This window comes from Arvicanthis niloticus, chromosome 17, assembly GCF_011762505.2.
Source record: "Arvicanthis niloticus isolate mArvNil1 chromosome 17, mArvNil1.pat.X, whole genome shotgun sequence".
Lineage (NCBI taxonomy): Eukaryota > Metazoa > Chordata > Mammalia > Rodentia > Muridae > Arvicanthis > Arvicanthis niloticus.
This window is the reverse complement of record NC_047674.1, coordinates 8,522,459-8,662,527: the sequence shown is the minus strand read 5'-3', so window position 1 is coordinate 8,662,527 and position 140,069 is coordinate 8,522,459. Positions and strand designations below refer to the sequence as shown.

General features: G+C 36.7%; 1 protein-coding gene and 1 pseudogene across 1 annotated transcript; both read right to left on the bottom strand.

Annotated features, from left to right (window-relative positions):
* Window positions 1-3,606: 3,606 nt before the first annotated feature.
* LOC117722714 (glyceraldehyde-3-phosphate dehydrogenase pseudogene) lies at window positions 3,607-4,747 on the bottom strand (annotated as a pseudogene).
* Window positions 4,748-50,213: 45,466 nt separating this feature from the next.
* LOC143434762 (solute carrier organic anion transporter family member 6C1-like) lies at window positions 50,214-126,042 on the bottom strand. The gene is made up of 14 exons (XM_076914644.1): window positions 125,578-126,042; window positions 123,638-123,898; window positions 117,539-117,730; window positions 116,236-116,329; window positions 112,652-112,770; window positions 103,322-103,431; window positions 90,936-91,080; window positions 81,313-81,508; window positions 77,906-78,059; window positions 64,278-64,465; window positions 60,276-60,340; window positions 58,724-58,861; window positions 52,752-52,911; window positions 50,214-50,500 (listed from the first exon to the last, which is right to left on the bottom strand). The coding sequence occupies exons 1-13, from the start codon at window positions 125,897-125,899 to the stop codon at window positions 52,775-52,777; spliced, it is 2,121 nt and encodes a 706-aa protein (XP_076770759.1). The 5' UTR covers window positions 125,900-126,042; the 3' UTR covers window positions 50,214-50,500; window positions 52,752-52,774.
* Between the last annotated feature and the right edge of the window lie 14,027 nt (window positions 126,043-140,069).

Genomic DNA, 140,069 nt, shown 5'->3' with positions numbered 1-140,069 from the left:
TTTGTTACTTGTTCTAAGTAGAACTGAGGCATCCCCCCTTGGTCTTCCTTCTTCATGAGCTTCATGTGGTCTGTGAATTGAGTCTTTGCTATTCCAAGCTTTTGGGCTAACATCCGCTTATCAGTGAGAAAAAACCATGTGTGTTCTTTTGTGATTGGGTTAACTCACTCAGGATGATAATTTCTAGTTCCATCCATGTACCTAAAAATTTCTCAAATTCATTATTTTTAATAGCTGAGTAATACTCCATTGTGTAAATGTACCACATTTTTTTGTATCCATTCCCCTGTTAAGGAACATCTTGGTTCTTTCCAGCTTCTGGCTATTATAAGTAAGGCTGCTATGAACATAGTGGATCATATGTCCTTGTTATATGTTGGAGCATCTTCTGGGTATATGCCCAGGAGTGGTATAACTGGATCCTCAGGTAATGCTATGTCCAGTTTTCTGAGGAACTGCCAAACTGATTTCCAGAGTGGTTGTACCAGCTTGCAACCCCACCAACAATGCAGGAGTGTTCCTCTTTCTTCACATCCTTGCCAGCATCTACTATCACCTGAGTTTTTGATCTTAGCCATTCTGACTGGTGTGAGGTGGTATCTTAGGGGTGTTTTGATTTGCATTTCCCTGATGACTAAGGATGTTGAGCATTTCTTAAGGTGCTTCTTGGCCATTTGAGTTTCCTCAGTTGAGAATTCCTTGTTTAGCTCTGAACCTCATTTTTTAATAGGGTTATTTGGTTGTTTGGAGTATAATTTCTTGAATTCTTTGTATATCTTGGCTATTAGCCCTCTATCAGATGTAGGATTGGTTAAGATCTTTTCCCAATATGTTGGTTGCCATTTTGTCTTATTGACAATGTCCTTTGCCTTACAGAAGCTTTGCAATTTTATGAGGTCCGATTTGTCAATTCTTAAAGCTAATTCTTAACCTTTAAATTTTATTTAAAACTCTTGATTAGGAATGTCTGATTCAGAATCTATTTAAATCATGGATTAATTTTGAGCAATTTGGGAATCAGAGGATCTACACTGAAGCAAAGTCATGCTTTGCATGACAAATTATTCCCAATGTCAATTTGAGTGAAGAAATGTCTGTTAACTGTCTTTTGTACAAAGAAGTAGGCTTTTTATCATATTCCTAAGAAGGAGATATTATTGAGGAAAGTCCTAAGTAAACCTCACTCCATTTGGTGATACTATTGTACAATATGTCACTAGCTTTCCATTAGATTTGCTGTAGATAATACATCTGGCCAATGTTATCCAATGGGCTAAGACAATTTTCTCAAAAATCTCATTTCCCAATGTTGTCAAGGGGAGCCTGCTTTCCTCTATTTCTCTCAGCCCTTTAAAAAATAACCTTTTGATATCCTCCCTTCCCTCTCAATGGAAAGACATTTGTATTCTAAAAATCAACTACAGAACTAGTTATTTCTGGGAACTAAAAAATGGAACTAAAATGAGATATAATACCCTCTAACCATCATCTTTTTTTTTTATCTTAATGGAACATAGGACACTTGGTATCACACAAGTACCAACATAGGCATCAGGAATGTATAGTGTGCATAATTGTAACTACCCTTGAAAATTTGAATATCCTGGTTTCCTACTATCTGATGTGGCTCCCACTATTCAAGTTGAAGACTATATCTATAAACCCCAAGGAAGGTGGGCTTTGTGGGTTATAAAGATCACCTCGATCCTCTCTCTCTCCCCTGCTCTGCTCATATTGGATCCCACCCTACCACACTTCACTTGCCATCCTCTCTCCCACCGACTTCCCTCTTTCCATCCTGATGTCTCTTTTACTTCCTCTATTGTGTAAAATTCAAGCATCCTCCCTTGGGCACTTCTTGTTATTTAGCTTCATTGTGTCTGTGGATTGTAGCATGGTTATTCTATATCTTATTGCTACTGACCACTTATATGTTAGTACATATCATGAATGTCTTTTGATGTTTGGGTTACTTCACTCAGGATGATATTTTCCAGTTCCATCCACTTGCTTGCAAAATTCATGATGTTCTGCTTTTTAGTAACTGCATAATTATCCATTGTGTAAATGAGCCACTTTTTCTATATTTATTCTTCAATTGAGGGACATCTGTGTCGTTTCCAAGTTTTGCTAATATGAAAAGCTATTATCAACATAGTTAGGTAAATGTACTTGTGATATGGTAAGGAATACTTGATATATGCAAAGGAATGGTATTGCTGGGTATTGAGTTAGAACTATTTCCAATTTTCTGATAACCCACCAAATTGATTTCCAGAGTGGATGGACAAGTTTTCACTCTCATCAGCAATGGAGAAGTGTTCCTCTTGCTCCACATCTTTGCCAGCATGTGTTGTCACTTGAATTTTTATCTTAGCTATTCTGATGGGGGTAAGGTGGAATCTCAGAGTCATTTTAAGTTCCATTTCCTAGATGAAAGGGGCATTGAATATCTCAGTGTTTCTCAGACATTAGAAATTTTATTATTGAGAGTTTTCTGTTTAGCTCTGTACTCCACTATTTGATTGGGAGTTTGGATTTTTGCTGTCTAACTTCTTGACTTCTTTATATATTTTGGATGTTAGCCATCTGTTAAATGTGGGGTTGTAGGCTTTATCCTACTGACAGTGCACTTTTCCTTATACAAGCTTTTGAGTTTCATGAGGCTTTATTTATTAATTTCTGATCTTAGTGCTTGAGCTATTTTTTATTCTGTATTTCCAAATATACCTTTTACTGTGGCTCAGTAACTTGTATTAACATCACTGGTCTTATCATGTACATTCACAATTATGGGAACAGTAAATAAGATTTCAGATTGCTTTTTTCATCCTGTCTCCCAAGAAAAGAGTTGTTATTTTGTCAGTGAAGGAGTAATGACAGATGATATTCTGAATACTGTCCTGTACATACCTATCGTTGGGTAATTGTAACTCATTTTGAGGAAGTAAGGTGCCTACTTCATTTACAACCACTTCAATAAAACTGCACCTGTAGATTTGGTATTTTTTTTTTTTTTACCTCATTTCTGTGTATTCCATCTCCAATGTGTTTGGATCCCAAGGCAATTTAGTATCACTAAAGTGCAGTGTTTCATAGTACAAATCTATGCTAAGACAGCAGCAAAATTTAGAAAAATGGAGTAGAGGAAAAATTATAATTAAGATTTATACAGCACATGAAGTACTGTGATAAATACAAGTTCTAACAGAATAACTATATATTTACTGACAAAGTTGACTATCCACAAGTAGAAAGAGTTTCAGGAAACCCAGATCATGACAGCCTGCCTTTTTAGAAAACTTTTTTTTTAAATCTCTTTGGAAGACCTAGAGTATATGAAAGCAATTGTCGTTATGTGTCTTAAGCTGAAATAAAAATTTTTGAATGGTTAATGGAACGACAAATTAAAGATATGATTGACAGCTATGGACCAGTTCTCTGTGACATTGAATGATGCATTATCCTGTCATTCTTTTTATACATTGGCTCTTCATTTTTTGTGGAAGGGATGCATCCAACTTTTTAGATGGTGTTCAAAAGAGTATGTCTCCCTTGACCCTCTTGTTTTATGGTGGTGTAAGATGGAAACTGTGAGACAGATGCTCAGTGTTGGGGGCCAGGTTGGAACAGGAACTCCTTAGTAACTGAGATGCTCTCTCTTGTTCTCAATCTCTTTGCTGAGTTTGGTCGTCCAGGGTTTCTTACATGGTTGGATGCCATGTAGGACATGAGGTCTTCCACCCTGTTGATGTAGCCATACTCATTGTAATACCAGAAAATGACCTTTAGAAAGATGTCATTGACAGCAAAGCCAGCTCCAGCATCAAAGGTGTGGGAATTACTGTTAAAGTCACAGGAGACAACCTTGTTCTCAATGTAGCCCAGGATGACATTTTAGAGAGCTGTCAGGGACTGGAGAGATGGCTCAGTAGTTAAAAGCTAGGCTTACAACCAAAAATATAAAAGGGCTTCAGATGTCTGCTTCACCACATTCTTGATGTCATTATACTTGTCAGGTTTCTCCAGACAACATGACAGATCCATGATGGATACATTAGCAGTAGAAACACAGAAGGCTACGCCAGGGAACTTCCCCTTCAGGTCTGGGATGAACAGCCTTGGCAGCACCAGTGGATGCAGCAATGGTGTTCTGGGTAGTCCCATGGTCATCATACCACAGCTTTCCAGAGGGGCCATCCATAATCTTCTGACAGTGATGGCATGGACTATGGTCATGAGTCCTTTCATAATGCCAAAGTTGTCATGGATGACCTTGGCCATGGGGTATTAAGGCATTGGTGGTCCAGGAAATGTTGCTGACAATCTTAAGTGAATTGTCATACTTCTTATGCATCACAAACATGGGAGCATTGGCAGAAAGAGCAGATATTATGACCCTTTTGGGCACAGCCTTCAAGTGGGCTCTGGTCTTCTCCATGGTGGTGAAGATTCCAGTAGACTCCATGACATACTAAGTACCAGCATTACCCCATTTGATACTAGTAAGATCTCATTCCTGGAAGATGGTGATGGGCTTCCCATTGATGATAAACTTTCTATTCTCACCCTTGACTGTGCCATTGAACTTGCCATGAGTAGAGTCATATTGGAACATTTAGACCATGTAGTTGAGGCCAGTGAAGGGGTCATTGATTTCAACAATCTCTACTTTGCCACATGAGAAGGTAGCCCTGATAACCAGGTACCTAATATGGCCAAATCCATTTACTCTGACCTTCAACATTGTGTACATGGGAAGAGGCTAACACTGCAGATGTGGCTATCTCTGGAACAGGGAGGAGCTAAGAGCCCCATTCATGTTAACATGAGCTTGTATGGTATGCTTTTCATCCAGCAAAGTTTACACCATGTGAATGTGGGAATAAGAAAGAAACCAGAGTAAACATTTTATTCCTCTGTAATTTGTAATTTGTAATGTGTTTCTAAAAGAGTGACATGATAGATTTTTGTTGGTGGTGGTGGGTTTTTTTTTCTACACTGAGAAGATACCAGAATTAACTTAATGGTATGGATCTTTAACAAGTAGGAACTACAAATACATATATAGGTTATTGTATGGCATTGTCATTTCAGAGAACTATTTTTTTTAATCATAGAGTGTGTTCTTGTAAGAGCATGTTGTTACAAGCAGAGCAAAACTGGGTCATTCTATTCTTAGGCCTCCTATTTCAGAAGTTGTCTTTCTGTCTTGAATTCACTTTCACCACGACACTCTCCACCATATTGTGCCATAGGCAACGGTTCCAAACATAGCCACCTGTGGGTGAACTCTCAGCACCCAAAACTATAAGTATAAACTTCACTGTTTTTAGATACTCAGCCTAAAGAATTGTGCAATAAAAGTAGACTAATAAAACAGACTAATAGGCTAATAACAAATTAATAATATAACTAATAATAACAGACTAATAAAATGTCTATTTTTTTCCTTTTCAGTTCCTCTGAAATAGCTAATTCTTCATCAATGGATTGAATCTCTCTCTCTTTTCAATTATCAGGAACACTGTTTTCTCCCTTTTTTTTTCAGAATAAATATAGTGTCCATGCTTAACCTTGTTAGGTTCTTAAGTCCCTCACTCTTCCTGTTTAATTTCTGAGTCTTTCCACCAATTGATTAAACCAATTCCTGGCATTCACCAATGTGTTAAAAAGTGGTCTTTAATTTTGATCATCCTGCTAGAGCCTCATAATGTACACTGCACATGGATACATATATGTGCACATACAGCTCAGTACTTTCTCTGTCCTCAAGTCCTTTACAAGAAAGCATCCTTTGGTAAACTTTGAGAAGACAGCAGACATTTCCTTAGACTCATAATAGCAAGAAAACAGTGTGAATTGTAACTATTTCCATTTATGGAATATGAAGCATATATATATATATATATATATATATATATATATATATATATATTAATATTTAATAAGCCCCCACATATACACTATAGCACCGTTGATAGAAACTCTTCAGTAGTAGGTAAAGCTGAAAGATTACTGTCTTGGTGAATTATCAGTAAAGGTGATGAAGACACAAACATTCTAATATCAAAGCTTCTGGACTACAATGGTACCTGACATGACAGGAAAATAAGATGAGACTTTTTTGTACTACTTTTGTAATTCCATGGGTATTTTTATCTGTCACAGACACTCAAGTCTACAACCATCATAGCAGAAGTCAGCTACAGAAAATATGTTGTTGCGGTCTGAGCTGCCCCAAGTTGGGGGCCAGAAATGTTGAGAACTGCACTACCCCACGTTTGGGGGCAAAAATGTCTGCTCTATCAATGTTGGAACCTGCACTGCCAAAAGCCTTGGGGACTAACTTGTTAGCTCACACTGCCCCAAGCAGCTCCTGTCTGTGGGTCGGGGTTCAGCAAGAGAAAGAGTGAGGACGGGCTCAAGGAATAGAGACCAGACAGAGTGTGATTCAATCCCATTTATTCTTCAGTCTCTCTTCTTCTCTCCAAGACCCAAGTCTTGAGTTCCTAATCCCTAGTTCCTAGTCCCTAGTGCCTCCAAGTTCCAAGTTATTTCTTCCAAGTACCTAATTCCTACTGACTCCAAGTTGTACTAATGTCTAATAACTAACTCCAAGTTGTTCTGTAAGTTGTACTCTTCAAAGTGTCTCACTCTCTGATCCTCCAAATTGTTCTGAACTCTCCTGTCTGCCCCTCGCCTCACACACCCAAGTGTCTCACACACCCAAGGGAAAATCCTGGGTATCTAAAGCAAGATGTTATCAGAGTATGCTCAGCTGTTGTAGGCTAATGTAATCAAGTCTCTTTTCAGGGTATATGGCTCAAGATGGCTGCAAGGATGATAGCCGCCTTCTGTCGGCTCCCCACAATATGTGACTGTGGCATTGGAAAGATTGCCTATTTACTAAAATCCTTCCTTACAAGAATGTTGACTTATGTTCAGATTCCAAACACCCATGGAATAGGCTTGGTGAAGCTGGTTGCCACCCTCCCGCTCACTAGGAATACAGAGACAGGCATATTCCTGGAACTTACTGGTCATCCAATCCATGTGAATCAGTGAGATCCAGGTTCATTGAGAAACTTGACTCAAGAAATAAGGTACAAAGGGATGGAAAAAATATCTGATGTCAAAAAATACACACACATTGACATGTACATGTGTACACACAGGAACATATCTACAAACACTATATACACATGAATGCAGACTTGCAATAATAAAATAAAATGGAAAATATTTAATGAGCAAGACTGAGTGCCAATAAAACTTTAATGTCTGCAGTAGCATGCTGGACTTGTTTAAGTCAGGGGTCTCCCAATTCACATTCTAATGGAGAAGACATAAATACAAACAAAACTCAAAGACTAATTGAACTTGTAAGTGTACTACAAATGTAAATCACAAGATACTTTGTAAGTATGCACAAGGAAGTCTTATCTAGGTTAGAAACTAAAAAGATTCTCTCAGAAATTATTTAAGCCAGGTACTTTGGATGCCAACATATTTAACATTGTTAAAGGCAAGCTTTGATACAATGGACAGCAATAAAATTATTTTCAAGACAAAAAGGGCTACCATGATCAAGGTATAAATGCCATCCTGAAAGCTTGACCAAAATAGAAATACTGACCTCAGGCCATGGTTAATTTTATCAGTAGTATCTACCACATCAACACTCAGCAGAGCAGCATTCTTTGAATTCATAAGCTCATTATGCAGAGTTAAAAAAATCCAGAGAGGTGTTAAAATTATGCCAAATACACTGCAAGTGTCTTTAAACTTTTTCCTAATTATAATGACTACCACTGTAAATTTTAGAGCTAACACGAACCCAATGGTATTTGGCATGATACTCGAGATGGTAACTTACTCTTAAATTCTGAACCTTCTTTCAATAATTTGAATAGGATAAAGAGCATCAATCCATTGTTCCAAATGCCTATCTAAATCCTCTTATATTTTCAACACATTAGTAACATATTTTTTGCTAAATGGTTAACAAAAGTAGCTGTCTTAACTTCCTGTGTCAAATCAATTGCAGAAGCAGTGGTGCTAGCAATTAATGTAATTAAAGCTGTTATAACAACAATACTCAAATCTACTATACTCTTGCTTCTTCTTAAAGCCTCACTCACTTCTAGTAAGTGCAAGCTTTTTTCAGAAGAAGTGAAAATAGATGCTCAGACAGAGCTATTAAATTAACAGGCTGACAAGCCAAGGAGGGTAAGATTCTGCACAGAGCCTTACCAACCTAAGACAGAAGTGCATTGCTTTTAATAATACATATTCCATGATGAGTAAAAAAGGCATTCTTGACAGAATGACTTAAGAAAGTCTCAGTCTTGTTTATGAAATAAAAAGGGGGAGAGGCAGAGAGCTTTTGGGGCTGCTTGGCAAGAATCTGACATGGGCCAAGGACAAGGAAATGGGCTGCTTGGCAGGAATATTACATTGTCCAAGGACAAGGAAGTAGGCTTCAGGCAGGAACCTGACATTAGGCTAGAACAAAGAAATAATTTCAGGCAGGAATCTAAATCTTAGGCTGTAATAAAGAAGTCATTTCAGGCAGGAATCTAAATCTTAGGCTAAAACAAGTAAGTAGGCTTCAGACATGAAAATGACTTTGGGCTAGGACAGGAAAGTTGGCTGAGATATTTTGGTCATCCTGATAAGCCCTTGGAAAGAAACAATGATCATGGGAGTGTTCACAAAATTTTGTTTATTGCCTTGCTTGTTCTTTTACTATTTGTTTATTGTCTTGCTTGTTCCTTGACTATTTGCATCTATTGTACTGCTAGTTCCTCAGCCTAGAACTGACCTTAATACTTTCATGTAACTAAAATGGTATAAAAGCAAGAAAGACGATGGGGGATGGGATAGGGGATTTCTAGGTAGGGGAAATGGGTAAAGGGGAAGACATCCGAAATGTAAATAAATAAAATATCCAATAAAAAAGAAATTCAAGAAAAAAGAAATTATTTAAGAGAAGACCTCCAGAATAAATAATAATTTTTCAATCACAGCATAGACACATGAAGAAAAAAATATGTATACCCAGCTTTTACAACAAGAAAGAACAAAGTATGTTCACAGAATTTGGGGATGACTGGGAGGTAGTACAGGTAATACCTCTTGTACACATCTCCTGTTTATGTAGATATCAGGTCTGTCAATTTGCCAAACAATGAGAAATTGATTCAAAACAATTCATGCATAGAAAAATTATTTCCCCTTTTCTTATAATGCTTATCAAATAATAATAATAATAATAATAATAATAATAATAATAATAATAATAATAATAATTGAATTGGCATAGGGCCCAGAAAATATGTAGAGAGTTGAAATCACTATGATTTCATAACAGAATATAAAGAAAATATGCTATTTATTTAGGTCACAGATTAAGGACTTCCAAATATGTTCATAGCATTGTTATACTTTTCCTTAAATGTTCTCTCAAAGATGTTGTTCTAATGTTTGTTATAATCTGCTCTCATAATTGTGATAGATTTAGGCTTTTTGAACCTAGAGAGTTTTATTTTTGTACTATGAAAAATAAAAATAATAAAGAAAAGAATGACACGTAAGTTTGTAGTAGTATTCTTAAAAATGTTACCAAACCATAGATAAATGTGTATATTTATCAAACTTCAAACATAAATAGTACTGGTCTAATGTTCTTTTTAAATAGTTAAGCATTTCAATGAATTGTGTGGGTGTTATCTTCAGCAATGAGTTCTTGCTGCCAGTTAATGGAGAGAAACCTATTGTTGTGGCTATAGCTAGGGTTGCTTAGAGATGTCCCTGAAACCTCTTTGTCCAACAATTAATTTGGAATTAGCCAAAACACCATACAAGAAGCTTCACTTGATGACATGATGCCCAGTTGGGGTTTGTCTCCTCTATTATTTGGAGAATTCATTAGGATTGTTAAGGCATATCATTTGTATCATTGACACACAGTTTAAATTTCTCACGTCTTCCACATGTAATTCTTTTTGAGTTCACCTTTTAAAGATTCATTTATTCATTTATTTACTTTAAGATATTTATTACATAGATGTAAAGCTAGTGTGCATGCCCAAGTGTGTGTGTGCACACACATACACATATCAACAGTATAAAATATTTTTTCCACATTAAGGCAACTGAAATGATGATGATCCTGGTTTAAGAACCAAAGCAAGGTATCCTGACTAAAAGAAAAAATAATAATTATGATCTCTGTTAAATGTCTTTGCTTATGACACATAATTCTTGTCCCATTAAACTGAAATATTTCAAAGTGGCTCAACAGAAATAATTTGTATAAAGTCCTTTTGAAATAATGTGGTGTTGATGGAGAATATAACTCAGTGTCAGAATGTTTGCCCAGCATTGATGGTGACCAGAATTCGATTTCCAGTAATGCAAAAACACCATGAATTTGCATGATGTTGCAACTTGCATCTCTACTGGTTTATATGGAAGGTACTTTTCAAGCAGCAGGCACTCAATGATTGCCCCATAGGCCTAATAATGGTAAAATCCTTGCTCAGAAGCACAGACATTTTCCATCTTCAGATATTCAAACTGAGCCACAGAAACAATAAACAGGCTCTACAAACTCCAAGTACTTGATGCAAAATGACACACCAGCAGGTAATGCAATCACTCTTTACTATAGTGGTGGGCTATACCTTATTTCATCTAATGCCAGAGGTCATCTCTGCATTCTATCTAGCACCCAAACTCAATTTCTCTACGTTTTACCTCTGTCTCATCATTAATATACAAACCAGTGAAGTTCTCACTTTGCATTGACAATTTCTTGCTCCAAGTGATAGCTGAGTACATTTCAATTCTATATTCTGAGAGTCCCATAGGATCTGACTTTGCAAACATAGAGGGTAGTCAGAGAATAATAACCCTGAATAACTCCATTAATGGTGAGTAAAACCCAAGGACAAAAGCTTCATCTTGCCCTTTCTCAGCTGTACAGTTATGATAGGAGACTGGGATCCTTAAAAGACTGAAAAGCCATTACATGAAACAGTTGCTAACTTGGTAACTTCCCTTGCTTTGTCTTCCTCTTTGTCCCATTCCACGTTGTACTGACTGCTACTATAGTGTACTATATTAACTGAGCCCCAAAGAGCTGCTGGCACAGGTCTGTTCTTCAGGTCAGCACATTAGTCAGCTCCTTAAGTAAGTTTTAGAGTAAGCGGAGAGATGACTTGGGGCTAGGCTCCAAATAAATGAAGAACTGGGTGCTATGCCAAGCTCTTGTAAAAGGAAGATCATCATCGAGATGGCTAATAATGGTCACAATTACTTACTTCCCTGGATCGGAACATCCCCGTTGTTTCACTTTCTAAAGGGGTGTCTGTGGGATGAGTGACATTAAATGTAGAGATATCCCCGTATTTGGAGGGGTTTTCGTATCACAGAATCCAAGGTTAAATAACCCTGTAAGGATTATTATTAAGGGGAGTTCTACTAACCCTATGTATTGGCTCAGCCTATGGCAACTTGACACATGCTAAAATTATCTGAATGGAGGGAATCTCATTTTTTTTTTTTTAAGAGTTTTATTGCTGTGACAAAACACCATGGCCAAAAAGCAAGTTGGAGAGGAAAGGGTTTATTTAACTGACACTTCCACATTTCTGTTCATCATTGAAGGCAGTCAGGACAGGAACTCAAAATAGGCAGTAAACTGGAAACAAGAGTTGATGCAGAGGCCAAGAAGGAGTGCTGCTTACTGGCTTGCACCTTGTGGTTAGCTCAACTTGCCATTTTATAAATTTCAGAACTACCAGTCTAGGGATGGCACCACTCACAATGGGCTGGACCTTTCCCCCATTGATCACTAATTGAGAAAAAAATGACTTATTATAATTGGACCTAATGGAGAAACTTCCTCAACTAAGACTCATTTTTTTTTTGTGATGACTGTAGCTTGTGTCAAGTTGACACATAAAATTAGATACTACACAGCTGCAAGGCATTTTCTTAATTAGTGATTGATTTAGGAGGGTCCAGTCCATTGATGGTAGTCCGAATGCTGGGCTGGAGGTCTTGGATTTCATAAAAAAGCAGACCAAGCTTGACAGCATGCATTCATGGCCTCAGCCTCAGTTTCTGCCTCCAGATACCTGCTTTGTTGGAGTTTCACCCTTGGCTTCTATAAATAATGAACATCAATGTGTACATATAAGCAAAATTAACCCTTTCCTCCCTAACTTGCTTTGGGTCATGGTGTTTCATTGCAACAATAGGAACCCTAAATAAGACACTGTCACTAGATGTGTCATTACTACACAATTAATTAATACACAATATTTACTTTCTGGCCATAGAGTTCTTCAATTGTAAAACTGAATGCTAAGATCAACAGAGTGCACTTGTGTGAACACACACACGCACACACACACAGACACACACACACACACACACACACACACACACGAATGAAATGAGAAATCTATATGCAGTGTAAAAATCTATATAAACTATCTGGACTTCTTTCTAATACAACATAGTTTTCCCAAAACATTATTATTATCTTTAAGAAATATAAAAATATTTAGTTATTTCTTACTATACCAATGTGAATTAAAATTAAATAGTCATAACTAATCACTTGGTGTTTATTCATCAGACATTGTAAAAATCACTTTTTAAACAAAAAAAAAAGGTGTGTGTGCATGCGCATGTATGATCATTTGTACATGTGGCTGTCAGAGGACAATTTTGGAGAACTTTCCATTGATTCCTAGATCAAGCTCATGCCACCTGTGTTACTAGACAAGTGCCTGTATCCACTAAGACTTCTTGCTGGCTCTATTCATTGTGCCATCATTAATTCTATAATATACATGCAGACCAAGGGGGAAAGTTGCCTCATAAGTGTCAAATTAACTAGGATCATACAGCCATTTAAAAATCAAACTGTTTGTGCCACAACAGCCCTAGGTTACACACATGGATAAATTATAGAAGTAATGATGGTCCACATGGACACTCATCTTCAAAGCTTGGCGTGTGTGTATCCAAATAAACAATATATCAATGTATCTAATAATATCTGTTTTCCCTCTGTTTTGTGTTAAATCTTTTATTTACAATCTTCTAAACAAACATCCAGGGTATGAGATTTAGAATATTTTAAGCTTTCTTGCTCTGATCAGCTCCTGAGAAGTCTAACTTTCCATGTTTCGCAGGGCTCTTTTCTTCTCCGTAAAGTTCTCGAACCAGGTTAAGAAGTATATTCCAATAAAGCAAGAAAGAAAAGGAGCAAAACATGGTCCTCCATCAGTGCAGGGTAGCAGCTTGAGCTTCCTGAAGCCTAATCTGAAGAAAGATGGAAAGAGAATTGGTGACTTGATGCTGATTCAGGATTTCTAGTGAGAACACACGTTCTCCTCCAGAGCCTCCCTCCCTAGTCAAGTGTTCCTGGTACACCTTGCTATATTCATATTAAGCACTGTAGAGCAATCTTGTGTGAATTATGTCCCAGAAGGAAGGACAAAGGGCTGAGAAAAACTTCTGATTAACTGCACTGGGCTTGTTGTTCATATCTCCTGGGCAAGAAGAGCAAGAGGCCAACAGGGGCTGCCCAGCTCTCCGTTTCAAAACAAGATAATTAGAAATGTTTACAAAAATGGTCACTATGTTATCTTAGATCATCTATGCATTGTGCTCTAAAACAAGTTCTTAACTTCTAACAAACTGCTTCGCAAAACATGGAACTTAAATATTATCTATGTTTTCTCTTTAAAAAGCTAAAGATTTAAAATGCTTTATATCCTATTTTTTTAAAGTGATATAGAAAACAAACTTTTTATGAAATGGCCCTGTTTCTCTGGAGGATGAAGAAGAAAATTAGTTCAGATTTTCCCAAGCTATCCTGGCTTGTTAGGAATTTTTTAATATTAAAACTTGTGCCCCAGGAAAACAAATTTGAAGACTTTATTTAAGTTTATAGATTTGTATTCCTTTCCCAAATTAAAATTCTGTACCATTGAATCCAATATAAGTTCCAGGAAATAAAAGTGAGATACACAGGGCTCACTGAAGCATACATTTGGCTTGGGGTAAAAAGAAAAAAAAACATTTTTGGGGAGAACACATACTTGAGTTAAGCAAGTAAAAAATGACCATCTAGAATACATTCAGGAAAGGCAAAATAAGAAAACACAAATATGTATTTTTAGTATCTCTAAAAATCAACTGCCCTCAACAGTGAAGCTGCTGTAAGAGTCACTATTCAGACAGGAAGAACAGTAGTGAGAGAAACGGGCAATAGGAAGTATATCGTCTGTGCTTTGTCATTTAACTGACTGAAATCATGAACGTTGACATTCAGACAGCGAAACCTGAATTTAAAAATAGGGTCTAGTTCAACTAATTTCTTGAAAATGGCCTATCAGTACAGTTAGGCAATGAGGAGGTTCCAGAAGAAAATTGAGAAGAAAGGAGAGGAGAGGAAGAAGGGGAGGGAAGGGGGCAGGGGCAAGAAAGGGTAGAAGGAGGAGACAGGAAGAGAGGAGAAGAGGGAAGGGAGTAAGATTGGGGGAGGTAAAGGGAGAGGATAAGAGAGAAGAGGAAAGGAGAGGAGAGGACAAGGCAGAGAGGAAAGGAGAGAAGGGGGAGGGGAGGGGAAGGGAGGGGAGGGGAGGGGAGGGGAGAGGAGACAGGACAGGAGAGGCATTATGAGTTGAGATATCTTATCTCAACTGATACTGACCTGAGATTACAATAATTTAATATTTGCCTAACTGGCCATTTTGTAAAAAAATCATCAGATGTATCTTGATCAAAGTATTCAATGTTTTCTATTTTAGTGTTTCATTTCCTAGACAGGGTCTTACTGTGTAGATCTGGCAGGTCTGGAACTCACTAGGCACAGCAAATTGATCTCAAACTCATAAAGATCCGCTTGTCTCTGCCTCCTTCATGCAGGTATCAAAGGTCTTCCCCATAATCCAAGTTCTCAGGATATCGGATTAAATTTCCATTGCCCCCAAAACACTTGTAGACCATGATTAAACACCTGCGTTCATCAAATACTATCTGGTCAATAGAAAGATGCTTTTCAAATGACATTAAGAAAAAAAGCTAGACGTTATTTTAGGTTCTATGATATACTAGATGAATTTTACCTACATGAATGCATACACTGTATTTGTTTTTTAAAGCACTTATTCAGTTAATCTAAAGAAGTCCTTTTATTCAGTATTTCTGTCTCTTTATTGAAATCTCACAAATCAGTGTTGTTTTCCCAATTTTGTCTAACAATTCGTGTCCTTGAACATCAGATGGGAATTGATTTCAGCCTTTTAAAAATCCAGTGTAAGGTCTATTTTTTTTTTTTTTTTTTTTTTTTGCATTTTTTGAATCCCTTCAATATTTGACAATTTAAGTTTTATTATTCTGTGTACTGAGGTCTGTCTAGACAATTCCCATTGGAGAATATTTCTCTCACGGTTTTGGTGGGCATATTGTTTTGATCTTTTACAAAATTTACGATTTTGCAAGGGAACTGGGTTTGTGGATTTATGTCTGGCATACTATTCTAGCCTACCTTTGTTGAATGAAAATTAAGTTCTGTTTTTGTAAATGTCAGGAGGTAGTTTCTTTCAGGTTAGGTAAGAGGGAATGATCATGCCATTCCTTCAGCCTGGAGAGACTGGGGCAATAATAATTCAATGTAACTACTGTGATACAAAGGCCTGAAGGTCATGTGAGATTGTTTGGATGAAGCCCAAGGAAGTTCCCTCGTGTGGGTCTCACCTGGGTCTGGCAGAAAAGGCAACACCTAGGCGAGGTACTAAACAGAATTTGCAAAAGGCATGAAACTGTGGCTCCATGCTGGGTTTAGGGCTGGAGGATAGTATAGGTCCAGTGAAATAGTTCAGACTCACCAAGTGTTCACACAGGTGTCTCCTGCCTGGAACAAGTACATGGCCTGGGCTAACAATTCAAGGTGAATAAGATATCTAGATTAGACTAGGCAAAGAGCTTGGGAATACAATTTCTGATTGGTTCTGGGCCTAGAAAGTCATAGAGGAGGGGTGGTGGCAGAAGCTTAGGGGCCCAAAATCAAGGCTTAGCTTCAGCAAGAGAGTGCTGAAATGGGGCTCTAGGATAGGACAGAAATTGGGAACAGCCACCTGGTAGAAGGAAACTGAATTAGACTCACCAGGAGAGCTGGCAGATGTGTCTCCTGCTTGGGCTGTATCTTGAAGAGACATTGTGGATGAGCATCAATGCATGAGAGTTTGCACCTACAAAATGTTTTACAAGTGGGAGAAACACATAATGGCTTCATTCAATGCTTAAACTTTTTGTACATGTGGACTTTAAAGTATCAGGCTTTTAAAAACAATAATGTGTAGTGGAAACTCTTTATTGTTTTAAATTTCATACTGATTCTGTTTAAGAAAAATGAACAAATCACTGCTGTTTAATCTGTAATTTGCCATTAATTTATAGCCTTCTCTTGCTCGATGAAAATGTCAGTCACCAGTGTCTAAAGAAATGGACTCTTTCCAGGTGCCTGCAGGCTTCGGATTTTCAGCTCCTTTTTAAAACTGTGGAACATGGTGCCCTCTGCTGGATGATCAGAAAATGGCTTCTGAGTGTCGGTAAATCTGGTCTTTGATGAAGTAACAGTAGACAAAAAGAAAGACATTAAGATAAAATGGGCCAGGCAGTGGTGGTGCATGCCTTTAATCCCAGCGCTTGGGAGGTAGAGGCCAGCCTGGTCTACAGAGTGAGTTCCAGGACAGCCAGGACTACACAGAAAAACCCTGTCTCGAAAAAACCAACGCGCGCGCGGGCACACACACACACACACACACACACACACACTGAGATAATTCTTTTTTTAAAGTTCTTTCTTGCACAGATTTCTAAACTAGTGAAACAAGCCTCAAAAAATATGTTCACAAGAGTTGGCAAACCGACGTCTTGATTTTTAAAAATTCACACAATATTCTTTAGTTTTATTTTCCTCCCCAAAATTCTTCAGCTTCTCTCCACTTTCCTACCTCCCTTTATCTCATTGGTAATAAAGAGTGTAACCATTATTTGTACTGGGAAGTCACTTGTAGAGGTGGCAACTGTGGGTTTTGTTAACCCTGTTAATCTTCCGGTTAGTGTTGAGCAATGAAGAGAGAGGTTCAGATCTGCATCACTGAGGAACTTCTGGCATCAGCTTCCTCACCATAAATTCTGGAAAGCAACTTTTGTAACTTACACCACCAGGATGTGGCAAGGATATGGTGATATGATGCGCTTTGACTTCCTTTGTGGGAAGGACTTTGTAACACATATGATCATTTTAAACAAAGCTTTCTCTTTTAGAAACCAAAGGATAGAACATTGGCTAAACTACAGTCCAAAGGGCAGGAAGCATGAGACTACTATGATCAGAAGCTGATCAGTGTTTGCATACAGCCCTGTACCAAAGATGAGCATATACAAATATTTACAATAAGATAAAGGCTTATGATTAAAATCTTCTGTAATTTAGGTAACCATGCTTAAAATGTATAGAGGTTTTCTTATATTAATAGAGTACAGAAAACATTTTTTTAAAAAAAAGGTGCAGTTGCATTTTTTTACTTTTACCTATTTTAAGACTTTAATCAAAGTTACACTCAGTGTTTTATTATGAAAATTGGAATACTATAGAAAAGAAGCAAACTAATATGCTATGGATACTTCAAACACTATGTGTGTAAACTAGAGGAGAAATAATTCAGCACTTGCATAGTCATGGCCACAGTGGGAATAGCATCATGATCTTGGCCGTTACTGTTCTTTAGGGACAGGCGCTGCTAGGAAACAGAAACATAGGCTTTCCTATCATTTGGGGTGACCATTCTGAACAGAGAATGAAAACAATTCCCAAGGGCCAGCATGTCTGAAACAAGAAAGTATGAACAGATGGTCAGTGATAAGCACACATCCAGACCCAAGAATGGCTTCTGGAAACCTGTGCCAATGATTTTCTCTCCTGTGTCCAGAATTTATGTGGGAGATGATCAGTTTCTTATCAACTTAGCTGTTTATTCTCATTTACAAACCACAAACACGCTGCATACTGTATAACCCTTTTTACTCTGTTGTGTGTTGTTCAGTATACTTATTGCTTTAAGAATATATTCTGAGTCCATAATGTATAGAAGAGGTTTTCCTCAAGGTCTTCCATTTAATTTTAGAAATTCTTTGCAAATTACAGATTATTTACAGTCCAATTCCACTTACTTTCCTACAGTCAGCACTAGTGTACCCAGTGGTGTGCATGTTGTGAAAGTATGTAGTAACTTCTTGTTTTGTTACTTGAAGATAATGAATCCTTAAGGCATTTCTAAAAGCCGTCTTAGAATTGTACTGAAGAAAACATTACTCCTTTTCTTAATTAATGGAGGCCTTCCTGTCTTTTTTCACTTGGGATGAAATGTGAATTTTATCTAAATGAATAAGGTTGTATCAATAATTAAGTTGATGGGCTTGGGAAATGGCACAGTTGATATCGTGCATGTCACATAAAGAAACATTCCTTGGAAAATACAACAGAGTAATGATCAAAGACACTGTGGTCAGTGTCTGACCCTCATTCACATACAAACATACATTCACATGTACTTCCACTGATACTAGCATATGTGTATATGCCCACACATATTGGAATATGCACACACCCATGCACAACACACACACACACACACACACACACACACACACACACACACACACATCAGATTAACTTTGAGAATTAGTTAACCTATAATCATACCAGTCTATAGAATGAAATTTTACTGTTCTATGCTTTTAATCTTTCGTTTTTCTATACATACTCCTGCTGTCCAACACAAAATATAAGTGAACTTCTATAAAACAGGCACTGCACTGTTTTGACTGTTGTATGTGCAGGGCTTGGTTTTGTGTTTGGCACATGCTAGGTGCTAAACCAAAGTTGAGGCAATAAGGGAGAATTTGAATAAAATTTCTATGGTCAAGGAACTACAAATCATTTTCTTCCATATTTATTTTTACATTGTTCTTCTCAACTTCCCACCCCAGTGGCAAAATATCCAAGAAGGACACAACTTTAAAAGGGGGAAATTTATATTCTTGGTTCCTAGTTTCAAAGCTTTCAATCTTTGCTTAGCTGAATCCATTGTTTTTAGGCCTGGGGCAAGATAGATCATTCAGGTACAACAGTGAGAGCAACAGATAGCTTATATCATGGTGAACAAGAAGCAAAGAGTTAGAAGAAAAGCAAGGGACCTGATGCATCCTCGTAATGCATGATCGATGTCACTATCTATGCACTGATCTATGCACTGATCTATGTCACTTAACCAGGTTTCATAATCTAGATTTTCTACCAGTTCCTGCCATTACCTGGCACCCAATCCTTTGGTATATAGCCAGAGATCACATTTTAGATCCAAACCATAACTTTTACAACTACTATTAAAAGAAAAGAAAGAAAACAAGAAATAAAAGACTGGAGGCCCCAGGGAGTTTAGAGGTCTGGTGAGATGGGGGAGGAGTGGGACATTCTTATGGAAACAGGAGGACAGGGAGGAGCCATGGGATGTGGAACAGTCAAGGGTGGACCGGGAGGGAATCATATCTGGATTGTTAATAATAATAATAATAATAATAATAATAATAATAATAATAATAAATTTAACAAAAATAAATAAAAGCTGAAAGAGACAGATGCAGATATTTTCACCTAACCAGTGGACAGATCCTTGTGGATGAATTAGGGAAAAGCTGGAGGAAGCTGAGGAGGAGAAAGACCCTGTAGGAGAACCAGCAGTCTCAATTAACCTGGACTTCCAAGATCTCTCAAACACTGGACCACCAACCAGGCAGCATATACCATCTGATATGAGGCCCCTGACGTATACAGCAGAAGACTGCTGGGTCTGGGTTCAGTCAGAGAAGGTGCACCTAACCTTCAAGAGACTGGAGGCCCCAGGGTGTTTAGAGGTCTGGTGGGGTGGGGGGTGGGGAAGTGGGGTGGAAACGGTGGGTGGGCTTGGAGGAGGTATGAGATGGAGAACAGTCAGAGGGTGGACCAGGAGGGGAATAAAATCTGGAGTGCAAAAAAAAAAAAAAAAAAAAAAAAAAAAGATTAAATAAAACAAAAAATAAAATAAAACAAAAAGAAAGAAATAAGAAAGGTAAGATAAGATCCCATTGTGAACTCAGTGGCAGGAAGGTCCCAGCTGTGATGGAACAATGTTTTAATTTAACACTCTACTTTGGAGAATACAAGTGTTTTCAGTGGTCAGCATCTGAGACTTCCCTACATTACAAAGCATTTTCTGTCTATTCTACAATCTGACAAAATGTTGTTATTTAGAAAGATGTGTCTTTCATCTCTCTTAACTGTCTTTTGTCTTTTTCTACTGCAAAATTTTAAACTGCCATTTAAAAAGATTCAAAATGAAGTAAAAATCTTTGGATAACTATAAAGTTAAGATTTTTCCATTTCCATTTTTTAAATTCAAGTGGGGGTTTTCTCCCATTTTTGCACTAGATAGAGCCAATTGTTTACACAATTGAGAAAGTGCCGAACTATTTGCTAAAACAGCTATATTGCTTTCCAGCTTCAACAGAGGCACATGAATATTCAGCAGGCTCCATTCACAACCAGATTGGAGCTTCCCTTCTCTTTTATTTTACTCATCCAATAGCTATACCCTTGTGCATCACTGTAGATTCTATTTAGTGTGTGTGTGTGTGTGTGTCTGTGTGTGTGTGTGTGTGTGTGTGGTGTGTGTGTGTGTGTGTTTGAGGCTATTAGCCTGTTTATGTGGGTGCATCTGTCTCAAGGTGAAGAGTGATCAAGAAAAGTCATCAGTAGTAGGACTTCTACTACTTTGTGTGTTCTTTCTATTTTCTAGCCTTCTCTAGCCCTTTTCTTCCATCCTCCCAACCCCCTAATACTAGATAAGAGAGAAAGAAGTTTGAGGGAAAGGAAGCAATGTTATCATTAGACCACTTCCTGCTGATTAAGGAAACAGAGTTCTTTGAAGCAAGTTTGATCTTTGGATCAGGATATCTAACTTCTTTTTCTCCTTTTTCTCCTCCTCCTCTTCCCCCTCCCCCTACTACTTTTACTACTTTCTTTGCACATGACTACTTAACAAATCTCAACCCAAATCACCAACCAACAACCCACCAACAGCAACAACTCCATCTCTCAGGAACCTACCATTTACAGTCCTTCTAAAAAGTCTCTAGAACTCTATAAGTCACACACAATCACAGAGACTATCTGCTACTGGAAAAATCACACCCCTGCTAGAGCACAGGCACATTTTAGCTGCTGTGGACAGTCTGATGCAGCCCAATTATCTTATACCTCGGATTAAAAATGAAAACATAGCATTTATGTTTAAATGATTAAAATCCTCATAGCATTTCTGTGTTTTTCAAAGAAATCAAAATTCTTCCCCTGACCTTTGTCCTCCACACGTATGTGAATATAAACCTAAATGTATGAATGCACTCACCCACATAAGCAGGCACATATCCTCACACACACAGGCACACACACACACACACACACACACACACACAGAGGCACACACACACACACACACACACACACACACACGCACACGCACGCGCACGCACACACACACGCACGCACTAAATAGAATCTATAGTGACACACAAGTATAGAACTATTAGGATTAGTAAAATAAAAAAATTTTAACTTTTTTAATAATTTTAGTTTGAGCCCAAAAGACTTAGAAAGAAGCTTACTCCATTTTCTGGAGGATCAACTACAATTCCAGTTGATGAGTAAAGTGAGTATCTCGTGTGGCAATAATGAATTTCCCTCAGCATTTACTCATTTAACCATAGGCTAGTTGGAAATAAACCAGAATGGTGGGGAGTGAGGTGATGGAGTATCAAGAGCATATTGTGTTTTTCATCTTCACTGAGATGTCTTCATTGGTCATTCATTATTCTCCTGGGATAAGTGCCTGACTCTACACAGTCTCGTCAGTTTTGTCAGAAATAACTGAAAAACGCCAGCTTCTCTTGCAGTGAAGTCTCTCTTCGTCTCACAGGACTCACAATGATGCTGTAGTTTGTAGTATTGTAGCTTGAATTATGTCAGAGTCACTGAACTCTCTGGTTCCAGGTTCTGAAAGACACAATATGCTCAACAATGAGAAAAGGGGTGAGGTGTGATTGTCAAAAGAAAAGCACAGAAACATAATTCTCCATCCCTCCTCTAGCGCCAGTGCTGAAATTGGAGACAGGAATCAACTTTAAGCCAGTCAGGTCTATAGGTGTTCTAGCATATTCAGTGCTACAGAGTGACACTAATAAACAAACAAGCCAAAAACAAAACAAAAGCAAAAATGAAAAAGAAATGACCAGTTGAAGATAATTATCTTTATGGGCCCAGTAAACATGTTATGTTGTGAAGGTGACTTTGCCCTGGATTAAGTCTACTGTTCATAGTAGTTTGCTCAATAAAACATTAATTTCTGCAGTCTGCCTGTTATTATCAGTCAACAATTTCATATAAATTTTTTGACCGTTATACCAAAAGCACACTAAGAAAATCATTTTTGAAATGAAGAAAAACTTTTTATTTATTTATTTTTTTTAAATTTTTTAAGACAGAGTTTCTCTGTATAGCCCTCCCTGGCTGTCCTGGAACTCACTCTGTAGACCAGGCTGGCCTCGAACTCAGAAATCCGCCTGCCTTTGCCTTCCAAGTGCTGGGATTAAAGGCGTGCACCACCACTGCCTGGCAAAAAAAGAAATTTTACTTTTATCTTTTTTACTTTGAAATTTTACTTTCAAATTATCTGGAAATAGAAAAAAAAACTTATTTTAAACTCTGATCCCTGGTGACATCTAGCAGGAAGGAGTGCTGGCCCTGATGTTATAAGAACAGGAAAGCTGGTCTTACCCCTGAGTGGACACTGCACTCCAGATAGTGTTCCCTTCCCCTCCCCCAGGTAGCAGGTAGCACTAGAGTTGAAGACACTGATAAGGGTGAGCGGACCCGAGGACATGAGATCAGGAGAATTGCCTCTATCCCTTGTTGGCTGAGGCAGGGGCTGATCTAGCTGGGACAGTGATGGAGAGCTGGCCCTCCTGGTGTGGGTGCAAGAAAGCTGATTGGCTGACCAACTCGGTTACCACCAAAGCCCAGATCCAAGGTTTTAAGTTGGTCCACCCCAGCATCTACCCCATCTATGATCCCTTGTAGCAAGTAAAGGGGCTGGTACTACAGATCCAAAGATGCAGGATCCCCATAACACAGGGTAGCGACAAGATATGTGAGCAGAAGTTCCCGTGAAAATCCAGTACAGATAGCTGTAGCAGAAGCTAAAGGCCAATGACTCATTGCAACGAACATTTACAAGTAAATATATGTAGAAATAAAGGGTATACTGTGTGACATGCTGTGACACACGACAGCTTCCATGACAATATTTTTAAATTTTGTCTTATTTTATTTTACTTTGTGGATGAGGTGGGGGGGGGAGCAAATATGAAGGAAAACGGAGATGATTGGGACTAAGTTGCAAGATGTGAAATTCACAAAAGATCAATAAGAAGTTTTATACAAGCAAACAAAAACAAACAAACAAACAAACAAACAAACAAATGTGTTTTAGGGCTGCAGACATGGGTCATCAGGTAAAGGCACTTGCTGACAAGGCTGAGGCTCTGAGTTCACTTGTCTCCATAACCCACAGTGTGGAGGAGGACCTAACTATAATGTTAATGGAATTCCTCTGGCATACTACCCGTCCCTTAACACATAAAATAAATAAATAATTGCCTTTAGAAAGTTCCTTTAGTACTTAATTAGTTTCATTCTGTATTTGGGCTCTTGTCTAATTTTCAGTGGGATTACTTGTATGTTATTCCTTTTCATCTCCTTCCAGAGAGCTCCAGGATCACAGAAACCATGTATTCACTGCTAGAGCTCTAGCATAAAAATGGCTACCACACAATCAATACTCAGCAAGTACTTGTCAATTTACTTGCAAAGAACTTGCATCATTTTGTTCATGCTTTCTTTAATTAGAGAGAAAAGGGAGAGAATACCATTTATAAGCTCAGTACTTTTAACCTAATCTTATAGCAAAATTTAACGCAAATTCTTTGAGTGAGTGGAGACTCTATACACCTAGAACTCACTGACCTCCAGGGTTGCTAGGTCTTTTTATGAGTATCTGGCATTTGCTGTGTGCTCCTGTGGGACTATAATGTCCTAGAGTCAATTGGAGGAAGGATAGAGACAGCTTCAACCCAGGAAATCTCATGCATGAGGTCATCAGGAGTTTATTTTCTCTCCTCTCTCCTTCCCCACTCCCAACCTGACACTAAAAATCTGGTGTCCCACCATTAACTCTAGTAAGAATTCACTGTCCTGACAGTTATCGAGCTTCACCCTGTGTTTTTAACCACTCCTGCACCCTCTAGCCGCTGAATATTCTGAGAAAGTATCTTTCAACACCCATGCCCTGACCACCTCCTCAGGGGCATAACTACACAGCCCCCCAATAAACTGAACTAATTCTTTGAAGTTGTTCTAGGGTGTGTTCTTTGCCTGTACACTCATCACTGATCAAGATACTGTCTGTAAGAAATACCTTCTGTACCCTATTGATATAAGAAAACATCCAAATACTTTAAGATTAAGGTTACCTATAAATGACAGGAGGTTTTAAACATAAGCCTTTATCCTATTGTAAATATTTTTATATTGCATATGTTTATTACAATGCTGTATAAAAATACTGAACTGCTTCTCATGGGCAGTAGGTCCATGCTTTCTCTGTGGTTGCACACATAGTCTCTGTTCTGTGGAGTGCACCTTAGCCAAGGTTCTATTCTTATTTAAGTCTTCTAATAGAGAAGGGTTTGTTTAAAATGAACTCATGTGTTCTTCCCACAAAAGAAGTCAAAGCACACTGCAGGACTAACCTCTTGTCACATCCTGGTGATATAAGTTACAATCGTTGTTTTCCAGAAGCTTGTGGTGAGGAAACTGATGTCTGATGAAGTTATGTGGCCAAATAGAAGCTCTTCAGTGGTGCGGATCTGACTCTTTCCTTCCATTGCTCAACACTATTCAGAGCATTAAGACATTGGACAGCCACAGCTGCCAGTTCTTCAAGTCACTGCCCAGGACAAACAGGGACTGTTTTTGGCACCCGATTACAGTGCTCAAGAGCAAATCAGCATTTCTCTAAAGCTCTCTGCTCGCCCCCTTCTGTAAATCAGGACTCTTAAAACTGTATCTGTTTACATCATCAAGTTATTGTCAGTTCTTTTTTAACCAAAGTTCAAGGACAGACAAATGAAAAAGATATATTTGGATAACTTTTCTCGGAAAAGTTCTTTACTTGCATAGATTTGTGAAATAGTGGTATAACGTTCATAAAAGATAGTAAGAGTTGATATGCTAAATTCTTAAAAGTATTTTATACAATATCTTTGGTCATATTTTCCCCCTTCTTAGACTTATTAAGATCTTTTCCATCTCCCTACCTCCCTTTGTTTATGGGCAACCAGAACTCCTACTGCTACTTAACCAAAGACCAGACTTATGAAGGCTCAGTGGCCATTTTTCTGATCATCCAGCAGAGGGCACTAAGTCTCACAGAGTCTGACATATTCAGAGGCAGATGCTCTCAGCTAACTATTGAACAGCTCAAGGGGTTCCCAGTGGAGGAGTTAGAGAGAAGGAGCTGAAGGAGCTGTAAGGGTTTGCAGCCCCATGAGGAGAGCAACAATACCAACCAACCAGAGCTCCCAGGGTCTAAACCAGCAGCCTGGGAGCACATAGGGAAGGACCCATGGCTCCAGCTGTATACGTAGGGGAGGGTGGCCTTGTCAGGCATATATAGGAGAGGAGATCCTTGGTCCCATGAAGGCTGGACACCGAATGTGGGGGAATTCGAAGGTGGAAAGGTGAGAGTGGGGGGGTGGGTGGGGACACATCCTCATAGAAGCAGGCGGAGGTGGGATGGGATGGGGGGTTCCTGGGCAGGGAGGAAATGGGGTAACGGGATAACATCTGAAATGTAAATAAAATATCCATTTTTTTTAAAAAAAGGAAAACCAAAGGACATGAAAATCTAAAACTTGCTGGGAACTGAAAAGAAGTCTTTTCCTCAGATATTAAAAACTGTTATTTTCATTGAGAAAGGGATGAATCTAAATTAATGGCAAATTATAGATTAAACAGTAGTAGTTTTCTTTGTGATTGTTAAAGAAAATGTTATGAAATTTTAGATTACTCATGATTGTTTTTAAAAATTCCATACTTAAACACACACACACACACACACACAATTTATTCATGAAGTGTAGCCTTTATGTCTTCATCTACCTCTTTGAAAACATTTTGGGGGTACAAACTCTCATTCAGAGTGACCAAAGACCCTTGTCGTTTGATGCTCATCCACAATATCTCTCAAAAACAAGGCCCAACCAGGGGTCATATCTGCAGGCTCTCCTGGTAAGTGTAACTCAGTTTCCTCCTCCCCGGTGGCTGCTCAAAGTTTCTGCTCTATCTAGGAGCTCAATTTCATCACTCTATTACTGAAGCTAAGCCAAGACGCTGGGCCTGTAAGTTACTGCCACCGTTCCTACATTATGATTCTCCAAGCCCAGACCCAGTCAGGAGTTGAGTCTCCAAGCACTTTTGCCAAGTCTGAACCAGGACTCTCATTTACCTTGCATTGCTAGCTCTGGCCATGTGTCTAGCTCTATATAGGAGCCATGTCTGTGAACTCTTGGTGAGTCTGAACTAGCTCAGCGGACCTATACTATCCTGCAGGCCTAAGCCCAACACTGAGCAATAGTTGTATGCCTTTTAAAGATTCTGTCTAGCCACTTGCCTAGATGTTGCCTAAGTCCAGACCCAAGTGGGACCCACACTAGGACACTTCCTCGGGCTTCATCCAAACAATATTACATGACCCTCAAGAGCTCTATATCTCACTAGTTATTGTGAATTCTTGCCCTAATCTGTCAGTATGAAGGGCTGGCATGCTCATTCCTCCTAAGTGACCTGAAAGGAACTACCTTTTGGAATTAGGAAAAACAGAACTAAATTTCCATTCATTTTCATTCAGGCTAGAATATCATGCTAGACACACAAATCCACAAACTGTGTCCTCTTGCAACAACACAATGTATATGAAAGATCAAAATACTACACCCACAAAAACCACTAAAGAAATGTTTTCCAACTGAAATTGCCTAGGGAAACCTCAGGGCACAGAATTTAACAAAACAAAAATCAAATATTCATGAAATTTAGAAAAGATGCAAGCGAAGACCGCACAGAACTTTAACAGAACTCAATTTCTAGCTGCCATTAAAGAACATAAATAGCTAATAGTGGTCTCCACTCCACTCACCAGACCCACAGCTCTGCCTGCCTCCTGAGAGGCCTGCTATCAGACAGGACAACCAGCTCTGCCAGCTTTCCTGGAGAACTGAGGAAAACGAGGACAATCAGAGGCTTGCGGCTACAAGGGACTACCAGTTCTACCTACAGTTCCAGAGGCCTTTTAATACTAGGAACTTCCAGGCCAGCCAACACCAGAAACAACCAGGTAGCTAAAAGCCAGTTCAAGAATGAAATCAACAAAAGACAGGGCCATATGTCATCATCAGAACACAGCTCTCCTCCAACAGCAAACTGAGGATATGCTAACACACCTGAAAACAAGACAATGACATTATTAAAGCCATTTTGAAGATCATGGAGGTACTTCAAAGAGGAAATAAATAAATCCCTTAAAGGAATAAATAAAACACAATCAAAGTGATAGAAACTTCAAAGACGAAAGAAAAAATATAAAGAAATACAGGAAAATACAATCATGCCAGTGAAAGAAGTGAATAGAACTGTCCAAGACTGAAAGTGGAAATAGAATCAACAAAGAAAATACTAAATGGTAACAATTCTGGAGATAGAAAAACTAGTAAAGACAACAGGAACTACAAATGGAAGCATCACAACATAATATAAGAAATGGAAGACAGAAACGCAGGCAAAGAAGATATAAAAAAAAGAAATTGATACATTGGTCAAAGGAAACACCAAACCTACAAAGTTTCTAACTCAAAATATTCAAGAATTTGGAATGCTATGAATAGATCAAACCAAAGAATAATTGAAATGGAAGAGGGTAAAGAAATCTAGTTTAAATGGCCAGAAAATATCTTCAACAAAATCATAGAAGAAAACTTCACTATCCTACAGAAAGAGATGGCTGCAGACATATAAGAAGTTTACAGAAAAGACGAAGCAGTACGGCTCCAGCTAGCTCCCTGGCCACCACCATGTTCCTGCTCTAACAGCCGTACTGAGCTGCACGTGAGCCAGTGGCACTGGCCTGGACCTATGAGACACTGTCATAGTTACTACCTCCATCGATCAGCTCTGTGGAGTCCATGCTCTAAGCATGGCCCTTGGAACAACTCTGCCACCTTCATGGCTCTTCATTCAACCCCAGACAATAACTGTCATCCTCGCAGTACCCAGTAGAAAGAAGACTCGTAATGCTTAAAGATTATCCAATGGATTTATATATTAGCAAATACTCAATACACAAGATGCCCACACAATTAGAATTGTAAACCCAGTTATCTAACCTTGATATGAATAACTGCTAGAGACATGAGGGTAACATCTCCTGCCATCTTTTCTCTTTCTTTACCTTCTCCTTTCTGCTTTCTTTCACCTCTCAACTCCTAACTCCACCTAACTATTCTACAGCTCAATCACAGAGTTCCCCTGCAAATACAATGGTCAGGAAAGGTCCTGCAACAACAGAACACCAAATAGATTGGACCAGAAAAGATAATTTTCCTGTCATATAATAATCAAAACAACAAATATACAGAACAAAAATAATATTAAAATGCTTTGGAAAAAAGGTCAAGTGATATCATACACACACAATCACTACCAACATCAAATTAACAGGAACTAACAATCACTGGTAATCAATGTCTCTCAGTGGACTCAATTCATCAATAAAAGACCTAGGCTAATAGAGTGAATGCATATACGAAACCCATCATTCTGGTGCATACAAGCAACATACCTCAGCAACAAAGACAGAAACTACCTCAGAGTAAAATGTTGAAAAATGGTTTTCCAAGCAAATGAACCCAAGAAACAAGCTGGAGTAGCCATTCTAATATCAAATAATAGCTTTTAAGCCAAAACTAATCAAAGGAGATGGGGAAAGAAATTTCATATGTATCAAAGGAAAAGTCCATGAAAATGGCATGTCAATTCTGAACATCCATGTCCACAGTTCTGAACATCTATGTCCCAAATGCAAAGGCAACCACATTTGTAAATGAAACATTACTAAAGCTTAAATCACACATTGATCCCCACACATTAATAGCAGGAGACTTCAACACCTCAATCTCAACAATGGACAGGTCATTGAAACAGAAACTAAACAGAGAAATAATGAAACTAACATGGTATGAAGCAAAAGGATCTATATCTATAGAATATTTTACCCAAACACAAAAGAATATACCTTCTTAAGAGAACCTCAGGAAACATTCTACAAAATTGACCATGTTGTTTGTCACGAAGCAAGCTTCAACAGATACAAGATTGAAATAACCTCTTGAAATTTATCAAACCACAATTGATTAGAGCTGGATTTCAACAACAACAGAAACAACAGAAGTCTTCAATATCACTGAAACTGAACAAATATCTGCTCAGTGACCACTGGGTTGAAGAAGAAATAAAGAAATTAGTGACTTTCTAGAATTTAGTAAAAATGAAGGTACAACATACCCAAACTTATGGGACACAATGAAAGCAGTGTCAAGAGAAAATTCTAGAGCACTAAGTGCCTTCATACAGAAATTGGAGAGATCTCATCCTAGCAACCTAATAGCACACTTGAAAGTTCTAGAACAAAAAAGAAGCAAACATACCTAAGAAAAGTAGACAGCAGGCAATAACCATATTCAAGGTTAAAATCAATCAATTACATACAAAGAGAACAGTATAAAAAGTCAACAAAAGCAAGAAGTGGTTCTTTTAGAAAATCAACAAAACAGACAAGCCCTTAATTAAACTAATTAAAAGTCAGTGAGACAGTATCCTTGTTAACAAAATCAGAAGAAAAAAAAAGAGGTCATAACAATGGACACCAAGGAAATTGAAAGAAAAGCCTGTATGTCACAAAATTGGAAAATATAAATGAACTAGATGATTTTCTAGATAAATTACACTTAAAAACTTTAGATCAAGATTGGGGAAACTACTTAAATATTCCTATAATCCCCATGGAAATAGAAGCAATTCTCTCAAACAAAAAAAAGTCCAGGATGGTTTTAGCACATAAATATTCACAAATTTCAAAGAAGAACTAATAACAATACTCCTCAAACAATTCCACAAAGTAGAAAAAGAAGAAACATTGCCAAACTTATTCAAGAGGTCACAGTCACTGTGATACTAACCCACACAAAGACTAAACAAAGAGAATTTAGACCATTTTCTCTTAGGAATATTGATGCAAAAAATACTGAATAAAATACTTCAAACAGAATCAAAGAACATTGCAAATACAGAATCAACCATGATCAAGTATGCTTCATCCCAGGGATACAGGGGTGGTTCAATGTATGAAAATCCATCATTGTAATCCACCATATAAACAAATTGAGAGAAAACAAATCATATGATCATCTATTTAGTTGCTGAAAAAGCTTTTGAGAGAATCCAACACACCTCCATTTGAATATCTTTGAGAAAGCATGGATAAAAGTTACAACCGTAAACACAATATACAGCAAACCAATAGCCAACAACAAATTAAAAGGAGAGAACCTTAAAGCAACTTCATTAAAAGTCATCAAGGCCAAGGCGAAGGTGTCCACTATCTCCCTATCTGTTCAATATAGTACTTGAAGGTCTAGCTAGAGCAGTAATACAACTGATGGAGGTCAAGTATATACAAATTAGAAAAAGAAGAAGTCAAAGTATCACTATTTGCGGATGAAATCAGAGAAACAACATCCTTCATAATAGCCACAAGTAAAATAAAATACCTTGGCTAGAAAGTTAAACACCTGTATGACAAGAACTTTAAATCTATGAAGAAAATAACTAAAGAAGATATCAAAAGATAAAAAGTTCTCCCATGTTTATGAATAGGTAGGATTAACATAGTAAAAATGGCCATCTTACTAAAAGCAATCTACATATTCAATGCAATTCCCATCAAAGTTCCAAGAAATTTTTTCTTTATAGAACTTGAAAGAACAATGCTCAACATCACATCAGAAAAAGAAAAACAAACAAACAAGAATAAGCAAACAAACAAATCAGAATAACTAAAACAATCTTGTACTTTAAAATAACGTCTCAAGGTATCATGACCCCTGACATCAAGTTGTACTACAGAGCAATAGTGATTAAATAATTGCATGGTATCATTATAGAAATAGACATGAATAATCAATGTCATTGAATCTAAGACCCAGAGCTAAACCCACAAACCTACAGGCCCTTGATTTGACAAAGAATCCAAGGGATATAATGGAAGAAAGAAAGCTTCTTCAACAAATGGTGCTGGTGTAACTGGATGTCTGCATGTGGAGGAATGTAAATAGATCCACATTTATCACCCTACACAAAACTAAAGTGCATGAAAGACCTCAACCTAAAACCTGATACACTAAATCTAATACAAGAGAAGTGAGAAATAGCCTTGAATGCATTGGTATGGGAAGCAACGTCCTGAACTGAACGCTAATGGCTCAGGCTCTAAGATCAATAATGATAAATGGGAAGACTGAAAATCTGTAAAGCATCGGGCATTGTTAATAAGTAAACACAGTATCCTACAGATTGGTAAAAGGTCTTCACTAACCTTACATTTGACAGAAGGCTGATATCCAAAATATATAAAGAACTTAAGAAACTAGACACTAACAAATCAAATAACCCGATTTTAAAAATAAAAATAAAAAGGTACAGAGCTAGACAGGATTTTCAACAGCAGAATCTTCAAAGGCTGATAAGGATTTTAAAAAATGTTCAATGTTCTTAGTCATCAAGGAAAGCCAAATCAAAGGACACTGAGATTCCATCTTTCACCCATCAGAATGGCTATCATCAAAAACTCAAGTGGTAGAACATGCTGGTGAGAATGTAGAGAAAGGCGAATACTCCAGCATGCTGGTGAGAGTGAAAACTTAGACCACCACTCTGGAAAACAATCTAGCAGTTTTTCAGAAAATTGGGAGTAGTTCTACCAAAAGATCCACCTATACCACTCCTAGGCTTATACTCAAAAGATGTTTAACCATACCACAAGGAAATGTGACCTAGTATAATCATAGCAGCCTTATTTGTAACAGCCAGAACCCAAAAACAACCTATATGTTCCTCAACCAAAGAATGGATACAAAAAATATTGCTCATTTACACAATGGAATACTACTTAGGTAGTAAAGACAAGGAAATTATAAATTTTGCAGACAAATAGATGGAACTAAAAATTATCATCCTGAGGAAGGTAATCCAGACCCATAAGGACATGGATGGTATATAGTCACTTATTAATAAATATTATCCATAATGTACAGCATACCCATGCTCTAATCCACAGTCTCAAAGAAGTTCAACAAGAAGAAAGACCCAAGTAAGAATTCTTGTATCCCACTTAGAAGGGGGAATAAAATAGCCATAGAGGCAGATGAAGGGCAGGAACTGTGTAGGAGAGGCCATGGGGTAAGGAATGGGAGTGTTCAGGATCAAATGTGGGGAGAAAAAGGGGACCAGGATAATGAATCTAAATGGTCAGCTGGCAGGTTGGAGGAAAAAGACAGTAACCCACGGACAAAACTTTTGACCCAACATTTATCCTGTCTACAAGGAATGAAGGGACAAAGATGGAACAGAATCTGAGGGAATTGCCAGTCAGTAACTAGTCTAACTTGAGACCTATCCCATGGGAAAGCACCATTCTCTGATACTATTAATGATGCTCTGTTGTGATCACAGACAGGAGCCTAGCATAACTGTCTTCTGAGAGTCTCTACCCAGCATCTGACTGATACAGATGCAGAGACTAACAGCTAAGCATTGGAATGTTTTTTATACAAGAGTTGAGGGAAGGGTTGAGGGACCTGGAGGAAGTGGGAACCTCACAGGAACACCAATATGGTCTCTAGGGGGCTCTCAGGCACTGAAACACCAACCAAAGTTCATACATGAGCTGGACCTTGGTCCCACACAAATTTACCAGATATGCAACTCTGTCTTCATTTGGGCTTTCCCTAAATCTGTTACTTGTCTGTGGGTCCTTTCTCTCTAACTGGGCTCCTTTGTCTGGCCTCAATGGGAAAGCATCCACCTAGCCCTAAAGAGACTTGATGTACCAGGGTGAGGGTATACCAAGTAGGGGCCTTCATCCTCTCAGAAGAGAGCAAAAAAGAGGAGAGGAGAAGGAAGGAGAGAAGAGGGTAGGGGAAGGGAAGGGAGGGTAGGTTGGTAAGGGGAGGGAATGGGAGAGGAGAGATGGCATGGGAGGAAGAACTGTGTGAGGAGAGAACCAGGAGTAGTGGAACAGCAATTAGGATGTAAAACATGAATAAACAAACAAACAAACAAAAACAGGGGAAAACTACCAACAGCTAAATGAATTTAGAAACGACAATACTGGACTTGTGAGTCAAATTCAATAAAGAGATAGAAACACTGAATAAAAGAATTTTATTAGATTAACTGAATACGTATTTTTTGAATGCAATGTTTGCATTAGTATAATTAAATTGTATCTTATGTATTAGAGAAACTAAAATAACTTTCAGCTTTGTTTTTTAATGTTATTTGAAAAACATCTATATATTAACCAGATAGCATTTGATCAACATAGACCTTTAATCATGTTCTACAAGAGTTTATGAGGCAAAGACAAATTTAATTCAATGTCCTGAGAACTTGAGTTACAGGTCACACCTTTAATAGCATGAATGAAGCAAAGGCAGGTGAATTTCCATGAGTTTGAGATCAACCTGGTCTACAGAGTGAGTTACAGATCTGCCAGAGTTATGTAGTAAGACTTTGTCTAGGAAAATGAAATCCTAAGGAACACGTTGAATAATTTTATCAAGACACATGCAGTTATATTCTGATTAATATTTGACAAAATGGACAGTTGGGTAAACCATTAGTAGTCTCAGGTCAGAATATCTTGTCTCCATTCAGCTTGCCTCTCCCATCCTCTCTCTTTTACTTCCCTCCCCTTCCTTCAGCTCTCCTTCCCTCTTGTCTCTTCTTTGCTCTCTCCCTAGTTTTGTTGGAGGAAGTTTGTCAATGGCAGATGTATTATGAGATTTCAAAAGCCCATTGCAGGGTCAGTCTCTCTCAATTAGCCTATGGATCAGGATGTAGCTCTCAGCTACTCCTCTAGCACTATGCCTGCCTGCTGCCATGTCTCCTGCCCTACTGATAATGGACTAGATTAAACCATTGAAAATGTAAAACAAGTCCCTGCATAAATACTTTCTTTTATTAGAATTTCAATGGTGGTAGTGGGTTCTACACAGCAGTAGATCAGTGACCGAGCAGCCATATTATTTAAACTTAAATGTTTTCATATTTTAACCAGTCTCCTTATCATGTTTTTGCTTTTCTTTACTTGAATTTTCTATATAAAATCACTGCAAAATATTTTGCTTTCATTTTTTTAAGTACTCTGTATGCTGTGGGCACATCAGCCCTCCTGACTAAGGCTCTGTAGTACACCTGGGCCCTCCAGCATGTATTTTTCCCTTGGCATCATGGGCTTGAATATGTACACAGGGTTGCTCAAGTGGTTTCATTCATCTGGTGGAACTTGGGAAAAGGAAAGAGCCAGGATGGGTTAAGAAAAGCAGATCTCAAGGAAGATTGAATAGACAATACCTAGTGTCTGGAGTTATTGACAGAGTCCTTTATTTCATGGATTTCTTGTTCATATTTTGAATGAAGTTGAATTATTTCAGAAAGGATCAGATTTGTAGTAGACAGGACTAAAACAGTAATAGTGATGTCACAGATGAATATGATAGCCTGGAGGTGTACCTTACTGGTAGTGTACTTACATCATGCATCTACTCAGACTAACGGGTACCTTCCAAGACTCTCAAATACATAAACCCATGTGTTTGTGTTCCACGGTATTGTGATTCAAAGTATGTCAGGTTCAATTATTTTTAGCTTCAAAGGGTGTTTATTGGGCTTGAGGCACATGTACTTGGGAACTAATGGTCCTTTATTTTTTTGGCTGATATCAACATGTCCTATCAATTGATGGAAATGATATATGAAATTTTACATAATCATACATTAAAGTGATTTCTTATAGCTCTAGACACAAATTATGTAAACTACAAGTCATTTTTTACTTAATTGAGAAAAATTTGCAAGACATTAAATCATATGGAAAGGAAACCAAGGAGGTGACAATATTTTCAAATCTTTCTTTTCATGCGACTGTGCAGGTTTTAAGAAAAATTAATTGGATTTTTGACTTTTGATACATTTACTATTTTTTAACTTACCAAGACTTGCTGAAAGTTCTGGTACAAATATATTCTCGTATACATAAAATATTATTTCTTCAACCAAGCTACATTTTGAAAGTATAATTTGCAATTATTAGAAGCTGTTTAATTAGTAACTAAGATATTATTTTGCTTGTAAACAGCCAAGAGAATTAATAATTGTATCATTAAAATTATTTTATACAGGTCATCAGACACCAATCTTTTTCTGTTTTTTTTTATTAAATATAGATATATTTTTTTCACATAGTAAATTCTGAGTACAGTTTTTCTTCCTCCTACTTTCAGTTCCTTCCCATTTTCCCCACCCCTATCAAGATCTATACCTTATCTATCTCACCTTAGAATACAAACAAATACCTAAAGAGGAACAATAGAATTTTAAAAGATAAATTGAAATCAACCAATGTGGAATAGGACAAAACATCCAAACAAGAAAATAAGTGAATGGAAAAAGCACCAAAACACTTATAGACAGAGAGGTGTACACGATCTCACACAGGTATTCCATACAATACAAAATCTGAAAGTCATAATATATATGATAAGGACCTGTGAGGTTAAATGTATTCCCTGAATTATCATTATGACACAAAGAACCTCCAAGCATGATACTGAGTTGGGTTTTGTTGTTGTTGTTGTTTATCATCTACTTCTGGACATGGGCCCTTAAGTGTAGTTTGTTTCCCTAATAAACGCCTCATGGAGAAAACTAATTTTTCATTCGCAAGTGACTATTGATAGGATATAGCTTCTTGATAAGGGATGAGGAGCATATGTCAACTTCTGCTCTCAGATCTAGGATTCCATTTGGTAAGATCCATGCAGGTCTTGTACATGGTGCCACAGTTTGCGTGAGTTCATATGAGGGCTGTGCCTATTGTATCTAGAAGGCCTTTATTTCGTGATGTTTCTCATCTAGTATGGCTCTTAAACTCTTTCAGCCTCCTCTTCCATACAGTTCCCTGAGCCCTGAGGGGGGAGAGATATGGTGGAGACATTGCATTTAGGACCAAAAGTTTCCCCTCCCTCCCTTCCTTCCTTCCTTCCTTTCTTTCTTTCTTTCTTTCTTTCTTTCTTTCTTTCTTTCTTTCTTTCTTTCTTCTTCTTCTTCTTCTTCTTCTTCTTCTTCTTCTTCTTCTTCTTCTTCTTCTTCTTCTTCTTCTTCTTCTTCTTCTTCTTCTTCTTCTTCTTCTTTTCTTCTTCTTCTTCTTCTTCTTCTTCTTCTTCTTCTTCTTCTTCTTCTTCTTCTTCTTCTTCTTCTTCTTCTTCCTCCTCCTCCTCCTCCTCCTCCTCCTTCTTCTTCTTCTTTTCTCCTTCTCCCTTCTCCTCCTCCTCCTCCTCCTCCTCCTCCTCCTCCTCCTTCTTCTTCTTCTTCTTCTTCTTCTTCTTCTTCTTCTTTTCTCCTTCTTCTTCTTCTTCTTCCTCCTCCTCCTTCTCCTCCTTTCTCCTTCTCCTCTTCCTCTTCCTCCTCCTCTTTCTCTTCCTCCTCCTTCTTCTTCTCCCTTTTTTCTCCTCCTCCTCCTCCTCCTTCTCCTCCTTCTCCTCCTTCTCATCTTCCTCCTCCTCCTCTTTTCCCTCCTCCTCCTCCTCCCTTCTTCTTTTCTCCTTCTCCCTTCTCCTTCTTCTCCTCCTTCTCCTCCTTTCTCCTTCTCCTCTTCCTCCTCCTCTTTCTCTTCCTCCTCCTTCTCCCTTTTTTCTCCTCCTCCTCCTCCTTCTCCTCATTTTCCTCCTTCTCCTCCTCCTCCTTCTCCTCATTTTCCTCCTCTTCCTCTGCCTTTCCCTCCTCCTCCTCCTTCTCATCTTCCTCCTCCTCCTCCTCTTTTCCCTCCTCCTCCTCCTTCTCATCTTCCTCCTCCTCCTCTTTTCCCTCCTCCTCCTCCTCCTCATCTTCCTCCTACTACTCATCTTCCTCCTCATCTTCTTCTTCCTCCTCCTCCTCCTCTCTGTCTGTCTCTGTCTCTCTGTCCCTGTTCTCTCTCTGCACAATATCTGGCTGTGGAACCCTGTATTTGTTTTCATGTACTGCAGGAATAAGCTTCTGTGATGTTGCCTGATCAAAGCACTTATCTTTGAGTATAGCAGGATGTTATTAGGGGACTAGGTTCCATTATAAAAACAGTGGTATTATGTTTTACTTTGTTTCCCTGGCCTCTGTAGCCTCAAGTTGTTGGCTACCCAAGCAATATTGGGTATGGGTTCCACTTCATGGAATGCTTCCATAGCCAACATCAATATAAATGAAGCAAACTCAAAGTTATTCTACTAAAACCAGAAACATGACAAGGTTGTCTATTCCTTCTGTGCCTCCTCAATATAGACCTTAAAGTCTTAGTTAGAACAAGAAGACAAATGAAATAAATTAAATGAATACAAATTGGAAAGAAAGAAGTACCTTTATTTGCAGGAGATTTGATAGTATATATAAGTGATCCTAAAAATTAGACCAGGGAACTCCCATGGCTAATAAACACTTTCAGCAAAGTAGCTAGATACAAACTTAATTCATAAAATTAGTAGACCTCCAATGTACAACTGACAAATGGACTGAGAAAAAAATCAGGGAATTTACACTATTCACAATAACTTCAAAATTGTAAAATATCTTGGTGAAATTTTAACCAAACAAGTGAAGTAGTTTTATAATAAAAAATTAGGACATTAAATAAGAGAATTCAAGATATCAAAAATAGAAAGATCCTTCATGCTCATGAATTAAATTTGATTAAATAGAAATAATAGAGTAAAAATGGCATCCTAGCAAAAGTAATCTAGAGATTTAATTCAATCCAAATTAAATTCCAAAACAATTATTTTCAGATCTTAAATTTTATATGAAAACACCAAAGTCTGAGGATAGCCAAAACAAACTAAACAAAAAGAACAGCAAAAGAACTGCTGGAGTTATCATCATTGCCAATATCAAGTAGTACTATGTAACTGTAGTAATAAAAATAGCATCATGTTGGCACAAAAAAGTCACATTGATCTATAGAGGTTCAATGAAGATTCAGACATATACACCTATGAACATGGAATTTTTGATTAGCAACATCTGCAACAACAAGGCAGAAATGCATACTGGGAAAAATGACAGCATCTTCATCAAATGATGTTGGTCAAACTGGACATCTACATGTAAACCATCAGTATGTTTATACTTATCACCATGTACTAAACATAACTTCAAATATTTTCATGAAAATAAGATATACTAAACCCAATAAATTAGTAGTGGTGAATAGCCTTAAACTCACTGGCAAAGAAAAAGACTTTCTGAACAGAACTCTTTAGCACAGGATCTAAAATCATGATATGATGAATGGGAGGGACCTCATGAGACTGAGAACCCACTGTAATATAATGTACACCATCCATAGGAGAAAGGGCCAGCCTACAGAGTGAAAAATATTTTTATAGACTACACATTTGATAGAGGGATAATATCCTAAATATTAACCCAATACCCTGAGTCATCATCAGGGAAATTTTAATCAAAACTACTTTGACATATTGTCTTACACAAGTCTGAATGGCTAAGATCAATAAAACAAATAATAGCTTGTGCCTGTGAGGATGCACAGCAAGGGGAACCATCATCCATTGCCGGTGGGAATGTAACTTTCGAAAGCCATTATGAAAATCAGTGTGACACTTCTTCAAGAAAATAAGAATTGCTCTACCCCAAGGCTATTCTATACTACTCTTAGCTGTATATGCTTCATTGTACCACAGAGACACTTGCTCAACCATACTCATTCTTCATTCATAGTAGTCAGAAATTATAAACCACCAAGATGGCCTTTATCAAAAGAATAGATTTAAAATGTTGTGTATTTCCACAATGGAGTATTGTAATACACAATGGGATACTCAATTGTACATGTGCTTTAAAATATTGACATTGTAAAATTTTTAGGTAAATGAATGAAACTAGAAAAATCATCCTGAGGTAACACAAACATGGAAAAACAAACACAGCATATAGCATATATTCACTTTTATATTTATATTGGCTGTTAGGTCAATGATAATCAAGGTACAATCCATAGTGTCACAGAGGCTAGGTGTAGGTTACAGGACTAGGAGATTTGAAAGGTTTTCCTAGGAAAGGTAAATGATAGTTATAGTTTGCAGCTTGTGTGATGGCTATTCTCAGTTGTCGACTTGATTATATCTGGAATGAACTCCAATCCAGAAATGGAGGGCAAACATGTGATTCATATCCTAAGGCTGGAAGGCACAAGCTTTTGATCCAGACCTTAAGACTGGAACAGATGCTTTTAACTCAGATCTTGAGACATACCTCATGCTGGAAGCCTACATAAGGACAAGGGAGGAAGGAAGGGTTTGTTCTGCTTCACCTGCTTATATTTACTTTAACAGTACAATAGTAAGAGCATAATTCATCAGGATTAGAGCTTCTATAGAAGACCAGATGAAACACTTAGGCTTGTAGGACTGAGCAACTACTAGATTCTTGGACTTTCTATTTACAGCTGGCCATTGTTGGATAACTCATACCACAGCCTGTAAGTCATTCCATTAAATTCTTTTTATACATAAAGATTCATTCCATAAGTTCCATGACTCTAGAGATCCCTGACAAATACAGAAGTTGCTACCAGTAGAGGTTTGAGAGGAACAGAAACATAAGGATAAATCTATGCCAGCACCTTCTAATTCACCAGTACCTTCAGCTACTGAACCCTCTGCAGTCATTCTCTCTCCTGGGAGGTCAGAGAACATTGAAGGACCATGGTAGACACTATATTTTAACTTAAAGAACGAAATGCCTTTGATTATCTCAAACCACCAATTGTGAATGACAATGGATAAGATGACCCAGTATATGAAACATTCTAGAGGTTAGGGAGAAATAAGAAAAAATTATTTTGCTCATTGGTTACTCTTAGCAAGACTGGATAAGTTGATAAAAGGTAAGAATGAGCTCCATGATAAAATTAACCATCTACAGATGCAAATAAGCAATCTTAAGGTTTCTAAGTGTGTCCTTGAAGAGAATCCTTTTTGTTTCTTCTTTGAGCTTGAGTTCTAAGAAACTGCAACCTACCCCATCAACAACCACCTTCCATGCCTCTTGGAGCTTTAGCATTTATATAACGTCTGAAAAGTTTCTAGAATTCCAAATGCTAGATTCACTCTATGATGATGGCAAGATGGCCATTTTTACTAAATTAATCCTGACAATCCAGGATCATGGGAGATCTTTCCATCTTTTGAGATCTTCTATTTCTTTCTTCAGAGACATGAAATTCTTGTCATACAGATCTTTCACTTGCTTGGTTCGATTCACTCCAAGGTATTTTATATTATTTGTGCTTATTGTGAAGGGTGTCATTTCCCTAATTTTTTTTCTCAGCCTGTTTATCCTTTGAATAGAGGAAGGCTACTGATTTTTTTGAGATGATTTTATATCCAGCCACGTTGCTGAAGTTGTTCATCAGGTTAGGAGTTCTCTGGTGGAAGTTTTAAGGTCACTTAAGGAAACTATCATATCATCTGCAAATAGTGAAATTTTGACTTCTTCCTTTCCTATTTGTATCCCTTTGACTTCTTTTTGTTGTCTAATTGCTCTGGCTAGGACTTCCAGTACTATATTGAAAAAGTAGGGTGAGAGTGGGCAGCCTTGTCTTGTTCCTGATCTTAGTGGGATTGCTTCAAGGTTCTCTCCATTTAGTTTGATGTTGGCTAGTGGCTTGCTGTATATTTTATATTGCTTTTACTAAGTTTAGGTATGGGCCCTTGCACTTGCCTTTCACCATCTGGTTAATTCTAGGGCTACCTGCACTCACTGTTTCTTACTGGAGCCTGCCTTTCCAGTTGTCTTGCTTGTGTCTGAACTCCTCAGGGTCCAGATGTCTCTGTGATCTTTTATTCCTGAGCTCTAGCTGCTCTGAGTACAGTGGCTCCTCTAGGATGTCTCAGGATATGGTGTTTCCAAGGTAGCACACCAGCTAGGTGTCTGCTGCTCTGGGTGCAATGGCTCCTCTAGGGTGTCTCAGGATAAGGTGTCCACTGGTCTGAGTGCAGTGGATCCTCTAGGATGTCTCAGAATATGGGTACCCACTGATCTGAGTTCAGTGGCTCCCCCAGGATGTCTCAAGATATAGTGTCTGTTGCTCTGTGTTCAGTTGTTCCTCTAGGATGTCTTGGGCTAAAGTGTCTGTTCCTCAGTTTAGTGGCCCCTCAAGGATGTCTCAAGATACAATGTCTGCTGCTCTGGGTTCAGTGGTCCCTGTAGGATGTCTCAGGATACACAAGAGCAGACTGGGCGGGTGTCCACTTCAGGCACCAGGCCCAGGCAAGGGGCAGAAGGGGAGTGGTATTCCACAGGTGCGGGGTTTGGGTGTCTGCTGGAACTTGGGCATTCCCTGCACCCAGTTATGCCCCTGGGGTGGGAGTAGGGCAGTGTGTGAGTGTTCTTACCTGCTGCTCTAGGTTCAGTTGTCCCTCTAGGATGTCTTGGGATACACAAGAGCAGAGCAGGCGGATGTCCACTTCAGGCACCAGGCCCAGGCAAGGGGTGGAAGGCCAGACTGTTGTTAAGACTCTAGAGTTCTTGAGGACTGCACTGCTCCATGTTGGGGGCCGCTATGTCCCAGCCCGAGCTGCTGCTCTGGTCTGCGGGTCAGGGTCTAGCAAGAGTGAGAGTGTGGATGGAGTGGCAAGAGACATGAAGAATGGAAATAAGATAGAGGGTCTGATCAAGTCTCATTTATTGAAAGAAAATCTTGGGTATTTATATGCTTTGCCATGTGCCTTGGAGGCATGGATACCACATGCCTTGTAGCTGGGTGCACTAAACAACAAAACAAGATATGTGGGAAAAACAAGATGTTTATCAGAGGGTGCTCAGCTTACGTAGGCTGTTGAAAACAAGTATCTTGTCAGGGTATGTGGCCTGAGATGGCTACAAAGATGATAGCCACTTTCTGCTAAGAGTTGGCTCCCAACATAGAGTATTGTCTGCAAAGTCAAAGCAAGTCACAGTTGCTGAAGACAACCCTTATACAAGTCATAGAACATGGGAGTAGTCAAACTGATGCCATCATAGAGGATTTCACAACTATTTTCTAGTGTCTTTAGCATGGAAAGTTACTCTAAAGAAAGATCAACATGAACCTAACAGCAAACTGTTTGGTCTTCATTGGTGTCTTGTTTGCAACATATGATGCTAGGGCAATGGTGGCACAAGGGCCTAGAATAAAACGTATTACTAGTATTGCATACACACACACACACACACACACACACACACACACACACACACACAAACACACAAGTGTGGTGGTTTGAATATGCTTGACCCTGAAAGTGGCACTATTCGGAGGTGTGGCCTTATCAGAGTAGGTGTGGCCTTGTTGGAGTAGGTGTAACCTTGCTGAAGGAAATGTGTCACTATGGGCATGCGCTTTAAGACCCTTGCCCTAGATGGAAGGTCTGGAAGCCAGTCTTCTGCAGTCTGCCTTTGGAAGAAATATCTGCTCCTCCAGCCCCATATCTGCCTAGATGCTGCCAGATTCTTGCCTTGATAATAATGGACTAAACCTCTGAAAGTGTGAGCCAAACCCAATTAACTATTTTCCTTTGTAAGAGTTGCCTTGTCTCTTCACAGCAGCAAAACAATTACTAAGACAACAAATAACAACAAAATGATTCTTAATGATATTCTGCTACAGTCATAGATCAGCATCTTTCTCAGCCCTCAACAGAGAAGCTTCCACCTACAGTTGATGGAAACAAATACAGAGCTTATAGCCAGACATTGTGTAAAGAGTGACAGACTTTGTTACAGTCAGCCTCAAATGACATGTGTATATCAATTCCTACTCTTGGAGTACAGGGTTCTGCAAGGAAGAAGAGAAAAAAAGGTATAAAAATAAAACAATACTAATTAAAATATAAATAAAACAAAAGCAGAAAAAATAGACTTACTGAGAAAATAATGCTTCAGAGGTAAACAGGTAGAACAACAAAAGACCTATGTAGCCATGTAACTCTGTAACCAGAGCTTTAACACGAATTTCCAATATCTTAGTAAGTCAGCAGAGATAAGACTTCATAAATATTTTTATTAATTTCTACTTGAAGATGGAGCTTAGATAAAGAATTCGCTTGACTAGATTTGATGATTTTTGCATTGTATTCACTAATCTGCAACTAAAAATGGCCTGTCACAAGAACAAGACAAAGAAAAAAAGGACAAAGGTCATTCAAAATATAAAATATCATAACATAACAAATCCATGTAAACAAGAAATGTTCAAGACTTTTCATCTGTATTTCAATCTTCAAATGTATAATTATTTCTTTCTAAAATCTGTGTGTCTATGTGTGTACTTGTGATGAGTGTCTGTATGTTTGTGTGTGCATGTCCATGTATGTGAGTTTGAAACAATCATGTACAATCATATTATATCAAATGCAATGTCAGATGTTGATCCTTGCTTTCCTCTTTGTTTGAGACAGGTTCTCCCTTTGTGACTATTGCTTATGCCACAATTCTATGTATTCTTTTGTCTCCACCTTACATCTCTCAATAAAACTAGTAAGACTACAGAGGCATGGTGCCATGTCTGGCTTTACATAGATTGTAGTAATCCAAAGATAGTTCCACATGCTTGAGTGGCAAGATACAAATTTTATATTGGTATACTTTTTAAAGAATGTCATTTGTTTGCTAAACTCTCTTATCCTATAATGAGATATTTTTCTGGTGTTAATTGAACAATATATATTATATATATATGTATATATACATATATACATATATACATATATATTGTATTTAATGTTAAATATTAATGTTAATTAACATTAATACAAATATTTAATGTTAAAATATTATGTATGTAAATATTACATATTTATTCTTTAATTTTTTTTATATCCTGACCACAGTTTCCACTCTCTCCTCTCTGCTCGGTTCTTCCCCCCATCTGCCTTTTTCTTCCCTCTGTACAATGTCTCCCTTTCCTTTCAGAAAAGTGCTGATATCTGCCCATGGTATCAAACAATCACAGCATGTTAAGTTGTAGTAAGATTAGTTACCTCCCATTTTATTGAGACCGGAAGAGGCAACCCTCTTCTCAGTAGGAGGACAGTGTCACAAAAGCAGTCCAAAGAGTCAGAGACATCTCCTGATAGTACTGTTAGGAGTCCAACAAGAAGACCAAACTACACAACTGTGAAATATATGAAGAGGGCCTAGGTCAGTCCTGTGCAGTGCAGGCTTTATTGTTGATTCAGTCTCTGTGAGCCGCATTGGGCCCAGGTTTGTTGATTCTCTAAGTTTTTGGTGTGTGTGTGTGTGTGTGGGTGTGTGTGTTGTCCTTGATCCCCTTGGCTCCTACAATCCCTCTGCCCCCTTTTCCACAGGATTCCATAGCTCTTCCTAAAGTTTGGCTCTGGTTCCCTGCATCTATTTCCATCAGTTACTGGGTGAATTCACTCTGGTAACAATTGGGCTAGGTACCAATCTATGATGGGAAATTTAGGAATCATTTTCTAGCCTAGGTCTCTGGGTTATCCAGCCTCTGGGTCTTAGTCCATCAGGGCATGATAAGGGTAGTCTCCCTCTCATGACATGGGTCTCAAACTGAATGAGTCATTAGTTGGCAACTCCCATAATTGCTGCAATGCTTTTAGCCTAGCACATCTGCCTCAAGACCCAACTATACTACACCTGGTTATGTATCCAAAAGATGTTTCACCCTACCACAAGCACGCTTCCTTGACCATGTTAACTAGTGCTTTATGCATAACAGAGAAACAGAAAATGGGTTATTTGAAAGGCAACCAAATTAGTTTTAAGCAAAGTAGTTGCTGGGTTTTTATCTACACTGTTTATTTCTTCTTTAAATTGTCCTGAGTTAATTTGTGAGACAGAACTTATGTTCTGCTGTAGCAAAAAGCTAAGTTAAGTCTTCACCATACAACTCTACTCATAAGGTTTTAATCATAATTTTTATTTTTCTTTAAGAGAGAGGAAGAGGGAAGAAATGTAGATTAAATGGCTCTTAAATACAGTAATATATATTACATGATATTCAAAGAAAATCTGAATATTATTTTCACATTATCTAGCTATATATAAACATACAGTTTTAAATTACATTTAGATTTAAGAATATTTTAATAATTATGATTCAAGATTTTGAAACTAATATTTAATAAAATCTATATTACATATAAAATAATATTTTAAAATCTTATTCCAGGGATACCAAATAGTTTAGTGAGAGTACTTGTCCACAGAACTGACAAACTGAACTCAAAGTCCACAGCCCACAAACTGATATGAGAAACTGCTCCTGAGAACTGCTCATTCTGACCTGTGCCAACAGCACATACTGTCCCCTCAATAAAATTAAGAAAAAACATACTAACCTATAAAAGTATCAGAAAACACTGTCCCCACAATAAAAACAAAAAAGAAGCTAGTCCGAAAAATATGAAAAATGTTTCAAAAGTATTTTTATTATGAAAATAAAGTCCCACATAGATACTTTAGTGGGGTCTTTCTCTTCTGAAATTATAGTATAGCCGCAAATGTAAGGACTGCTGTCCTTAGGACTGGATCCTCACAAGCTCTCCAGTCCTACAGCTTTAAACCAAAACAGTCCATTTTCACATAAAACTAGTTTAAGGACTTTCATATTACATGTTTAATTTAAGGAGTGTGAGTACAATGGATATTTCCTGCCTCACACTTTCTTCTGTGTGCCATGGGTATGAACAGATACATCTTTCCAAGCAAGACTGCACTATCATGTCTTCCAGAAGGAGACAGCACAAAAAGCTTGCTTATGTGTTCTTGCTAAAGAAAATAATTTTACCTAGTACTTGAAAAATACAACCAAAATGTATAATAGTATATAAGAAATTAAAATTTCTTTACAAAATATTTTAATCTGAGAAAAATTCCACATGTTGATTAATACATATTCTCTATTTTAAGTGCAAAATTTCTTCCCAAGAAATACTTGGAATTAAATACAATCTGAAGAATAAAGAAAAAATCGGCAATTGGTTTAGGTTATCAGGCATTGTTAAAATTCAGGTGAACTAAAATGAAGAAATATTTGTTGACATTAGACTTCATGTCATAAAATAAAAAGCAGCAAAAATTATGCAGTGAATATTTTCTGAAGTAATACCTTGATATTAAATCATTAATGAATATAATTTGACCATAAAACTCTAAAATAATTTATTTTAGAAATAAATTTAAATTTCATAATATGATTTATAATAATATATCTAATTTATTTATAGAGATTTTGAGAAAGAATTACCAATACTTCAAATACAAAGTACCAAAATAGACCTTAAGTGTTGGAAAGATGACTCACCAGGTAAAGGCTCTAGCCACCAAGACTGATGATCTTAATTCAGTTGTTCTTTCCAATCCGCATGTATGCCATGGCACACACATGCATATTTTTACAAAATGCACACACACATATACATACATACCTACAGAAACATATACACACACACACTCAGGTAAATACAATATGAATGAGGAATAATTTTAAAAAGAGCCTCAGTCCCATGCTCAACTGTATGGCCTAATACTCATGCATACATACTCAGCACTAACTGCATGTTTGCAACACATCTACACACACAGACACACACACACACACACACATACACACACCACAGGAAATGAAATTGAGAATGGTATATGTTGAGAAGACATGATAGGAGTTGGAGGAAAGGAAGGGTAGATAAGATAATACTTCATTTTATACATGTGTGAAATTCTCAGGAATAAAGTAGACCACTTTACATAGAGTCTAGGAAATGGAATTAATTCTTTATGGCCTATGACTAGTTCCTAACAGGGAAGTATTCCAGAATTAAATTGTGCATGTTTTCACATGTCTATTTCAAATTCCTCTTTCAAGTCTTATCTTCCTATGAAAAGTATTAGATGTGTTCTCTGTTTCCTATGATCCAATTTCCCAATTTCATCTCCAGCAGGGCTGCAAAACACTTGTGTCAACTTTTCCTGCCCCATGGGACCATCCTCTGTGGATCCCACAGATCTTCCACTTGTGAACTCACCCCCAAGCCTTGCTCATTGCTTTGTTGTAAACTACAACTCCAGCAGGCACCCTCTGATAACACAAAGGCTACTCCTATGAGAAAATGAAGTAGGCTACCTGCAAATCTTCTCTTTTCCTTCATTCCCTCAGATTCAATCCCCCAGTTTCATCCCTAGACCTGCAACTGAACACCTGTGAGAGTTTTCTCTGTCATTGATCATCCTTCTCCTGTGTATCCCATGGATCAGACCTTCAAACAGCCCTGTTTCACAAGGTGCTTTCTCCCAGCCCCCCAACATAAGCACACACTCCTTACTAATCCAAGGCCTGCTCTTGCCTTGCAATAAGTAGTCAATATCTCTCCTTCTAATCTTCCAGATCCAGATCCAGTTCCCACACTCATCCCCAGATCCTTAACAGAAACCTGCTGATGCCCCACTTTCCCATCTTGCCTCATTCCCAACCAGTCTCTCTTTCAACTTGTCTCCCCCAACTCATCTCAGTACCTCTAATGCTTGATGGAATTACCTGTGAACTTACCAGCTGATTAGGCCAGGGAAGCAGGTGAGCGAAATGAAGATCTTCACCACAGCCTCCTGTACTAGAAACCTAATCCCCCAATCTCATTCCCACTCTCTGCAACTGAACACCTACTGCAGGCTTCCTTCCCACTCCTCACACATCACCTTTGGATCCCACACACCTTGTCCTCTTAACCTTCCTTTCCTCATTGTTGCTTTATCCCAGTCCTCAAATCCAGCTGGCTCGCCATCCTAATAAACCAAACCTGCCAATAAATCAGAGAGGCTGTCTGTAGATCTGCTTTCTTTATCTTCTGCTTTCTTTATCACCTGTCTTATATCCAGGTGATAAAGAAATTATATTATATTAGAATTATATTATATTATTCTTATATTAGAAGCTGTGGGGTAACATCTTTTTACTGTCTTCCCTCATTCCAAAAGACAAACATATCCTGGTTGAACACTCTACAATTCTCCCACTTGTCTGAATCTCCTTAGATAACTGTCTGATCCTCATTTTTAGTGACAGCTCTCAATATACAGAAACATCTCATCTGGAACCCCTAGTGGACATAACTATTAGGTTCAAAGATAATTTCTTACACAGGCATCACATTCTATAAAAACAAAAACAAACAAAAAAAAAACCCAAAACCAAACCAAACCAAATAATTAAAAGACAATCAAGGGACAAAACCCAATCAATGAAGAGAAACAGATATCAGCAAGTATACATATATTCACCCAAGCCCCACATGTATATATGCCAACATAACACAAACAATAATAGCGAGAGTAATATGACTCCACTAGAGACATCTATCCTAACATAGCGTGCTCTGAATATCTGAACATAGTTTGAACACAATACAAAGACCTTAAAACAGCCTTACAGATATGATAGAGGTCCTTACAAAGGAAGGGATTAAGACCTTTAGAAAAACCCAGGAAAAATATAAACAATGAGACAAAAAGAATAAACCTGTTCAATACCAGGAACTAGAAATAGAATCAGTAAAATAAAAATCTAATCTGGGGGAATTCTGGAAATGAAAAAGTATGCACTTCAAAAATAAACTACAGAGGCAACCTTTGCTGTTATAATAAAAGAGATAGGAGAGAAACATACTCTCAGGTGTCTTCTAGGTACCTAGAAGAAGGTTCTCAAAGCTCATCCCCAAAGTGACACACTTCCCCCAATAAGGCCACACCTCCTTATAGTGCCACTCACTGGATGATGCATATTCAAACCACCATATCCATATTTGTCACCCTGCCCACAACTCAACTCCAAATGGATGAAAGGCCTTAACATTAAACAGTTCACAATGAACCTGAAAAAGAGAAAGTGATGTCAGGAATTTTCTTGAACTGCTTGGCACAGGTGAAGACTACCTGAATGGAATACAGATAGCATGGGTGCTAAGATCAACAGTTAATAAGTAGGATCTCATGAAACTGAAATCTTATGAAAAGCAAAGGACACCATTAATGGAATAAACAACAGCCTACAGAATGGGATTTTTTTAAACCAACTTTACATCCTATAGAGGAATAATATTAAAAATGTATAAATAACTCTAAAAATATCAAAAACAAAATGAACTTATGGAGTACAGATATAAACAGGAAACTCTTGATATAGGAAACTCAAATGTTTGGAAACAAAAAAAAATGTTCACCATCCTTAGCCATTAGAGAAAAGCAAATCAAAATGACTTTGATATTCCATTTTACACCCATCAGAAGAGCTAAGATCAATATCAAAATTGACAGCTCATGCTAGGAATGATGTGGAATAAGGGAAAAACTCCTCCATTGCTGGTAGGAGTATAAACCTGCACAACCACTGTGCAAACCAATATGGCAGTTTCTTAGAAATTTGGGAATCGATCTACCTTAAGATCCAGCTATACCAGCTTGAACATATACCCAACGAATATATCACCCTCTCACAAAGACAAATGCTCACCCATGTTCATCACAGCTTTATTTATAATAGCCACAAGCTTAAAACAACTTAAGATATTTCTCAACTGAAAAATTAATAAAGAAAATTTGTCAACTTTACAAAATAGAGTATTACACAGATGTTAAACAAATGGCATCATGGGTTCTGGAGAAATGGCTTAGTGGATAAATGGAACTCACTGCTCTTCTGAAAGTCTTGGGTCCAATTCCCAAAGTCTATACAGCAACTCACAACTGTCTGATGTTGTCCTCTTGAGTGCATATGTATATCCAGACAAAGTACCCCTATACATAAAATACATAAATAATTACATCCTTATACATGACATCTAGAAGTTTGCAGGCAAATGGACAGAACTAAAGGGAATCTTTATGAGTGAGGTAAACCAGAGCTAGAATGATAAATATGCCATATATTTACATACATGTGGATATTAATCATTGGGTAGATGATAACCAACCTATAATTTCTAGAACTAAAGAGACTGTTATTTAGGATTCCTATTGCTGTGAAGAGACACTGCCATCACAGCAACTCTTATGATAGAAAACATTTAACTGGGGCTATCATAAAGTTCAGAGGTTTGGTTCATTATCATGATGGTGGGAAGTAAGACTTCAAGCAGGCATCAGACATCAGGCAGCAGACAGCAGGCAGCAGGTAGCAAACAGACATGGTGCTGGAGAGGCAGCTAAGAGTTCTACATTATGATCAGTAAGCAGTGGGAAGAGAGAGTAACAGTGGGCCTGACTTAAACATATGAAACCTCAAAGACCACCCCCCAGTGACACACTTCCTTCAAAAAATCCATACCTACTCCAACAAGGCCACATCTCCTAAAAGTGCCATTACCTATGAGTCTATGTGAAGTGAAAATTTCTGGTCTGTTTGAAGACTCAGTTGTGTAATGTGATGTTTTCTTTGAAATTGTCTTATGTGAGGATGTTTTTGCTGAAGCAGGCATGTGGGAGGGTGTTTTTCAGAGAGTAGACATGAGGTGTTTTTCTGGAAGCTGCCTGACAAAAGGTTGCATAGGATGTTTTGCTAGAGCAGATACTTGAAAGAATATGTGATGTTTGGAAAACATATACATATAATCTAACAGACACTGGATGGAGCTGTGTGGTATTGACTCTCTTTGTCTCTATTTCCTGGTCTTCCCAAGGCTTTTCTGATGCTGTTCTTCACTGACAACACAGTGTGGTATTGGTTTGCCTTGTCACTCTTTGCTGAGTATTGTTTGTCGTGATTTCATGGAGAGCAGCACACCAATGACCTTGTGGTGGTGTTCTTACAGCCTCTTGCAGCTTCTGAAGACTTGGGCCAAATGGTAGAGCCTCACAGCTTCTTCTGCATCAAACTGCCGTTGCAGTTTACCATTTGTGAATGGTGTTTGAAAGTGGATTGAACTACCACTGTTAATTCACATGAACCGAACTGCTTATATCTTAACAACGTAGTCTGGATTTGCTCCACAGAACTATTTCTAAACAAGTACACATCCTCCTTTGCCCTATTAACCTTTCCTTTCCACTGCCTTGGATGGGTGGTGGGCTAGAATAGAAGTTAAAGCATTTAATTAGGTTTTGAAAAACATAAGCTTACACCTATGAGGGCTGTTTTCATTTAAATCACCACAGAGGTTAGTACAGAGGAAGGTGCATCCTCAGAGAAACTTCCTCTTTTAGAAGATGGGAACAGGTGGGAACAGGTGTGGAAACCCATAGATAGACCTTACTCAGCGACAGGGAGAGGGGAAAGGGAGGGGCAAGAAGAGGAAGGGAGAAAATGTGTCAGTCCTTGGAACACATAGTTCTAAATAGGATGTCTTCATTAAATCCCTCTCCTCAGAAATCCAAGGAAGAAAAGACAGAATGAATATTAGAGCAAGAGGGGATAGAGGACAAAGGTCCTCTATATAAACTGAAAACTTATTGTGAATTCACAGAGAATGAAGTAGCACGCACAGGGCCGACGTGGGTTCTGCCAGGCCCTCTGCATGTATTATATCTTTCAGCTTATTATTTTTATAGGATTCCTGAGTGTGAGAATGAGTGGGTCTCTGATTCTTCAGCCTGCATTTTTTGCCATCTGTTGTGTTGCCTTGTCCAGCATTGATGTGATTGATGGTTTCTCTTTTAACTTATTATGTTCTATTTTAATATGTTTGCTTGATATCTGATAGAAGCCTGTTCTTTTCTAATGGGAGATAGGAATAGGATGCATCTGGAGGTGAGGGTATATAGGACAGACTGGGAAGGGTAGAGGGAAGGGAAACTAATCAGGATATATTAAATGAGAAAGTAATCTATTTCCAAGAAAAGGGGAAAATTATCTACACTATTTTTTAAGAGTTAACATAAGTGAATATTTCTTAATATCTTCAGCACTCTTAACAAAGATTATATTATTTTACTCAAAATGAAAATATTGAAATTTAATGAAGCATATCTTTAAATGTAACTATTCACTATTATTATTTTAAAATTATAAACATGATATTCCATTGACAAAGGAAAAGCATACAATTCTTACCCAATGCAGAAATCAGTTAGAAATTAAGCTTTTGCTTCTTTATTTGCCTTCACATCCTTCACAGCTGTGGCCACTCTCTCAATGCTCCCCATTACCACGTCATTATATTTGTGAATGGCAAACAAATTGAAAAGAGTTGTGGATAATTGTAAAATAATCCCTAAAATTAAAACACAAATAATATTCAGAGTATAACTATATCATATTAAATAAAAGTTTTTGAATGAACAATGGCATTCACCCAAAGAAAGGATATAGTTTACTTCTGGATGTGTTAATTCCCCATTTACAAAAGTAATTAGTTTTGCAATCCTATGTCAAACTATGTATAAATATTTCATATTTATCAGCCTCTAAAAATAATGTTTAATGAATTTATGAACTACGTTAATTTGAAAGTACATAAATAAATATTTTAAAATTTTTAACTATCAATGGAAACTGAAATTTGCTTAAAATTTACATAGCTTAATTGTTTGAAATATTGCTCACTTTCTACACATTAAACATTAATATAACTGTTTTACAGTTTTTGTCTCAAATTTATGAAGATTAGAACTATCACATAAAAATAATTAAACTTCATAAGTGAAACATCATGCTAGAGGTATAATATAACAAAATAATACCAGTTATCTAATACAACCCTTTCAAAAGACAAGAAACATTAATAAGTCTTTTTCATGTTGAAAAATGGACTATATAATTTGTCTTAAGGGAATCTCAAAGGTATAGTTACCTGTGATAGAGAAGTAATATTTCCATGAAAATTGTAAGTACTGAATGAGTGTAATGTACATTTGAAGGCACAATGTTTGAAAGAAGAATGAGAAATTATGAAAATATACCTGACAACTCTTCGAAGAAGACTGGTGTGTGAGTCAAAAATGTATCTGACAACATTGGAAAATATCCAGAAAATACACTAAATTTTTCTATGTTTAGTAACTAAAGAAATACGGAATTAATATCCAAAGGAATAGGGAACTTCATGACAGCGACATGGTGTACATTATAAACAGCAGATTGGAGTTAGAGGTGGAAAACCACACTTTCACCCATGAAGAATCTATGAGAGATTGGAGCATTCTGTTGTAGTCTTACAAAGACCTGGAATGATTGCATAGAACAGAGTGTAAAGAAATACCAAAAGATGTGCTTAATATTGAGAGGACAATATCCAAACAATCAAAGAGTAATGATATGTTGTGGGCAGCACTGGCTGGTTTTATTTAGAATTCCATTGGAACAAAAGGCAACAGAACTGAAAAACCTGGTAAGTTTATAGCCTGGTTAGGAAAGAGCAAAACCATGTTTGGAAGAACAATACGTAAGTGTAAGGACTTGCTAATGAGATTAGTGTGCTTAAACAGGAGTGGACAGTTGTGCATCAGAGAAATGCACGAAGGCCCCCAGAACATTCCAGAACCCTTTAAAGATGCCCTTGGTACCAGAAACAGACTTGCTGTTCAGGGAAACTTTGTCTCCTAGCTGCCAAATGAGTACCACTACATCACCATGCCTCAGACTTAAGTATCACTACTCTTTTTCACAGCAGATCTTACCAAGTAGCCCTAGTTGTCCAGAAAGCAAAATGCAAGTACTGTGGGAATCCCAAAAGCTTCAACAGAATTCTCAAAAGTAAGTCATGGAAAACAAACTGAAGTGTGCTACAAGGTTGGGGCATATACAGAATAGGCTTAATTTGATCACACCAAGTTGAGCTTTGAGATTCTTTATTTGCCAGGCTGTATTTCAGTCTTGCTTGTGGCTTTAGGGCAACACCTCCTGTCATCTCCCTCTGGGCTAAGGATGTTTATTGTGTGCTTGTCACCCTCCTAATCTGTAGTGGTGTAACTTTTTAAAATATCGGCTCATATGTAAAAGTGCGCTCCATTGTGACTCAGATAAACATCTGGATTTAAACTTTGCAAAGATGTTGCAGGATCCTTGGCACTATAAAGATGAGGTTATGTTGAAAAATGGACTATATCATTTGTCTTAAGGGAATCTCAAAGATATAGTTACCTGTGATAGAGAAGTAATATTTCCATGAAAATTGTAAGTACTGAATGAGTGTAATGTACATTTGAAGGTACATTAGGAAAAGGTCACAGATCTTGGAGGCCAAGGATGGATTGCTGCAGATTGGATATTCATTCATTGGAAGCCTGACTCCATACCATTAATATAATGGTGATGAGTCTTCTAAGACATAGAGTACAGTGAATGACTCAGAGAGAACACTACAGATATGGATTTTACAAGTCATTGACCTTGGTTATTTTCCATAGTAGCACTGAGTCTAAACTCTAGATTTTCTAGATTTGTGTCTCACATTCTGATAGGTCTCAGATAGATAGGTCACAAACATTAAGTTAAGGACTATGATATGGTGCAGTAAAAAGGCACTTTCAGAATTGTAATCCTATTTGGAATTTGAAACACTTAGACTATGGACTATATAAACTTCATTATAAAATATTTAAATTTAACTATCATAGAACAATCAAAAATGGAATAATAATATACATAATGTCTTTCTTGTTTATCAATAGTGTCAAAAAGACAATGTTTTCTTTTTTTGCAAAAAAGCATTTGCCATGTAATGTCATATAGTCATTATCCATTCATCAGTTGGTTAGATGATGGTCAATTCATTGTGACATTTCTTCTAGATGGTGACCAAGAGCTTCTATACCTTTTCTTCACTATTTCATATTTTATTTGTTTTGTGTTACCTTGACTGGATAAATGGAAATGATGTGACTTCTGACTTACCAGCTCTTTTTTTGCACATGTATGAGCCAGCCACTAAAGTTAAAAGTTATCACCTCAGCCCCTGTTTTGTTAGCTTTGATTTTTGATTTGTTCTTACTTTTCTGATTTTTTTTATTTCTTCTGAATTCATATTATTTTTCATATTCTTTTTTCTGCTTGTATCCTCTTGTTTATATCTATACAGTAGACATATCCCAGTGGGGTGTATTCCAAAATGTATATGGCACTAACTGTACACATTAACATAAGCATGCACACAATACAACATTAATTCTTGTTCAACATGTTGCTATCAATTAAGTTAGAACACATTTACTATCCATGTCTTTTATACACATATTTTTTATCAAATTTGACATTCATCTTGTGCAGGATCCATCATTCTTGAACTTCTAGGTAAAATATCTGAATTAGCATGATTCTTTCTTTTTCTTTGTAGTTTCTTAGTAGATATGTTCTCAGTGTTGAACTTGGTAACTTGATCCAATATTTTTATTGTGAATTACTTAAGTCTATTTACATTTTATTTAAAAGAAGCATTTAGTAATACCTTTTCACTGTATCTGGACATCACTTCTCTCATACTTTTAAGAGATTTTCAGTAACTAAAAATGGCATGATATGTCTTGTCTTACACAAATGGGGAACTTTCAAGTCTAGCCTTCAGAGAGATAATAGTGTTTTGATGATATTATTTACAACTTGTCTTAGTTTGGATTTTATTGCAGTAAGGGACACCATGACCACAGCTAGTCTTATGCAGGAAAACATTTCACTGAGGTTGTCTTACATTTTCTGAGGTTTAGTCCATAATCCTAATTATAGAAACATTGTATCATGCAGGTAGAGATGGTGATGGAGATGCAACTGAGCATTGTACATTTTGAAGCAGAAGGAGACTCTGTGCCCTGGACAGTGACAAACTTCCTCCAGCAAGGTCAAACCTACTCCAGCAAGGCCACTTCTAATAGTGTCATTTTCTGTGGGCCAAGCATTCAGTCACATGAGTCTATAGGTTCCAGACCACTTCATTCCATTCCCTGCCCCCCATAGGCTTATAATTGCATTAGAATGCAAAATGCATTTAGTCTAAACTCATGAATCCCCATATTCTATCACAGTCTCAATACTGTTAAACATCCATAGTTCAAAGTCTTTTCTTCGATTCATGCAATCTCTTTAACAGTTATTTTTGTTTTTTGTAACATGACAATCAAATGGCAGATCACATCCTTCTTACATGGTACAGAATATATATTACTATTCCAAAACGTAGGGAAAGGAGCACAGTGAGAAAATACTCAACCACATCAAAGCCAAAAACCAGCTGGGAAAACCCCAAACTGTATCTCTATGTCTGATGTCAAAGTAATCTTCAAATCTCCATCTCCTTTCACCTATGTTGATTGCAACATGCATCTTTCTGATCAGTTATTTTCTGTCCCTGTTAGCAGCTCTCCTTGACAGATATCCAACTGATTTAGTATCTCCCAAATTTAGGGGTCTCCAACACAATCCAGGCTTCGCCTTCAGAGCTTCACTCTATGGCCTCTCTGGGCCTCCATGCAGGGAAACACTGAAATATTTCTGGTGTTAGCAGCTTTCCTTAGTCATAGAAAATTACATAACTTCTTTCTTCTATCCTTGATTTTAAAGCCAGAATCACTTGTCCAAAGCTGCAAAGTTCTTCTACTTGTTGGGGCTAGAACCTAGCCCCCTCATTGAATTACATCTTCATGAGCTTTCTGGTTTTGATGGCTTACTTCTTGGCATAAGCTCAACTCTTTTGCAACTCCATCTGTAGATCAGGCTGACCTGGTCTCAGAAATCTGTCTCCTGAGTTCTGGGATTAAAGCCATCTAACACTATGCCTGGACCTAAACTGTTTTTTTTTTTTAATTCCTTTTCATAAGACAGAAACTTACCTTGGTGGTATCTTGCCCTGATGTCAAAAATTCCTTTATTCTACATAATGTCTTTAATGTATTTAACTGCTTGAACATGGGATTTAGCTCCATTGCATTTCCTGGTGGTCATTTTCTCAATGAACTATGCATTTTGTAATTTCCCTTTCTCCTTTTCATCAAAATGTTCATCATAAGAGTGAACCACAGGATAGTCTACCTTACTTTTTTGAGAATTCCTTTTCTTAGTTAATTAATCTGAATCTCTTCACTTTAGCCTCAGGCAGACTCTTCAGACATGAACAAAAGAGGCCACAGTCTTCACCAAAATATCACAAGAATGATCTAAACATACTAAACATACTAAAATTCTTCTCCTCTGAAACCTCTAGAGTCCAGCATCCATAGTTCAAATTACCCTCAGCACAACTGTCTTCTATGCATCTATTAGTATGGCCTATTACCAGCATTTAAATTATTCCATTGCTTTCCTAACCCAAAGTCCCAAATCCATATACTTCCAAACAAAAGCATGATCCAGCCTATCATAACAATACTCTAGTCCTTGGTACCAACTTTTGTCTTAAGATTTTATAGCTGTGAAGAGACACCATAACTACTAAAACTCTAATAAAAGAAAACATTTAATTGGGACTATCTTACAATATCAGAGGTTTAGTCCATTATTGCAATTGCAGAAAGCATGGTGGCATATAGCCAGACATGGTGATGGAGAAAGAACTGAGAGTTCTACATCTTGATCTGCAGAGAGTGGAAGACTATGTGCCACACTGGTCATAACTTGAGTATAGGAGATATCAATACTGCCTTCACAGTAACATTCAATAGGTCCATATCTACTACAACAATTCACTCCCTATGGGACAAGCATTCAAACACATGAGTTTAGGGGAGATGCTTATTTAAACCACTATAAAACTATAATAGTTTTTATTAAAACTTATCTAATATTTAATACTGTAAACCTGACAATAACTCATAAGGAAAAAAATTTGGCTGTATAAATATATAGGCAAAATTAAATAACTGAAATTATACTAATAATCACCCTTTCTTAAAGTATAATACAGAACTCTACAGTGTATTTAAAACAATATATAAGTATTTACATAAATTTTGTAGTACAAGTTTGTGAAATACTTCCTACAGAATCAAAAATTCTTTAATTATCAAAGTTTCTATTCATAGTTAACTGTTACTTTGGTACAAACTATTGCAAATTCTAAAATCAACTTTATTTAAATTTATACAATTTACATCACTTACATATTTCCATAAATGTTCGAACCAGTTTTGACTTATTATAGACCCAGCATTGTCCTTTGCCTCCACATTCATGAATGTCCCAGTAAATACATGTTGCAATCTCTGATGCTCTCAAAATTATTGGTACAGGAATGGAACCTATAAAATAGTCAATGATTATAAGTTCTTCACACACACACACACACACACACACACACACACACACACACACAACAGAATCAGAGTAATTTCTTCTATACATACACACAAATGATCTTCTAAACACATTATTTAAAATTTTGTAAATACCCTTTTATCAATAGGCTCAATAACTGTGGCAAACAATATCATGATGCCTGCATGTATACCTATATTAGTAATTTGGAATGATTTTAGAATTCTTTCAATGCTGTTATTTACAATATATCTTGATACTGCATGGAATATTTAGCAGATATATTTAGAACAAAAAAACCTAAATTACATGATTTTTGTATTTCCTACTATTTTTAAAGATACATAAGTACAAGATTTTTAATGGCAAAAAATGACTTCATACTGTTTTATGATTGCAATCTGTGGTTTATGACTCTTTTGAATCCTTTGCTGAACCCCGGGGAATACATTCCAAGATTCTTCAGTGGCTGTGTGAATCTACATGTGGCACCAAACTGAACAGAAATACACAAAGAACACGCACATGTGCATGTGTGTACACACACACACGTGCATGCACACACACACATGTACACACACAGAACTTTTTGGTTCAATGAACTGCTATCAATTAAATTAAAACAAGATTTTTTTATTCATGTCTTTTATTTTTATTAAGCTTAAAAGCTAGTGAGATTTCATAAATCTTCTATCATTCTTACTTTTCATGCACTCACCCTCTATTTCTCCTCCCTTCATCTCATTTCCATCTTTTTAAAACCACAGCACCCAGTATTTCCCTCCATGGTTATATATCACATGAGTGTTATCATTCTTGTTTATATACTTTTACTCACACTGCAAGATCACTGTTGCCATGTAACTTCTTCATGAAGACTTCATTTTCTCTAAGGCTTCCCCTGGTCCTTCTTTTGCTGTTCAACTATTTCACTTCCAGACTAAACCCCTCTCTTTCCTACATTCTCCCTCTGTACTTTTCTCTCACCTATATTCTGCCATCCCTCTTCCTCAAACACATCCTATTCAGCAGTGGACCATTTCTAGTTTTTGGTACTTTGGATTAAACTTACAAATGATCAGAAGCTAGGATCCACATATGAAAAGAAACATTCAGAATGATATCTTTGGACATGGGTGACACCACTCAATACAATTTCTTTTGGTTATATTCATCTGCCTGAAAGTTTCTAAATGTCTTTTGTTTAACTGGATGGCTTTTATTTTACCTAATTTTTCTCGGCATTTAATTGGCTAGCTACTGGATATCTCAGAGCAATATCATATTCATCCTTGTATCATTTACATTATTATTTACTCTGAAGTTTAAATATAGATGCAAATATACATATGAAAAATGAACAATTTGGTATGCTTGAATATAGCTGAAAACACATACCAATGAATCTCCAAATTGTATAGGTCAGACCCAGGCCCAGTGAATTGAAATTGGCAGGTACACTTCTGAAAGCAAATAACAATGATATTAGCTATGAGTGACACATGCTAGGTTTATGATTTTTATGTATGTGCTATACTTAATTTATGTCACAAATATTTAGCTAGTTGACGAAAGTTCAATTTGTTCTATGAACATGGCACAAATCCATTTCTGCACTTTTTCAAACCTGCTGCCCAAAACCCAAACTTCTTCATTTTTCCCAGAGAAAGAACTTTGTGGATCAAATCTGCCTGAGCCACCTTTTCCTGAAACACAACTCTTTTTAGCTCTCATGTTTATTTTCTTCCCTTTGCCAGATATTGCCTGGAGTTCGTTTCAACATTGGTAAGTCCACTCTGCATTTTTCTACTTTGCTGTTTGTGGTGAATTCTGCACTCCATAAATTATTTTGGTAAGTATACCATCAGCATTCTGGCTTTTGATTGTGTGCTACCTAAATGGCACTTTGAATGAAGGAGAGAGCTTAAGTCTGCTCTTTATCTTCAGGCTTCTCCTTATGATTATTTGAGCAGACTGAGTTCCACAGAAAGTTGTCTTCCTTACAAGGGTTCCTCTCTCACTCTTAACTCCTGTGGAACATGGTGGCTGCATGTGTGGAATGGCATTCCTTACATCCAGCCTACATTTAGTTGGAACTTTATTTAATTTTATTTATTTGAATCATCCTAATTTCTAAGTTTCCCTTCTTTCATTTGTTACCTTTATTATATTCACAACTCTAAATGAAAATAAATGAAAAATAACTTTACATCATTTAAAGGAGGAGACACCTCCACTAATGTAAACAAGTCTAATTGAGCAAGCCATGCCCAGAAAGGCATCATTAATGGTAGAAGAGGCTTGTTGGAAGGAATATAAGTTCATCAGGAACAGAAGAAATAGTAAAAAAAAATCAACCATCCAAATTGTTACATACATTTATGAATAAAAGTATTGTATAATAAAAGATGTCTGTATTTCTTTTTTCAACAAAATATTATACAATTTTCAAAATTTATTTAAATTTATCCTCTCTTATCTGTGCCAAACCTGCAAATCCTTCTTCCATAAACCCCTCCACTTCCCCTAGGAGAAGAGGAAGCTCTCTTTGGTACTAATCTACTCTGGAATATCCAGTTGCAGTAGGCCTATATGCATCCATTCCCATTGAGGCCCAACTAAGTTTTCAGTTAGGGGAAGGTTATCCAATGTCAGGCAACTGAGTCAGAGACAGCCTCTGCTCGACCTTTTATGGGAGACACCTTAAGTCCAAGCTGCACATCTGCTACAAATGTGTAGGTGGCCTAGGTCCATCTCATGCATGATCTTTGGTTTCCTGGCTCAGTCTCTGTGAGCCTCCATGGGCCCAAGTCAGTTGACTCTTTAGGTCTTATTTGTGATGTTCTTGGCCTGTCCTGTTTGATAATTTCTAACTCCCACTCTCCCATTATATTTCTTATCAGGTGTTTTTTGTAAAAAGAAAATGATGAAGAGCAGTATTTTAAATCAGCGCCTTGCAATGTCCCTTCATTATTTATTTCCTTGTCTTTACACTTTAATCAGTATTGAAAATGCCTCATTTATAACATTAAACATTACTATTCCTGATTATACTTTTATAATTCATGCATTTATCTTTCATAATTTTAAATATAACATAAATGCATGCTTAAAAGAGCCAAACAAGATGAAGCAAATGTAGCACAGAAAACTTCATGTGTATACGAACACCTGGCCTCATTTACGGACATTTATCTTCTGATCCTTTCTCTCTTCCACCCTTTTCCAAATATGTTAAAGATTGCCACCTTAATTTCTTTCTTATACTTCTAATATTTATTTATGTAAATTCACACAATTAAAACCACATGTCTTTGAATTAGCCCACTCTTTATAGATTGCAAACTAGGTTCATTGATGTGTACTTAACTGTATATTCCTACTTAAATTTTCTTCCTTTTTATTTTTCATTCATTTTTTTAAAATTATTATTTATATAGTGACCATGTCACAATATGAAGCCCAGTCTGGCCTAAAAATTACTGTACAGATCAGGTTGGCTTTGAACTCAGAAATATCCCGTTTCTGTCTCTCAAGTGCTTTGTTCATATGGATAAATTGACATGCCCTGCAGCTGCTTTCCTTTTTATTATATATGAAAATTGTACAAGCCTATGGCTTCTGAGTAAATGATCTACTTACTTTCTGTTTTATTCTAAATTACTCTATCTTTCATATCTTTCATATTCTCTAAAACTTTTATCTAAGATCATGACTTAAAAGAAATGAATTCCACACATGAGATATATTCAGTAGTTGCCTTTAATTGAGAATTTTAGCATTTTGGTTTCTTTTCAAAACACAGAAATATTTTAAGAATATGTATTTTTTTTTTAACTTAATCCCAGGTATGGGGATATAGAGCTGCTTCTTAGTAACTATGGTTTGTGTCTTGTTCTAATAGGGCCTTGATTTTGCCAGCTACAGATAGTTTCTGCTATTGGGTGATGTTTGAAATTCTGGAAACATTAATTTAGAGGGTATTTAAATGCTAGGGACACAAGAGGTTTGTGGGTTGGTGGTTGGTGCTTGGTAGTTGGTGGTTGGAAGTGAGTAGTTGGTGATTGGTTGTTGTTGTTTGCTGGTGGTTGTAGTTTGTTAAGAAATCATGCTCAAAGAAGAAAGAAGCAGAAAATACATATCCCAGTAGCTAAGATCAAACTTTCACCTAGGAACTCAAAGCCCTTAATCAACAGAAAGTAGTCAACAATCACATTGCCATCACTCTCCTCTATCCTCCTTTTCTCTCCTATCTATGTCAGGGGATTGAAATGGTGGAATAAAAGGCATGAAGAATGGTGAAAGAAAGAAGAACCCACAAAGTAGGAAAAGAGACCAACATTTGCTGTTCCAAATTCACATTATTCCCTCAAACTATTTGACCTTCAATTTCATTAATTTTCCAACAAATGGTATAATTTCACTCTTCTTTATTGTCAAAGAAACCTCCAATGTAAGAACTGTACTTTGGTTATCCATTTTGGGGTGTTATAAACACTGCTTCAGTGACCATGGTGTACAGGTACTGTTACTTCTTTGTGCTGTGATTCCTCAGATAACCCTGCACTGTTATAAATGAGTCATGTAATAATTCTCTTTATAATCTCCTGCTTTATTTCCATCAGAACTATATATTTGCTAGAATATGCCATAATTTTTGTCTCTATGTTCACTCTATGACTTACTAAGAACATGCCAGAAGTATGCTCTTCTTTTTTCCTCATTGGTCAGCCTTCAGAAGATCATTAGGCCACAGACATACTTGTTAACATATTGACAGAATATGTTTAGAATGATGCCTAAACAAGTTGGAATGATTTAGCATATTCCTGATGAGCATATGAATGACAAACATTGGGTCATTCCAGAATAATAAATTGAAACTGTAGAAGTTATCATGTTCCTTTGTGGATGACATTTTGGCTTTCTCATGGCCCAGAGGTTAAAGTAAAATTATAGTTAAATACCTATACCAGTGAGTCAAATTTACACTCACATTGATGTTAAAATTTAAAATTTTCTTGTGTATTTATGATGTGTATTAAACAAAGTAAATATAATCTAAAGTTTCTTTTAAATTTATGTTGTTAATGGTACATAGATACATACATTCGTTATATGGAGAGCAATACATGCAATTCCAAAACTTTGTACATTTTAAAATTAAAGTGAGACTAACTGTAGCATCTATACATGTTATATAAAAAAACAAGTAAAAAGAAAAATTATATAGACATAAATTTTAATAATTTTAATATTTTCTATTTATATTTCTACTATAAAATTCAGTAGTTTTTTTGCTGTAAAAACATGAAATATTTGCTGTAAATCCTGAAATACTTCTAAATGTATCATTCATATGTATTAATTACTTAATAATTATGAAAATTATATACTTACTGGATGATAACTGTGGTGACAGGTATACTGCACATATTTGAAAAAACAGTTGAAGAAAAGTAAAAAGCAAAAAACAAAGGTAATGAAAGACATCTCTTATTACATGATCCAGAAACAGCATCAATATCATGACCTTCGCTATCAACAGTTGTCAATCCTTCAGTAATGCAAGAACAATTATAGTATGTCTATTAATAATGAAATAAAAACAGTATTTCAGAAAGTGACAGGAGACAATAGCCTTACTAGACTAAATAAGACTAAATACTAAGTTAAAATCCAAACAATGACTTCTTGGGAGTATGTTCATTTTTGCATTTATAATTTTCTATTTAGTGATATTAAAATATAATCATGTAATTTTTTTCTTTCCCTTTACTCAAAGCCTTCCATGTGTCCATATTTCAAATTTTATAGCCTCTTCTGCATTAATTGCTTTATGGATTGTTACACACACGTGCATGCACATGCACAAACACACAGTGTACTCTATGTGAAGAATTCTATTTCTCTTTATCTCAGCATTCCATTAAGAAAGTTTCCCTTCACTACATAGCCTGGAACTGACACAGGTCTGTCTGCCTCTGCTTCCAGAGTACTGGAATTAAAGCACATGCCATCATAGCCGGATAAGAAGACAGCATTTTAATTTATATTTTCATGCTAAGCCTGCCATACATTATGTATAAATGCAAAATTACTGGGAAAATTTTGAGATATTTTACTTTTCAGTGTGTTACATTGTATGTAGACATTTACAGGTACATAATTGTAAATAAGGAAGAATTCTATATGTTTTAGCGATAGTAGTCACTTATATTAATTTTATTATTTTTGGAGGTCAGTATAAATTAAGGGCAGTTGCAGGTAATGAAATGAATAAAATTAAATTTTATCTGAGATTTGAAATATGGATAATAGCCCAACTATGAAAGATTGTACAATCATGTTAATATTTTATTTTGGGTATAATCATAAACACAGCTGCTTTTTACTGAGTAGACTAAAATCACTGTTTCAGAAATCAAATTTTTTATGAGCATACAGTACAGCAATTGTAATCCTGACACTGGAGAGGCAGAAACTCTCTCTCTCTCTCTCTCTCTCTCTCTCTCTCTCTCTCTCTCTCTCTCTCTCTCTCTCTCTCTCTCTCTCTCTCTCTCTCTCTCTCTCTCTCTCTCTCTCTCTCTCACATACACCCACATTTATACATATGTGCTAAAAAGATCTATAACCCCTAGTGAAATAGATTACTTACTAAGAACATCTAAACAAAAAACAAACCCATAACAAATAAAGGGACAGATGGATTTAGGGGACAATTCTTCCATTCTTTCAAAGAAGAGTTAACACACATATTCCTCAAATTATTCCACAAAATACAAACAAAAGAAACATTGGCCTATTAATTTTATGAGGCCTGAGTCAACCTGATACCAAAACCACATAAAGATACAACAAAAAATTAAATTTACACACCAATTTTTTCTTGTGAGCATAGACATATTAATACTCAAGAAATATTGCAAATGAAATCTAAGAACACATTAATGTGATCATCTGTTATGATCAACTAGGCTTAATCTCACAGACACAAAATTAGTTGGACAAATAAAAATCAGAAAATATAATCAATCATAAGCAAAATAAAAATAAACCACAAACATTATCATCTTATTAGAAATGTAAAATCCTTTGAAAAATATTAAATGCCTTGCAAAATTAAAGATCTGAGAGATTAAGAATAAAAGAAATAACAATAGTAGCTGTCTTGGTTACTAATGTGTTGAATATACAAGAGGATTTAGATAGGCATTTAGAAGAATGGATTGATGCTCTTATCCTATTCAAATTACTGGAAGGAGGTTCAAAATTTAAGAGTAAGAAGCCATCTTGAGTGTCACATTAAATAGTATTGGATTCATGTTAGTTCTACAATTTACAGTGGTAGTTATTATAATTAGGAAGAAGTTCAATCATACTTGCAGTGTATTTGGCATTATTCTATCACCTCTCATGATGTTTTAAAGATACATAGGGAGCTTATGAATTTTAAGAATGCTCTTCTGCTGAGGTTGGATGCAGTAGATAGTGAAGATAAAATTACCCATGGCCTAAGGTCAGTATTTCTATTTTGGTCAAGCTTCAAAAATAGTATATATAGCATGATCATGCTCTCCCTTTTTGTCCTGGGAATACTTTTATTTCTACCCATTTTCTTAAAGCTTTTCTTTAACAACATCAACATGTTGGCAGCCAAAGTACATGGCTGGAACCTGAAAATGAACCTCTAGACAAAGTTATTAAATTAACAAGCTGGCAAGCTAAAGTCAGCTAAGATTCTGCACAGACCCTTACCAACCTAAGACAGAAATGCATTGCTTTTGACAATGCATACTCCATGATGGGTAAGGAAGGCATTCTTGTCAGAATGACCTAAGACAGGCTAAATCTTATTAATAAAATAAAAAAGGGGGAGAGGCAGAGAGCCTTTGGGGCTGCTTGGCAAGATTCTGACATGGGCCCAGGACAAGGAAGTAGGCTTCAGAAAGGAATCTGACATTAGGCTAGAACAAAGAAGTTATTTCAGCTAGGAATCTAAATCTTAGGCTAGAACAAAGAAGTAACCTCATGCAGGAATCTAAATATTAGGCTAGAATAAAGAAATAATTTCAGACAGGAATCTAAATTTTAGGTTAGAACAAGGAAGTAGGCTTGAGACATTAAAATAACCTTGGGCTAGGTCAGGGAAGTAGGCTCTGATACTTTGGTCATCCTGATAAGCCCTTAGAAATAGTGACCATGGGAGTATTCACACAATTGGGTTTAATGCCTTGCTTTTTTTTGATTATTTGTCTTTATTGTCTTGCTTTTTCCTTTACTATTTGCATCAATTTTATTCCTACACCCTCAACCTAGAACTGACCTTAATACATGCATGTAATTAAAATGATATAAAAGCATAAAGGAGGAAGGGGGATGGGATAGGAAGTTCTAGGGAGGGGAAATAGAGAAAGAGGATGACATCTGTATTATAAATAAATAAAATATCCAATAAAAAGTTTTTAAAAAGAATAAAAGGAATATACCTAAACAGAACAAAGGCAATTTACAACAAGCCTATAGTCAACATCAAATTAAACAGAGAGAAACAAAAATCAATTTTTCTAAAATCAGGAATAAGACACGGTTGTCTACTCTCTCCATATCTATTCAATACAGTCCTTGAAGTCTTAAGTATAGTAATAACTGAAGTAGATCAAGAATTAGAAATTAGAAAGGAAGATGTCAAAGCATATTTATTTATAGAAGATATGATAGTACACATCAGTGACCTAAAAACTCCACTAGTAAACTTCTACAGCTCATAAATTCTTTCAGGAAAGTACTTTGTTACAAAATAAACTCACAGAAATCAGTAGTCCTCTTATATCCAAAATGACAACTGGTCTAAGAAAGAAGTAAGAGAGATAACACCTTATTATAGCCACAAATACTATGAAAACTAAACAATTAAAACTGTTGTATGTAAAATTTCAAGTCATTGATGAAAGAAACTGAAGAAAATATCAGAGCATGGAAAAATCTTTCATGTTCATGGATCAGTAGGTTTACCATAGTCAAAATGTCAATTCTACCAAATAAAATCTAGGTATTCAATGCAATACCCATCAAATGTCCAACAGAGTTAGTTGCAGAACTTGAAAGAACAATCCTCCACTTCATATGGAAACAAAGCAGCCCAGGATAGCTAAAACAGTCCTAAATGATAAAAACTGCTGGAGGTATCACCACCTCTGAATACAAGCTGTACTACAGAGATATAGAAATAAAAACTACATAGTATTAGCATAAGAAGGTGCATTATTCAATGGTATCCAATTGAAGACCCAGTCATAAAGCCACACAACTTGGGATACCTAAATTTTGATAAGCAAACCAGAAATACACACTGGAAAAAGAAAAGGGTCACCAACAAATACTATTGCTCAAACTGGGTATCTGTAGATAAGAATGCCAGTAGACCCACATGCATCACCCTGAATGAAACTCAAGTCCAAGTGGATCAAAGACATCAACATAAAACAAGGCACACTAAATCTGAAAGAAGAAAAAATGTATCATCCTTGAAGGCATTAGCATAGATGACAATTTTCTGAGTAGATCATAGATAGTGCAGGCACTGAGATTATCAGGTAACAAATGAAACCTCATGTAACCGAAAATTATCTGTAACAAAAAGAAAACTATCAATTGGAAAAAAAAAAAAAAGGCAGTATACAAAATGAGAAGTGATTTTTATGAACGCCACATCCAATAGATGTCTACCATTCAAAACACATAAGTGACTGAAGCAACTAGGTATCAAAACCAGAATAATTCAATTTAAAATATTGTAGAGCTCTAAACAGAAACGTTTCAATAAAGGAATCTTAAATGACTGAGTTACATTAACGAAATGTTCAATAACCTTACCCATCAGGGAAATGCAAATGAAAACAACTCTTGACATTTTATCTTACACATTCCAGAGTGGCTAAGATAAATAAGTGACATCTCATGGTGGTGAGGATGTAGAGGAAGTGGAATGTTCCCCCACTGCTGGTGGAAATGAAAGATTGTAGAGTCGCAATGGAAGTCATTATAGGAGTTGCTCAGAAATTTGGGGATCAACCTACCTTAAGACCCAGATATATGACTTTTACATATATCCAAAGGATGCTCCATTCTACCATAGGGACAATTGTTCAACTATGTTCATTGTGGTTTTATATATAATAGCCAGAAACTGCAACTAACCAGATGTGACTTGACAGAATACAAAATATGTGGTACATTTACATAATGTACTATTACTCAGCTGTTAAAAAGTGACATCATGAAATTTGTTGGCAAATAAATGGAGCTAAAAAAAATCATCCTGAGTGAGGTAATTCATACTAGAAAGACAAATAGGGCATGTAATGATTTTTTGTGGATATTATCTGTTAAGTAAATGACAATCAAACTACAGTTTATAGACTCAGTTTAGGTAAAAAGGAAGAATCTGAGGGAGATGCATGGACCTCCTTGAGAAGGAGAAATAAAATAAATATGTTCTGCAGACTGGATGTAGATGAAGACAGAAACAAGAGGTATCAGATGGTGTGGGTATAGAAGAGATTGTGGGGAGCCCAACTGGAATTGGAACACGTTGGGGGGTGTTATGAAAACCTAATCTAGAGAGGATTCTGGAATCTATAAGGATGACCCTAGTGAGGACTCCTAGTAATGGAGGATATAGTATCTGAACTTGACTGTAGCCAGGCAAGGCTTCTAGTGGTGAGAGTGGGTTGTACTCATTTGAGTTGTTGGCTGAGGGAGTTCCACAGCGATCCCAAGACAACCCAGGCTGATGCTGACACAAAAGGTCATTTTTTGAAAACCAACAGTGTAGCCCAATTGCCAAAGAAAACATCCACACAGCTTTTAGAATGCAAAGGGCCTGGGCTGTTCATTCCTCTAGTCCCAAAGTTCTCAATATGTGGGTCACAATGCCTTTGTGGTTGGCTAACACATGTATAGGTGTTGTATATCAGTTATCACATATACCAGATATTTACATTACAATTTATATCAATAAAAATTTATAGTTATGAAGTATCAATGAGAATAATTTTGTAGTTGATGGATACAACATAAAGAACTGCATTATAGAGTCACAGCATTAGGAAGATTAAAAACCACTTTTCTATTCTCTTTTGCACAAGATGATATTCTGTTGGCTACAGAAAAATGAAACTTGGACACAACCCAGTCACACAACTCTTAACCTACAACCCTGCCGGCATGATATGCTGGGGGCAATGACAGTACAGAACTTGTGATAGTGGCCACCAATGTTTGGTTTAACTTGAAGCCCATGCCAGGAGTGGGAGCCCATTACCTACACTGTTTGCATCCCTAAGACCTGGAGACTGGATACACCAGAGATCTAGACTAGAACTAAACATAGCTGGTGGAGAAAAAGAAAAGACAAAAAAGACCAACGAGATGATTTCTAATGACAGTCTGATATACTCATAGTTTTGTGCCTTGTCCAGTTATAATCAGAGAGGCCCCCCTGTTGCAACAGATGGGAGCAAGTATAGAGAACCCTAGTCAGATATTATGCTGTAGTAGAGAGAGTCTAAATTGGAGGACTTGTTAGGTCCCTCTACTGGGATATAGGGAAGCCCTGCATTAGAGGGAAAGATTAAATTGCAGTAGTCTGAGGGGATGGAAGATAACAGGAGAATCTGCACCACTTAATTAACTATGCAGGGCTCACATGGGTTCAAAGAGACTTAAGTAGCAAGCACAGGGTTTGCATGGGTCTGTATCAGGTCTTCTATTTATGTTATGGCCTAACAAACTTAGTGTTTTCATGGGACTCATAAAAGTGGAAGGAGCTGTACCTCTAACTGTTTTGTATGCTCTAGGGACTCTATTCCTCCTCTGTTTTCCCATGTACAGCTTAAATATGAGGTCTTGTTACATCTTATTATATCTTGTTATACCTTGTTCTTCTCTATTTGACTGTCTTTTAGAGGCCTGCTATTTTCTAAAGAGGAAACAAAATGGAATTGGATCTGGGGGAGTGCAGAAGTGGGGGAAACTATGAGGAGTTGAGGAAAAGGAAACTGGGCAAGTTTTACTTTGTGAAAAAAATAATCTTTTTTTTTAAGTAAAGGAGATGGAAACACATAGGAAGTATATTATAAGGTCTGGCACAAAGCAGAAGTCTTCTCTTGTATGTGCCAGGAAGTAATTCAAGATGGCTGTGGTGATTCTGTCCATCAGTTATACATAACTTAATGATACCCAAGGCAAAACTTTTATGACTGTTAGAGTATTACAAGCGTAAGGGGGAAAAATGTCTACTTTGGGTAAACCTCACCTGACTAGTCAGCTTCAAATTGTACTGGCAGTTCCTGATAAAAGATATTCAAAGCAGGCAACATAAGATTTTTATTTTATTGGCCTTGAGGAAAAGGGTTCATATGTTAAAGAATTTGAGTGGTTCTTAAAGGCTAAAACCACCTCTGAGAAAAGGCAGCAAAAAATATAGATTTTATTACTTTCAAGGTCAGAGAAATAGGATGCATTTACAAGTCATTCCTTGACAGAGCCTCTACAAGAACAGAATTTGAGCCTGTACCCTGACTTTTTTCTATGCAACTGAGTTATGCTATGTCTGGGGTTCTGAAGTTATAATTAAGGGATCATAACAATGTTACTCAATGTCAAAAGTGTATTAGTAACTTTCTAGGTAGATACAGGATAATAAATGATTAAAATTGATGCAGACTTATGATACATGGTGAATCCCAGAGGAAAGAAATGAAAATTATATCCATGCTACTACAGGAAGCACAAACAAAGAGAAAATTCTAAATGTCTGAAGACAGACAAGATAATACACCTCTGTGGTGAATTTTGATTATTAGTTTGTCATGTGTATAAATAGAGTTATTTCCCAGAGGTTAGTTTTTGGAATTGAATGGGAGCACTATGCCTAACACAAAATGGCCAGAAAGAAATAAAAATGCTAGATGTCAGCTAGCCCAGGCACACACACCTGTTTCACCTCTCTTTATTGAATGCAGTAAGGTGAGGAGTCCTGATCCACACTAGTGACCCTCCACAGACTTAACTATTGCAAGCAAACTACAGTGGAATTATAGTTGAAATCAGAAGTAAAACAAAACTTTCTTCTTTCAAATAGTCTCTCTCAGATATTTGTCTCATTACAGAAAGTCCAATACTGTATGTTTTAAGGGTGACGGGAATACATGCAACCTTGCATTCCATGCCTAGTGAAAAGTTTTCAGAAATGATGGAGGAATTCTTTAGGCAGAAAGAAAATAACACCACAAGTAAACATAAAATATAAGAATGTACAAATATTATCTATTAAAAGAAAGCTGTTAGCAGTATGTGTCATTTAAAATACATGAACAAAGATCACCATCCTAGAGCTCAGAGAGCGTATGAACCCCATATGGGGCAGTTATTGTTGAAACTGCTATTCACTCCTTTGACCTACACTGTTATATGACAGTGGGGGAAATAAAGTTATTAATAAGACTTCCAGATATCATTGCTTGTGCCAATGTCACAGCAGAGCATGGCCAGGAACAGCACTGGTTTGGCAACAGCATTGCTCTGGCTCCAGAATCAACACAGATTCAACAGCTGACTAAAAGATGAAGAAGTATGGTTGACCCACCCAGTGCCTAGGAGAAACAGAACAACATGAGAGCCTCTGAAGGTCTGTCCTGAGTGGAGCATACCACCCAGTGTATCCTTAAGTTAAGGGGGGTGATCGGTGAACAAGCACACATGGTATAGACACTACTGTCATCTCACCTCTGAACAATTTCCCCAAGCCTGAGAAAGAACAGACTGCAGGAGGCTAGATGTCTTCTTGACATCTAGATAAAAGTGCTTGGACCCCCATTAGAAAACTCTGGACCTATATCTGTGGGTTTTGGACTGCACAGCTCCACTGAGCTCAAATAGTTTTTGTAGTACAAGCTGTGCCCCTCTGATATCCTGACCATGTTCTCTAGGGGGAAAATGAAGTTTATAAAATTAAAAAGAAAAAGAAAAAATAGATGAACAAAGTAGGAATGCAACCTTGTACACCCACTGTGAATATCAGTGTGTCAGATCCTCATGAAACTGGAAACAGATCTACCACCAAATCTATCTCTGACACTCAGGCATATACTCAAAAGCCTATTGATCAAATCAATATTAGAAAACAGCCTAGATACCCATCCATGGATGAATGGATAAAGAACACAAGGTGCATGTTGAGAGCTTTTGGTCCATTTCTATGAATTTGTCATTTGTCATTGGGCTTGGACAAGGAAATAGGCTTAGGTAAGAATATCAGAAAGAGTGAGGGCTTTGTTTACTACTTTGCTTTTATTACCTTTTGTGATCTCTTTGCTTACTACATTACTTAATTACTATATTGTATGACCTCCTTGTTTACTACTTTGCTTGATTACTTTGTCTTTGATCTAAGAACTGGGCATGTTTTTTGGATATACCTAGAATGATATCAAAGCAGACAGGAAAGAAATAAAGCTGCTTCAGCCTCAGTACAGGCTGGAGTCATGTTATAATTTTGTCTAACTCTTTTGCTTTTTCAATCCTCACTCCCTCTCTTGAGACCCTGTTGATTGACTGGGCTGGCTTGGTCAGGTACATTTACACAATGGAATACTACTCAGTTGTAAAAAAAATTTATAAAATTTGAACTAAGTGGATAGAATTATAAAAAAAAAATCATCCTGATAGAGTTAATCCAGACCCACACAAAAATATGTTGTTTTTTCACTCATATGTGTTTATGAGCTCTTATTTCAGTAAAGAGGAAACTACAGTCTGTAGAATCACAGATGATAGATATAAAGTGAGGGGCTAGGAGGAGAGATGGATTTCTCCATGAAGAGGAAAAAAGAATAGATAGTTATGGCTGAACAGGGATGGGAAGGACTGAAGTGGGAGAATCAAATGTGGAGGGGAGCCAAGAGAGAGTTAAGGAAAGGATAGCTAATACTTAGGGTATTTGAAAAATCATTCAGTAACCCAACACAGTAGAAGACTCTTAAAATATAAGCACATATGAAGGAAATCTCAATAGAATCACCAAATAATGGGAGACAAAGACAGAACTACGTATCTTTACCACTAAATTTAACTTTCAGTTCAAGCTCCCAAATGACTCAGGCTATTTCCAAGACTATTACATAGTCTCTTGACAAATACCTGCTTGCTGAAGACAACACTTACATAACTTACAGAATGTAGAGAGTTCAGCTGGTGCCTGCCTAGAAATTTCACCCCTATGGACTAGAACTAGTGTTAATGGTACCAAAAGGTAACCTATAGGCTATCAGAGTAGAAAGGTAAACACTCATCCATTTACAAATCCTGAGATCTACAAAGACAGTGGGGAGCCAGTCCCAAGGATATGAGAGAGGAAGAACTGGCCCAGGCCTTCATTGGCTGTAGCACTTGGGAGCGTGAGCCCAATGTCTTGACTCTGGAGTCATGGATGTGGGTGAGCCAGCCAGGAGGACGTGATTATAAAAGTGCTAACCCTGCCTATTTTGAATGCTGCATTGGGTGGTCTAGATGTAGAAGTGTTGGAGATCTGGCCCTGGTGGTGTGGTTAAGGGTAAGCTAACAGGCTGAAAAGTTCAGCTATGACACAGGCCTAAACCCAAAGTTTTGTGTTGGCCTGGCTTTGAATTCATATCAGCTATGAACTGTTAGACCATGTGAATGGGTCGAATCCAAGCTACTGGATTTACATGATACAGGGCAACAGTGATAATAGGGAGGAGTTCCAGTCAGGATCTAATACTGAAGATGTGATAGAAGCCAGAGACCTTTACCCAGACTGACGACTCATTGCAGAGAACATTTGCAATGAAGATGGACAGAGGGGTATACTGTGGGACACACTACAGCTTCTACAACGAGATGTTTTCTGTGTTTTGTATTATTTTGTATTGTTTGTATATATTATACTTTCTTTAGGGTGGAGGTTGTAATGGTAAAGGGGAAAATACAAGGAGTAAAAAAGATGAGTGGGGCTATGGTATGTAATGTGAAACTCATAAAGAATCAATAAAAAGTTAAAAAAAAAAAAAAAAAAAAAAAAAAAAAAAAAAAAAAAAAAAAACAAGAAATCATCTCAACCCCCTACCTGGCCTCAACTCCTAAAGAGCCTATCACCTTTTAAATTTATCATACTCTGGACCAATATTCTGACACATAAACTAAACTTTGGAGGGATACATCCAAATTATGTCCAACGTATCATACTTATAATAAAATGTAATTAGTAAGTTGGGCATGGTAAGTGATTAACAACCATGACAGTGTTTTTAAGTTACATTTAGATTTCTCCCATACCTTAAAGGCCTAAATATTATTTTAGCATATAACATTTTAGATGAATGATTTTATAAATGTTATAAATCTGTTTCATACTGCTGTTTTTTAAAAGTCTTGTTATGATACTAAAGCATAAATGCCACTAACATGTTGACATAATGTCTAAAAATTAGTAAATATATTATTTATTGCTGTTTTTTCACAAAATATCAGGAGACAGAGGAAAATAAAAACAAGAATTTTAGTACCTAGATCTATACTTTTGTTCTAATTAAAAGGACCCAAAAGATGTTCCAACATATAACAAGGACACATGCTCCACTATGTTCATAACAGCCTTATTTATAATAGTTAGAAACTGGAAAAAACTCAGATGTGGCCCTCAACAGAGGAATGGATACAGAAAATGTGGTACATTTACACAGTTGAGTACTACTCAGCTATTAAAAACAATGACTTCATGAAATTTACATGCAAATAGATGGAACTTGAAAATATGCTGAGTGAGGTAACCCAGTCACAAAAGAACACACATGGTTTGTACTCACTGAAAAATGAATATTACACAAAAATCACGTAATACCCATGGTACAGCTCACACATAATAGGAAACCCTACTCAGAAGAGGGAAGAAAATAATCCCTGGAAGAAGGGGGAGGGAGAGATCTTGGAGGGAGAGAGGAGGGGGCAGGAAAAAGAGGGGCCAGTTCAGATGCAGGAGGACACAGAGGAGAAGTACAGATGGTTCAGGAATTTGAACAGAGATGTGCAGCAGTGGGGGTGGGAAACTGGGGGTAGCCACTAGAAAGTCCCAGATGCCTGAGACCCAAGATGTTCCCAGGACCCACCAGGGCGGAAACTAGATGAAATACCCAACAATAGGGAGATAGAATCTGTAGAGACCATATCCAGTGGATAGGCATAGAGCCTGATTGACAGATGAGGCCATCCACCCACCTCAAAAATATTAATCCAGAATTGATCCTGTCTAAAAAAATGCAGGGACAAAGAATGGAGCAGAGACTGAAGGAAAAGCCATCCGGAGAGTCCTTCACCTAGGGATCCATTCCATCCTCAGACACCAAACCCAGACACTATTACTGATGCCAAGAAGCACTTGCTGATGGGAGCCTGGAATAGCTGTCCCCTGAGAGGCTATTCCAGAGCCTGACTAATACAAATGCAGATGCATGTAGCCACCCATCTGACTGAACACTGGGACCCTAAAGGAGGAGTTAGGGCAAGGACTGAAGCAGCTGAAGGGGTTTGCAACCCCATAGTAAGAACAACAATATCAACAATTCAGACCCTCTAAAGTTCCCAGGGACTAAACCACCAACCTAAGAATACACCTGGAAGGACCTATGGCCCCAGCTGCATATGTAACAGAGGATTGCCTTATCCAGCATCAATGGGAAGAGAGACCCTTGGTCCTGTGAAGGCTAGATGACACAGAGTAGGGGAATGCTAGGGTGCTAAAGAGAGAATGGTAGTCATGTGGATGAGCACCCTCATAGAAGCAGGGACAAGGGAGAGAGAATATGGTGTTTGCAGAGGGCAAACTGGGAAGGGGAATAACAGTTGAAATGTAAATAACTAGAATAACCAATATAAATAAATAAATAAATAAATAAATGAACAAATCAGAATTAGCAGCTATGAAATGTGCACCTATGGGCTGGGAGATAATCAAGTCAGTGAGGTGCCAAGAAATCACCGGCACCCACACTAAAAGCCTGGCATTGTGCTGTGCTTATAAGCCCACTGCTGCAGATGCAGAAATATGTGGTTCCCTGGGGATGTGGGGCCAGGTACTCTAGCCTACTTGGGAGAGCTCCAAGCCTCTGAAAGACTGCCTTAAAACTCAAGGTGGACTGATCCTGATGAATGACATCAGACATTGCCCTTTGACCACTACTCTATTTGCCTAACTTTTAACTGAATACATTTTCCATTTTGAAGAATCAAATACTAATATGCATGCACAGGTGTGCTTGTCATGTGTGTGTGTGCATACACACACACACACACACACACATCAAACATGCATACATACAAAAAAAGAGAACCCTACAATTTTAAACAAGTAGTAGAGTAGGCAATTGGCCTGTACAACAGAACAAGAAGGAAAAAGAAGAAATTTGTTGTAGGTAGTAGCAGCAGTCCTGAAAGTAAGATAATTCATGTTAGTACCATGAGATATATAATGAGAGATTTTAGAATATTCAATTCAGGTAAGTCATATTTCTAGAATGTCAAGATGTTTTTGAAAGGCTTACATATATGATAAGGACTGATGAACCATCAAAGAACTGGGGGCTGGAAGTGTAGCTCAGTGGTAGAGCACTGATTTCAAGCCCCCAATTAGTCATATCTATATCTGAGTTACTGTGGGCAGAAATATAGAAATAGCTGGAAACACAGAGTAACATTTTGAATCTCAGCAGAAGGTACATTTGAAGGAAAAAGCACTGGGCAACCCTTTGGTGTGTGAAACCTTGTGTTCAAAGTTCAGTGAGTGCTGCTGAAAGGGAATTCAGTAACCAAAAACTAGATTTTCTTTCCATGTTGTCAAAATATAAAGGAAGGAAACTATAAAAGCAAAATTTTAGAGACAGAAATAAAATCTAGCAACTATCTACAAATTGAGCATATTACTGGACAGGAAGAAGCATGAGAAAATCTACCTTTTCGTCTCGTATATTTTTAGCATTGTAGCAGCCTGCAAAGCAGGGAGAAAAATATTCTTTTTCATCTCTTCCACATACAGCCGAATAGACAGAAGTTGTGCAACCACATTTATCATTGCATGGGGCTGTGAGGCTTCCAATTCTACCTAAGCTGCGAAGTTGAGATTGAATACAATTATAATTCCATCATTAAAATTGTTAATGTATACATCAAGATATGCACTAGATCCACATATATGCTTATTAAAAATCATTCTTTCATAGATTTATTTAGGCATAGAAACATAACAAAATGCACATTTAAGACAGTCCTGGAGAGATGGCTTAGTTCTTTAGAGCACGTTCTACACTTTTGGAGGAACAAAATTCCATTCTCAACTCCAGGAAATCTCTAATTCCAGAGAGTCTGATGCCCTCTTATGGTCTTTCCAGGCACAAGGCTTGCATGTGGCACATAACATACATGTAGGTGAATACTCAAACTCATAAACTAAAAATAAATAAATCTTAGCCTCAGTTGGAGAGGATGTAGCTAATCTTGCAGAGTGTTTTGCACACTAGGGTGGGGGCATATCTGAGGTGTCCCCAATCTCTCAGAAGACAAGGGGAACAGGATATGAGGAGGGTATCTGTGAAAACGGAATTGGGAGGGGGATCACCATTTGGGATGTCAATAATAATTTAAATATTTAAAAATGTATCACTTGAATTATTTTATACTGTAATAAAATTTCCCACCAGAGTCATTTTAACAAATAAAATCATAACTCCTAAAATGGGCTGACACCCCCTTTTTAAAGATTTACTTTACCACTTTACTATTTACTTACACATTATTTATTAGTACTCTTTTCCTGTTCATCTCTCTCTCTCTCTCTCTCTCTAATTTATTTTCTTATTACTAATAAAACTATTATTATGAGTTTATAGGAACCACTATTAAGTGTTTTATATGACCAGAAACAAATCTTTTGTATATATTGTTTTCCAATATCTTTTTACAATTTGTTGCTGATTTTTAAAAAGGATCCTTGAAAACCAGGCAGGGCAGTACACAACTTTAATCCCAGAGTTTTAGAGGTATAGGCAGGTGGATCTCTCTTAGTTCAAAATAATCCTGGTATACATATCAAATTCAAGTACAACCAGGTATAAATAGTGATATCCTGTCTGAAAAACCCAGAACAAAAAAAAGTTATTAAAAGGCAGATTGCAATTTTCAAATCCAACTTATAATTTTCTTCCTATATTATTAGTGTTATGTCATGTAAAAAAATCCTTGCCAAATTCAAGATCAAAAATATTTTTACTCATATTGTTAGTATATATTTTGCAATATTATACTCATTCACAACAAAGAATTTATATAATGCTTATAATCCAGCAGTCCAATTTCTTATATTGTGTACAGAAAACCTTGATTACTTCTCATTTTCCCTGTACTCTTTCAGCTAGAAGAAAACATTTTTTATAAATATTTGCATCAAAAATCAATTAATCGTGTCTTTTACATTGGTAACATATTATTTATTCATAAACTTAATACTAAATTTAAAGAATCTCATCTTCTAAGTTGAAATGTAGTAAATTACATTTATAGCAGAAACATAATTAATATTTTTTCTTGAACTACCTAATTTTTAGTACATCCACAGGTCTCTTTCATAACTGGAGAACTATGTAAAACTAAACATGTTTCTTAAATTCTATTTTTAGTTTGATATATAAATTTCCCAAGGATATCTTTTTAAAGAATGTAATTCTCTTCTCAGGTTAGAATGTGTGTTTACATACAGTAAGTTTCAAAGTATTCATAATGTCTCCTAGAGTTCTCTCTTCTGAGTCTTCTAAAGATTTGCAGTTAAGACAATACCATAGTACATATTTGGGCTTCACAATCAAATTTTATCTGTTTTAGTTGAGTACTCCAACTTTGTTTCATTATTTTGTTTCTGAAGGGAGTGTATTGTCACTTGTAGCATTTTGGGTTTTGTCTACTTATAAGTATAAACTTTTTGCAGTATGTGGAAATCTTTATTAGGAAAAATAACATAATTCTACTATAATTAAATATATTTTAAAAAAATAGTCTATGAATTATAAATAGTTTTGAAATGAATTTGAAAAGAAGTGCAATGTTTATACCATTTAATATTCAAGTATACAAGTGTTTAAAATACTTTTGTTTAGGTATTTATTTAAATGAGTAAGATTTTTTTTAATCATAAATGTTTCTGCTCACCTTGCATACTTGAGCAAGTTATTTGTGCATCTTATTTCTAACTTGAAAAGAGAATGATAGAAATGGGATGTTTTTCCATTCATTTTCTACTGGAGTAAAGAAGCAGTTAAGTCAATATTTTTCTGGTCAGGGATTTTTCAGTTGACATGTCATTAATAATACAGCTCCAGGCTCTCTAAATTTTTACTTTTCAAGTATTTCTTTATTACTGATTACATACTCATACTACCAGATTGACAAAATTTTTGAACAGAAAAGGTTTTTAATTATTATGCTTTTATAAAATTATCATTGTCAGTTACAAATATGTATTTTGTTGCTATATCTACAAATTCATCAGATTCTTCTACTTCCCATGGATGAATTTGTAAAAGAAATGAAGTTGTAGTAAGGTTTAATAGCTCTCTAACTAGCTCCAGTAGCATTTATTGGATAAAGATTTGTGACATGCTATCCTTTGAAGTTGAAAGTGCTATTTTTCTCTTTTAATATTTCACTTGCTTAGTCCTTTAGTTTTCAGTTGCATTTATGTTGTACAATATTTAATATTAACTCAAGCCAAGCCTTTTACATTTTTGCTATTTAATTCCAAATATCCATGTGCATGCTCAAGTATTCTTTAAATCTGTTCTTTGATGTCTATAAAAGTTAGACCAGTTCAAGAACACAAGGTCAAAACACAGTACAAATATTCTAGTAACATTTTGTACTTGCTATACACCCTAACACAAAGTTCTAATTTGATCATAAATGACCAATGGATGCATGATAAATATATCTCTGTGAGATATGTACCCTTAATATGAAAAGTAAAACCATGTTGTTGTTTTTTTTTTTTTTCTTTCGGTTTTTCGAGACAGGGTTTCTCTGTGTAGCCCTGGCTGTCCTGGAACTCACTCTGTAGACTAGGCTGGCCTCAAACTCAGAAATCTGCCTGCCTCTGCCTCCCAAGTGCTGGGATTAAAGACATGGGCCACCACTGCCTGGTGTAAAACCATGCTTTATACTTCATTTACATGATTAATAATTCCAAAAGCTACATAACTGAAAAATTATATTACTATATAAAGTTACATAACTGAAGAGTTATATTACTGAATTATTGGTCTGAAAATATCTCTTCATTTATGATTTAAAATATAGTATACAAACTTATATTTACCCATCATAATCTTCATTGATTCCAGCAAATTTCGATGTATCACATGATACAAAAAAGATTAATAGGAAAAGCACAACTGATACAATAGATGTCACCAGAGTGAATTTCAATTTGTTCTTACAAGTCATTTCCAATCTGTCAATAATTAAACCTCCAAGAAAATGACCAATCATACTTCCTGGAACTAAAATAAGGCCTGAGGGGGAAAATAAAATAATGTTAAATGTAATCTGCTGAGAGTACAGAAAACTTAGACACTTCTCTTCAAGTACAAATTTTGAACCAAACCAACAAACAAAAAACACATAGAAGATGTGGTATTTGAATACATCTGAAAAATATAATGTATACAACCATATGCATGGGGATGGAATCATTATAGTTCCACTGGATTTAGATAGTGATAATGATGTTTAACCCTTATATATTGAGTAGCTAACACAAGCCAGGAAAATAATTCATTCCACATAAAGGTTAGGAGTTGTTTTACTGAGAGATATTATTACTGAGCCATTTCAATATATAGCTGACTTCAAGGTACTTAATTGAAATAACAGGCTTTCTCAAACATCCTGTAAATAAGAATTGAACAAACCAACTCACTGATATCTCTCATAGATAGTCAATATGCATATTTTTATAAATATTTGTGTGTCCAATCTAATGTATGCTTTTTCTATGTAAGCATAAGTATTCAGAAAGAGGAAACCACAAGAATATGAGCTGGAAAAAACAAAGAAGAGAAATAGAAAACTAAGTGTAACATAGTAAACTTACACAACAATACAATGCAATACACTTCAAATTTAGATCACTGTGTATAAATGTAATGGATAACAATAAATGCAATGTTATTGGTAAAAATACCAATAACAACACAGGTAGTAGTTAATTCATGCCATAATAAATACATACTAATGAAATGTTTCATAAAAATGGAAAAAGTGAAGGAAAAGGAAGAAATAAAGTGGTAATGCGAGAAAAACAAATGAATAAAATGTGGATAATATAATGAGATATACAATTGATAAAATAAAAATTCAAGTCCATGTCCAATGTGGTCTTATAGGGACACTCAGGAATAGCTTTTTCTTCCGTGGACTGGAAACAAAATAATAGACATGGAACTTGTCATGGAAGGAAGAGTTGGTGATAACTGGAAGTTGCCTGCACAGGAAATAAAACCTAGCACATTCCATAGACTAGGGAGAATGACAAAGCAAGGTGAGCAAATATCCTTTCTCCTCAAATACAAAAGTTTAGAAGAGAGGTGCACTTCCTGTTTCTAGGCAGGATAGTGGCAGTGGAAGGCAATATGTGGCACTGACGGCTGAATCCTGCAGACAAGAAGCCTGAATACATACCAGGCTTGGAGGCTGAAAGCAAATTAGCTTCAGAAAAGAAATTAACAGGAAACTCAGTGAAAATTCAGTTATAGAGGTACCTGGAGGGAGGTTCTCTGGCAAGACTATAAATCCTGGCATGGTCTCAGACTTCTCAGAAAAATCTAAGACTTCTTGTGGATGCCTCAGTAAATAGCTGGGTAAGCAGCCATCCCAGAGAATGAGAAATTTATAACTTGGGCAAGTGTTTCTGATTCAATATACTGACAGGTGTATGCACACACGCTGTGGGAGCTTTCCCAGACATTACTCATTTCTTGGATGTTTCCTGTGCCTCAGTTTGAAAAAAAAAAATCGCCTTCAGAGCAAATATGTACCAATTCAGCATGGTCCATAGTCTGGCCAAGTTTAGTGTTCAGTGAGAAGAGCTTGCTGTAGCATAAACAATGTGTGCATATTTATTGTACAGAGTAACACTTCCGAAGTGAAGATAAACCTAAAGTAGCTTATATTCCTCCTATGCTCATGTGGCTAGACAGACTTACTGCTCTACCACCAATATCCGTGGGCAGGGCATCACATACTTAATAAATCCAGAGAGTGTACACCCCTAGTAAAAACAATGTGTTTGTCAGTTATTAGGCACAGCCTTGTTCTGCTCCCATTATTTTGTTGATAACTGAGAATTAGAATACTCTGAAAATGCCTTCTACTATTTTCACCGTATTTGTTGTAAATTTTATTTTCCAGAGAGATCTTAGCAAGAAAATTTGTTTTCATCTACTTTTTTCTCTATTTAAATTTTAAGGCAGCATTTTCATTTCTTTTTATTTTTCTTAAATTTACCTTCATTTAATTGAGTTTTCTCACTTCTCTTTTTTCTTTTACTGTTTTCCCCTTTATTACTTTTATATATATTTTTACCTTTTAATGTTTCTTTTTCTCATTTTAAATGTTGGGAATTTTCATGTGTCCTAGGCAAGTACTTCCTTTATTGAGTGACATCCCACCTTTCAATTACCTTTTCTATTTTCTATATTATTTTAAAAATTATTTTTAACTTTCTCTGTCCTCTGTCCCACATGAACTGAGAAACAACCTCACAACCTAGTGTATAACACACTGTGTGTCCCTGAGCTATATTTACTGAAGAATTAATTTAGTTTAAATCACAACACAGTCCTGATTGAACCTGGTGGGAAATTTTACTTAGTGAAAAGGGGCTAGCATAAAATACCACCTGTTTACCAGTTGGATGGGGAGGTGTGGCTGAGGTTATATTTCCAGGATAAATATTAACACAGTAGCAATAGACAAAAAAAAAAACATAACATAGAGGAGACCACATCTACATCTCTGTTCTACTGTATTCAAGGCTGCAGCAAGGGAGACTGCATGTAAACAGTAAGTCTGGTGATGAAGTGTCAGTATCACACAGTAAAACCTATGATTCTTGATGTTAATCTTCATGATAATATATACCTTCAGTCATTCCATGGACCTTTTAGCACAAATGCAGTAACCAACATAATATCTTTAGAGATCTGCAATTTTTAATAGTGTTATAATTCCCGTAGGAGTCAACATGGAGCATGCATACCACAACTGAGGATGCCTAAACATCTGCTTGAAATGCCAAAGTCTATCCATTCTTTCAAGAGTTGCAGAAATTCTGATATACTCTGATCTTGACATGGTAATCTCTGTTGAAAAACTGTGATCACAAACAAAAGCCCTGTAAAGATACTGAGTTATAGAGTACTTTTGACAGTGAATACAACATTATGCAAGAAGCTCATTATTCCAAGTCACACTGGCAGAAGCACTCAACATATCATGAAGGCTACCATATAAAAGTAAAGAGTTGTCCATGTGAACTCATGTGGAAAGCTCAAGATTAAAAAACATGAAAAGCAGCAACATATATCACCTAAACAGTGTGACTTTGTCTTAGTTAGGGTTTCTAGTGCTATGTGGAGACACCACTGCCATGACAAGTATTACCAACAGAATACAAGAGATGGAAGAGAGAATCTCATGTGCAGAAAATACCATGGAAAACATTGACACAACTGTCAAAGAAAATGCAAAATACAAAAAGCTACTAACCCAAAATATACAAGAAATCCAAGACACAATGAGAAGGCCAAACCTAAGGATAATAGGTATAGATGAGGGGGAAGACTCCCAACTAAAAGGACCAGTAAATATCCTCAACAAAATTATAGAGGAAAACTTCCCTAACCTAAAGAAAGAGATGTCCATAAATATACAAGAAGCTTACAGAACTCCAAATAGTTTAGACCAGAAAAGAAATACTTCCCGCCATATAATAGTCAAAACATCAAATGTACAAAACAAAGAAAAAATACTAAAAGCAGTAAGGGAAAAAGGCAAAGTAACATATAAAGGCAGACCTATAAGAATTACACCAGACTTCTCACCAGAGACCATAAAAGCCAGAAGATCCTGGACCGATATCATACAGACCCTAAGAGAACACAAATGCCAGCCCAGACTACTATACCCAGCAAAACTGTCAATCATTATTGATGGAGAAACCAAAATATTCCATGACAAATCCAAATTTACACAGTATCTCAACACAAATCCAGCACTTCAAAGAATAATTGGTGGAAAATTCCAACACAAGGAGGGAAACTATAACCTAGAAAAAGCAAGAAAGTAATGTTCCAAAAACCGCAAAAGAAGATAGTTACACAAACATATCTCCACGGATGTTAGCCCAAAAGCTTGGATTAGTGAAGACTCAACCCACAGACCACATGAAGCTCATGAAGAAGGAAGACCAAGAGGGGATGCCTCAGTTCTACTTAGAACGAGAAACAAAAATGCTCAAGGGAGCAAATAGGGAAACAAAACATGGACACATAGGGATGGACCCAAGACTACAGAGGTATATGTAGGGGAGGATGGCCTTGTCGGACATAGGTGGGAGAGGAGTTTCTTGGTCCCATAAAAAAAAAATGAACACACAGTGGGGGGGGGATGATGTGAGGGTGGGGAGAGGATAGTGAGGGGGGGTAGGTGCTGTCACTGCCTCATAGAAGCATGAGGAGGGGGATGGGATAGGAGGTTTCTAGGTGGTGGGAGGAAGTAGGCTAAGAGGATAAAATCTGAAATGTAAATACTACAACCAATTTTAACAAGCAGGGGGAAAAAAAGTCTTCAGAACCACACCAACATCTTTTTAAAAAAATGTCAGCCCCCTGGGGGTGGGAAAATTTTTTTTCTTGATACTAAAACTTGTTCTGAGAATTGTATATTGCAGAATACACAGCCTTGGTGTATCTACTCATCAAGCATACTGAGCAGACCTGCCCAAACCTCTGATGTCCTGGAATTCCATCTGGATTCAGTGAAGACACAGCATTAGAGGCTTATCAACTTACTCTTCCCCCCAACCCCTCTTCTAAAATCTCAATGCCCTTAATCAGCATGAAGAAGTTAAAAAAGAGTCAGCGCCCCTATTCCCTGAGCTTGGGGACTAATGTGGTTAATAATGGTCTGTCTTTCTAGGGACAAGTAGTGGTTTTGTTGGAACAGGGGGGATTAGCTAGGACTTATTGCATAGCCATAACCTATTGGTAGAAATCTGTATAATTATTATCAAGATGAAGTTATAATTTCTTAAATGGTACAAAATTTACTTTGATCTCAAATTTAAGGTTTTCATTGGTACAAGCCTCTTATTAATATAAAAATGAGATGAATATTGATACGCCCATGGGCATTGTGCCTGTATAACACATTTAGGAATACAATGCCTAGACCCAACCCTTTTTTAACCTTTTTAACTGATTTGGGACACTTAACCTATGAGTTAAGGGACTATAGCAAATTCATATTTTTGAGTTTATTGTTAGGATGTTTCCCATATTTTATTTAGAAATAGCTGAGAGGAGTGAACAGACAACAGTCCAGGTTACCTTACATGGATAGTTGGTTTTCAAAACATCAGAAGTCCATAGAACTGACGCTACAAATATTTATATATTCATGTTCATATTGATTAGAGACCTGTCTGCTCCTGACAGCTTCCTGTCGTGGATTCTAAGAAGAAATTGAGCATCCTTGGAGTTACTCCAGTTGTGTGGTAACAACCACTAGGCAAGAATTGCCTCTCTCCATCTACAGACAAATTACTGTCCAGAAAAGGACACACATGCAGAATAGTCGACTGATTATATTTGCCTAGACAGAGTAATCAGTCCTTAATAATCCTGCATCAACAAGGTCTGTCAGATGATTCTGGGCCAGAAGGCTGAAGATTTGATGCTCCAACGTTCGGTAGTATAGGGGCTTTTCAGGTGTTCAGAGGTCTCTATAAATTGGCTAAGTTTTAGAAGCTATGCTTTGTGCTTCCCACAATTATAGTTAACTCAGTCATTCTGGATTTCTGATGGGGTTGAAAACTTACAGCTATTTACCATAAGAGAAAAGATTTGAGTGGATGGTCATCAGCTGACATTCATCCTAAAGCCAGGTTCAGAACTAAATGTTTTAGTTAGGATAAATGACAGAGGTGCTGGTTAGTCAACAAAAGGATGGATGGGGTATTAGGACTATCTTGTACCTCACTGGTACAAATTGGCATAATTATGCTCTAATTGTATTTTGAGAGAAAAGTTTCATTTTAACAGGAAGGGTGATGTGTAGGAGGAGCTAAGGTAGGAGGAGTACTGAGAGGAAGAAAAGGAGTAAGAAGAGGAGAAGGAGGAGAGGAAAAGCTAGGTGGTGAAAGAGAGAAAGAGGGGGGAGACAGGGAGGCAGATATTCATGTATCTCCACCAGTCAAAGATAGTTGTTATATCTAGGTTGCTCAGTGGGTTACACCTCTGATTGAACAATTCCAAACTTATAACGCTTATGATTAACATTATTTTAAAAAATGTATAAATGCAAAAAGGAAAAGGGGGCATGGGATAGGGGTTTTCTAAGGGGGGGGAATGGGGAAAGGGGATGGCATCTGAAGTGTAAATAAAATATCTAAAAAAAAAAAAAGAAAAGAAAATTGAGCAGCTATTTCTTAGGAGATATGAGGAGTTACTGGACATATGACCATTTGTGTTTTTACTCTTTTTAATCTACCTAATGCCAGGGATCATTAGCAAATAGATTTATTACTTTCATTCACTACAACTCATACGAAAACCAGTTCCTTCCCGTTATGACTGTGCACAGTACACAGCAGTTAAATAACACACCTGATGGAGCCATTGCAACCACTTTAGCAAGAAATAATAGGTGAGCTTATGTGTTTGAAGGAATTTATTTAAGGACCTAATTCTTTTTAATGCTGTGTGATAGTCGTAGGTTTCATTTGGATTGAGTTGGATACAGGAGTGTTTGGTCATGGTTTAATAAACAGCATTAGTCTGTAGAGAAGTGATAGAAAAGTTTTAGCTTTTAATGAAATAGATTATGTTTAATTTCCTGCCCTCCCACTCATTAGCTTTGTAACCCTGAGCCAGTTACTTTGCCTCTGAAATTTGTATTTCTTATCACTAATTTGTGGAAAATATAATGCTAACCAAGTGGGGCCACTGAAGGATTTAATGAGATGTTGTTTGTGGGTTGACTCACTAAACTCTGTGGGTTGATTTTTTAAACCATAAATTAAAAGATATATGTTTTCAAAAAAAAAAAACATGAAAAGCAGCAACATATATCACCTAAACAGTGTGACTTTGTCTTAGTTAGGGTTTCTAGTGCTGTGTGGAGACACCACTGCCATGACAACCTCTTTTAGAAGAAAACATTTAATCAGGGGTGGCTTAAAGTTTCATAAGTTTAGTCCATTAACACCATGGAAGGAACATGGAGGCATGAAAGGAGACAACTTACTGCAGAAGGCACTGAGAGCTCTAAATCTGGTTCAGGAAGCAGCAGAATTAAAAGTGACTACTAGCCTAGCTTAAGCTTCCAAGACCTCAGTGCCCATCCCAGTGAAACACTTTCTCCCACAAGGCCACATTTACTCAACAAGGCCACACCTCCTAATAGTCCCATTTCACATGGGCCAAGCATTCAATCACCTAGGGCCAGTGGGGGTATACTTATCCAAACCACTACAGAGTGGATTGATGAAATAATTAAAAATGAGGAAAAACAACTCAATAAAGGTGTCTTAGTCCAGGTTTCTATTCCTGCACAAACATCATGACTAAGAAGCAAGTTGGAAAGGAAAGGGTTTATTCAGCTTACACTTCCACATTGCTGTTCAAAAGGAAGTCAGGACTGGAACTCAATCAGGTCAGGAAACAGGAGCAGATGCAGAGGCCATGGAGGGATGGTACTTACTGGCTTGCTTCCCCTGGTTTGCTCAGATTGCTTTCTTATAGAACCCAAGACAACCAGTCCAGGGATGGCACCACCCACAATGGGCCCTCCCATCTTGATCACTAATTGAGAAAATGCCTTACAGCTGGATCTCATGGAGGCATTTCCTCAACTGAAGGTCCTTTCTCTGTGATAACTCCAGCTTGTGTCACATTGACACACACACACAAAGCCAGTACCATAGGTCTGAGTGGAAATTATACACAGCAGCCCCTCTTCTCTAGGCTCAGGTATCATTATGGAAGAGGAAACAAAAGGAGTATAAGAGGCAAGAAATAATGGGTAACCACAAACAGTGTTTTCTGAACATTCTAAGGCTCTAAGGCTCATACACATATGAATGCACAGTAGTTGCACAGAATGCACAAAACCTGTGGAAGCCTAAACAAGAGAAATTCTAGTAAGGAAGTAGGAGTTGGGAAACAAATTCATGCCCTAGAAAAGAACTATTGGTAATTGTTAGCTCTTTGGAATAGAAGGGAACTTGGTTTTTCCAAAAAGTCTACCTCTTAAGGTATCACCAGTTTTCTTTTAAGTCTGCCTTGAGGTACCTACCACCAGTCAGATGGTCCTTGAACCACAGACCTTTGTAATTGGTGGTTTTATGGACCCAATCTTTGGAATAATCAAAAAAGTTTCTTCTAGGAGACTTCCTCAGAAAACTACAGCCCAATGAAAAATGCAATACTAACTTACTATTGGATGATTGACAAAACCAAAACTTTGGCAAAGAAGCCTGACAACTCTGATGACTGATAGTTTCATTTGGGAATTTATTACAGGAGTCTAAGTCACTGCTGTGGATATCAAAATTGGCCCACAGTCCATCCTTATAAGCCAAGGTAGAGCATGCAATTGTTAATACAACTCTTATTTGGTGGCTTATACAATATATGGGGAAACTGAATGGAGAAAAAAGAAAACATACTCAATAATCTGCTTATAGTAAAAGCTTCTGCAGTTGTTAACGTATGGTTTTTAGACATAATTTATATTCACTCTTTCTTACCTTTCTATCCTTGTGGTTATTTAAAATTAATGTAAATACTCTTTGATTCTTTCACTGGTTATGCTAAATGCTGTAACATGCCCGCTTGATACAATTATTAGATATATTTAATTAGATATTTTATTTAATTAGATAATTTAATTAGATATATTTAATTAATTCTAGAACCTTTTAATACTTCAATTTATAATGTCTTTTAGAGAGTCATTCTCAATACACTTTTATGATTGAAAATGTATACACTATCAAGTGCTGTTTAGTGTCAAGACATAGAACAAATGTGCATGAAGAATATCAGTGAATTTATGCATTATGATATTTAGAAAAATTAAGATTAAATATAATTTTATATTTCTCTGTATAATAGTAGATTAAAATTGCATTACATAGACAGTGAAATCTCTCTCTGGAAGTTAAGAAAAAAATTAATACACCACTTAATTACAATGAATTAAGGTTAAATCAATGTGAATCTGAAGCATACAGTTTCAGGTGAAAGAAATAGAAAAAATAACTAGGAAATGTGACTATTTTAGAAAAACATTGAATACAGACACACAAGAAGGAAGGTATAAAAGAGCTTGATGCACTATGGTCTGAGAAGAGTTGTTTGTTAAAGGGGAGAAGAAAGGAAAAATGGACAAATATATAGATGGGAGGCAGGAAGATAAAGAGCATTGTGAAATTTTATATATTAAAAATATGTATGTGGTGTTGGCATGCTCCTGTTTTTATAATTTTAGCAAAGTGGCACTCAAATACACTATACTTTCTCTTCTACTTATATGACAATATGTCTGTGATATATATATATATATATATATATATATATATATATATATATATAATCACTTAAAGATGTACATTTTCAAAATTTTAAAATCAGCATAGGAAACAGAAATACCTACCTGTGAGCTTAGTGGCAAACTTGGGTGTTATTAAAAATTGACTTTGTAAATATTTGGGCAAAAAGTATGATGATGACTTAAGTGTCATGGACTCTGTGACTTTGCAGAGTGCTTGTGTCAGCAACAGTGGGTTCTTCAAAAGAGACTGAAAAAGAACATATATATCACAATGATTTTTATCTCATCACATGGAGAGCTGTCTTACTATAGTTTAATCCTAAGGTATATAAATATGAAAATGAAACTATATAATTTTCTAATAGACACCACACTATATAAGAGACTTGTAGTTTGGTTTCTCTCTACATCAAATATAGCTTTTATTTATTAATCTGAGTGTCTTATTAGATACTCTCATATTTTGGATTTATCTATCTCAGCTGTTGTGTATTATCTAATTTTACATCATGTGATTTTACTGTATATATTGGTACCTATAGGATTAAATATTTATGCCACTTTCAACTCTCCAATGTTACATAGTTACAATAAGAACCTGTATGTATGATTTTCTGCAGTATAGTAGTTATAGAATTGTGCATACTTGGAAGGGGATTTAAATATGAGGTATATGAATAATTTATTTTACTTTTTGTTCCTGATTTTCTTCAGTTTGTATCTCGATATAATAATACCTCTATCAGAGAATCCGGTTTCCTAATTAAGAATCATATATTCTAAGATTCATTAGAACAATATTTAAGGTTTGGTAGGTCCTTGCAGAGGGAAAAATCCCATCATTAAGACACTGAGCATGGGAAGGCTTTACAGTTGCCAGCATCTGAGTATTCTAAATCCTAGCCATTAATACAGCTAATATGAAAGCAAAAAAGCTTCTATTTAATTCCATCCCTCAGGCTGTGAGTACCTTTGTCACCCCTTGTACAAGCCTAATCTAAATATTGCACTGATAACTAAAACAGTTTTAGGTTAGGCTACTATGGTTTGTCATACAGCAGTAGCATAGACTAGCATAGATCACATAATTAGAAATACTGGATAACCTTTCCTTGCATTGGTATACTTGCTGAGATGGAAATCATAAAAGCACTCATAATCAAAAACAGTTATCAAAAAATGCCAAGAAATAAGTTTAACCTTGGAAATAATGCACATCTATGGCGAAAATCATAAAAGACTATTAAAGAAATTGAAGTAGACACACACATAAAATTAAAATATCACACATGATAACACTAAAATTAACACTAGGGAAAAATAATGATCAATATATTCAATGCAAACTTAACTAAAACACTAGTGATATTATTTTAGAGCTATTAATATCTTATTGAAATTCAGAAGGTATAAAAAAGATGCCAATAACTTGAATTAATCTATAACACAGCAGACCTAAAAGAGTCAGTATACCTGATATCAAGACGACTGTAGAGTCACAGTAGACAAAGAAGCATGACCCAAACAAAACTCACAGAGTACAGTGAGCCAAAGATAGAACTCTGTAGGTGTGGTGACTTATAGCCTGCTGATTTTTGATAAATGATCAACAAGTGTACACTGAAGAAGAGACAGGTTCTTCAGTGAATGAATGTCCACTTGCACAAAACTGTAAATTCACCCTTGTCTTTCATTATGTAGAAAACATCAACTCACAAGTGATTAAAATGTAATCATAAGACCATAAACTCTTACAACTAAGATGGAACATAGAAGCTATGCTATATCAGTATTAGCAATGGTAAATTTTTGTTTACGTCTCCAAAAGTACAGAAAGCAGAAACAATGTAGACAAATGAGATCATTTAAAAACCAAGAGGCTTCTGTGTAGGAAAGAAAACAACCACTGGAATGAAGAGACAAACTCTAGATGGGAAAGAATGCCTGCCACATATTCTTTGTTTCAAGGATGAATAAGCAATACAGGATAGGTTCTGAAGAAAATAAAATAGAAAAAAGGTAATGCAATTTAAAAGTTGACATATGTTCTGAGTATGCATCAAAAATTGAAATCTAAATAGCTGAGAAATGATACATAAAATCAAAAGAAGCCAAAAAAATCTAGCTACAAGTGCCACCCAATTCTGGGCTAAGTAGCGTGTAAAACTTGCTTTCAAGAGCTGTAGAGGCAATGACATGTAGAAGATTAAAAGATGGATATTGTCTTTTGAGATGTCAGAAAACAAATTCATTGTGGCTACTACCATTGGGATATCTAATGCTTTGCTCCTTGGCTTTGTTGTTGTTATTGTTGTTTTGTATTGTTTTATTTTATTTTTTCCCCTGTCTTCATAAACTTTTTCAAAAATGGTTTGAAGAATTCCTCAGCATTTGGGAAAAAAATGTGTGTGGAAATGTAGGGACCTAAGAAAGAAAATAAATGACTGAAATGGGAGTACAAAAGGATTCACCCTGCTCTCTCTTTCCAAAGTGTTGCGGAGTTGGTGGTACTACTGGAAAAATTGCAGATGGATGTGGAAACGCTGGGGAGGTGAGGAGTGCCAGAAAAGGAAGAACAAAAGAGCTCTGTTCTGGTGACTGAGAAGGAGAACAGGAGTTTCTCACAGGAAGAAAGAGAGGAAGAACCAGGCAGTCAGGTAAAAGAAAAGATGAAAAGTTGGGAGGACAATTAGATGAAACAGCCTGTTTTGAGAGAAAGGGTTATGTAACTGTCAACACAAGACTGCTAGGGATTTGGTGACAGCTGTACTAGATGTAGTCCACAATTGCAATGGTTAAAAGCAAAACAAAGCAAGGAGAATGGATATAGTCAAAGGTCAGTTACTGGGCGATACATTGATATACAAGAACTAATTCAATTTTCTGTTGCTGCTCTAGAACAATATTGTTTAGTGGCTTTGAGAGCTTGGGACAATGTTGAGGAGTCCAGGAAAAGATCCACCTCATTTACAAACATTATACAAGGCTCCAGAGAAGCTTTTGCTGGTTAGTCTCAGCTATGAATAAAGAGATACCAGGAACTGATGCAAGACAGGTGTAAATAAAAAGTCTAGCACATGAAAATGCAAACACCAATGTAAAAATGTTATTAGACTACTAATGGTGTGGGCAGCACACAAGGACAATTGGATAATGGGTACAACTGATATTGGTTCTAACATGTACCATGCTAATATTATAAATCAAGCTATAGACAGAGGTCTCCAATATCAAAATGTCTGATGTTTCAATTGCAGGAAATATGGCCATTTCCAAAAAGACTGTGGCCAAGCTACTAAAGGTCTCAGGTCTCAAAATGCCAGGTGATTTAACTGTGAGAAATATGGTACTTTGCACTGAAAAAAAATGAACAAGCCATTTTTATCAGCAATGGTTTTTCTAAATATAAATCAGATAAAATGTCTAGATTTATATTGATGTGCAGATGGTGCAACAAGGGTTGCTATTGGACCAATGTGTGTAGGTACAAGGGAGATATCCAAGGCAATTTCTTACTGTCAGGAAATGGCTTTGTGTGCCTGGCTCAAGGTCCCCATAGCAAAAATTTACAGCTGTTTCAGACAACAGCAGCTGACATTCACCAGGTTATTAAAAAAAAAAACCTATGGAATTAAACCAGCCTATATATGCTCAGAATGTGTTAACATCAGAAAGGAAGCCTGTAAAAGTGTTGCATTGGCCATGCAGGTATGCTTATATTTTCACAGAAAGTGAAAAAATGTGAATACCACCAAAACTGATACAGGTTAGATTTGAGCATGAGAGGTCTCCGGAAAACCTTGGCCACTGGTCCAAAAAAATTACTTATTTCAATTAAGATATCCCTGTTTCTAATTTCCTACCAAACCACACATGGCAAAATTAAAGGCTTAAAACAGAAAGGGGGACATGTAGTCAGACTTTTTTAGCTTAAAAAATTACAGTAATATTATGAGAATATGTTTTTGTTTTAATCCCAGGTACAGGGTTTAGAGACGCTTCAGATTGTACACAATGGCTGATATAGTTTGCCTCATGCTCTACCAGGAGTATGATTTTGTTAGCTGTAGATATTTCCTACAAGTGTGTGACATTTTGAATTCCTGGGACTAATCAGATAGGATGTAAATGCTAGGGCCCCAAGAGTTGGAGAGCTGATGTTGTGTTGTTTTCTTGTTGGTTGTTGTTTGAAAATAGCCGTGCACAAAGAAGAAATGAGAAGGACAAGGAGGAGGAGGAGAAGGAAGATGAGGAGGAAGATGAGGAGGAGAAGAAATTAGATATCCTGACTGTGAAGATCAAACTTGTCCCAGAGAAGTTGACACCCTAATCAGCAGGAAGTAGTGCAACAATAATGTAGTCCCCCTTCCCCTCTGTCTTTTTTCCCCCCATCTTGTTTAGTGCTAGGTAGTTGAAAGAGAGGAAGAACTGAAATGAAGAAGGTTGGAGGGTTGGAGAAAAAAAAACACAAACAAGTCAAAAGTTCAGATATAGAATTCACTGCCCAAAATGCTGAGCAAAATTAAACTCTTCTACCCTTAATTTGCTCTAGGCAGGCATTCTGCTACAGGGATAACAAATAGCTATTAACAAAGAGTCCAAAACATCAAAAAATAATAATTGTGTTAAGGAGGAAATATAACCTCCTATACATTGTTGGTGGGGGTGTGTATTGGACCAATCCAGCTATAATGAAAAAAAGAAAAAGAAAAAAAAAAAAGAAATGATATTACTCAAAAGTCAAGAGCAGATTTACCATATATCCAGCTACTCCGTACACATTAACCATTTATATTTCTTATAGATTTAAGGATTCAGGCCATCACTTAGGGTATAAATTACTCTGGCTAGGGCAACACATGTTCATACAACCCTTTACTTCATAACTAGGATAGAAAAAGAGAAAGTAATAGATCATACTTCTGCAGTGCCACTTAGGAAACATGTTTACTGGACTTCTGGTTAAACTCCACCTCTTAGAATTCCCAAAGTATCATAATGTTTCTCTGGGAAATAAGCTGCTTTTACCATACTGAACTTTAAGGAATACTAAATAACTTTTCAAATTACAGTAATATCAAAGTAAGATTACCAACATACAAAAATAAATGTGGCATGTATATACAAACATGTAAATGTTTTGTGAATAATTAGCTATAAAGAATTAAATTTCATAATTTTTAAATGATAATATGTGAGTAAAGGGAAATGCATTAGTTATGATAAGTTAAAGAGAAAGACAAAGACAAAATGCTATCTGCAGTATCTAAGGGCTAAAAAAATAGTTTATCTTCATATAGAACACTGGCTATTATAGTGCTGGATAAGTAAATTTGTAGAAGGATGAAAGTTGGCAGAAAATCATGCAAGGAAATGCTTTTGTGATTTGTATAGTGCAATGCCCATGGTCCCCAATCATCTTTCTTGTAATTTATAGGGAGTATCTTAAAGACTACAAATAAAGACTCTAATGGTGGGATGAAGAGACACTAATTACTGTGATTCAGTAAGTGTCTGCTATCTTTACTGTGTGAGAAATCACAATAAACCCTATTAATATTGACAATTAATTTACTTTATTCAAAGAATTTTAAATAATTTGAAGTTTAAAATTCTTATTCTTAAATTTTACAAAATATTGGTAAAAATTTCAGCTTCATATGGTACAATGTAAATCAGTTATAGTTCAGATTATGTATTTTTAAATAATAAGTGCAGTAAATATGTGCATAGAATTAATATTAAATAGGCCAGCCATGGTGCTGCATACCTCTAACTCTAGAAATCCAGAGATTGAAGAAGGTTTAAATGTTCAAGTGAAACCTCATCAATATAATGCAAGTTTTAAAAAGGAATTAAATTCTTTATAAATTGATTATATATAATCAATTATTATAATGGATTCATGGTTTCATAAAGAGATGCATTTTAGAGTTAGATGTAGTGGGAATAGGAATTGATGAAATGGAATCTTATATAGAATATACACTTAGCTCTAAAACAGGTGGATATATATATATATATATATATATATATATATATATATATAATCTATACACACATAGAGGGAATATATAGAATATCTACTTAGCTCATATATATATATATATATATATATATATATATATATATATATATACATATATAGTCTATACACACACATAGAGAGAGAATATATAGAATATCTACTTAGCAGAAACTACATCATGAATGATAGTCCATATTCTGAACCTAGCTCCTGTTCACATCTATCCTGACAAAGTCAATCAAATCCACACACAAAACTTACAAACAAAAAAATTCTCAAAATTCATATGGAAGTAAGAAAGACCAAAGATAGCCCAAACGGCCATGGAGAATAAGAACATGGGAAGAGGTATCACTGTAGATGATTTCAAGTTACACTACAGACCCGTATTATAAAAAAGGATGGAACAGGCACAAATATAGCATGCCAGGTAAAAACATGTTCATCAATGTAATAGAACATCCAGATGTATCTCAATGCAATCATAACCACTTTACTTTTGACTAAGAAACCCCAAAACACAGATTAAAGAAGGTAGTATCTTCATCAAATGTTGCTGGAAAAACTGGACATCTATAAGTGTAAGAATCAAGTTTAACTTTGTCTCTCATCCTATATAAATATCAGTTACAAATGGATCAAAGACCTTCTCCAGTGTTATACCCGAATCTCTGAAAATATCAGAGGATAAAATAAGGAGTACATTTAAAGATAAAGAAAGGGATTTACAATATGATTTCAGAGACTTGAGAAATAATGTAAATAATGGTGATGTAGATTCCTACAAGATCAAAATGATTCTTTCATGCAAAAGGTATCATTATTAAAATTAATAGATAGCTTACTAAATGGAAAAAAACTTCTCTACTATGTATGTGACAGCTGGTCAGAATATACAAAGAGAAAAATATCCCTAAAGAAGGCAAACAACCCAATTAACAAATGGTCTAGGAATCTGTACTGAGAATTGTCTAAAAAAAAAGATCTAACCCAACCTCATCTCCAGCACTGATCTTCTTCATTGTCTATCCTCAAACCTAGATGTTCCGCAACAGAAATGTGCATAAAGAATACATCTCCCGGCCTGGAACACTGGTTCTTTCCGGTCTGGGCCAGAGCACTGAGCAGACCTTGGGTGGCAGCTCTGCCCCCAATCTCCAAGAACCCAGAGGAAGCGTGGATCGCAGGTGCTCTAACTTGGGCAGTATCTTAGGTAAGCAGACAGCAAGGCCCGCCCCAAACAGGGAGTAACTGGGACCCACAAGGACCCAGGAAGTCACTCCCAGCCTGAAACACTGGTTCCTTCTAGTCTGGGCCAGAGCACTGAGCAGATCTTGGGTGGCAGCTCTGCCCCCAGTCTCTAAGAACCCAGAGAAAGCAGGGATCCCAGGTGCTCTAACTTGGGCAGTATCCTGTCTGAACTTGAGCACTGAGCAGATTTTGAGCCCCAGTGCTTAACCCAATAATTACACCCACCCAACAAATTCTGATACAACCAAGATAATAGGAAAGACAGGCTCCAGTAAGGGACAGGGCAGGTAGCACTAAGGAGATCCAGATGGCCAAAGGCAAGCGCAAGAACATAAGCATCAGTAACCCAGGGTACTTGGCATCATTAGAACCTAGTTCTCCCACACAAGAAAGTCCTGAATTCCCCATAACACTAGGAAAGCAAGATTCAGATTTAAAATCACTTCTAATGATGATGATAGAGGACTTTAAGAAGGACATAAATAACACTCTCAAAGAATTTGAGGAGAACGCAGGTAAACAGGTAGAAGCCCTTAAAATGGAAACACAAAAATCCCTTAAAGAAATACAAGAGACCACAACCAAACAGGTGAAGGAATTGAACAAAACCATCCAGGACATAAAAATGGAAGTAGAATCAATCAAGAAATCACAAAGGGAGACTATCCTTGAAATAGAAAACCTAAGAAAGAAATCAGGCATCATAGAAACAAGCATCACCAACAGAATACAAGAGATAGAAGAGAGAATCCCATGTGCAGAAGATATCATAGAAAATATTGACACAACCGTCAAAGAAAATGCAAAATGCAAAAAGTTCTTAATAAAAAACATCCAGGAAATTCAGGACACAATGAGAACAAACCTAAGGATAATAGGTATAGATGAGAGTGAAGATTCCCAAATTAAAGGACCATTAAATATCTTCAACAAAATTATAGAAGAAAACTTCCCTAATCTAAAGAATGAGATGCCCATAAACATACAAGAAGCCTATAGAACGCCAAATAGACTAGACCAGAAAAGAAATACCTGCCATCACATAATAATCAAAACACCAAGTGGACAAAGCAAAGAAAGAATATTAAATGCAGTAAGGGAAAAAGGCCAAGTAACATATAAAGGCAGACCTATCAGAATTACACCAGACTTCTCACCAGACACTATAAAAGCTAGAAGATGATGGACAGATGTCATACAGACCCTAAGAGAACACAAATGCCAGCCCAGGCTACTATACCCAGCAAAACTCTCAATTACCATAGATGGAGAAACCAAGATATTCCATGACAAAACCAAATTTACACAATATCTTTCCACAAACCAAGCATTACAAAGGATAATAGCAGGAAAGCTCCAATACAAGGAGGGAAATTATACCCTAGAAAGAGGAAGAAAGTAACCCTCCTCCAACAAATCCAACAGAAGATAGCCACACAAAGATAACTTCACCTCTAATAACAAATATAACAGGAGACAACAATCACTGTTCCTTGATATCTCTTAACATCAATGGACTCAATTCCCAAATTAAAAAACATAGGCTAATGGACTGGTTACATAAATGGGACCCAGCATTTTACTGCATACAGAAAAGCCACCTCAGTGCAAAGACAGACTCTACCTTAGAGTAAAAGGCTGGAAAAAAATTTTTCAAGCAAATGGTCCTAAGAAACAAGCTGGAGTAGCCATTCTAAAATCTCCAGCCTGAGAACACAAAAGGAGGGACTCATGGCTCCACCTGTATAGGTAGTTGAGGGTGGCCTTGCCAGGCATCAGTGGAAGTGGACAGTCTTGGTACCTGAAAGTTTGGATTCCCTAGTGTTGGGGAATTGCAAGAGCAGGGAGGTGGGAATGAGAGGATGGTGGGAGCACACCCTCATAGTAATTGGAGGAGGGGGAATGGGGTAAAGGGTTAGGCATCAGTGGAAGTAGAGGGCCTTGGTGCCTGAAAGTGTGGATTTCCAAGTGTTGGGAAATTTCAAGAGCAGGGAGGCAGGAATGAGAGGATAATGGGAGCACACCCTCATAGTAATTGGAGGGGCGTAAGGGGTTAGGTATCAGTGGAAGAGGAGGGCCTTGGTGCCTGAAAGATTGGATTTCGTAGTGTTGAGGAATTTGAGAGCAGGGAGGCAAAAATGGGAGGATGGTGGGAACACACCTTCATAGAAATGCCCAGAATTATATGGATTAGATATGATAGAGGCAGGCAGCCAGAAGACTAGATTCCAGAATTCAAACAAACAATTATCTTGATACTAAAATTTGTTTTGAGAATTGTATATTGCAGAATACATAGCCTTGGTGTATTTAATCATCAGGCAAGCTGAGCACACCTGATTGAACCTCTGATGTCCTGGAGTTCCAACTGGATGCAGTGAAGACACAGTGTTAGAGGCTTATCAATTTATTCTTCCCCCAGCCCCTCTTCTAATATCTCAACATGTATAATCAGCTTGAAGAAGTTAATGAAGAGTTGGCGCCCCTATTCCCTGGACTTGGGGATTGAGGTGGTTAATATTGGGCTGTCTTTCTAGGGAAAAGTAGTGGTTTTGGTGGAACAGGGAGGATTAGCTAGGATTTATTGCATAGCCATAACTTACTGGTAGAAATATGTATAATTGTTATTAAATGAATTTATAATTTCTTAATGGTACAAAATTTACTTTGATTTCAAATTTAAGGTCTTTATTGGTACGAGCTTCTTATAAATATAAAAGTGAAATGAATATTGTTACTATCATAGGCATTGCACCTGTATAACACATTTAGGAATACAAGGCTTAGCCCCAGTCTTTCTTTAACTTTTTTAACTTATTTGAGATGGTTAGACTGTGAGTTAAGGGCCTATAGCAAATTCATGGCTTTGAGTTTATTGTTAGGGAGTTTTCCATATTTTATTTAGAAATAGCTGAGAGGAGTTAACAGACAACAGCCCAGATTTCCTTACATAAATAGTTGGTTTTCAAAACATCAGAAATCCACAGAATTGACATTACAAACATTTCTGTATTAATGTTCATTTTGATTAGAGACCTGTCTGCTCCTGACAGGTTCCTGTCTTGGATTCTAAGAAGAAATTGAGCATCTTTGGAGTTATTCCAATTGTGGTGAGACAGCCACTAGGCAAGAATTGCCTCTTTCCATCTACAGACAAAATACTGTCCAGAAAAGGACACACTTGCAGAATAGTTGACTGATTAAATCTGCCTAGACAGAGTAATCAGCCCTTAATAATTCTGCAGCACTAAGGTCTGTCAGATGATCCTGGGCCAGAAGGCTAAAGATCGGATGCTCTAACATTCTGTAGTATAGGGACTGTCCAGGTGTCCAGCGGTCTCTATAAATTGGCTATGTTTTAGAAGCTATGCTTTGCACTTCCCATAATCTCAGTTAACTAAGTCATTCTGGATTTCTGATGGGGTTGAAAACTTATAGTCTCATAGCCAATTCTTGCTATTTACTTTGAGAGAAAACATTTGAGAGGATGTTTTTCAGCTGACATTTATTCTAAAGCCAAGAAAAAAAAAGCCAGGTTCAGACTTAAGTGTTTTAGTTAGGAGAGATGACAGAGGTTCTGGTTAGTCAACAAAATGATGGACTGGGTATTAGGTCTATCTTGCACCTTACTGACATAAATTAGTATAGTTATGCTCTAACTGTACTTTGAGAAAAGTTTTATTTTAACAGGAAGGGTGAATGTAGGAGGAGCTAAGGTGGGAGGAGTACAGAGAGGAGGAGAAGGAGAGGAGGAGCTAGATGATGAGAGAGAAGGAGAGAGGGGGGCCAGACATGGAGGTGGAGATTCACGTCTCCGCCAGTCAAAGATAGTTGATATATCTAAATTGGGTATTAGATTACACTTCTTATTTATATTGAGCATTACCAAACTCATAAAGCCTTTGGTTCACATTTAAAAAGTTGTATGAAAGCAAAAAGGAGAAGGGGGTATAAGATAGGGGTTTTCTAGGGAGGGGAAAATGGGGAAAAGGGATGGTATCTGAAATGTAAATAAAATATCCAATAAAAATAAATTTAAAACATAAAAAAGAATACATAATATATTTCCACGATGCACAATTAACCAGCTGTTAAAAAAATGACACCATGAAATTAGCAAGCAAATGGATAGAAGTGGAAAAATATCATTCTGTGTGAGGTAACCCAGACTCAGAAAGATAAATATAGTTATGTATTGCTTGTATGCAGAGAGAATAATTGTTAAGCAAATGATAAATAAACTACAGTCCTTATACCCAGAGATGTTATGTATCGAGGAAGGAACTGTGGGTGATACACAAAGCTAATAAATTCTTTTAAAGCAATAGGGACACTTCATCTCTATTAAAGGTTATTTTTCTTGCTTAGTGTTCCTTAATGGCTTGTAGCTCTTTCTATAGTTGAGACAAAGGGGGTTAGGATACATGGAAAGGGAAAGAGGGAAGAATGATAGAGAGAAAATTTCATATTATATTTTAATTTGAAAATAAAAGTATTGCTAAAAGGAGTGAAATGGTTTGAAAAGAACAATGAGCAACTAATATCTTCAGGAAAGAAAAATAATGGCTATTGGGAAGATGGAGATACAATTCTAATGTGAATTAGGAAAACCCACTTGCTATTATTTGAAGACTTTTTGAAGTTTTATTCACAATGTTCATTCTCTAAAAATGAATGTAATGTGTATGTGAAAATAATGACCATACAATTTATATCCCAGAAGTTATAAGAGGAAGAAAAATTACTCTGAGTAGGACTAGATATTGTAAGGGACTCTCCGTACATCATGATATCTGTTCCAAAGGTAGTCCTGCTTATCATACACAGAAACAAAAGATCTTGTTTTAAATAATGTGATTTTATTGTCTATGTGCATGGGGAAAATATGTGTTGACACAGAGTTCTTCCAATTAATGTAATTTTGTAAAATGTCATATTTCTTAAGAGAGACTAAATGTAAAATTATATCAAACCAATTAAAAATAAACAAAAATTATATTTGTGCATCATTGGCCTCTAGTATTCAAAGGGTCTTTAGCAATATCAAATAAGGGGGCTATTTTTTCCATTAGAGGAAAATGTCTAATTTTAGAGACTCCAAAACTTTCACTCAAATTTAAATCAAACACTTTGACCATTTCTCAACTCTATTAAAACATTACACAGGTCAACTTAAACATTTTTTTTTAACAAAAATATTTTATTTTACCAAGACAGCATGAAGAACGTCCTTCAAATGAGGTCCAATTTGCTTATCTTTAAGTCTCCTGTCAAAGGTGGGAGGTTCCTTTCTTTTCGAAAGTCTTAACTTGTGTGCACCTATAAGTCACAAGGAAAACAATCTTTTCTTATCTGCATGTCAATATGAAAATATACATCATGCATCTGTACACATTATAAGTGATCTCATTTTTTGATGGAATGGCACGTGAGTTATGTTTAGTACAATAAAACCAACGTGTGTTTTACAATGCAAATGCTTCAACAGTAGTGCTTTGCAAAACACAGTTCTTAGACAATGAACATTTCTAACGTTTGAACTCCCCACACCATTCTACAGTTAGCTACTATGTGTGTCTCTTAACCATTGAAAGTATGGTATCGGAATACCACTCTTCTTCTACCCTTCACCTGGGCCTGTTGCCTGAGCAGACACCCACCTGGTCTGCTCCTGTGTAGACACCATATCCCGAGACATCCTAGAGGGACCACAGAACCCAGAGCTGCAGGTAAGAATACTCACACACTACCCTATGTGTGAGTAGGCATAACTGGGTGCAGGGAGTGCCCAGGTTCCAGCAGACACTCAAACCCCACCCTTGGGAATACCACGCCCCTTCCACCCCTCGCCTGGGCATGCTGCCTGGAGCAGACACCTGCCTGATCTGCTCCTGTGTGGACACTGTCTCCCAAGACATCCTAGAGGGGCCACTGAACTCAGAGCAGCAGGCACCCATATCTGGAGACATCCTACAGGAGCTACTGCACTCAGAATATTGGACACCTTATCCTGAGACATCCTAGAGGAGACACTGCATCCAGAGCAGCTGAAACTTAGCTTGTCTGCTACTGTGGAGACACCATACCACTGTACTCAGAGCAGCAGGAGCTCAGGATTAAAAGATCATAAAGACATCTGTACTTTGAGAAGAAGTTCAGACACAAGCAAGACAACTGGAAAGGCAGGCTCCAGTCAGAAACAGTGAGTGCAGGTAGCACTAGAGTTAACCAGATGGTGAAAGGCAAGTGCAAGGGCATAAGCAAAAGAACCCAAAGTTACATGGCATCATGAGAACCCAGTTCTCCCACCATAGGAAGCCCTGAACACTCCATCTTACTGGAAAAGCAGGATTCAGAATTAAAATCACTTCTTATGATGATGATAGAGGACTCAAAGAATTTAAGGAGAACACAGGTAGATAGATAGAAGCTGTTAAAGAGGAAACACAAAAATCTCTTAAAGAATTGCAAGAAAAAACAACCAAACAGGTGAAGGAATTAAACAAAACAATTCAAAATCTAACAATGGAGTAGAAACAATAAAGAAATCACAAAGGGAGACTACCCTGGAGATAGAAAACCTAGGGAAAAGATCAGGAGTCATAGACACAAGTATCACCAACAGATTACAAGAGATAGAAGAGAGAATCCCACGTGCAGAAGATACCATGGAAAATATTGACACAACTGTCAAAGAAAATGCAAAATACAAAAAGCTACTAACCTAAAACATCCAGAAAATACAGGACACAATGAGAAGGCCAAACCTAAGGGTAATAGGTATAGATGAGGGTGAAGACTCCCAACTTAAAAGGCCAGTAAATATCTTCAACAAAATTATAGAGAAAAACTTTTCTAACCTACAGAAAGAGATGTCCATAAATATACAAGAAGCCTACATAACTCCAAATAGTCTAGACCAGAAAAGAAATACCTCCCACCACATAATAATCAAAGCATCAAATGTACAAAACAAAGAAAAAAAATACTAAAAGCAGTAAGGGAGAAAGATAAAGTAACAAATAATGGCAGACCTATAAGAATTACACCAGACTTCTCATCTCACCAGAGATGATAAAAGCCAGAAGATCCTGGACTGATATTATACAGACCATAAGAGAACAACAATGCCAGCCCAGACTTCTATACCCAGCAAACCTCTCAATCAATATTGATGGAGAAACCAAGATATTCCATGACAAAACTAAATTTACACAATTCCTTACCACAAATCTAGCACTTCAAAGGATAGTTGGTGTAAAACTCCTAAACAAGGAGGGAAACTACAATCTCGAAAAAGCAAGAAAGTAGTCTTCAAATAACCCCAAAAGAAGATACCTACACAAACATAATTCCACCTCCAATAACAAAAATAACAGGAAGCAACATTCAGTTTTCCTTAACATCTCCTAATATCAATGGACTCAATTCTCCAAGAAAAAGACATAGACTATCGGACTGGATTCATATACACGACCCAGAATTTTGCTGCATAAAGGAAACGCACGTCTGTGAAAAAGATAGATACTACCTCAGAGTAAAATGTTGGAAAACAATCTTCCAAGCAAATGGTGCCAAGAAACAAGCTGGAGTAATAAAATCGATTTTCAAGCAAAAGTAATCAAAAAAAAAAAAAAAAAAAAGAAAGGACACTTCATAGTCATCAAAGAAAAAATGTACCAAGATGAACTCTCAATTCTGAACATCTATGCCCCAAATGCAAGAGCAGCCACATACGTAAAAGAAACTTTACTAAAGCTGAAAGCATACATTACACCTCACACAATAATAGTGAGAGATTTCAACACCCCACCCTCAGCAATGGACAGATCATGGAAACAAAAACTAAACCGAGACACAATGAAACTAGCAGAAGTTATGAACCAATTGGACTTAACTGATATCTATAAAACATTTCATCCTAAAAGAAAATAATATACCTTTTTTCTCAGCACCTCATGGTATCTTCTCCAAAATAGACCATATAATTGGTCACAAAACAGGCCTCAACAGATACAAAAAGATTGAAATAATCCTGTGTACCCTATCAGATGACCATGGACTAAGGCTGGTCTTTAATAACAACAAAAACAATGGAAAGCCCACATACACATGAAAACTGAACAACGCTTTACTCAATGGATGACTTGGTCAAGGAAGAAGTAAAGAAAGAAATTAAAGACTTTTTAGAATTTAAGGAAATGAGGACACATCATACCAAAATTGTGGGACTCCATGAAAGCAGTACTAAGAGGAAAACTCATAGCCCTAAGTGCCTACAAAAAGAAACTGGAAAGAGCACACACTAACAACTTGACAGCACACCTGAAAGCATTAAAACAAAAATAAGCTAATATACCCAAGAGGAGTAGACGGCAGGAAATAATCAAAATCAGGGCTGAAATCAACCAAGTAGAAACAGAAATAACTATACAAAATATCAACAAAACCAGGAGCTAGTTCTTTGAGAAAATCAACAAAATAGATAAACCCTTAGCCAGACTAACCAAAGGGCACAGAGATAGCATTCAAATTAATAAAATCAGAACTGAAAAGGGACATAACAACAGAAACTGAGGAAATTAAAAAATCGTCAGATCCTACTACAACAAACTTGGAAAATCTGGATGAAATGGACAATTTTCTAGAGAGATAGCAAGTGTCAAAATTAAATCTGGAGCAGATAAACCATCTAAACAGTCCCATAACCCCTAAAGAAATAGAAGCAGTCATTAGAAGTCTTCCCACCAAAAAAAGTCCGGGGCCAGATGGTTTTAGTGCAGAATTCTATCAGACCTTCCAGGAAGAACTAATACCAATTCTCTTCAAACTATTCCACAAAATAGAAACAGAAGAAACACTACCCAATTCTTTCTATGAAGCTACAATTACGCTCATACCTAAACCTCACAAAGACCCAATAAAGAAAGAGAACTACAGATCAATCTCTCTTATGAATATTGACGCAGAAATACTCAATAAAATTCTCACAAACCAAATCCAAGAACACATCAAAACAATCATCCATCATGATCAAGTAGGCTTTATCCCAGGAATGCAGGGATGGTTCAATATTTGGAAATCCATCAATGTAATCCACTACATAAATAAACTCAAAGAAAAAAAACCACATGATCATCTCACTAGAGGCTCAGAAAGCATTTGACAAAATTCAACATCCCTTCATGTTAAAATTCTTGGAATGATCAGGAATTCAAGGCCCATACCTAAACATAGTAAAAGCAGTATACAGCAAGCCAGTAGCCAACATCAAACTAAATGGAGAGAAACTTGAAGCAATCCCACTAAGATCAGGGACTAGACAAGGCTGCCTACTCTCACCCTACCTATTCAATATAGTACTGGAAGTCTTAGCTAGAGCAATTAGACAACAAAAGGAAGTCAAAGGGATACAAATAGGAAAGGAAGAAGTCAAAATTTCACTATTTGCAGATGATATGATAGTATACTTAAGTGGCTCTAAAACTTCCACCAGAGAACTCTTAAACCTGATAAACAACTTCAATAAAGTGGCTGGATATAAAATCAACTTAAACAAATCAGTAGCCTTCCTATACTCAAAAGATAAACAGGCTGAGAAAGAAATTAGAGAAATGTCCCTTCACAATAGTCACAAATAATATAAGATACCTTGGAGTGAATCTAACCAAGCAAGTCAAAGATCTCTATGACAAGAACTTCAAGACTCTGAAGAAAGAAATTGAAGAAGATCTCAGAAGATGGAAGGATCTCCCATGCTCCTGGATTGCCAGGATTAACTTAGTAAAAATGGCCATTTTCCCAAAAGCAATCTACAGAGTCAATGCAATCCCCATCAAAATTCTAAATCAATTCTTCATAGAGATAGAAAGAGCGATTTGCAAATTTATTTGGAATAACAAAAAAACCCAGGATAGCCAGAACTATTCTCAACAATAAAAGAACTTCTGGGGAAATCACTATCCCTGACCTCAAACTGAACTATAGAGCAATAGTGATAAAATCTGCATGGTATTGGTACAGAGACAGGCAGGAAGATCAATCGGATAGAATTGAAGATCCAGAAATGAGTCCACATACCTATGGTCACTTGATCTTTGACAAAGGAGCTAAAATCATCCAGTGGGAAAATGACAGCATTTTCAGCAAATGGTGCTGGTTCAACTGGAGGTCAACATGTAGAAGGATGCAAATAAATCCATTCTTATCTCCTTGTACAAATCTCATGTCCAAGTGGATAAAAGACCTACACATAAAACCAGATACACTGAAACTAATAGAAGAGAAGGAGGGGAAGACCCTCAAATACCTAGGCACAGGGGAAAAGTTCCTGAACAAAACGCCAATAGCTTATGCTATAAGATTAAGAATTGACAAATGGGACCTCATAAAATTGCAAAGCTTTTGTAAGGCAAAAGACATTGTCAATAAGACAAAACAGCAACCAACAGATTGGGAAAAGATCTTTACCAATCCTACATCTGATAGAGGGCTAATATCCAATATGTACAAAGAACTCAAGAAATTTTACTCCAGACAACCAAATAACCCTATTAAAAATGGGGTACAGAGCTAAACAAAGAATTCTCAACAGAGGAAACTCGAATGGCCAAGAAGCACCTTAAGAAATGCTCCACATCCTTAGTCATCAGGGAAATGCAAATCAAAACAACCATGAGATACACCTCACACCAATCAGAATGCCTAAGATCAAAAACTCAGGTGATATTAGATGCTGGCGAGTATGTGGAGAAAGAGGAACACTCCTCCATTGTTGGTGGTATTGCTAGCTGGTGCAACCACTCTGGAAATCAGTCTGGTGGTTCCTCAGAAAATTGGACATAGCATTACCTGAGGATCCAGCTATACAACTCCTAGGCATATACCCAGAAGATGCTCCAACATATAACAAGGACATATGCTTCTCTTTGTTCATAGCAGCCTTATTTATAATAGCCAGAAGCTGGAAAGAACCCAGATGTCCTTCAACAGAGGAATGGATACAAAAATATGGTACATTTACACAATGGAATATTACTCAGCTATTAAAAATAATGAATTTGAGAAATTCTTAGGTAAATGGATGGAACTAGAAAATATCATCCTGAGTGAAGTAAGCCAATCACAAAAGAACACACATGGTAATTGCTCACTGATAAGCGGATGTTAGCCCAAAAGCTTGGAATAGCCAAAACTCAACTCATAGACCACATGAAAGCTCATGAAGATGGAAGACCAAGTGTGGATGCCTTGGTCCTACTTATAAGGAGTAACAAAATACTCAAGAGAGCAAGTATGGAGACAAAGTGAGGGATAGAAACTGAAGGAGGGGCTGTCTGGAGACCATTCCACCTGGGTATCCATCCCATGTACAGTCACCTAAGGTAGACACTAATGTGGATGTCAGGAAGTTTATGCTGACAAGAGCCTGTTATTGCTTTCTCCTTAGAGGTCTGCCAGAGGCTCACAGCTAACCACTGATCTGATCAAGGGTTTCCCAATGGAGAAGTTATAGAGAAGACTGAAGGAGTAGAAAAGGTTTGTGGACCCATGAGGAGAGCAACAATACCAACCAACCAGAGCTCCCCAGTGTCTAAACCACCAGCCTGGGAGCACATAGGGAGGTACCCATGACTCCATTTGTACATAAAGGGGAGGATGGTCTTGTTGGGCATAGGTGGGAGAGGAGATTCTTGGTGAACACCTAAGTGGAGAGTAATTTGAGGATGGGGAGGTGGGAGGGGGGGTAGGTGGAGGCATATCCTCATAGAAACATGAGGAGGGGGGGTTGATAGGAGGTTCCTGGGTGGTGGAGTTAAGGGGGGTAAGGGGATAAAATTTTAAATGTAAATATAATATCCAATAAAAAAGGAATATAAAAAAGAAAGTATGGTATCTATGGCTGAATAAATTCCTAATTTAATGTAGAACTGAATAGCCACAATAAATAATTAACATTTGATGACACAGTTCAAAAATGACCCCTCCAAAAGCAACTTTTATGTTTCACAAAGTATTTTGTGGTAATACATGTCACTACCAAGTTAGAAGTTTGTGCAAGAATACATAGTAAGAACCAATAGTAATGATATTAATAAATGTAGTTATATTTCCATTTTTGTATACACATCATTACACTTTCTCAATTGACATGATTTTACTCACTGCCCTCTCCTACCCCCTTTATCTTTTCTTCTCAGGCAGCCCCTTTTGTCCCTTCATATCCTACATGTACCTGCCATCACAGCCTCTTTCCTACAAGTGTCTATTCTCGACATCGAAGAGAAGTGCCCTTGGTAACACATTTTCCTATCCAATAATTTGTTGTTGTATTTCAGGCAGGTTTTAAATCACAGTTGTTGTGAATAGTGCAGTAAGATTAATGAAGTTTTCAGTTTTCTTGGATGATGTCTCATTGTCACTTCCTTAACAACAGCTACTCTGGGTGGTGAGAGATTGAATCTCAAAAGAGTTTCACTTAGCATTTCTCTGATTGACAAAGTTGTTAAAAGGCTTACTTTAAACACTTTAGGTTAGCATATAAAATAGTTAGCTTAATAACTATTTTTCTTGCATATATGTCATCACACTCTGTTCTTTTTTGTTCTCTCTCCCTATTGCTCTCTCATATGTCATGACCACACACCCTGTTGATTCCTCTCCCTGTGAGTCTCACATTCTGCTCATGTATTATCTGTATTTTGTTGCTGTCTATCCAACTTCCTTTATGCTCTCTTCAGACCCTCACTTCATCACTTCTCTAGTTGTCTCACACACAATATACCTTCACACATGCACACACTAATACTCACATACTACATTTATGAATGTATACATGCATATATATTTTTTTATATTTATACAGAAGAAAAAATTGGCATTTAACTTTCTGAATTTCACTGGCTTGAATTAACATAAGAAATCCTAGACCTCATGATGTAACTTTTTTATAGATGAATAAAATTCCATTGTACATAGGTACTATATTTTTTCTTCAATTATACTATTTATAAGCATCTAGATTACTTCCATCTTCTCAATAGTGTAAATAATGAAGCAACAAGGAAAAACACACAGCTATTAGAGCATACATATTGAGGAGGCATATAACTAGGCCATATGGTGGCTTTATTTTCATTTTTTAAAAAAATATTCAAATTTATTTATAAATTTGTGTGTGAGAAAGTATTAGCACATAAGCAATTGCCTGTGTAGCCCACGGGTACAGAAAATTGTAACCAAACTTAGGTCCCCCGCAAGAGTGGTATGCATTATCAACTGCTACAATATCTGTGCAGACTCTTATTTTCTGAATTGTTTTGAAAGAACCTCCAGAGTAACTGTAGAACTTGACATTACCATGAGCATTGGGTAAAGGTTTTCCTTTCCCTACATTTTCTGGAATATTTATTCTCTTGATGACAGCTATTCTGAGCACATGGGGATGGAATTTCAGTGCATTTTTATTTGTATTTTAATAACGGGAAATGATACCAAACATTCCTCAAATATTTATTGTCAATTTGTATTTCCTTAAAGACTAATTATTTAGCCAGGTGGTAGTGGCGCAAATCTTTAATCCTAACTCTCAGGAAGCAAAGGCAGAAGAAATTTTGGTTCAAGGCCAGCAAAGTTCATAGAGTGAGTTCCAAGATAGTAGGGCTATACAGAGAAACCTCATCCTAAATAAACAACAAAAGAAAAAAAATTCAACCTACATAAAACAAAACAAAATTGAGATTTTTAACTTATGTTCTTTAGTGATGAATTTTCCTTTTCAGGACTGTTTCAGCTGTGTCCCAAATATTTGTGTGTATTCTACTTTCATGTTTCATTTTCTTTTATACATTTAAAGAACCGAACCTGAACATTCAGAATTTTCCCCAACCCAATTTGCTTTTTCCGTGCTTCTTCTTGCTTTCACTACTAGCAAGTCCATTCCTTCACTGGCACTAGAGCCTACTTCTGCGGATTTCAGTAAATACCAACTGAGGCATTTAGACTCATGGACTGAACAACTTGTGACCTTCTGTTCATAGATAGACAGAAATTGTTGGGTTAGCTACTCCAGAGCTTTTAAGTCATTCTAAAAAATATAGATTACATATAGTTATAGATATAGATATAGATTAGAGATAGAGGTAGAGGTAGAGAGAGAGAGAGAGATTAGAGAGAGAGAAGGAGAAAGATTCATTCTATAATTTTTGTTACACTGGAGAATCTAACAGACAAGAGAAATAGATTTGAGTATACTTCATTTATAAAGGACACCTGTGCACTTTAAAGAAAAGGGGTTTCATTAAAGAGGATAATTAGCAACACAAATATATACTAATGAAAATATATTCTTAAATATAGTATTTGGATGTGATATTGCTTGATGTAGTTAAAAATAATAAGATTATCATACAATTTCTTTGTAACAGAGCCATAGCACTAGGAAAAGCATATTCATAAGGAAAGGTAGTTTATCTGTGCTTTGATAATGGGAGTTGAGGATAAAAACTATTGTAAGTAATTGTATTCTTTTTATACTCACCAGGTAGACTAGTCGGAAAACAGAATAACAGTAAAGATGTACAAGATGAGATTGCAGCAATAAACAAAAAAAATTTTCCCCACTGAATCTGCTGCTGATGTAAGCTGTTAAGAGTTTGACTTTAATGGAGAAAGATAAAAAATTTTCAATTAGGAACATTTATAAAACAAATCATAATTTGTTGGGAGAATGAGAGAGTTTTCTATTAATTTGCATTCATTTGTAATTTGTCACTAATTATTTGGGTGCTTTGCTGACATGAGCTGGTTGTCAGCATTCAATGCTACTGTTTGGTCTTTCCTCCCATCAGAGCATCACTTCCCCACTTTCATTTTCAGTGACATGACTCAGACAGCAGATGGTCCTGCTTGTTCCTCTTAAAGATTTTCCCCCTTTAATCTCTGCCCCTGGAAAACCAAGACTTGTTTTTTTTTGTTTTTTTGTTTTTTGTTTTTTGGTTTTTTTTTGTTTTTTGGTTTTTTCTGGTTCCTGTAATTTTACACCTGTACCTCTGTAACAAGAAACCTTGCTATTTAGGTTGCACCACTTTTCTTGTTTAATGCATCTGACCCTTGAAGTCACAAGACATCTGCAAGCCCTTCCTTCAGGCCCCTTGTGCTAAGTGTACTTGCTACTTCTGTGATCTCTCCAGTTTTTCTGTAGGATTCATTTGCATTCTTTCTTAAGGCTATTTTTGATCTTCACACAGCTTAGCAGGTAGCAAAGTACAGAGGAGACATGAAATACCCTGTGCTAGTGATTGCTAAGTTTCTGTCTCACAGATTGACTATGATCTATCAGCATCTCTTCTCTTTAAACAATGCTGAGCCCAATAGTATAACTTTCAAAATTACCAAGGTTATTTTTGCTTGTTTGTTTTCTTGAACCATTTAGGTAAAAAAAATCTACAGTAGTCAATGAGTATTTTATTACTAATATTTTCAGCTCCACAGCTATGGCATATTTTAGTTGGGAGATTGAAAGATGCCCAGCAGAGATTATGAGCACTAAATATGCTTACAGGTAACAGGGTTTTGTTTGCAGTACCACTGTCATAGCTAGCAATCATCTGTAATTTAGGAAACAATACTGAAGGCACTTCATACACATCATGCAGACATGACTAACAGAATATGTAAATAGATTTGAGTATAATTCAATTAAAAAAAAACAATTATGCACTTTCAACATGTGGTAAGACATGTTTGTGGAGGTCAGAGACCAAAATTACACGGACAAATTCTTTTCTCAGGAATCCATTTATAATGGTTAACTTATAGATAGAATATTTACAAAATTTTAATTTTAACTGAGGTTATTTACAATGTATAATTTTGTTCATTGTAACATTGAGGAATTAATATATTAGCCATTTATTACAGGTTGATTTCTTTGTGAAATACATATCAAATTTTATTTTTTTTAATTTTCCATACAGGTGTATGTTTCTGTGTATGACATAGGAGGAGGTCAGAGGACAAATTGCAGGACTTTGTACTATCGGATGGGACCTGGCTTCTAAAGAAAGCTCTTCACCATTGGTGTCCAACACCTATATACAATAAGACATCTTCCTGGCCCTGTTCTAATCATGTTAATATCATGATCTTTATCATTTGCTTTTCAGAAATTCTAATCAAGATGTTTATTTTTCTGAGTTTGTATTAAATTTTACAATTTAAAAGCTAGAGAGAACCCTCCAGTATGGAGAATTTAAGGGTGGGGAGGTGGGAGTGAGTGGGTAGATGAGTGAGGGCATATTCTCATAGAATCAGGAGGAAGGGGGATGAGATAGTGAGTTTCTGTGTGGGGGGGTGAGAAATGGGGAAAGGGGATAACATCTGAAATGTAAATAAAATATCCAATAAAAAAGGAAGAAATGATACTACTGTTAATGTAGGTTTTCAGCTATAAAATAGATGAATAGATGCAAACATTCTCAATCAAACATTTGCAAACTGAATATAAGAGTATATGTAAAAGATCACCCTCCATGATCAAGTAGACTTAATTCCAGAGATGCAGATATCATTCCACATATTTAATTCAATAAATATAGTTAACCACATAAACAAACTGAATAACATAAACCACATGGTCATTACCATAGATACAGAAAAGAACCTTGGCAAATGCAACATCTCTTTATAACAAAAGTCCTGGATATTCTAGAAACATAAAAGACACACTATAACATAATACAGGTGATTTACATCAAGGTCACATCCAACATCAACATAAATGGAAAGAAATTCAAAGCATTTCTATAAAAATTAGGTACAAGAACAAATAGTTCTTTCCACACTTACTCATTTTAGTACTTAAAATCTAACCTATAGTACAAAGACAACTGAAGGAGATTAAAGTGATGCAAATGTAAAAGGAAAACTTCAAATTATCTTTATTTGTAGAGTATATGTTTTATCAATAAAAACTTTAAAGATTCCACCAACAAACTTCCACAGCCAATAAGCACTTTCAGCAAAGTAGCAGAACACAAAATCAACATGGAAAATTAAGTACCCATCCTGTATCCAAGTCACAAACAGGCTAAAAGATCAGGGAAGCAACACATTTCACAACAACATAAAAAATATCTCAGGTGAAAAACTTTTGTAATCATCCATCTTCATGGATTATAAAGATCAATATAGTGGAAATAGTGATCATAACCAAAGCAAACTGAAGATTCAACAAAAAACCATCAAAATCTCAAAACTATTCTTTGCAAATAAAAGCAAACTCAGTTTCAAATGAATACACACACAACACAAAAGAAAACCATCGTGAATAATGAAAGAGTTACTGATTATCACCATCTTCAAATTCTGTTATTGGTATAAGCAGCATGGTATTGGTATAAAAACAGATACATTGATCAGTGGAATCAACCTGAAGACCCAGACCTAATTCCACACATTTTGACACTAATTTTTTTTTTTACTAAGAAGCCAAAAATATACACTGGAGAAAAATTAATATTTTCAAAATCTTGGCAGTAAAACTGGATAGATGAAAGTACAACAATACAAATAGATCTATAATCGTCTCTCTGCATAAAACTCCAATACACATGTATCACTGAGCTCCACATAAAACCAGATATGCTGATCTGCAGAGATGTGAAAGGGAGAAATAAGTTTGAACTCATTGACGCAAGAGAGGACTTTCTGACAGGACTCTGATAGCAAAGACATGAAGACAAACAATTAATTGGTCCCCATGAAGCTGAAAATAAAGCAAAGCAGCAGCCAAATGAACAGTTAAACAATTTTACTAATTACCTGTTTGATAAAATGTTAGTAGCTTCACTATATAAAGAACTAAAATACTAAAAATCTTTACAAATGATATATCTGTTACAACAAAATATGAAAAGTTAATGAACTTCTAAGTAATGGTCTTGATCATATTTCAAACAGTAAAAATACACATGTATACTATAAATGTACACACACACACACACACACACACACACACACCACCCAGAGTTACACATAGTATTTCAGAGCTATTGAATATATCTATTCAACAAGTATTCTATGCAACAAAAACTAAATAGAGAAGTAAATAGTATGACTTACACCGCATTCAACGTTTCATTCTTAGGCTTAAGAATTTTTCCTCCTATTGTATAACCCAGAGTGTATCCTATCATTTTTGCAGCATCCCCGATAGCTTGAAAATGAACACAGCATCAAATAGCTTCAAAATCAAATTTGGTCATACAAAAATATAGGTAAACTCTCTGCAAGATACATACATATATATATATATATATATATATATATATATATATATATATATAATTTTTATGCTATTCTCTATTACTTAATAGAGGGAAGATGGGTAGGAAGAGAGAAGAAGAAATGGGAATGGGCATAGAAGAGAGGGAGACATGTTCTTGAAAATATTTCTAGAATTTCTTTCTAACAAGTTTCAAATTAATTAAAGAGCAGGCTGGTGTGAAATTAATGCAAGTGTTAATGGTAGTCTTATAGTTGATGCCGGTCCTGAACTACAATCACTGCTTCTTTGCAAACAATAAGTCTGCCCTGTTAGGATTCTGCATTGCTTGAGTGAGGCCTGTTCTTATTACAAAGGTCATATGCTTTACTCAGTGTTCACTGATTGTTAATGTTAATCATACCTAAAACAACTATGGAGAACAACCTAGACTACTGTCTAACAGTACAACTGGGTGGCATATCTTCTTATATAATCAAGTATTAGATACTCCTATAACTTAATTACAAACATAATTGTCTCTTATTTAATCTCTATATTAAATGTAGCATAAATAAATTACATTGCATTTAGTATGTCAGTAGTGACATTGTCAAAATAAGTTTAAAGTAAGTACATATTCTTAAAAATGATGTCTACTATTGCCATGAAAATACTTCTTCATTCTGGTTGACAAGGACCAGAATCTATACAGGTGATTAGACAGATTATTTGGGGCTGAATTAATGCCTATTTAATGTAGGACACAGATTATACACAACATTGTAAATGGAAAAGAGAACAGTGTATTCAGCTGTCTTCTCTTCCCCAACTTTCTACACTCCTCTTCCCTCTTTTTCTCCCTTCATACAGGGAAAGATAAACAGAGACAAAGACAACACTTACCTACTTAAAACATACAAAGACTTTCTATTTCTCTAAATCCATTTCTCTAAATCTAAATCAGTGACATTTACATGATTTTTCTAGTGTTCAACATCTCATAATTAGATGTATCAGTGTAAAATTAAAGGTAGGCAAACAAGTCATCACTCCTTAGCACAGTGTCATCACAGATACAACAGCACTTACTATCAGTTAAACTACACAGATATCTGATAATTATTCAAAATGGGGAGTACCTATTAAAAACAAACTTGCCTAAATACACGCCTGCTGAATATGTTGGGACATGGTCAAAAATGAAGGTCACGCCAAGAATATAAATTGGCATCCCTGCTATTCCATGGAGCCACTGTGAGAAGATGTAGAGATAGATACATATTGATCTATAAGGTAGTTTCAATCCACCACAAGCTTCTGCTGACTTTTGTCTTTCTTCTACACATAACTCTTGAAAGATAAGAAAGATATTTTACTGAATTGAGTTCAAAATGTAATGTACAATTAATTTTCAGTTGAAACCACCACCATTCTTATTATTTCTTTACATTGAGTGTAGTCATATCATCAATTCATGATTATATTCATGCTAGAAATTGCACAATAAAATAAATTGATTGGGACTACTGAAAGTGACAAACATATTGTGAAACAGTGTATGATGTGATAAAGATTTTTTTAGGTACTGTGTTGTTCTCTACCCATTCAATTTTAAAATCCTTTGGATCACAAGTTATTTCTTCATTTTCTTAGTCACATGGTTATGAGGTTTGTGCCTACATTTTGGTAGACTGGCAGAACTAAGCAGATGATACAAATCATATTTACTATGACCGCCATGATTGATATTTAACATATGCTCTTTTTTGTTGTTGTTGGTTTTTTTTTTTTTTTTTTTTTTTTTGAGACAGGGTTTCTCTGTATATCCCTGGCTGTCCTGTAACTAACATATGCTCTTAAAATGTTATTGTAGAAACACTAATAAAGTGAAGGTTACTACTTATTACACCAATGAAAAGGTGTGTGACATAGTTTCTATGAAGCAATATATAACTTGGTAGAAAGTGGGAAGATGTCCTAAAATTGTGATTTAAACAACCATATATATCCACTTTTGATCCTTAAAATACATACTGATTTCAAATGACAGTTTCATACATGTATATGATGAATTCCTATAGATTACATATCTTTAATATTTCTGTATACGTCACAAATCCACTAGGTGGACTGAGTTCCACTTTACAACTGGTTCCCTCTTCTGCATTCATGTTCTTTTTATTTTTACTCCTCAATGAGTTGTTTACTGGATGAAAGTTGAATGGTTATGTACAGGAGCATGGGCACCTTGCCAGGGACTCTACTAGTCTATTGTGGAACTCTCCTCTCTCCCTCTCCTCTCCTCTCTCCTCCTCCCCTCCCCCTCCCCTCCACTCCCCCTCTCCCTCCTTTCTCCTCTCTCTCCTCTCTCTCCTCTCTCCTCTCTCCTCTCTCTTCTCTCTCTCCTCTCTCCTCTCTCTCCTCTTTCCTCCCCCCTCTCTCCTCTCTCTTCTCTCCTCCCCCCACTTTCTCCCCCTCTCCCTTCTCCCTCTCCTCCCTCCCCCCTCTCCTCCCTCCCTCTCTCCTCCCCCCCTCTCCCCTCTCTCCCCTCTCTCCCCCCTCTCCCCTCTCTCCCCCCTCTTCCCCCTCTCCCCCCTCTCCCCTCTCTCCCCCCTCTCCCCTCTTTCCCCTCTCCTCTCTTCCCTCTCCTCTCTCCCCCCTCTCTCCCTCTCCCCCTCTTCCCTCTCCTCCCTCCCTTCTCCTCTCTCCTCTCTCCTCTCCTCTCTCCTCTCCTCCCCTCCCCTCTCCCCCCTCCCCTCTCCCCCTCCACTCTCCCCCTCCACTCTCCCCCTCCACTCTCCCCCTTCCCCTCTCCCCCTCTCTCCCTCCCCCTCTCTCCCTCCCCTCTCTCTCCCCCTCTCTCTCCCCCATCTCTCTCTCCCCTGTCTCCTGCCCTCTTTCCCTCTCTCTCTCCCTCTCTCTCTCCCTCTCTCTCTCCCTCTCTCTCTCCCTCTCTCCCGCCCTCTCTCCCACCCTCTCTCCCCCTCTCTCCTCCTCTCTCCCCTTCTCCCCCTCTCCCCCTCCCCTCTCTCTCCCTCTCTCCCCCTCTCTCCCCCTCTGTCTCCCTCTCTCTCCCTCTCTCTCCCTCTCTCCCTCTCTCCCTCTCTCTCTCCCTCTCTCTCTCCCTCTCTCCCTCCCTCCCTCTTTCCCTTCCTCTCTCTCCCCCCCCCCTCCCCCTCCCCTCCCCTCTCTCTTCTCCTCCTCTCTCTCTCTCTCTCTCTCTCTCTCTCTCTCTCTCTTTCTCTCTCTCTCTCTCTCTCTCATCTAGCTGTATACAGGAATGCATTGTGACCTGTGAGCTAATTTTCCCTCCATGATGGGTTGTTCATATATGCTATCTTGGATAACTGATGTACAGATACTCACAGCTTCTGTTAGTTCAAGACTACACTGGCTTCTTCATGCCTAAGTTCAATGTTTCACACTACTTCTCACACCCTCCACCCCCATTAAGCTTCTTCCATCTTCTGCCTCTTCTTCTGCAATGTTCTGTGGTCCTTGTAGAACCCATTTATGGCTGAGCCCATAACAGTCACATTTTCTTAATTCTTATTCTTCTAAACTTTCTTGCTAATGTCTTTTAATATGTGATCCACATAATCTTAAAACTCCTGTTGGAATGATCCTGTTAACTATCTCAGTGGCCCTGTGTGTTTCTTCTGTAATTATCATTGACACTTCTTTCTATATTTTCTCTTTTTTGCAACATGCAAACTCTCAGTAAAAGTACAACCTTAGTCAAATGATCACTTTTTCATGATCTCTAGCTATACTTTTAGGGCTGATGAAAAACATGTGGCATTTGAAGTCCAATTTGACTTCATGTTGAATAGACTCAAGAAAGTCCTTTAGGCTCATGACAGTCATAAAACATAAATCACATCTTGAGTCTATTCACTTCTGTCTTGTTCTAGAATGTTGAACTCACTAGTCTACCTACTCCTAAGGAGCACATTTCTCTGCTTTCCACTAAATAATATTTTTTAATCTTAACAAAAATAAATAATTCTCTATGAAGGAAATTGGAGATTATAAGTAACTTAACATGTGAGTAGCATTCATACCCCCAAAGAAAAACTATCAAGAAGTGGGGTGTGTTCAATACCATAAATATTGATTAAAGGTCTAATTTCCCAACACATAAGGTTTAATTATAGTAAATAGCATGGGTTATATTAAAAAACTTGACAGATATAATTGTTATAACATTTTAGGTAAATCACATTGAAATTGACCATAGAAATGTGTAAAAATATCAAGAAACATGAAGTGGTCTTTCATACACTCATGTATGAAAATATTTCAACTGGTGATAAAAAGAATGAGAAGGACTTGGAGCAGTAGAGGTCCTCAGCAGTGCAAAAAAACTGGGTATTCTTCCAGAGGACCTGGATTCTGTTTTCAGCAGCTAAATGTCAGGTCAAACCCATCTGTACTACCAGTTCCAGGAAATCTGACAACTTTTCTTGCTTTGGCAGACATCATCAAGCAAAGAACATGCATGCATACATGCATGAAACACACTCAAAGAGCTAAAACAAATTATTAAATATTTAATGCAATTTAATCCCCTCATCTTTTCCAATTAAAAAATACCATTTATAACCAAAAAGCAGCAATGAATTTGAGAGTGGTTAAGTGTGGAAATGTAAAGGATTAGAGGGGGGAAGAATATGTGAGAGGTTGAGAAGATGAGACAAGGGAGGGTTTGGGAGACAAAAAAGGAAAGACAATAGTCATGTCATTTCACTTTAATTAAAATAATTAAGAAGCATGCAAAAATTAAAAATAAAAGGAGAATAATTTGGTTGTGTTTAGTCACTAATGAGAACTGACAGAGAAGAGGACCTTGAAGACAGCAGTAGAAGAGGATGACAAATGGAAGTAAAGATGAGGTAGGAGCACAAAAAAAAGATCACTAGAGGACAGTTCTTTCATTTTCAATGGATGGAAAAAGGAAAAATACTGATACAAAAAAGGAAGGCCAAAGTAAAACTTTACTGTTAAGAAATTAAGGCAATGTTCCTGCATCACATAATTTTCCATCCAACACAGGATATTTTAAGAGTTTAGTAAGAAAGCCTAAATTACTTTCAAAGGTTAGAACAGAATGTGGACTATGATGACATTCACATGAATAGACCCCTTTGTGAAGAAACTAGCACTTCCAATTGGCAGCAGCAGATTCATCACAGGAGTCAGCAGTCAGATGGCACAGGGAAAGGGGCAGGGGCAGGATTCACTCTCAAGGATTCCATGCAGGAGATAAAAGGACAATGAGACAAAATAGCTGAGGACACACACTAGAGGTGGTTTGAAAGACTTTGATATGTCATGTTGGCAGACAGAAAACTAGCTGCAAATGAAGGGAAGTAGCAACTAGGAGAATCAGGGAAAGCTGGTTTTCATGATACCTAATACCACTGGTCCTAATGATAGAAAAGAGGTTTGCCTTCATTCTGACTAAGTACTAACCACTGGTGGGTATCATCAAAAACCTGAGCTCAGTACACCTGCTAAGATAGATGTGTGCATGGTCACTTTATATTATAAAGTTCTGAAAAAAAAGGATACAATGTAGAATAGGTATTTATATGAATTTGGGGAGAAAATTTGTGTTGAATTGTTCAAGATATTGAGATGTATGATGTCTACATGTTTGTTGAGTCACACACTCTATATGAGAGTTGAACATGTATTTGTCATCACTGTAGGTAAGAGATGCAAGCATAGAATAGATAACAAACAGAAAACAGAAAGCAGAGGACTGACTATACCAAAGAGGTTCAGCGAACACATAATGAAAATGAACCTAGGGTCTAATCATAAAAGCACTAAAAGGAAAGAGCAGAAAAGAAAATTCAGAGACAGCAATAATGGAAGATGTGTAGATAAACAAATGGAGAATCTCTTTACGTGTGTGTATGTGTGCATGTTTGTAAGTATGTCTTTCTGTCTGTCTGTGAGTGTGTGTTTCTGTAAGCTGAAATGAGTATGTAATCAAAAATATTTATGCACATGATTCCAAGTAGAACAAAATTTATAAAGCATAGATGACATGAAAAGTATTCAATAGGAAGAAAAAACCGTTACTGCTGTGATTCCTCAACACTGATAATAGACTTTTAAAGATTCAGTTTTACATTTTAAACTGTGCTCGTGTTTATTATGCAAGCCAATGGCATCAGATACCTGAATAGAGTATCAGATCCCTTAGAAGTGTAGTTATGTGTGGTTCCTAGCTGCCTGATGGTCATGCTTAAATCCAAACTCAGGTCCTCTGAAAGGATAGTGTATGTTCTTAATTACTGAGTAGAAATTTTAGTATTTATCAAGACAAGTTCCTGAGGACTCTACTACTTCTGACCAGAATACTGTTAAAAGAACAAAGTAAGGAAATGCTTTTCGTTTCCTCCTTTCATAAGCCATCTTTTCATTAAAGCAAATGTCAGTTCTACAAATATAACTGTCATTTAAAAACATGTATAATATACAGTTCTTACATTTGTGTGTATTGCATAGTATGTAACTATTTTAATATTATTTGTGCTTCATACTAACTAATTTTAACTAATATTTATGATGTATAAACATCATAAATATATCATGAATTATAAATTTTAAAAACATTCATTTACCTATTCAGATGGATACTTTTATACATCATGTCTTGTTAAAACCCAGCTTTCCCTTTGTATATAAGTCTGTACATGATCTGAGGTAATAGTGTTAGAAATATACTCCAAAGACATTACAAATAGTTCTTGTTTATTAGGAATAGTGAAAGATTGTTGTATAACAAAGCTACTGTCTTTAAAGATTCAAATGGCAGTCAGAGTAGCACCTAACTTTTGAAAAGGGTAACTTTCCTATTTATCCCTTCATTATGTGTAAGTTTACTCCTGTATTATTTATTACTTATGTGGGTCTGAGCTTATGTGAAGGGAAAAAAGAGAATAATTAAAGTATCTTGTAGAAAATAAAATGACTTTCCAGATTTCTCAGTAGATTTGTAACATACATAACATTTTATAAAATACATAACTGTAAAATTATCTAAAAATAGTGCTTCCTAGACTCATCTCTTTCTGAGAGATAAATCAGAGAGCTTCATATAGTTTATTAAGCATGATTGCATAAACAAATACAGAAGAAATGCAACAAGACATATATCATGAACTACTGTAAATTCCTTGAACCAATGATTTAAATGAACACTGATTTAGTGTATGATAGTATATTTGAAAAAAATCTCACCTTCAGTTTCTTCAATCGTTCTTATAATTTCATATTTAAAGAAAGGAAAGGCAAATAAAATTGATTCAAGTGCCAATATAAGAGAGGCAGCTGCCACCCATTTTGACCTGTTTCCTCTACCTCCAAAGTGCGCTACAAATATTGCTACCAGGAAAGATAAAAAGTAGTCACTGTAATCCAATGTTAATGTCTCTCGCTTTGACAGTAAAAATGTAGTCTCATATTTTGCCAAATTCAGATCAGACAAAGCATACAGAATACCTGGAAAGTCAAAGAAAGACAAAAGACAACATAATGTATTTTAATAGACAAAACAGATAACCATTATAATCATTCATAGAACTGTAATTTATACTGATTTAAATTTATTTTATAACACTACAAGTTAGTAAAACCTATACAGTAACAATAAATTCATTAATTCCATGAGATATTTTTCTGAATATGAGAAGCTATTTTAACTACTTTTATTAGTGGTCTTTTAAAGATAAATTATATTGGAATCATGTCATCACTTCAAATGTATTATGTTCTAATTATGAAGAATTAATAAATAATAGAATGGATATTTATGTATTTTCTCTAAATTGAAACTATAAAGATATTTGAAACACAGCTTGGATTTCCAGTATAAATTTGTCCATAGCTAAGATTCTGTGCTTGAAGTTTAACATTTCTGTGTATTTTCAATCTTAAAAATAATTAATGTATGCATTCAATTTAAATCATTCTAAAGAACATGAAATAAATAAATGATACCATTATCTGTGTAAAATCACCATCCAGCATGTAAAAAAAAAAACAAAAAACAAACAAACAATCACAGAAGAAGGAAAATGATGTGATATAAGGAATAGCTGCAAAAAGATTTCATTTCTTGGAGTAAATACAGAAAATGGTTACAAAATGAAACTTATGGTGTGTGTGTGTGTGCAAAGTGGTAGGATCACATGTCATTGCTGAAGCATCAATCTCTGCTACTGCACAATTACCTCAAAGCACTCCTTGGATTGCAGGGATCCAGGAATCTACAGGCTCTGCCTAAAGCTCCTAAAGCTCTGAGAACCAACTGATCCCCTGCTGGTCTACAGCCCCAGGGCCAGACACAGGAGCACAGTGCAGGGGAAACACTCAGGATTGTTGCTGATAGAATGTCTGTTCCCTACTTTACCTCCAAGAACCTCAATCATTCAGTGTTGCTCCTGCTGCCACAATCACCACCCAAATCAGAAAACCACAGAAGATTCTGCCTACACTTTTGGTACCTACTGCCTCACTGACAATAGCTAAGTATGAGATCAGGCAGGAAGCCAGTAGGCAAATGTAGTTTCCAAGTTATCAGGACAACTTGCAAATTTAAGTGAGTTCAGAAGTGAATCAATGGAGTTGGAGACTACAGGCAAAATGAGATTTTTCATATTACCAAAAATTATTAGTAAAATATATAACTAAAATAAATAGGAGAGAGAAAATGAAGAGGACACAGACAACATAAGGACTCAGGCACTCATGTGGTTCTTCCTGTGCTCTGGATCACTTGAAGTCTCACCAGCCCTCAATTCTAAGATTAGAAAACAAATTCCAAGCAGAAAGCTACTTTATTCAGAATGTTTCAAATTTGTGAGCAGAAATTGTGATGGCAGAGCTGTTTTCAATTTTATCTCAATCTCCAATAGACTCAACCTGAACTTAAGTTTATCATTAAATAACATGCACTAACTAAACAACACCTTCTCATCAATTCTGAAGCTGTAATCCACTATGTGGAATGCACCCTGCCAAGGATGGAGTAAATGACTGAAGGCATTGGGTTAACTGGTTTTCATTCATCATTGAAAAATGAGTTAAAAGTCATCCACTCTCTCCATCCCACAGTGTATCTGCCTCATGTCTACCTCGATAAAGCCTTTCACCAAAGCAACTTGGCTCCTCCAACTTACCATGAATTAAGGCTGTCACAAAGTATACAGTCATGAATGAATCAATGTTGTTGTAACGCTGTAAACGAGAGCAAACCAGAGGGCCGAAACCAAACGGCCCCTCCTTGGAAGCACTGTATTTTGGATCTGATAACATTTCGGCACTTGTAGGAGATCTTTTTCTTTTTGGTAGACTTTTCAACTTCTTCTTGGCAGCTGGAATTGTTTTCAGATACATTCCTAGTTTCTGGACTCCCTCAATTTCACGTTTGCGTTTGTCATCCTTCTTGACCACCAGATCTGCCATCCTGGTTCCTCCCCTTTTGTTCTGAAGCTGAGCCATGGCTTATCCGAAGCAGCTCCAGGGATACTGCAGGTATGTTTTGAGGCACCTGAGTACTCCCTGGTCTCAGGTGACTTACTCTCTCAGTAAGAGAGCTACCACTCTAACCTCTGAAGGGAACGTTATTTCGAGCGCAGAAAGCCAACGTCCCGACAGACTGGTTGAGTAACGTGGCAAAAGTTCCAAAGCTGGATTCCATCTTTTCCGTCTCACAAATAAGGAAAAAAGAAGATAAAAGGAAAGAAGAAAATAATAAAAAAGGACAATTTGACTTCTTTCTTTCCTGTTTTTATCCCCTTGATTTCCTTCAGTTGTCTTATTGTCCTAGCTAAAGGGTTAAAATAGTATGTTGAGTATATATAGAAAGAGTGAACATCTTTTTTTTAAATTTATTTAATTGTATTATTTAATGGATTTAATAGAATTGTTTCTATTAATGCTGATCTTAACTGTAAATTTGCTGTAAATAGCCCTTGTAATGTTGAGGTATATTCCTGATATCCCTAGTCTGTCTAACAACTTTTATCACAAAGGAGTGTTGGATTTTGTTAAAGGCTTTTTCTGTATCTAATAAGATTATCATGAAGTTTTTGTCTTTTAGTCTGTTTATGTGTTGAATTATGTTTATTGAATTATATATATTTCCACATCCCAGCATCTCTGAGATGAAACCTATGAGGTCATGTTGGATAATTTTTTTTTTCTAAATGTGTGTTCTAGGATTCAATTTGAAAGTATCCTCACAGAGGACATTAATGTTTATTTGGAAATCCATAGCTTGTTGGAGAAGCGTACAATTCCCTGTGTAGGGTAACTCCAGATAGACAATACATAGATAGATGATAGATAGATAGATAGATAGATAGATAGATAGATAGATAGACAGACAGATAGATAGATAATGGGTAGATAGATGACAAATGGAAGGAAAGAAAGAGCAAAAGAACAAACAAATGAAAGAAAAAATAGATCAAAAATAGGATCTTTGAGAAAGCTACTTGGAACCATACTACTAAACACATATAAGGCCTGCACCATCAGATATGCAGCCTATTCCTCCTCTCATACCCTGCCAACACTTTCCCACTCATATGCCCTTCCCCATTACTCACCATCCCTTCCTCATATGACCTGTGTTATACACTATTACTCTTAAGGTCTTCTTTTTCTCTCACCTCATTGATCCCTTTCTAGTGTTCTGGATTCTAAGGTATCCTAAATTAAACACATAAGGCAACATATGATGTTAAGATCCATAAATGCCAGGCAGTGATAGCATGTGTCTTTAATGTTAGCACTTAGAGGTCTAGAGGCAATGGCAAAGCAGTTGTATTTCTATGAGTTGGAAGTCAATCTGGCCAAATATATTACATACATACATTTTATACACACACACACACACACACACACACACACACACACACGCACGCACACACATATTCATTTGGAATTAATATATGTGGGGCGTAAAACAAAAGAGTCAACTTTCATTCAATTACCTATGTTTACTAGTTGCTTCAAATACCACTGTTAAAGATGCAATCTTTTTTTCAATGTTATGTTTTCAGTATCTGTGTCAAAAACTAGGTGTTAACGGATCCTCAAACCTATTCCACTAATCTCTCTCCCTCTCTTCTCTCTCCTCTCTGTTTCTGTCTCTCTCTCTCTCTCTCTCTCTCTCTCTCTCTCTCTCTCTCTCTCTCTGACATTTTCATTACCTCATTACCATAGTTCTTTAATGGAACTTGGAACTTGGAATGATGATACCTCTAGTAGTATGTTTACTCTCAGCCATTTTGATTATCTTTTGTCTTTTGTTTTCTGGGACAAATTTTAAAATTTATTTCCATTTCTGTAAAGCAAAATTGTGTCAGAATTTTGATGAAGTTTGCAGAGAATACATACAGTAATTTCTCATAGAAAGCCATCTTTACAATATCCGTCTTACATATTGGCATGCACACGTGGTCTCTTCCATCTTTCTGGTGTTTCATTCATCAGTGTTTTAAAGTTCCTATAGTATAGATTTTTCACTTTTTTAGTTTATTCCAAGGTTTGTGCTTGTTTGCTGTTTTAAATTACTAGAAAGGCAATTGTTTTCCTGATTTCTTTCTCAGTATGTTTTTGTTACATAGGTAAGCTGTTGGGGGTAATATTTTAAAAAGGCTGAGACTCGACGGACTATCTAAGCACCCACTGCTCTGCTTAGCTCAGGCCACCAGGCTCTGTGGCTTGAAGCCAAGTGCTCCACAGATGGAAATGGCCAGAGACCATGGGCTGCCACAGTTAGAAATGGCCAGCCAGAAACACCAGCCCTATCACCCATGAGACTACTGTGGTGGCTAGATCAGCCAATTCACCATGCTGTTTCCACAAAGCTTGGCTGAACCCCAGACAATACCTGACATCCACACTGTACCTGGTAGAAATGAGACTCTAATTCTTAATTATTATACAAAGGTTTTATATAATTAGAAATGCCCAATTAACAAGATTCCCACAAAATTTGAGTTGTTATGCAATACCTAACCTTAGATAAAATTTGTTATCCAGGACTCTTCTTGATGTGTGTGTGGTTCTCCATGGCCCCTACCTCTCTCCACCTCTTCCTTCTCCTCTTCCTCTCCTTACTCCTCCCACATCAGCTCCTCCCAAATTCCTGAGTTTATTGTAAAATGTAGCAGAGAGGGGATATCCCACTACAGTAAGCTATGGATTTAGAGACGGTAGGTAATTTGTATCTTCCACTGTGATGAATGTGCTTCTCATCTCTTAAGAGTCCCCTGCTGTCTCTGACATTTACAATCAAGTTATCTACATGTAAGGATACTGTGGATTCTTTCTTTCCTATTTGTTTGCCTCTTATTTCTTCCTCATGTGTAATTGCTTTAGTTAGAACTTTACACACTGTAGCACTCCACGAAATACAAGTAGTGACATAGAACATGCTTGTCTTTATCCTAATCATGAAGGCAATGCTTCAAGCTTTTCAGCATTTAATATAATGCTAGCAATATGTCATGGACAGCCTCTAAAATGCTGAGATATGGTCATTTCAGTTTTATTGGTGTGAAAAGATGTTGATGCACTATTGATAAATTTCAAATTTTTCAAAGGCCTCTTTTTGTGTTTCAATTGAAATGATAATGTGATTATTTTTTGTTCTGGTGTTCTTTTATATTATAAATTACATTTATTGATTTACTCATGGAAACAAATCATGAATAAATCTATGATTATAGTTATGGCTAATATTATTATGTATGTGTTCTTAAATAATTTATTGAAAAAATCTTTTTAAAATGCTTATTAGAGAGATTGGCTAATAACTGTCTATCTTAGTTTTGTTTGTGTCTTGACTTTTAATTTCCTATTTTTTGAAATAAGTAGTGTTAGAACTAGATTTTGAAGGTCTGTAAAAACTGTGGGATACATCTGATCCTCAGTGTTTATTTCAAGAAGAGATTTTTCTGGTTGGTTCTAATAGGATGTTTAAATTTCCTAGTTTGTCTTGATTATTCTTGGTAGAACTTATAGATCTAAGGTGTATCCAGGTTTTTTAGACTTTTATATTCAGTAGAATGTAGATTTTCATATACATCCTTATATTTCATTAAATTTCTTTGATGTTGTAATGTCTCCATTTCACCTCTAATTTTAATAAGTTTATCTTCTGTCTCTTTCTTTTAGATAACTTGGTAAAGAGTTTATGAATCCTGTTAATTTTTCTTTATTTATTTAAAAACATTATTTTCTCACATAATATATCTTGATTATATTTTTCCTCCCATCTCACTTCCCATCTGAATCTACTCCCTTTCTGTCTCTCATTAGAAATGAACATGATTAAAATGGATAATTATGCAATAAAAATAATATAATGTAGTCAAATAAAACAAACACATTGGAATTGGTACCATTTAATTGAAATATATTTTCAATCATATCACTTTAAATTAGAGTTTTTCATTGGTGGTAAAGAGTTTGGTTTTACTATTTGCTTGTTTGTGTTGGGTTTTGTTTCCCTGGTTCTTTCTTTTTTTTTCTTTTCTTTTGTTTTATTTTTTTTTGTTTTGTTTTGTTTTTTTTGTTTTTTTTGTTTTTTTTTTTTTGTTTTTTTGAGACAGGGTTTCTCTGTGTAGTCCTGGCTGTCCTGGAACTCACTCTATAGACCAGGCTGGACTCGAACTCAGAAATCCGCCTGCCTCTGCCTCCCAAGTGCTGAGATTAAAGGCGTGTGCCACCACAGCCCCGGCTGTTCTTTCTTTCTTTCTTTCTTTCTTTCTCATTTTCTTTTCTTTTCTTCTTTTCTTTCTTTTTTTCAGGAGATGAATCAGGTCTGCTACTTTGTATCTTCTGATGGATGAACTAAGACAAGATATTCAGATTTATTACTCAAAAGCATTTATGACTACTGTCATTTTGCTGAGTTTTGTTAAAATTCAGAAGTCTTAGTCTTCCCTTACTTAATGAGTTTTCATATTATCATTTTTGCTCCTGTGGTCATTTGAATTGCTTATCTTTGTCTTTAATTGTTTACGTGTCTTTCTTCTGTCCTCAGTGGGACTGGCTTAGTGGTCATAAATTTCATTGGCCTGATTTATCATGGAAAAACTTTCTCTCACACTAATTATGACAATTAGTTTTGCTTGGAATATGAGATAGGATTGACAACATGGTTTTTTTTTTTTTTTTTCAGAATTTCAAAGATACCAGTCCAAAAGCTTTTTTCATTGATGATTAGAATTGAAAGTCAGCAGTAAGTCTTGCCTTCATATTTGGACTGAAAAGTCAGCAGTTGGTTATAACCTCATCCTCTTTTTCAGCTTTCAGAATACTTTGTGCTATAAATTCAGTATTTTAACATATCATAGGGATCGTATACTATGCTCCTGTCTGTAGTGTTATGTGTGTACCATGTATTTAGATTTAGGTTGGCTTCTTTTTCTCCTAGATTTGCTAAATCTTTGTCTTTGATGTTATTGAAAAATATTTTCAGTACCAGAGAGATGGTTCAGCTGTTAAAAGCATTGGCTGTTCTTTCAAAGAACCAGGGGTCAATTCCTAATACATACATAGCAACTCACAAAGTCTCTGTAACACCAGTTCTAGGGGATCTGTTGAAAGATACCGCGAGTCTGTCTGGCCCTGGGCTTTTGTTTAGTTTGAAGGCTTTTTATTAAACTTATAATCTCCTATTTATGTGGCTGATTATGATATTGATCTCTCTATGGTTTAACTTTGCTGTTCTGGTCGTGTCAATATTTATCCATTTCTTTTATATTTGACTTAATGGTGTACATGTTTTTAAAGTATTCCCTGCTTCTCTTGTGAACTTCTTGGATGTCTGTTTTTATATTTCCAGGTCATTTATAATTTTGTGAATTTGGATTTTTTTCTTTCTTTTTTTCTTTTATTTTGTATTATTTGATCTTACTGGTTCTGGTACTGCTTTCTTTGTTTGCATCTCATTAATTTTAGCTTTGACATTTTTTTTTTTTAAACTTTCTTGCCAGGTACTGCATTTGAATCTCCGCAGGTCTTGAATTTCCAGAGTTGCATAATTAAGTCATTCAGTTGTACTTGTGGTTATTTCTTACCTCTAGAAGTCTGGAGATCCCAATTTCTCTCGTAGGACTCTTTTAACCTTATACCAAAGGTTTTTGTTGTGTTATGTTTTCATATTCAGTTAGTTTCAGGAATGTTTTATTTCTTTCTTGGTTTCTTCTTTGACTCATTCCTTATTCAGTACTAAGTTGTTTAATCCCCATGAGTTTCTGTACTTTTTAGAGACTTATTTGCTGCTGATTATAAGTTTTATAGCACTGTAGTCCAAAAAAACACACAGAGTTAATTTCATTTTTTCCTCTTTGTTCAGATTTGTTTTGTTTTTAGGAGATGGTCATTTTTAGAAAAGCCCTTATGGGTTACTAAGTATGACTTATATTTTTGGAGGTTTTAAGTAGAAATATTTTCTCTATGATATCTGTTACAACCATTTGATGTTTGACTTTACTTAATTCTGATATTTGTTTGTTATTTTTGTCCAGATGATCTGCCTAGAGCAGAAAGTGGGTTATTGAAATCTACTATTATCAGGTTATTATTATCTACTGCTGCTGCTGCTATCTTAATTTTTAAATCCAGTACTGCATTTTTATGAAATTGAAGTCACTAGAGTTTGGCTCATAAATGTCTATGGTAGTAATGTTGCCTTGCTTTATTTTTGCCTTGATTTGAATTCAGTGTGTTTATTCCTTCTGATTAGTATTAGTTTGAAACCTGTGTTGTCTGATATCAGGACACTAATGTCCATCTGGCTTTGTTATCCAGTTTGTGTGGAATACTTTTCTCCAATTGCAAAAGGAGTCCCATGATAGAAATTGCCATTTCCAACATTTTCACTTAAAAGTGGTTCCTTTCTTTGAAGCTGAGCTTCTTGTACATGACAGAAAGACAGATAATAAAGACAGATAATGGGTTTTAGTGCATCCAGCCTGAGCATTGTCTGTGTGGGGAATTGATGACATTAAAGTTTGAAGTTAGTTTGGGGATGTAGTCATTGTATTTTGTTGTTTTATTGCTGTTTGTATTCTTACTCATTGTTGCTCAGCCAAGCCTAGATGAACCACGTAGCTCATTCCTAAACCCACAGGTTCAAAATTAGGATAGAAGTTCATACTTGTCGTTTCTCTATCTGACCCACAGAAAGGAGCAATGTAACATGGGATTCTTCTCAACACAGTTTATTCAGGAACCTTTTACAACACTGCTCTCAGGAAGCCCCCAATTCCAGTTGCATTTGTCCTTTTATCCCCAAGCCTTCCCCATACAACGCCTGCCATGTGGGGTAGTTTCATTGGTACATGTCAGGTGGCCTGATAATGCATAGCAGCGAGACTGTGCAGTAGTTCTGCGGACATGGCTCTTTGTGGGGTGTATAAGGAAGTCAGGTGCTAGTCCTGAGACTTGGCAGCTGTCCTGGGTACCATCTTGGGTTGACTGCTACACCCGCTCCTCACAATTCCCTCTTATTTATTAATTTTGGCAGAGAGAGTGCCTGTCTTAGATAGCCCCTTGCAAGCAATGTTCCTTACCCATCATTGGGAGTCAAACAGCTTTGGTTTGGTCCCTGTCTTAGGTTGGTAACACGCTCAAGGAGTCTTACCCATCATTGACTATCTCTCTAGCATGCCAAGCCACACTTGAGGAGATTGTCCCATCTCCACGGCTGCAAATGCTTGTACAATCAAGGCCACATTTTTGTCATGTCAGGCTTTCATTTTACACATGCACCAAAAGGCAAGGTAACTAATAAGGATCAGGCACATAGCTACCTCCCCAGTTCCCGCCTACTCTTTAATGTGGGACATTGCTTGAAGAATCCAGCTGATCAATCCGAAGGCCAGGGAGGCATCCATTCTGGTCGAGTTAATGTGAACAATGGACTGTCGTAATTCTCTCAGCATTCCCTCTAATTCTCTCGACCAATTTTCTATAAGGTACTGAGAAAGGCTTTTGGAAATATTACTAGCATGGCTTATATTCTGAAAAGGCATGGAGGTAACACATATACCTGTATATTTTCATTGGCAACCCAATTGAGCCAACTCCATCAACACCTCTACCTGTTCCTGAACAAGATCAACTCTTTGATCAAGCAATAGAATGCCTGCTTTCAAATGACAAGGAAATTAATATTTCCTTGAGTATCCAAGGCCTAGGCAACTGCCACAGACATATTATTCAAAGCAGCTGCTGTCTGGACTGTGGTGGTTGATGAAATAGTGGCCCTGTGGCCGCGGTGGCTCAAACAGCAATGGCTGTAACTATTGCTGCAGTAATGCCAAAATCTCTTTTAGATCTAAATAAAATCATAGCTGAAAGGGGCTTCCACAGGCCAAGAAATATGTTGAGGCACACAGGCAACCATAGCAAAATGATATTTAGAAGTATTCCAACATAATGAATAAAAACAACTATTATTATCACTTTTAACACACTACTATTAAAACTACCATTAAACACTATAAATATGAAGGGTGGTCAAACACACACTGGAGTGGGTTGGAAAGAAATATTCTTTCCTGAACTCAACAATTTTACTGAACTTTCAAAATAACACTCCCATCCCAGCAAAAACTAGCATTACCAACAACTCCACCCACTATCATACTCATAGGGGATACATCTGTACAGCTTCCATCCACTCCACACAAAAGCCAAATATCCTAGAGATTGCTTGCCGCAGACACCACCATCACTGTAATGCTCCTTTGTGTTTTCAAACAACATAATCTCGTTCAGACTTGTGGGAGTCCAAACAATTGGATTGAAAACAGCAACTTCCTTGTTCATACACAAAAACATATAACTATTCTTTGCCATTTAATAAAATAACACTACCTTTGGGGACCTCCACATAATGGAGAGAGAACATTAAAATCTCTGTTGTGTCTCTTATTTGTACCTCAGAGTAGAATAAACATGGATTTGGAATATAAGTACCCGTGTATGTGCGCTTTTATAGTCTATCAAATCCACACTGGATGAAGTACAGGCTCCCAGCAGCCACACCCGAGCAGGTGAGAGTGAAAGGGGTCCTATTGATCAGAAGGATTCAAAAAACAACTCCAAACTCATATTCCGAACTCCATGCTTTCCTGAATCAAAGAAACAGCTTTGAACTATTGTACTCAGTAAATTCCCAAGTAAACCTAACATGGCCCCGCATGGGTGGATGTGTCCTGAGACATCCAATCATTATTAAAAATGATTAAAAGTCTGAACCCACATCGGTTTGCATTGCATCATAGCAACATCAATTTGATAATATTAATAATGAACACATGACCTGAACTTTCACTCTCTTGCTTGATGTGATGTTTGTCTTAAAAGTAAAAGACAGGTACATTAAGAAATCAAGTATTAGACTGTGTGTTCTTTGTATTCAAGGGCTAGGCTAGCCTTTCATACCTGTGTCAAAATTCTCTCTTTCTCTCTCTCTCTCTCTCTCTCTCTCTCTCTCTCTCTCTCTCTCTCTCTCTCACACACACACACACACACACACACACACACAGAGCTCCCAAACACAAATAAGAATATACCAAAGTTTTCATACAGTAAAATTTTACTATATGAATACTGAAAATTAAGAGGGGAAAAGAAATTATAAAGATTCCCCAGATCCTACAGCTATAAGCAGCACAGACTAACTCATTTCACTTAAGAGAAACAGTGCCCATGCAAGGTCAGAGATTGTTACCAAAATATCAACTAGTCTAAAAATAGAATAAAAGAAGGTAAAATATACTACAGAGCACACAGGCTCTTCTCTGGTGACTGAACCTCATATAAAGCAAGCCAATTTAAAAACACCCAAACTTTTGCTGACCTTGTTCCTTCGAAAGATACTAATAGAGGGGGAGGAAAGAAACAAAGATGGTTTCATTTCCAATGTAATCTGTATCTCTACTGACTCCTGGAAGAACTTCTGTGGTTGGTATTGAGTGCCTTTTAAATCTTAGACCATGCACATGTGGATAGGAAATACCCCCAACATCTATGCAAGATCTCACTAGCTTCCACACAGGTAGTACTCCCGTAACTAGTACCCCTAGTAGCCTTCTTAAGCCCTCCTTTTTTTGCTTTTAAAAAACTCCGAAGAGCCCGCTTAACTTGTCCCAAAGCCGAGAACTTATATCATCTTCGATCTGAGAACTTGCCCTTGTTCCACTTACCTGGGAACTTATCAGCTAGCTGCCCTGACTGCGATGAGTTCTGAATTTCCCCGTATGGGCCACCACTTGTCACTTCTCTATCCTACTGCAGAAAGGAGCGATGTAACACGGGATTCTTCTCAATGCAGAAGAACCTTTTACAACACCCTTCTCAGGAAGCCCCCAATTCCAGTTGTGCTTTTCCTTTTTCCCCAAGCCTTCCCCATACAGCGCCTGCCACGTGGGGTAGTTTCATTGGTACAGGCCAGGTGGCATGATAATGCATAGCAGCGAGACTGTGCAGTAGTTCTGTGGATGTGGCTCTTTGTGGGGTGTATAAGGAAGTCAGGTGCTAGTCCTGAGACTTGGCAGCTGTCCCAGGTGCCATCTTGGTTTGGCTGCCACACCCGCTCCTCACACATACTAGTTTGATACACATGATTCTGGAGTTTGTGATTTAAGGATAGGAAACACCCAGGTCAATGAAGGGGTATGAGTCATGGGCTAAGGTTTTAGACAGACACTCTCTCTTGTTCTGGGCTGCTACAGAGAGCTTAAGACACAGGTGCTGAGAATTCTTACTGGAATAAGACAGGCTGAAGATAAGAGGCCTAAATAAGATAGGAATAAAGAAAATTACATTGTTTTAAGAATAAAAGGAAGATATAGTGGTAATTGTTGAAGTATACATGAAATAAAGAAACCAAAGCCTTCAATCTCAAATGTAGGTAACAAAGTTACAGAGATAGAGAAACCCTATCTCAACAAAAATAATGAGATATTAATCTCCATAGAAAGGAGAGTGAACAAAATTTAATTTAACTGTTTTTAAGGATAGAAAGGAGAAGTAATGGTAATTGTTTTAAAGGAAATTTAGAAAATATTATCCTGAGTGAGGTAACCAAATCACAAAAGAACATGCATGGTATTTACTCACTGATAAGCGGATATTAGCCCAAAAGTTTGAAACAATGAAGATTCAAATAACAGACCACATGAAGCTCATGAAGAAAGAAGAATAAGTCTTACTTAGAAGGAGTAACAAAATACCCAAGGGAGCAAACATGGAGACAAAGTGTGGGACAGAAACTGAAGGAGGGGTTGTCTGAAGAGCATTTCACCTGGGTATTCATCCCATGTGCAGTCACCAAAATTGGTGCTGATATGGATGACAGAAAGTGCATGCTGACAGGAGCCTGATATGGCTGTCTCCTTAGAGGTCCCCCAAAGTCTGACATACCCAGAGGCAGATACTCACAGCTAACCATTGATCTGATCAAGGGTTCCCAATGGAGAAGTTAGAGAAAAGACTGAAGGAGCAGAAAGGGTTGGTGGCCCCATGAGGAGAGCAACAATATCAACCAAGCAGAGCTCCCCAGGGTCTAAACCACCAGCCTAGGAGCAGATAGGGAGGGACCCATGACTCCAGCTATATATGTAGGTGAGGATGGCATTGTTGGGCATAGGTGGAAGAGGAGATCTTTGGTCCCATGAAGGCTGAACACTGAGTGGGGGATAATCTAAGGGTGGGGAGATGGGATTGGGGGTAGGTAGGGGCATACCCTCATAGAAGCAGGAGGTGGGGGGATGGGATAAGGGGTTCCTGGGTGGTGGGGGAATGGAGTAAGGGGATAAAATTTGAAATGTAAATATAATATCCAAAAAAGAAAAAAAAAGTTGTTAGAACCAACATCTTTAATAAAATGCCAGCCCTCTTAAAAAATGATCTTGATCACTTTTAATGATCAAGAAGAGTCAATAACTTCTATTCCCTGGGCTTGCAGACTAAGGTGGTTAATATTGGGCTGTCTTTCTAGGGGAAAGTAGTGGTTTTGGTGGAACAGGGAGCATTAGCTAGGATTTATTGCATAGCCATAACCTATTGGTAGAAATCTGTATAATTGTTATCAAGATGAAGTTATAATTTCTTAAATGGTACAAAATTTACTTTGATTTCAAATTTAAGGTTTTCATTGTTACGAGCTTCTTATATTGATATAAAAGTGAGATGAATATTGTTACTCTCATAGGCATTGTGCCTGTATAACACATTTAGGAATACAAGGCTTAGACCCAGTTATCTTCTTTAACTTTTTTAACTGATTTGAGATGGTTAGCCTGTGAGTTAAGGGCCTATAGCAAGTTTATGGCTTTGAATTTATTGTTAGGGAGTTTTCTATATTTTATTTAGAAATAGCTGAGAGGAGTTAACAGACAACAGCCCAGATTTCCTTACATGGATAGATGGTTTTCAAAACGTCAGAAGTCCACAGAATTGACGTTACAAACATTTCTGTATTAATGTTCATTTTGATTAGAGACCTGTCTGCTCCTGACAGCTTCCTGTCTTGGATTCTAAGAAGAAATTGAGCATCTTTGGAGTTATTCCAGTTGTGGTGAGACAGCCACTAGGCAAGAGTTGCCTCTTTCCATCTACAGACAAATTACTGTCCAGAAAAGGACACACTTGCAGAATAGTCAACTGATTATATCTGCCTAGACAGAATAATCAACCCTTAATAATTCTGCATCACTAAGGTCTGTCAGATGATTCTGGGCCAGAAGACTGAAGATCAGATACTCCAACATTTTGTAGTATAGGACTGTCCAGGTTTTCAGCGGTATCTACAAATTGGCTAAGTTTTAGAAGCTATGCTTTGTGCTTTCCATAATTTCAGTTAACTCAGTCATTCTGGATTTCTGATGGGGTTGAAAACTTATAGTCTCATAGCCAATCCTGGCTACTTACTTTGAGAGAAAAGATTTGACTGGATGGTTTTCAGCTGACATTCATTCTAAAGCCAAGAAAAAAGCCAGGTTCAAAACCAAGTGTTTTAGTTAGGAGAGATGACAGAGGCTCTGGTTAGTCAAAAAATGATGGACTGGGTATTAGATCTATCTTGTACCTCACTGGTACAAATTAGTATAATTTTGCTCTAATTATATTTTGAGAGAAAAGTTTTATTTTAACAGAAAGAGTGCTTTGTAGGAGGAACTAAGGTGGGAGGAGTATGGAGAGGAAGAGAGGGAGTAAGGAGAGGAGGAGAAGAAGGAGAGGAGAAGCTCGGTGATGAGAGAGAGAAAGAGAGAGAAAGAGGGGGGACATGGAGGCAGATGTTCACATGTCTCCATTAGTCAAAGGTAGTTGATATATCTAGGTTGGTTATTGGGTTACACTTCTGATTGAGCATTACCAAACTTATAAAGCCTTTGATTAACATTTAAATAATTGTATATAAGCAAAAAGGAAAAAATTGCATGGGATAGGGGTTTTCTAGGGAGGGGAAATGGGGAAAGGGGATGGCATCTGAAATATAAATAAAATATCCAATAAAAAATAAAAAAATAAACAGGGAATATATATATATATTCACAGAGACATTAATCCCTACAGAAGGAAGAATTTAAGCATGCATACATGAATAAATAAATTGGGACCTTTGATCTCATATATGTCAGGGCAGGGGTTAGGGAGAAAAAACTTATCACACACATATAGTAGAAGTTTATGCCTTGATCTCATATAAGAGATCAAAATACTGAAGGAGCATGTCTCAATTAATAATAATAATTCTTTAGATTGCTTTAATTGCTTTGAATTGTTTTAATTATCAAAATTTGGGTGGCCATAAGGTTGGTGGTTATGATGTTAAAACCTCTCTGTGAGGTCAGAAGAGAGCAGGCTTAATGAGAAAGGAGATTGCTAATTTGGATCAATCTATACCCTTGATACTAAACAATTAAATAACATTACCAAGTAAATATTTTTAAAAATACTTGAATCCAAGAAAACATCAAAAGATTATCCAGTATGATGAGGTTGGCTTCATCCCAGAGACAGAAGGATGGTTTAGTATGTATAAAATAATTTACCACATAAACAGGTTGAAATGCAAAACCATATTATTACCTCATAAAACACAGAAAAGTTCTTTAAGAAAAGGAATACAACAAACACAAGATATTAATAAACCCACAAATTAGTGCATGTCTCAGAACACACCAGAGAAGCATCATCTTACAGTAGATGGCAACTAATATATAGACCCACACCTGGACTATGCCAGAGAGAGAATTTGGACCAATTAGTAGTAACTGGGATATACTGAACAAAACCCTCCCCTCACAGTACAGGGATTTATGTGGAAGAAAAGGCAGAAAGACTGAAAAAGCCAGAGATTGTGGGTAACTCCATGGTAACTGGGTCTGCCAGACACAATCAAACTGATCCACATATGAAGACAGTGTGAGATCACATACAACACCTACATGCGTTGAATCCAGACAACATCCAGCACAGAGAAAGGGAACTGCACACAAAGACCCACCTCTAACTCAGAAGCTTGTAAATAATCCCTGCTGGAAAAAGAAAATCAGTATTATCCAACGGTGTATAAGGCATGACAAGAACTCCCCAAAATGGGCCTTTTACCCAGCAGTAGTTGACCAAC

Bases quoted from the DNA above. Each gene is read 5' to 3' on its own strand.
- LOC143434762 (XM_076914644.1), bottom strand. From the start codon at position 125,899: ATGGCTCAGCTTCAGAACAAAAGGGGAGGAACCAGGATGGCAGATCTG. The intron at 64,466-77,905 runs GTAGATTTTCTC...CATTATTAATAG, and splicing joins AAAATATACGAGACGAAAAG to ACATACTATAATTGTTCTTG. The intron at 58,862-60,275 runs GTATGTGTTTTC...ACTATTTTATAG, and splicing joins TACAATTTGGAGATTCATTG to GTTCCATTCCTGTACCAATA.